Source organism: Callospermophilus lateralis, chromosome 4, assembly GCF_048772815.1.
Source record: "Callospermophilus lateralis isolate mCalLat2 chromosome 4, mCalLat2.hap1, whole genome shotgun sequence".
NCBI classification, from domain to species: Eukaryota; Metazoa; Chordata; class Mammalia; order Rodentia; family Sciuridae; genus Callospermophilus; species Callospermophilus lateralis.
The window spans coordinates 157903876-158046036 of record NC_135308.1 but is presented as its reverse complement, the minus strand read 5'-3'; the positions used below and the strand labels follow the sequence as shown (position 1 = coordinate 158046036).

The 142161-nt window shown below is 43.0% G+C and overlaps 5 protein-coding genes and 1 long non-coding RNA gene across 13 annotated transcripts; 4 read left to right on the top strand and 2 right to left on the bottom strand.

Annotated features, from left to right (window-relative positions):
• Window positions 1–5791: 5791 nt before the first annotated feature.
• Window positions 5792–19170, top strand: Josd1 (Josephin domain containing 1). Of its 2 annotated transcripts, none has more exons than XM_077109247.1 (5): window positions 5792–5922; window positions 6176–6989; window positions 16085–16213; window positions 16336–16530; window positions 17131–19170. In XM_077109247.1, the coding sequence occupies exons 2-5, from the start codon at window positions 6805–6807 to the stop codon at window positions 17228–17230; spliced, it is 609 nt and encodes a 202-aa protein (XP_076965362.1). In that variant the 5' UTR covers window positions 5792–5922; window positions 6176–6804; the 3' UTR covers window positions 17231–19170. The 2 variants fall into 2 exon arrangements, with proteins under 2 accessions (XP_076965362.1, XP_076965363.1); XM_077109248.1 differs by having other exon boundaries at window positions 5792–5940.
• Window positions 19171–20091: 921 nt separating this feature from the next.
• On the bottom strand, window positions 20092–22082 carry Tomm22 (translocase of outer mitochondrial membrane 22). Its single transcript, XM_076855165.2, has 4 exons — window positions 21949–22082; window positions 21605–21723; window positions 21056–21173; window positions 20092–20836 (listed from the first exon to the last, which is right to left on the bottom strand). Exons 1-4 carry the CDS (start codon window positions 22066–22068, stop codon window positions 20762–20764), a joined length of 432 nt encoding a protein of 143 aa, XP_076711280.1. The 5' UTR covers window positions 22069–22082; the 3' UTR covers window positions 20092–20761.
• Window positions 21955–29887, top strand: LOC143398128 (uncharacterized). 4 transcript variants are annotated; one of them, XR_013091255.2, is made up of 4 exons: window positions 21955–22440; window positions 23707–23776; window positions 29045–29114; window positions 29801–29887. It is a non-coding gene; the product is annotated as an uncharacterized LOC143398128 (long non-coding RNA). The 4 variants fall into 4 exon arrangements; XR_013091254.2 differs by having other exon boundaries at window positions 26301–29114; XR_013091256.2 differs by lacking the exon at window positions 29045–29114 and having other exon boundaries at window positions 29801–29886.
• Window positions 27467–36152, bottom strand: Cby1 (chibby 1, beta catenin antagonist). 2 transcript variants are annotated; one of them, XM_076855166.1, is made up of 5 exons: window positions 36042–36152; window positions 31238–31352; window positions 29401–29506; window positions 29200–29318; window positions 27467–28197 (listed from the first exon to the last, which is right to left on the bottom strand). In XM_076855166.1, the coding sequence occupies exons 2-5, from the start codon at window positions 31313–31315 to the stop codon at window positions 28117–28119; spliced, it is 384 nt and encodes a 127-aa protein (XP_076711281.1). In that variant the 5' UTR covers window positions 31316–31352; window positions 36042–36152; the 3' UTR covers window positions 27467–28116. The 2 variants fall into 2 exon arrangements, with proteins under 2 accessions (XP_076711281.1, XP_076711283.1); XM_076855168.1 differs by lacking the exon at window positions 31238–31352.
• A 3965-nt stretch (window positions 36153–40117) lies between these two features.
• Fam227a (family with sequence similarity 227 member A) lies at window positions 40118–87258 on the top strand. Its single transcript, XM_076855435.2, has 18 exons — window positions 40118–40253; window positions 42874–42956; window positions 50197–50248; window positions 50747–50764; window positions 50856–50932; window positions 54399–54545; window positions 56917–57018; window positions 57508–57612; window positions 60109–60232; window positions 62464–62582; window positions 71256–71343; window positions 74247–74338; window positions 77056–77213; window positions 78767–78919; window positions 79883–80066; window positions 81105–81148; window positions 84828–84947; window positions 87129–87258. The coding sequence occupies exons 1-18, from the start codon at window positions 40118–40120 to the stop codon at window positions 87256–87258; spliced, it is 1932 nt and encodes a 643-aa protein (XP_076711550.2).
• Window positions 87259–101504: 14246 nt separating this feature from the next.
• Dmc1 (DNA meiotic recombinase 1) lies at window positions 101505–137828 on the top strand. Of its 3 annotated transcripts, none has more exons than XM_076855161.1 (14): window positions 101505–101553; window positions 103187–103249; window positions 103934–103978; window positions 105526–105672; window positions 107521–107603; window positions 113263–113315; window positions 114724–114765; window positions 116319–116391; window positions 118397–118488; window positions 119437–119510; window positions 119638–119752; window positions 120394–120454; window positions 131652–131768; window positions 136698–137828. In XM_076855161.1, exons 2-14 carry the CDS (start codon window positions 103199–103201, stop codon window positions 136765–136767), a joined length of 1023 nt encoding a protein of 340 aa, XP_076711276.1. In that variant the 5' UTR covers window positions 101505–101553; window positions 103187–103198; the 3' UTR covers window positions 136768–137828. The 3 variants fall into 3 exon arrangements, with proteins under 3 accessions (XP_076711276.1, XP_076711278.1, XP_076711277.1); XM_076855162.1 differs by lacking the exon at window positions 101505–101553 and adding an exon at window positions 101572–101728; XM_076855163.1 differs by lacking the exon at window positions 105526–105672.
• The last annotated feature ends 4333 nt before the right edge of the window (window positions 137829–142161 follow it).

Genomic DNA, 142161 nt, shown 5'->3' with positions numbered 1-142161 from the left:
AGAAGAAGCTATAAATTTTCATAAAAGGTTTCATGTCAATGCTAATACTTTACAAAAACGTTTTAAAATAACTAAAGAACAAGCCAGACATATAATAAAACAATGTCAAAATTGTGTGACATTTTTACCACAAGTTAATCTTGGAGTCAATCCTAGAGGACTGATACCTAACCATATTTGGCAGATGGACGTCACACACTTGCCAGAATTTGGAAAATTAAAATATTTGCATGTTACAGTTGATACTTCTTCTGGATTTTTGATGGGCTCCCTTCATGCCGGAGAAAAAACTAAAGATGTTATAGCTCATTGCTTACAAAATTTTGCCACTGTGGGCGTTCCAAAACAGTTAAAAACAGATAACGGTCCCGGTTATGCTTCTACCTCTTTTAAACAATTCTGCTCATCATTTGGCATTACTCACATAACAGGAATTCCATACAATCCACAGGGACAAGGCATAGTTGAAAGAGCTCATCAAACTATTAAAATGTACTTATTAAAACAAAAGGAGGGAATTGGAAAGGGGTATATATCCCCCAAAGATAAACTTAAAATAACCCTCTTTACTCTAAACTTTTTAAATTTGGATTCATCAGGACTTAGTGCTGCGGAAAGGCATATGTATCCAAAAAATGTGCATAAGCCTAAAGTTCTTTGGAAAGATATTCTAACAGGACAATGGAAAGGTCCTGACCCAGTAATTGTCTGGAGTCGGGGCTCTGTTTGCGTGTTTCCACAGGGAGAACAGCAGCCGATTTGGATTCCAGAAAGACTAACTAAAACGATTTCTACAGATCAAAAAGAAGATAATTTGACTCAAATCCATAACAGCTGATATCCAGAACTCCAGCTTGGCCATTCTTACATCTGCGACTGATTAACCAGGATGCTTTTTTCAATATCTATTTTATTATTGCATTTTTCCATATCATAGGTTCTATTTTATTTTTGAGCTCATACAGACCTAGGTTGATGTTTTTCTGATCAGTTTTATTTTTTAACTGTGGAGTTTTTAACATTGCAATGGAGATTTCACCTAGGTGAAACTACAAGGCCTTTACTATTGTCTTATGTGTTGTATGTTATATGTGCACACTTCTGTTTTGTGTTATGTGTCTATATGTGCGTATGTCCATAGATCATATATGAGGAGTGCTCAAAAAAAAAAAAAAAAAAAAAAAAAAAAAAAAAAAAAGGATCCAAGTACTTTTTATTATTCACGTAATTTTAATGGTTTAATTTAAATTGGGTAAACAGCTGTTAAAAATTATTTTAATATGTGTACAAATAAGCAGGTTAACAAATCTGTTTGTTTATTTTCATCTTTCCTTTTCATTATATTTAATAATTCTGTTCAAGATAATGTAAATTGTTCTAAAAAAAAAAAAAAAAAAAAATGTTTTCTTAGTACCTGTTAAAATGTTACATTTTTTTTTTTTTCTTTTTCTCTTTAACATCATTGTCAGAATTCTTATTTTTCATCCCAGTGCCGGTGAAGACAAAGATGAAACCAAACTACAACTTCTTCGATAATTATCACAACAAACTGTATAAACTGATATATCAATGATCTTGGGAGGAAATGGACATATTGATAGATTCCTCCACTTTGAACTGCTTACAAAACTTGCCTGGACTATGTATCACTTGTATGCACTGTGATCTATCTGTTGATACAACAAATTATGGTAATGCTGGCGTATCTTTGCTGATGTGTCACCAGTGATGCAATTTTCCCTAGGAGTCGTCAATTGATGTGGTGTTGTGGCATTTCTGTATCCTCCTCCCTTCTACTAGTGATGGTCTAATTTTGGGGGCCAACAGAGGTGAGGCAAAGAACCTCACCCCCCCACTGGCACCAAGGCCAAATCTGGGGGCCAACAGAGGTGAGGCAAAGAACCTCACCCCCCCACTGGTGCATAGGCCTATCCACAAGTATGGCTATTTGCTGGACCGGTAGTCAGTGACGGGTATGATCCAATTGCAATGGTATCAACCTAAGACAGGAGGCTGACGCCTAAAGGTCAGTTTTCCAATGACGGGTAAGAACCATATGTTGAATTGGACAAACCTAACAGGCACGGTCCCTAGCCACATTACTTGTTTCTTAATTAAACAGAAGGGGGGAGATGCTGGGAGCCACAGCCAATTAATATGATGCATGGCATTTTTGATTGAAAGGTGATGCCAGCTAGCCATTGAGATGATATGATTATGTTAAAAATTACATTCATATGGATACCGGACTCCTGCTGCGGGACTCCTGGAGAGTTCCCATTGGTTGGGAAAGTGCAGTAGGAGGGAATTCCGGGGAGGCGCTGGCGCTAGAGTTCCGGGAAGGAACCGGCAGAACGCCGCGTGGGTGGATCGGGAAGCTTCCCGGGCGGACGTGTTATTGGCGGTTCTTTCAAATAAAGTTTGTTCCTGTTTGAGTGGCTCGTGATCTTGTGCCCAGCCAGACAGCGGCAAGAAAGGACAATCATTTGAGAAGTTACTCCAGTTTTAGGGTTTGAATTGCAAGATTTAATGAGCAACAGATAGGGTTAAATACATAACTGAGCATAGTGTGCTGGTGCAAGCCTGTAATCCCAGAGGCTGGGGTTGAGACAGGAGGATCACAAGTTCAAAGCCAGCCGTAGTAAAGGCAAGGTGCTAAGCAACTTGGTGAGCCTCTGTCTCTAAAACAAAATAGGACTGGGGATGTGACTCAGTGGTCAAGTGCCTCTCAGTTCAATCCCTGGTACCAAAAAAAAAAAAAAAAAAAAAAAAAAGGCCTTGTTAGTCGCAGGGATCTATCTACCTGAAAGAGTCTCATCTTGTTTCTGTTTTAAAGTAGGAAAGTAGGTAATCATCAAGTCTTGTTTGTACAAACACAGCTGGGCAGCTGGGAATCTGGAACAAGAAGTCATTAAACTTCAATGGTCGTGATAATAGTTCCTTTGATATGCTTTTTTCTTCTTCCTGGCCAAATTGTTCACCAGCATCCTACAACCCTTTCTGGTCCCAAAATACTAAAATCTTAGTTAGCAAAGCTGTCAGGCATGGTGGTGAATGCCTGTATTCCCAGTGATTCAGGAGGCTGAGGCAGAAGTATCCCAAGTTTGAGGCTAGCCTGGGTAATTTAAGTTTGACCCTATGTCAAATTAAAAAATAAAAAGCATTGGTAGTATAGCTCAGTGGCCAATCCCAGCACCACAAGACATACAAAAACTGAATATTAAGACACTATATTCTACAATAATTTGTGCCTATGTTAAATGGCACAATTATTCAGTCTTCATTGCAATTCCTGTTATGAAGTTTCTAAATCATTGGCATCTTCCAAGTGATTGATGGTTTTTGTTTTTTTGTCATACTGAGGACTTGACACAGGTGCACTTAACCACTGAGTCACAACCCCAGCCCTCTTTATTTTTGAGTCAGGGTCTCAATAAATTGCCAAGACTGGCCTCAAACTTGCAATCCTCCTGCCTCAGCTTCCTGAGTCTCTGGGATTATAGATGTGCACCACAGCAACTGGCAGTGACCAATGTTTTCTTGTATACTAGTAAATCAACTGACAGAGACTGGCTACAGAAAGACAAAAATCAAGGGTTGAGAGTTCAGGCCTATCCCCCAATTACTGGGGATCAAAGAAGAACTGAAGTTTAAGTTGATCATCAATGGCAAATTATTTAATCAAGTCTATATGATTAAGTTTCCATGAAACCAGAAAAGGACCAAGTCTGGGGGTCTTCCAGAGACATGTCTCTGAAGCCTTGTACATGCCCTCTGCATGGCAGCTCAATGCCCTTCCCACACACCTTGGTGCAAGTCTCTTCCATCGAGCTGTTCATCTACATCCTCTGCAGTATCCTCTATAATAAACTGTCAAACTTAAGAGTTTGCCAGAGTTCTCTGAGCTGCTCTAGCAGATTAATCAGATCAAAGAGGGACTCATGGGAACCCTGATTAATAGAGTTGGTCTGCCAAAGTTCCAGAGGTCCAGACTTGCATCCAGCATCTGAAAATGAGAGGCAGTCTTGTAGAACCCCGCCCTTAACCTGTGGATCTGATGCTCTCCCTAGGTAGTCAGAGTCCAACTGAATTGCCAGGTACAGTGGCACATGCCTGTAATCCCAGTGACTCAGGAGGCTGGGGCAGGAGGATGGAGAATTCAAAGCCAACTTTAGAAACTTGGCAAGGCCCTAAGGACTCAGCAAGACACTGTCTCTAAATAAAAATAAAAATAAGGGCTGAGGATGTGGCTCAGAGGTTAAATGCCTGGGGGTTCGATCTCCAATACAAAAAAAAAAAAAAAAAAAAAAAATCCAACTGAATTAAAGGATATTCACCTGGTGTCTACTGCAAAACTGATTGGTTTCTTGGCAGGGGGTGCAGGGGGGTGTGGTCCACATTTTGGTGACCAGAGGTGCTGTGTTGAATTAACTCCATTGCTCAGACCGACATTTAGCATCTTAACAATTGGGTCTTCAGAAAGAGTTCAAGTTTGAAATGTGCTCACACCTGTTAGCAGACTAAAAAAATATGCTTTTCCCACTATAGGACTTTGCCTAGAAAAGATACTCTCAGAACAGATGCTTCATGAATTGAATGGGAAAGTCTAAAGTAACATTTTAGAGGGAATTCCCTACACATCTTATATCCTCTTTCTGAAGACAGGTTAGCCTCCGTTCAAATCCTGAATCCAAGACAGACTTAGGTGACTTCCAGTACTTAATTAACTTCTTTGTGCGGCAGTTTTCTCCTAAGTCAGAGGGATCTAATAGGATAGTTGGCAGTAAATGTTAATATACGTAAAGCACTTAGGACAGTGCCTTGCACAGCAAGCCTTTTAAGTACACCAATATCCCGTAGGCCGCTTTCAAACAAAAGTTTAAGATAACTTAATAGTCTGAATAGAGGTACCACACTCAAAATCCCCGCATGGTCAAAAACAAAACAAAACAAACAAACCAAAAAAAAAAAAAAACTGAATCCGAGGTGTGACTTATTTTTTATTGTTTTACCCATTTTCTTAACAAAAAATTCAAAAGGCGAGCAGCCAAAGTGGATAACGACGCCTTTCACAGCCCCAGGAGTAAAGGGAGGAAAAGCTAAGCCCACTCGGGTTTGCAAGTAGTTTGCTTCTGACACACACAATCGCTCAGCTGGACCCTGAGAAAGCACCAAAGAGCCCGTGGACACCGTTAGTATGGCGAGAACCGAAATACGACACCACGGAGCTGGAAGAGGATCCCACTTTTCACTTGAAATGTGACCCCCGGTGAGGCGCAAACCCTCGGTGCTCCTGGTAAGCTCGAGGCGGTCGGGCTCTCTAACCAAGAGATTTGCGCGCTACCGCGTCCGTAAGGTGTGTTAAAACCACCTGGTGAGAGGCGCGATAGGCAAACAAAAAACGGTCAGCGCAGGAACCACAGTTCAGGTTCGAGAAAGCACTTTGCCCAGAGACGGGAGGGGTGGGCAGGGCCGCACGCAGCGGCTGGCTGGGTCGCCGCCCCGGAACGGTGGCGCCGCGGCCGCCAGAGGGAGGAACGGGCGTCGAGGCGGGACTCCCCGCCTGGAGCGGGGCCGCCGAAGCCAGACGCCCGCCCTACACATCCAGTGCCCTGCATTCCCGCACCCGGCGACACGCGAGCCTCGCAAATCCCCAGACAGCTCCGCGCGGCCGGACTCTCGCAAAGGCGCGGCGGCCGCGGCTCCACAGCTGGCGCCGCTGACGTCAGGCATGACGCCGCGGCGGGGAGGGCGGGGACGGCGCGGGAGGGCGTTTCCGGAGTGCGCGCCGGTTGAGGGGCGCTGACGTCGGGCTCAGGTGCGCGCGCCCGTTCGCGCGCGGCCCAGGTGGCGGCTAGCAGCTCTAGGTGGCGACCCGCGGCGGAGAGGGGGCGACCCACGGCGCGAACCCAAGCTGTCCCGGTGCGGCCGGGAGCCGGGGTAGGGGGCGCGGCGGGAGGGCGCCCGGGCTTGCACGTGACGGGCGGGGAGGTCAGGGCCGAGGCGGCGAGCCGGGTGGCCCGGGGCCCCGAAGGGCGAGGCGAGTGTCCGGCCCCACCCCTCCGGGCCTGCCCGGCGCCGCGCAGGACTGTCCCGCGGGCAGGGGCCGGGCCCGCCGCGCCCCTTCCCCAGCCCGCCCGCCGGGCGGAGCTGACCAGAGCTGTCTCCTCCGCAGGGCCGCGGCGGGAGGACGAGAGCCCGCGCTTCCCGGGGAGCTGTGCCCGCCTCGCCACCGCGCCCGGGAGGATGGAGGGCTGCCCCCGAGGCCCCAGCGCGACCCGCGATCCCACGCTGGCCGGCCCTCGCTAGCTGCTCCGGTTGTGCGTTTTATCCACCACCCAGGCCTTGTCTCCTGAATCTGTGGCGTCGTGATTCTAAAGAAATGGAAGAAAAGGAACGATGTGACCGATTGTTTTTGGTCTTCCTGCTTTGAGGCCTGGTGGCATTTTCAGGGAGGAAAGAAAATACTGCAAGGAAATAGTGTCTTTTAGGAGCAGGGAGGGAGGGGAGGGTGGGAAAAGGGCAACAGGATCTTACATTTTATATGAGTTTTAAAAAATTCTGCACTTTGACAGTGACGGTGAAATAAACTAATCCAAAAGCTATTTTTCTATTGAGAAGAGAGAAGAGGTGGCTTTTCCCCACTTTTGATTTCAACCTTTTCTCCCAGTGTCAAAGCATAAATCATGGACACCAGAGAATAAAGTGGACCTCAGGAATCCTGAAAAGACTGAGAAGTTTACATCTTCCTCAGGAGGGAAGAGTGGGTGTTTTCAACCCTCTTTGGAACCTCCAACAAAAAACATGAGTTGTATGCCATGGAAAGGAGACAAGGCGAAATCTGAATCCTTGGAGCTGCCCCAGGCAGCACCCCCACAAATCTACCATGAGAAACAACGTAGGGAGCTTTGTGCCCTCCATGCCCTCAATAATGTCTTCCAGGACAGCAACGCCTTCACGAGGGAAACACTGCAAGAGATTTTCCAGAGGTAGGGCACCTCTTCTTGGCATCCTGATACTCACTGGTATTTCTGAATTTGAGTGGGTAGGGCGTCTCAGGTGCTTAAGCCTTCACACCTACAGGTATTAGCTAGATGCTGTCAGTGGGTATAAGAGATGCAGGAATGAGAAAGAGAATCACTATCATGTATATGCTACCTACTCTGGAATAGCCTTAGTTGTGTTATTTCGAGTGATCTGCTCAACAGTGCTGTGGAATCCATGTTATATCTGTTGTTATTTCCTTTTTACGGATAAAGACAGCTCAGTGAAGTTCAGTGATGTGACCACTGTAGCGTAGCAAGCACTGGAGCCAAGGTTGAAGTTAGGTTTCTATCCTGCTGTTAACTACTGGGTTAGAATGTCGCCTCCTCAAGTCCTGCCACCAAGGAGTTTACAATGTAGAAGGGGGACAAGATGTGTCTACATTCAGTCAGTCACCTGTCATCAAAGGTGGAATGTGGCAGGTACCACAAGAAAGTTGTGCATACTGTGCTCCAGCTTCTCTTTGAGGCCATGTGCCAGCATTGATGCTATTTTTTTAAAGAGAGAGTGGGAGAGAGAGAGAGAAAGAGAGAATTTTCTTTAATATTTATTTCTTGGCGGACACAACATCTTTGTTTGTATGTGGTGCTGAGGATCGAACCCAGGCTGCTGCACGCATGCCAGGGGAGCGCGCTACCGCTTGAGCCACATCCCCAGTCCAGCATTGATGCTCTTCATGCATTGTTTTGTGTGGCTACTTCTGAACAGTTTGTTTTACTGATAGAGAAACAGGAAGAAAGGTCAGGTAATTTGTCCAAGTAGCTTCTAAGTAGCAAAGCTAATATTTGAAGCTGATTCCAGATCCCTCCCCTTTCTACTTTATTCTAGGTAGCTGGCCTTTCTTCCCTCCCTCCCTCCCTCCCTCCCTCCCTTCCCTCCCTCCCCTCCCTCCCTCCCCCCCTCCCTCTCTCCCTCCCCAGCTATTGAACCCAGGAGCGCTTAACCACTGAGCCACATCCCCAGCCCTTTTATTTTTATTTAGAGACAGGGTTTCGCTAAGTTGCTTAGGGCCTTGCTAAGTTGTTGAGGCTGGCTTTGAACTTGCCATCCTCCTTTCTCAGCCTCCCAAGTCACTGGGATTACTGGTGTGCACCACTGCACCGGACCTAGATGGCCTTTCTTACCTACTAAAGCAAATGCCACGAGTGGGTAGAAGTTCAGCTTGTTGTTCTTTGCTTTGATTTTCTGAATTATTTTGCCAGAGGGTTTGAGAATTAGTTCTGCAGTGTCTAGGTAGAGATAGCAGCACATCTGCAGTCCATTGGCGGTGAGCCTATCTGATCACTCAGAGAGGGTTGGTTAGCCTTACTTAATTCTCAGTGCAGGGAAAGCTTAAGAATTCTATTCTATTCTCTCTCTCTCTCTCTCTCTCTCTGATCACTCAGAGAAGGTTGGTTAGCCTTACTTAATTTTCAGTGCAGGGAAAGCTTAAGAATTCTTTTCTCTGTCTCTCTCTCTCTCTCTCTTTTTTTTTTTTTTTTGTGCTGGGGATTGAACCCAGGGTCATTGAACCATTAAGCTTTGTCCAGAGTTGTTTTTATTTTGAGGCAGGGTCTTACTAAGTTGCTGAGGGTATTGCTGAGTTATTGAGGCTGGCGTCCAACTTGCAGTCCTTCTACCTCAGCTTCCTTAGTTGCTGGAATCACAGGTGTGTACCACCATGCCTGGCAGCTCAAGAATTCTTCCAGCAGTGTATATTCAGCATAGTTCCAGAAGACCCTTTTTTGATTCCCTTCACTTAAATAGGAAATTACTGCAGTATTGGAACCTGAATAATAGCTAAAATCAACCAGTTTGCAGTGATTTATGGATCATTTACTCTGAGAGAACCATAGGCATTCTCTTAAAAGAATGTTAATCCAAGTATACTACAGAACTATAATGAGAGTAATTGTTTTATAATTCCAATTATATACAAAGTAGTGCCTTCACCTTAACAGACCAGGTCTGCATCATGACCATTATCTGGCAGCAAGAAGATTTCACCTGGGAAGTAAGATAATGTGTCTCGTGTCACCAAGTCATGTGACATAAAGGAAGACCCAGTTCACTGAATTTATTTCTTTTGGCCAGCCATTGATATTTCTTATTTTCCTACTTGGATTATCAGCAAATTGTTTTCTAATCCAGAATTAGAAGGAAGATTCAAAGTGATTACCTGAATATGCTTGATGCTTTATGATATGTATTGGCAATCCCAAAACGACTGAATAGCAGTGGTCCTAGGAAACTAGAACTCAGTGTAGGAATTTGCCCAGTATTACCCACTAGTAAATATCAGATATAAAATTCTGCGAATGTGGGCTGGGGTTATGGCTCAGCAGTAGAGTGCTTGCCTAGCACATGTGAGGCACTGGGTTTGATCCTCAGTACCACATAAAAATCAATCAATCAATAAATAAAGTTATTGTGTCCATCTACAACTAAAAATTAAAAAAAATTCTATGAATGTAGTCATATTAGGTTAGAAAACATTTTACTTGTGTAAATTTGACTTCTGGTTGGACAAGAGGCGCAGTCATGATGAGATCACTAACATGTCAACAGTGCAGTGAAGCGCTGTTCTGAGGGCTTCCCTGGGGCTAGTTCAGTCCTCACACTGAGCTTGGGAGTTAGACTTTATTTTCCATTTTTCTAGATGAGGAAATTGGCACAGATAGTTTACAAAGATATTAATGGCAGGATTTGGACCCAAGCTTTGTGGCTCCAGGGCTTGCCTCCTAATTGCTTCAGCTGCTTGCTTTATCCTGGCAAGATTTGTCAGAGCTGTCCTAGCACCAGAGCTATTCCCCCTGCTAGTAAGTGGGACTGTGGATCTGGACTGTGATCAACAAGAGTTTGTGGCTATAGCAGTCTTTCAGCTGTGTTTTCCCTGAGTAGAAGAATGCTGGATGCTTGCTAAACACCTTTATGGAACCAGGGTCCTCTTTTTTTTTTTTTTTGAAGATTTTGCAAATTATATAGTGCTTCTCAGTTCCCTATTAGTACAGTATAAAAATCCACCTTAAAAAAAAAAAAATCAACTTAAGATCCACCTCAGTAAAAGCAAACCAGTACATAAAAGAGAAGTCCAGTAGTGGAATTCTGTATGGAGCATTTTAAATGGAACGATTCTATCAGGAAACATAGAAACAAAAGAAGTATGGAAAGAATCCAGAGAAAAAGCAAAGAGAGAAAAGGTGAAGGAGAGTAGATGGAATTTTTAAAACAAACACTGACCAACTGCTGCAGTGTGCCAGGCACCGCAAGCCTCCTTGCAGAACACAGCTGGACAGGACATTTTGGGACTGTACCGAGCATGCCTTGAGAACATATTGAAGTGAGAACCATAGAATTCACAGCAATTTGAAAGTGAAAAGGTGATCACCTTATATCTTGAAGCAAAGGAGAGGAATGCTGTCAGGTTTAACTAGGTAACTAAGTTCTCAGATCTAAAGTTCTTTGCTGATTTGAAGATATAACTGATGAGTGGTAGAAATGGGAGAAAAATGTCAGTAAGTGCTATTTGTTGAGAGGGCTTATCCTAACAGTTGAATTTTAGCCAGATAAAAGAGAAGAAATACAAAAATAGCAGGGTGGAGTTTGAATAGAGTTGTGGCTATGAAATGACTCATGCTTGGAATACAAATGAATAGGAATGTGGAACTGAGCTAATGGCTGGTCAGCAACAAGGGGCCAAGGAAGAGAAAAGTTGGGTGTAACTGAGGCTTGTGCCTAGAGAGAAGACCAGAGACAGTGGGCAAATCTCCATCAATTTGTATCTATGTAGATGAGGGGTTTGACCTTATGTGTATCCAGGCTTTGAAAAAGAAGGGTCAGAGAAGTCAAACAGAAAGTGCTCAGACCTCAGACATTTTCATTAGATTCATCCCAATTTTTCAGAGATCAGATGTTCTTGCAGCTAGCAATACATTCCTCTTTCAAATAGAATTGCTGTTCAAGTGTAACTGGTTGAAAGCTGGCTTGATGGAGAAAAACTAAAGAAAGTTGGAAGGAACAAAGAGAATAGGGATAGTGGTAAACAACCAGCATTCTCTACCACAAAGGACAAGCACTCCAACTTCTCCATTAGAAGATCCCTGAGCAGGTAGAAGGGGCCACATTTAAAAGTGAGGCAGTTGCTGGCGCTGTGGCCCCACTTGCAATCCCGGTGACTTAAGAGGTAAGGCAGGAGGATTGCAAATTTGAGACCAGCCTCAGCAACATAGTGAGGCCCTGAACAATTTAGTGAGACCCTCAGAAACTTAGTGAGACTCTGTCTCAAAAAATAAAACGGGGTGGGCATGTGACTCAGTGGTAAAATTTCCCTGGGTTACCTCCCCAGCTCCCTACACTCACCACCCCTCCCCTACCCCCCCCCCCCAAAAAAAAAGGTTCCATGGAAGAGAGGATGTGAACTTGAGCTTGAAGAAGTTATGGGATTTGGGGTTGGGGATGTGGCTCAAGCGGTAGCACGCTCGCCTGGCATGCATGCGGCCCAGGTTCGATCCTCAGCACCACATACAAACAAAGATGTTGTGTCTGCCGATAACTAAAAAATAAATATTAAAATTCTCTCTCTCTCTCTTAAAAAAAAAAAAAAAGTTATGGGATTTGGCTTAGAACCAGAAGTAGGAGAAAAGAATAGAGGCCACATAGTCATGGTACTGGAAGTGTACTAAGCCTCATGAGAAGGGAACAGCAGGCAGAAAAGGGCTGGAGGATTTGGAGGTGGCTGCTCAGGCAGTTGGCTCCACTGTCAGTTCGTATGTAATACTGTGGGTTTTTTTCTTTTTCTTTTTTTTGGTACCAGGGATTGAACTCAGGAACACTTAACCACTGACCCACATCCCCAGTTTTTTTTTAATTTTTTATTTTGAGACAGAGTCTTGCTAAATTGCTTAGGGACTTGTTAAGTTGCTAAGGCTAGCCTCAAACTTGGGATACTCCTCCCTCAGCCTGAGCCACCAGAGTTGCTGGGATTACAGGTGTGCGTCACCATGCCAGCCTAGTTCATTTGTAAGGGAAGGAAATGACAACTTGGTGAATGTGGCAGGAATATATAAGCTAAATCAGTGGAAGGAGTGTTTATAAGCAAGGAGATCAGTTTGGGGAACCTATTTCAAAAGTCCTGGTTTTAGTCTCTGTAGTGGCTCACACCTGGAGTCCCAGCTGCTTGGAGAATCACAAGTGTGAGGCCAGCCTGGGTAGTTTAGTGAAAATCCTGTCTTGCACAAAAGGAAGGAAGAACTAGCTCTGTGGAAGAGTGCTTGCCTAGCATTATGACTAGCAGGTCATTCTAATACTGAAGAGGAAAAAAATCCAGGTCTATAGTGAAGGGAGAGATAGAGGAAATGGACAGGAAAGAAATCTGAGAGAGAGAAGATGAAGGCTGAGGAAGAGAGATCCTTAGAACACGAAATCTGAAAGGTGTACCTTAGAACAAATGTCTGTGGGGGTCAACTCTGGGAACTGAAGCATATTATGTAATCCTCTTCTGGAGGTTCAAGGTGAAGATTGGCATAGGGGGACTCCCAGGAACCCTGTTTACTCCCTTGGTTCATTCATTTACTGTACAGAAGTATCCCATATCTTCAGGATCCTCCAATTATGAGTCTGGAACTAGGATCACCAGACGCATGCTCAAGAACTCACTACCCTGCTGGGAGCCTGCTGGAAGCAGACAGCAGCATCAGCCCTGGGGGAACCTTCATCTCTGGGTGGAGGGAAGGGAGCCTGCTGGAGCTCAATACCTGGGACCTGACAGGTGCTCTGTCCTGTTGAGCTGTGTTGCAGCCCCAGGCTTTGGGGACTCAGCTGACCTTTCCTTTCACAACCCTGTACCACCTCCCACTCTGACTCTTGGGTCACTGCTGTAAGACAGCAAGCACACCTGCAAATTATTCTTTTTTTTTTTTTGGTACTGGGTATTGAACCCAGGGACACCAAACCACTGAGCCACATCCTCACCCCTCTTTTTTTATTTTATTAGAGACAGGGTCTTGCTGAGTTGCTTAGGTCCTCACCAAGTTGCTAAAGTTGGCTTTGAACTCACAGTCTTCCTGCGTCAGCCTCCCAAGCTGCTAGGATTACAAGGCATGTGCCACCACACCCAGCTACAACTGCAACTTCTAATGAACACGTTTTTAAATAATTGTATCACTTGTAAGTGTTTATTGTCAAATCAGTTAAAACTATCAGACTTTGAATTTGTTTTTACAATTCGGGGGATTGAATCTGTGGGTGCTCTACTGAGCTACATTCCTTTTTTTTTTTTTTTTTTTTTAAATACAGCGTCTTGCTAAGTTGTTTAGGACATTGTTCAGTTGCTGAGGCCAGCCTTGAACTTGTGATCCTTCTGCCTCAGCCTAATCCCCTTGATTCTCTGGGATTATAGGCAGGTGCCACTACACCTGACCCCAGATCTTTTTATTTTTTACTGTGAGACACTGTCTTGGCAAGTTGCCCAGAGTAGCCTCAAAATTGCCATCCTCCTACCTCAGTCTTCTAGATTGTTGGGGCAAGCATATGCCACCATGCCTGCCTTAGACTTCATGCTTTTATTTATAAAATATAAATAATTCATCCCCTCATAGTTTCCTGTGAGGATTGAGACACATATTAAAGCACCTATCTTAGTGCTTAGAGTGGGTGTTGAGTACGTGGGAATTGTTCTACAGGTCAAGTGTTCAGTTACAGAATGGGGTTTGGTGTTCTTGGATTTCCCCATCTTTGCTAGCTCTGGAGGTAAGCAATAAGCCCTTTTATTTTGAAGTCTACTAGTATTTAGAGCAGAAGATAAAGAAAGAATAACAGAAATAAGCAGAACATTTCAACAAACTCCTTGAGTGTGTTGCCTGTGCCCTGTAGGCCTGGGCGTGTGGTGTTGACTGGATGGTCAAGGCTCCCACTGCACTCTAGAACAGAGGAACAGGCAATGTGTTCCGTACTGATGGAGGGCTAGAAGTGAACCAGAGCAGCCAGAAGATGAATGAACTGGGAGAAACTTACAGTGGGGTGATCAGAAAGGCCTTTCTGTGACAGTTACATTTAAGACTAAGTGATAAGGAGCAAAACCAATGAAGAGCTCAGGGAAGAGCATTGCAATCAGCAGGGACATCGAGTGAGTGCCATGTGAGGAAGAGCCTTGAGTCTTTAAGAAACAGAAAAAGGTCTTGTAACAGGAGGTGAGAACGGAGGTCAGCAGAATCCTGAGGGCCTTGCCAGCCAAGGTAGTTCGGGTTGTATTTATGTGCTGTGGGCATGGTTGGAGGGGTTTAAGTTAGTGGCAGCAGTGTGTTTTATGTTTGGACAAAGTATCAGTAAGGGGTTAGTGGTGTAGCTCTGTGAGACTGCTTGTCCAGCATGTGTCAGGCCCTGGGTTTGATCCCTGGCACCACAAAAAAATGGGGGTGGGATGGGCGTGGGATTCAGTGTGGTTGCTGTGTATGCAGGAGACTTGACGTTTTTGACTGGAGTCTGGATTCTATTCTGGAGATGGCACTTGGCAACCTCCTGGGTACCTCTCCTCTGCCCCTGTCCTGAGGAACTCACCACATTACCCTCCTTCCCCTTCTCAGGAAAGTTGAGGGAATGCAGACCCTCCTTCAAAATGTCCTTTTCTGAGCCCAGCATGGTGTGCACATGTGTAATACCAGCAATTTGGTAGGCTGAGGCAGGGAGATCACCAGTTTCAAGCCTCGGCAACTTAGCAAGCAAGACCCTGTTTCAAAATAAAAACTGGGGGTGTGGCTTAATGGTAGAGCACCCATGGGTTCCACAGGAAAAAAAAAAAAATTTCCCCAACTACTGTGCATGGTCCAGAATGTTTTTAGGCCATGCATCCCAGCTTAGCATGCGCCTCACTGCTTTTTATTGCTTCACATCTGGCTCCAGCTCATGCATTTATGCATAGGGACCCCTGTGTGCCTGTGTGTGCTGGTGGTGGGGAGAACTGAGGATTGAACCCAGGGGCACTCTGCCACTGGCTGGGTGACATCCTCAGCCCTTTTTAAAAATTTGAAACAGGGTTTTGCTAAGTTGCTGAGGCTGGCCTCAAACTTGTGATCCTCAGCTTCCTGAGTTGTTGGGGTTACAGGTGTGCATCCCCCTGTCTTGGTCCCTGTATACCTTTAGGTATTTAATGATTGCCAAGTGTGAAAGCCTTAAGTAGAAAGTATTTAAGTTATAAAAAGCAGGAGTGATAATTACTGACCATGCAAATGAAAACATCACCTATTTTTTAAAATTTTTTATTTTTTTTAATATCTTAAAAAAAGAAAAAGATTGTATCAGGCTGGGGTTGTGGCTCAGTGGTAGAGCACTTGCCTAGCCTGTGTGAAACCCTGTGTTTGATACCCAGCACTGCACAAGAACATAAAAAAGTTGTGTTAGGGCAGGAAGATAAGCAAGAGGAAGACCGTAGAAAGACTGCAGTAGGCTGGGGATTTCATGAATGAGACTCATTCATGGAATATTCTTTGTATCCATTGACTTCCCTAGACACACTTCCCCCACATAGAGCCCAGGGGCCTCTACAACTGAACTATACCCCCAGCCCTTTTTATTTTGAGACAAGGCCTCACTGGCTGGCCTCAGACTTGTGATCCTCTTGCCTCAGCCTCCCAGGTCACTGCGATCACAGGTGTGCACCACTGTAACAGTCTGTAGACACAGTTTCTAAATGGCAGGTAGATAGGTCTCACCTGACTTGTTTTGCAGAAAAAGCAAGGTGAGGGCTGGGGTTGCGACTTAGTAGCAGAGCACTTGCCCAGCATGTGTGAGACACTGGGTTCGATTCTCAGCACCACATATCAATAAATAAAATTAACGTCCATTGACAACTAAAAAAATATTTAAAAAGAAAAAAAAAGAAAGGTGATCCCTAGAGCAGCAGGATCCCAGGGAACAGAATACTTAAGTAGAAACTGGGGAAATTATACTTGATTCGGTGGGGGAGGGTAACCAGCTTCCAGTGTACTGGTAGAAATTGCTCCTTTGGTATGGCCAGGGGGCATTAGGCAGACCAACAAGTCTCAACATCATCTTTTCACATTCATAGGTTGTCTCCAAACACCATGGTGACACCCCACAAGAAGAGCATGCTGGGAAATGGGAATTATGATGTGAACGTCATTATGGCAGCTCTTCAGACCAAAGGCTATGAAGCTGTTTGGTGGGACAAGCGCAGGTAATATGATGGGGAACAGCAGATTGTGGTGCAGGCCTTGGTCGGTGATTTCTGGTATGAGGGGACTGCCTGGGACCTTAAGGCTGGCTGCCTCAGAGTCTGACACGGTTTCTCTTCTGCAGGGATGTTGGTGTTATTGCTCTCACGAATGTCATGGGGTTCATCATGAATCTTCCCTCCAGCCTGTGCTGGGGTCCACTCAAGTTGCCTCTCAAAAGGCAGCACTGGATCTGTGTTCGAGAGGTGGGCGGGGCCTACTACAACCTCGACTCTAAGCTCAAGAATCCTGAGTGGATTGGAGGCGAGAGCGAGCTCAGGTGAGTCCCAGTGTGGCTCAGCTGCTGGGCTTCTGGTTTGCTGTGTTGAGGGAAGTCAAGCTCATCTTTGGTTATTTGACAGAGGAAATGAAATTCTTAAGTGCTCAGAGCCTCTCCCTGCCTTACTTGGAATCATGGGGTCTCAGACTGGAAAGGCCTTAACAAGGAATTTCGTCCCTTTGGTAAGCAGGGTCCATAGCCTTCTGGTCTGGTGGGGCTGGTGAGGTAATGTTCTTTCCGCCTGCACCACTGGCACAGTGTTGTTACCAGTTCAGAGAAAGGAAGATACATATTCAGCCAGAGGGTTAAATTGCCCTAAGATGAAAGTAGTTGGTTTTTTTAAACAGAAGCACTTCAGAGTACTTTGCGCTTCTGTTCCTCACAGAACCAGTTCCTCTCAGCAGTAACGTGAGGATGAGCAAAGATTCAGATTGGGATTTGAACTGGACAGTCTTAGGGGTAACTCTAGAAGAACCTATTAGAACGTGTTAGGATTGCTAAGGACATAAAGGATCAGGTGTCTGGTGACTTGTGGCCCCGAGACTGGAATTTGCAGTTCACCAGCATTTCGTTTTCTCTCACCTCTTCCTTTTTCCATAGGAAATTTCTAAAACATCATTTGCGAGGAAAGAACTGTGAACTCCTGCTGGTGGTAGCAGAGGAGGTGGAGGCCCATCAGAGTTGGAGAGCTGATGTGTAGCGCCGCTAGGTCCAACCTGCCCCTGCCTCGGTCCTCGAGCCCTCGTGATGCGCTGTGGCCTCTGCAGTGGGTCCGCCCGGCCACCTCCCCAAACATCTCATCGGGTTTCCCCTTCAGACTTGCCAGTGCAATAGGACGGATGTGTGGACTGTTACAAGAACCCCCGGCATTGTCTGTGCCTGGGGAAGGCAGGCGGGAGCTCTGAGGGCTTAGGGCAAGCCACTGAAGGCCTTCGTTTTATTTTGGAGAAGAGAAGGAAAGGTGGGTCCAAGCTTATTTTCCCCTTTCTATGAGGACCTGACACAGGTTTTCTTGGAGTCCTCACTGCTGCTCCAGGCTCACCAGAGATGCTGCCTCCACTTTCGTCTCCTGTGGCGCCCGTGTCTGAAGACATAGTAGTACACGCAAAGCCCAGTGACTGACTGAAGAACCCAGAGCATAAGCGTCTCTCAGGAAACCATCTCCAGAACCCCAGCAGCAGTGCTGCGTGCTGTCTGCAGTCCTAATGCCACCCCTCCCCCCACTTTTGAGGGTGGTTTATGGACAGCCTTGGAGTTTTATAATGAAAACTTCTTGAATATCCCAAGCCAGGTGGTTGAGTCCCCCAAGTCTAGCAAGACAGTGGTAAGATAGACATCTAAGAGGATGTGGCTAAGCCAAACTGGGAAAAGCATGGGGTGGTTTTCTTCACTCCAGTTTTGTTCCCACCATTTCACTACATTGATTTAGGAAGCTCTGGGGCAAAACATAAGGAAAAGGGGCAGTTTCCCCAGTTGGCCCACTCTGGCAAAATCAGAAGAAAACATCTACCCTTGACAGGTTGGGTCAGCCAAAGTCACGTGAAGAGTTTAAGAGCAGCTGGAATTGGTAGCTGGCCTGGGCTTGAAGCCTGTCACTGTAGTGACAAGCAACAGCCCTCAAATTAGGTGGTCATGTGCATTTTGTTATAGGACCTAGGTTTGTCATCTTGTAGTTTCCTTTAAAAATCAGAGGATTGGCCTGCCTCCTACCTCTTGAAATAGTTGTAGGCTACTTTTCTCTTGTAACTTTGGAAACAAGAGGGGAAATAAATAATACCACACATGTCACCAAAGTGGCTGTGGTTGCCTCAAGACAGGAGGGCAGGCAGGGGTAACCTGGCCAGTTCTTACTGATCACTGGTCTTGGCAGGTCTGAGAGCTGCCCCATTGGCCAGACTTCTCTCTACCAGGAGAGCCAGCCTGGGGCTTGCATGTGGATCCTAAGCAAGTGTAATGGGGAGGCTGAGGCGCTCTCCCCACTGTGACTGGAGTGCATGTTTACACCAGCACTTTTTCTGCACATGTATCTTCAATCCAACAAGGCTATTTTTTAAGCCAAGTAAGAGGCCCCAAGCGGCTACTGCACATTATGCCCTCAACAACTGGCCGTGGTCTCTTCTGCACCATTTTCTACACCAGACCTGCTTGGCACCACAGGGAGCTCTCTACCCCTGCACAATGACATTCCAGCTAACACCAGCCAGAAGTTACAGCCAATCTTGCTGATTAATCGTCACAAGCAGGACCTTGGGTCCATTGGCACTGTTGGTGATTGTAAGCCATTTCCTGGGAAGAGGAAAAAACTTCCTACACATCTGCTTGGGCCTGTGCAAATGGCACTTCAAAGGAGTCCCATGCACACGGAGTCCATGAGCCAATGGGATATGCAAAGACGCTTCGACTTTTCAGGGCTGGTTTCTCTGTTCATATCCAATTCTGGTGCTTAGGAACAGGGACCCATAGGCAAAAAGCCCCACTTCTTTTAAAGAAGGGAGCAGGCCTGACCCTGATGCCCCACAAGGGGCAACCCTAGGCTTTTTCTTGCTTTTATTCCCCTTTTTTTTTTCTGTTGGCCTTGTGCTGGGTTTGTTTACAAAAGATGTATTTTGTTTAACCAAATATTAAAAATGGTAAACTCCATATGCGAATCTCCTTGTCTTCCTAATATAATTATATGAAGGAAGGAAAAAACCCCCAAAACTTTAGTATGATGCAGCTTTAAAAGGAATTCCTTACCATCATCTCTCCACTTAGAGATATAATAGTTTGATCAAACTTCACCAAAAAATATAAAATATTCACTTAAGTGGGATTTATTTCAAAAGTTACCATTGAAGCATTTTTCAGTTTAATGTTAGGATTGCCAATTTGAAGAACCAATATATAAAACGCAGCTGTACCTCACTGACCAGCTTTTGCACTAGTGAAGCAAAATATGCATCCAAGCCAAGGACATGGAATGTGTAGCAGGGTTCAGTAGTCAGGAGGCTGGATTTGAATCCAGATTCAGCACTTATTATGAGGCCTGTGGATATTAATCTTTCCATGGCCGTTTCCTCTGCAAAACAGGAATACTACTACCTCCAAAACTGCATAGTACTGAGAAAAAGATTCACATCAAAGACTGTTTTATGCTCAAAAATTTGTTAAATGGAAAAACTGCAAAATTCAAATATGGGGCTACAACTGACTTCATCAGTTTCTCCAATCACTATAAAGTAGGCACAAAAATGTTCATTTTCCCAACACTATAAATCACTACTTCCTATAAGTTTATAACTGTGAAATGTCTATAGACTACAAAAACACTGGCCTGGCCCTTTGCTTAGGTTGGTGGAACTGAATTGATCACTTCAATTCAGTGCAAAGTTGTCATTAAGAGGTTCTTGGCCAATAGTGCATTTTCTTTTTCAAAATTTAACTAACTTTAGGCCTTGAAATTATCAGTGGAGATGGAGATGCCAGCTTAGACGAGAGGAAATGTGAGGCATTGTTTATCTTTGACCTTCAAAAATGGTACAAGTAATTTTTAAGTACTTATTACAGACACATGGATGACACTTTGAGTTGGAATCATTTTTAATATTTAAATACAAAAAGTGAGCACTGACTTTTTTTTACACACAGGTCTAATAGCCAAAATGTGCAGAGGAAACGAGCCTCTGCTCTGTCCTCCATACTCACTGTCCCCATTTTGTGGCTGAAGCTATAAACAGCCTCCCTTCAGTATACATGGGGCTTCCTGGTGCTTTACAAAACAGCCACAGTGCACTTTGTCAGTTTTAATATTAGTATGTGCATGTTCCTTCCCAACATCTCCTTTTAAAAAAAAAAAAAAAAAAGAAAGAAAGAAACAAAAGTCATTAATGGTCAGGGATCCTTCCCTCCCATTGTGGGGCATCATTTCTACCCCATAATGAGATAGATAGTGAGGAGATCTTCCAGTTAGGAGCAATGTACTAGAAGGGGTAAGGTGGCCAGAGCTGGAATAACCGTCTGCATAGCTGCATTCTGGTATCAGAGCGAGGACAGAAGAAACATTGAGGACAGCGTGGAGGGTACGAAAGTTGGGAGTCTCTGTGAGACAATGATGGGAGAATTCTTCCCACCAGGTTTGGATCAGTGTGCCACAGTTAAAAAAAAAAAATCCCCCCCCAAATAATCAGCAGTTCAAACATAATTGAATTTCAAATTTCTCCCATTGAGACAGCTCAAATATAGCAGTAACAATCTAGATCTTTCCAGGAAGTGAAGGCAGAGCCCCTGGCATTCCTCCTGACAGCCCTGTGTTAGGCCCTAGAAGTATCTGGAAAAGAAAAGGAGAGATGTAAGGCATTGTACAGGCCTAGATGTCATTTTCATGATACCTGATGAGGCAGACAAAAACAATGCTGAGCACAGGCATCTAAAAGGGCCTGGGCCTAATCCCAATCCCCACCCACACAGTAACTGCCAATCTGCTGGTGGTGAAAAAATAAATAACTAGTGTCTCTCCCCTGGCAAAAAGTCAAGAGTTTGGGTTCACCTGCCGCTGTTGCAGTTGCTGCTGTTGCTCCATTTGTAACTTCTCAGTCTCAAAGACAACAGGAAGAACCAGTATCATAAAGGAAGTGGTCCCAATCCACAAGGCTGCCCTGGAAAACCTGCAGAGAGAGGGTGGGCAAGCAGAGAGAGATGCAAATAGGCAATAGATTAAGAACAAAGCAGTAACCAAACCTCTTTCACTACATACTCCAGTGCTTTTAATGTGTATTCTGCCCACTCCTTGCATCATACTCCTCCTACCAGGGGCAGGAGGAGATTTTTCTGGGAGTTAGTTATAGCTGCTGAACAATCTTCTGAGTTCTTATAAAGCTACTTAAACATCAATCATCTCAGATAAACTAACAACCTTGTCAAGTAAGAATCCCGCCTTGTTACAGAAGAGAAAATTAGAACTCAGAAAGGTTAGGGTACAAGTAGTCCAAGGTCACTGGAACCCAGATCTGCTGCTTCCGAAGTCGGCATTCTCTTTTCTCATAGGTTCAGACATCCCATGCACACCCCCCAATGTCTTTGCCCTCTCGTTCCTTACCTGTACATTTTTTGAGCCACGAAGAGGGAGAGATCAAAAGTGGCTCCGGCCGCGGACCGGACCCTCTCCGGGAACATCTCCGTCAGACCCCAGAGTCTCTCAGACAGGGTCTCATCTAGCTGTGGTGAAGGAGGTGCGGGTTTTGGCCGAAGCAAGGACATGCACCTGCGGCCCGCTGCGACGTGGGAAGACGCGGAGGCCGGCAGAGCTGGAGCATTCCCGGCCCAGCAGGGCCCCTAACCCCGCCTCCCGAGAAGCCGCCTTCAGGGGGATCCGGCAGCACGCGGATCCCACACCCCGGGGAGGGCCCGTTCCTTGCCCCGCACCCCGCAGGGCCCTAGTACCTCGTCGTCATCGTCCTCTTCCAACTCTTCCTCAGTTTTCTCCGCGTCGCCTTTCGGGAGCAATTCATCGGGGGACAGCGGCTCCCCAGCGCCGGCAGCAGCAGCGGCGGCGGCAGCCATGGTGTAGGGGACACCGGAAGCGGAAGGGAGCAGTCGAGCTGGGCCCCGGGATGGACAGAGCCGCCCTTCCGGGAACGAGCAGCATGGGGTCTGGAGAGAGCGGCACGGCCTGGCCGGCCGTTTTTCTGACTCGGCTCCGGGTATTGCCGCGGCGGCGTTCCCAAAGCGTCTCTTGCCTTCTCCTGGGGGTTCTGACTTCAGAGGGCCGAAAAAAACGCTCGGAAACTTTAGAAAAGCAGCTCCGGGTACTTCCGCAGTAATTTTGCGCAGAGATTGGGAGTGGACCCAGAAACCTGCGAGTGGACCCAGTTTAGCAAGCCTCCCTAGGATCACACTTCGAGAAACACCAGCCCGGTTTCATTTTCCTTGGGGGTATGCTTTTTTTGATAGGAATAAGCGACTTGGAGGTTTGTTGGTCTTTGGGGAAACCATCTATTAAACCGTTTCAAGGTACCAAACAAAGGTAAGAGGGAAGGTAGGCTAGGTCCTGCGCGCGCATGCGTACTCTAAAATCTTCGCCACCCGTTGAGGTAGGCGCTGTTATCTCAATTTTAAAAACGGAAGAACTCAGGGTTGGGGCAGTGTTAGCGTACTTATTAGAGTGCATCCGTAGCATAGATGAGGCCCTGAACTCAACCTCGAACACTGCAAAGAAAATTTTAAAAAAAGAAGGCGGGAGAAGGTGCAGATTGCAGTAGTGGGGTGCTGCAAAGATTTCTAAAGGATGGGTTTCTAGAATTGGGCTTGCTGGCCAGAGCGTATATATATTGAAGTTTTACTCAGTATTAGTAACTACCCTCCAAAGAACTATATCGTATACTTTCAAAACAGTAACAGGAGAGGCTGGTGGGGCTCAAGCCTGTAATCCCAGAGGCTCCAGCTCAGAGGCTGAGGCAGGAGGTAAGAAAGTTCAAAGCCAGCCTTAGCACTTTAGCTAGGCTCTAAGCAGTTTAGCGAGACTTGTCTCAAAACAAAACAAAAAATTAAAAAGGGCTGGGGATGTGGATCGGTGGTTAAGCACCCCTGGATTCAATCCCTGGTACAAAACCAAAAAGTAAACGGAAGTGTCCTATTTCCCACACCTTCCCTAGCATTAAATATTATCCATGTTTTCTTTTTCTGTGTGTGTGGGAGTGGGGCGGGGGTGGATACTAGGGATGGAACCCAGAGCCGCTTTACCACTGAACTACAAGGTCTAACTAAGTTGCTTAGAGCCTGACTTAGTTGCTGAAACTGGCCTTGAATTTATTGTCCTGCCTCAGCTTCCTAAGCACAGGGATTACAGGCATGCCATATTTTAATTTTTTGCCTCTACCATGAAGAATGCTTCCTTTTATAATGTGCTCCCACAAATTATTAATACAAGGATTATTTATATATATTTAGCCAACTGACCTAAATCACAGACTCTGAAGTTTGGATAGCCCAGATCCTTATCTGACCCATGAAAATGTAGTAATGAGTCTTTGTTGTATGCTTACATACTTTGGTGGGGCTTGGAGGCTGGCAATATGTCCTGATACAGTCCTCAGGCTTTTCATCCTTGGAAGGGTATTTCTTTTTTTTTTTTTTTTTTAAAGAGAGAGTGGGGGGGAGAGAGAGAGAGAGAGAGAGAATTTTTTAATATTTATTTTTTAGTTTTCGGCAGACACAACATCTTTGTTTGTATGTGGTGCTGAGGATCGAACCCGGGCCGAACGCACACCAGGTGAGCGCGCTACCGCTTGAGCCACATCCCCAGCCCCAGGAAGGGTATTTCTGAGTATGGTTTTTCTTTTCTTTTTTGGTACCAGGATTGAACCCAGAGGGGCTTAACCATCGAGCCACATTCCCAGCCCTTTATATTTTGTTTAGCAACAGGGTCTCTCTAAGTTGCTTAGGGCCCTGCTAAAATGCTGAGGCTGTCTTTGAACTTGTGATCCTCCTGCCTCGAGAAACACCTAAGCCACTAGGATTACAGATATGTGCTGACTATAAGGTATTCGTTTCACACTGGTGAGAAGTCAGAATATTGATTCCTGTTGAGAGGATAATATTTGGGAAAGGCAGGAGTGTAGCTTCTGGCAGTTGGGAAGTTTCCGTTTCTTGAACTGGGTGATTGGTACATTGGTATGTTCATTTTGGGTAATTCATTAAGCTGTACACTTAAGAATTATGCTCTGGTATGTGTGTTAATTTTTTTTTTTTTAAGTAGACTAGCTATATAATTTTGAGGGCAGCTTAATAGCTTGGTGCCAGTGGTTTTTAAACTCTTTTATGGGTTCTTTTAAGAAATACTAGCGCTAGGAGTAGCTCAGCATGCATGAGGCTGTGGGTTTGATCCCCAGTATTTCAAGGAAAAAAAAGAGAAAATGCTAGATCAACACTGTTGAAGGTAAAGCAGGCAGTCTTGTGTGAAAGGCACAGAACATGGATGATTTCAATTACAAAGTCATTCACAAAGCTAATGTGAAGAAGTTTCAGGAAAACCAGTCAATTTTGTTGATATTTACAAAAGCAGTACATGATTTTTAAAAATATTTGTTTTTTAGTTGTAAGTGGACACAATAAACTATTTTATTTTTATGTGGTGCTGAGGATCCAACCAGTGCCTCACGTGTGCTAGGCTAGCGCTCTACTGCTGAGCCACAACCCCAGCCCACAATACATGATTTTTTTTAGGTGGTACTAGAGATTGGACCTAGCTGTGCTCTACCACTGAATTACATTCCCCATCTCTTTTTATTTTGAGACAAGAGTCTTTCCAAATAAGTAGTTTTAAGTTCAAAAGAGCTCTTTCAGTTATACAATTGCCAAGGCATAAGAAGACATTGGGAATCATGCAGCTCAGTGCTTAGCCCTCTGGGCGGAAATGAGATGATGCATGAAGTGAGAGAAAGCAGCATAATACAGAGGACAGAGCACCGTGGAAGGAATAGTGAAAGGCTGGCATGGGGAGGACACGGGGAATGTGACATTGCTGAAGATTCCCAGGAGAAATGCTCAGCAGCAGATGCCACATTAGGTGAGATTGTTGCCAGTTAGAGGTCACGTCAATGGACAAAGGAACAGTAAGGGTGCTTGCAAGCAATGGGTGATGCCCCATGCTGGAGCCAAGGGAATGCGGCTGTGGTGGGGTGTCCTAGATCCCTGGGTTCCCTGACTCTTCTGTCCCCCAACCCTCAAGCCCATGGTTTATACCTTTCCTGTTTCTGTCCTGCTGAAATTTGAAACTGGTGATATGATAGTTCTTAATAAGGGTAAGGGGTGGGTTTACAGTCCTTTTGAAAAATTTTTATTATTTTTTTGGGGGGCACTGGGGATTGAACTCAGGGGCACTGGACCACTGAGCCACATCCCCAGCCCTTTTTTTTTGTATTTTTTTTTCTTTTTTTTTTTTTAAGAGAGAGAATTTTTAATATTTATTTTAGTTTTCGGTGGACACAACATCTTTGTATGTGGTGCTGAGGATCGAACCCAGGCCGCACACATGCCAGGCGAGCGCGCTACTGCTTGAGCCATATCCCCAGCCCCCTATTTTGTATTTTATTTAGAGACAGGGTCTCACCGAGTTGCTTAGTGCCTCAGTTTTTGTTGAGGCTGGCTTTGAACTTGTGATCCTCCAGCCTCAGTCTCCCCAGCCACTGGAATTATAGGTGTGTGCCATGGTGCTAGGCCCTTTTGAAATTTTTATAAAAGTTGTACGCCCCTCTCATAAATACGCATGTTAGGCTGGGATGTACCTCAATGGTAGTGTGCTTGTCTAGCATGCATGAGGCCCTGGGTTCAATCCCCAGTATCAAAAAGAAGAAAAAGCACATTAGCTTGTATCTCCATAATCATGCATATGGACTGTCTTGCTAGGATTCACACTGTAAGATTTCCTCTAATTATTGCCTCTAATACTGCACTCACTGCTCATGACCACAGAACTTTCTATTTTAGCTCTTCAATGACAGTCCTTCCCTAATTCAGTTCACACAAAAATTCACAAAATTGTTACAGTAATTAAAGTGGCAGTGTCAAGGAGCTAGCACTGTTTTACTTGGGTTCCCCATAACTGCTAGATTTGGTTAAGAAAGGCTCTAAAGGGGAAGAATTTTAGCCAGAACCTGAAGGACCTGACTAAAAAGGTAAGATCTTGGACAAATATACTGTCTCAAAGGGGGAAAAAAAAATTCCTGAAGGAAACAGTTCTGGGTGATGAGATGTGGGTGGTTTGTTTTTTTTTTTGTTTTGTTTTTTTTTAACAGGATCATCCTTGACATCACACTCTTAACTCCCATCAGCAAACACTCGGCTTCACTGCAAGTCCTATCTAGAATCTGACTGTGTCACCTCCTCTATGGCCACCTTGCTGGTTCCAACCTGGCCCCCTTCAGCATGCTCTTAGCACACAACAGCTAGAGAGATACCAGTTGGATCACAGCATTCCTCACTCAACCTAAGGCCTTCTCTGCCCCACATACCACAGGGAGTTCTGGGGTCCCTGGATTAGCCCCTAAGGTGCTGCAGGTGATGCTGCTAGAAGGACCCACAGCACCATGATGACCAAGTAGGCCCCAGGATTCCATAACTTTCAGTTCTGCTCCATCCCTTCTAGCTGTGTCACTTTGCTAGGCTGGTTTCTTTATCTAGAAAATAAGGAGATGTGCTGGGCAGCGATATTAGCAAAACCATATTGTTTTATTGTGTGCAGGTCCAAATATGTAAAAACAAGTCCTGTAATGCACCAATAAATAATTCCCCTCCACCTGATAAATTTGAATAATGAATGGTCACAAGAATGAGAAAAAGATGTCTGTGATAGAGGGTGCTCATTGAAAGGCTGCCCAAGATCTAGGCCTGGACCCACACAATCTCAATTCCTCCTATAATCTATACTTGAAAATACACCCTGTGTGTGTGTGGATCCATCTCTAATAAACTTTCTCTCCTGTATCAGGAAGTGAGGTCAGGCTAGAGCTAGAAACCATCCTCTTCTGTCCACCCACCACACTCTGCTGGCCAGAGCGTGCCAGCAGTCCTTGCTTCACAGGCTGAGGGGAGATGAGACAGTGTGCTGAACCCAGGGCCAGGAGTGTGACGGTCCGGATCTGCCGACCTCAGCCCCAGGTGTAAGCCCCTGCTCCGCACCCCCTCCTGTTGCCGACTGCTTCACTTCAGGAGCTGATTCCCCTCCACAAGTCCAGCTTAGGCCGACACACCAATTCTGGTGTTAACCACCAGTCCCTGCCTTGTCCCAGCCAGTCCCATTTCTCCAAGGCAAAATGGCCAAGAGGGCAGTTTGAGCAGAGAGGGACCATTTCTCCAGGTTAGCCTCCACCCGGGCCTAGGAAAGCTGGAATGCTGCCGTTTCCCCACATAAAAGATGAAAATTTCGTCTTTCAGTGGAACAAAATTAGACTCCAGGCTCATGTACTTATTGAGGAACAGAGGCTGCTTTTTTCAGTCATTTTGGCTACAGAGACATTATTTAACACCATTTAATAAAAAGAAGTAGACAGGAAGGTAGCACAAAAAATAGTGTTGCGTTGAGGACTAGCACTTGATGCTGGGAAGCTGAAGCCAGAGGAGACCACGGGTTGGGGGATGAGCATTCTTTGAAGGCAGGTGGCCTGCAGGCCAGAGAACCAAGTGAGCTGCTCATCCCAGGCCCCTAGATATCAGGCTGTTTGGAACTGGTGAGTATAAGGGGATGAGATGTTGAAATCTAGCTGCTGCTTCCCAAAGTGTCTGTCCAACAGATGACTGGGATCCACGTAGCTGAACGCTCACGTGTGGAGGGCACCCAAAGGCTTGTCCTGCCCTCAGAGCTCCCCGGGTCTGCTTGTGGTGTGGCATCCCTAGGCAGTATGCCTGGTGGGCCTTCCCAGCATCTGCCCTGGCCTGGCCTCTTGGCTTCCTCCATGCACCACCTTCCTTCTGCCAGCCCAGGAGTGCCAGTACCTGCTCATGCTCTCATCCAGGACCAAACCCACTGGTTTGGCTTAAAAAAACTACTCAGCCACACCCTCTCCCCTGGTCAGTGGGATTCTCCCCGGTCTCCTGACACATGTCTTTGTGTCTTCATTTCCTCCTTCGGCTGATGCTCTTCAGTTCATCCAATTCTTTCTCCATTAAGTGGGATTCAGCAGTGGTCTCAGAGAGCTGGAAGTCAAGCAGCAGCAGTTACAAACAAGTTTCTGGACCACCTTTGGGGTCTGAAAGGCCATCTGCACTGAGGAAGGGCTTCCTGGCATTCCTCTAACACTGCTGGCCTCTGTGATGGGAAGCCCTTGGCAACTGGGCAGATATAATCCCAATGACCCAGGACCCACAAGAAGAATATTCACAATCCACTTTTTTTGGGTGGTGGTGGGTACAGGGGATTGAACTCGGGGCACTCAACCACTGAGCCACATCCCCAGCCCTAGTTTGTAATTTTTTTGTTGTTGTTGTTGGATCTTTATTCATATGTGGTGCTGAGAATTGAACCTAGTGCCTCACATATGCTAGGCAGGTGCTCTACCACTGAGCCAAACCCAGCCCCCTACTTTGTATTTGAAACAGGGTTGCATTGAGTTGCTTAGCACCTCATTTTTGCTGAGGCTGGCTTTGAATGTGCCATCCTCTTGCCTCAGCCTCCCCAGCTGCTAGGATTATGGGCATGTGCCACCAAATCCAGTAGTCAGTGGGTTTTAATAGTCACAGGAAACCAATGCTAAGGCAGTGTGTGATCCTCAGCAGGTCTGTTTTGGGTGCTGATTAATGCCACTTGGTATAGGACACCCTCCAAGCCATGGGCAGACTGGTCTCTCTTCCTGGCATGCCCTCATCCCAACCTGCATTCCTACCATCACCCTTCAGCATTAAGCTCAAATATCCCTTCCTCCATGGAGCTTTCCTGACTTGACAGAATACTTCCTCTCATGTGCTGACAACATCAGACCACACAGACTATGTCACCCATTCCACAAAGCAGTGTAATTGTGTGTACTGTCTATCCCTGTTACAGACCTTGAAGGTAGGACTGTGTCTCATTTGTGTGTTTGGATGCAAGCAATGTACCTGGGCTCACAGGCACGGTGAGATATAGACTGGATGCAACGATGAGGGTGGGACCTCCCTGAAAGGAAAACCTAGGCATCCCTTCCCCGTCACCTTCCTCACCATGTCCAGGAGGATGTCCACTTTCAGCCGCAAGAGATTGTTCTCTTCCTCCAACTGCTGGTTCCGCCTGCGGAGGCGCTGAGCCTCCCTCCGGTCCACACCCGCACTGATCCCTGTCTCTGACAGGACAGAACCTGCAGTTAAAAGGGAGGTTTCCTTCTACAATCTTGTTTGAAAAAAATGTCAGGAAACACAGCCTACCTGTTATCCAATGGCCATTTTCAAACTTCAGGCTTTGCCCCGTCAGGTTCATAGTGGGGGTTCCATAGTCGAGGCCCAGCTCCACCTCCCGGGTTGAACGATCCAACTGTGGGTGAGGCCACACATGGGCTTCAGGAAGCCGCAAAACAGCACCCAAGTCCCAGTTCTTCCACTAATTCCAGACCAACAATCTGTTTCTATCCTCTAATCATTACCTGCCACCTTTAATAATTTTTTAAGGGCCCAAAAATCAAATGATGTATAACAAAAAATTTAACTATATAAAAGAGAAATGTCCTGTTTTAAACATGAAACATTTCCCCCAAAAGCTACATATGCTGAAATTTGTAAATTAAATTATTTTACACTTAAGGAATATACTCTTTTTTTTCTCCTGCAGGGCTGCAGGTTGACCTCAGGGTCTTGCACATATCAGGGAAGCGCTCTACCACTGAGCTATGTCCGCAGCTACAGAAATGAATTCCACTGTAAATTTTTAATAAAATATTCTTTTCAAAATGTATTATAAATTATCATTTGCTTAATATGGAGCTACATACATCACAGAAAAAGCATAAAATTATAAAACTCAATTAATATGTAAGTAGGCTGCTGCTTTTACCATGTGGCCAGAATGTGGGATGTCCCAGGTGCACTGCATCTTTGACAAAGAGGATTGGGAAGCTCATGGCTTGTAGGCATCAGGAACAGATCCCAGAATGCCTAGCCCTGGTCACAGGGGGCTGTCCCCTAGTCTGATTTTAATTGGGGCAAGGAGGCAATGGATTCAAAGACCCAAAAGCTGGGCGAAGCCTCAGCCTTAACAGCCTTGCTGCCCTACCCTACTGACCTGGGAAGGACAAGCTACCCTGCACAATCAGTTCTGTAGGAAAAGGTCAGAGAAACTAGAATACATCATTCCTGGTGTGTTACATCAGTCATGGCAGACAGAATTTTGGTGGGGATGAACCCAGTACCTGGTCGTGGATACCAGAAGACTTCAGGAGAGATGACAATGACTGTATGCGTGGGATCTATGTGTATTTATGTGCTGAGGACAGAATAGAGACAGTTGGGAATGGAAGTAGATTTCCACATGTTCTGACTTCCTGTTATATAATTCTTTTTAAACTCAGCTTATACATTCAAATGGGTAGTATGTTACTTCAGAAAGGTATCATTTATTTCAATGACACTGTTATTGATATGTTCACAGATATTTTAGGAAATCTCATTTTGACCATCACTAAGGAAATCATCATCCTTGAGATTAAATATGATGATTTCCTTGAGATTAAATTTGATTCTTAAACATGACTGATTCTAGCTGAGCCTTGGGAATAAAGTAGAAGCCAAATTGAATAGTATTGTTTGAAGCATGTCATAATGCGATTGTCTTCTCTAGAGTTGGTTCTATTTTTTTTTTTTTTTTTTTTTTTTACCAAGGGCACTTAACCACTGAGTCACATCCCCAGCCCCCTTTTTTTTTTTTTTTTCCATATTTTATTTAGAGACAGGGTCTCACTGAGTTGCTTAGGCCCTTGCTAAGTTGCTGAGGCTGGCTTTGAACTTGCAATCCTCCTGCCTCAGTCTCCCAAGCTGCTGGGTCTACAGGCATGCACCACCATACCTGGCTCTTTTTAGGTTCTTGAATAAACTATGACAATAATTCCCAAACAGGAGTACAAAAATGGTTTTGGCAATAGCAATAATATGAATCAAAAGGATGCCTTCCAATGATGATGCCTCCTCTGGAGGTCCATACTCTCCACTTGGAGACCACACTGCGCACTCCAGTTACACTGCACACCAGGCTGACCCCAGTCCCCACACTCACGGAACGTAGGTTGGAGAGGGAAGCAGATTTCCGAGGAGGTGTCTTCTTTGGACTGAATATATTCCCAAAGAGAGGCATCTCTGGCCTGATAAAGGAAAGCCTACTCTCCCTTCTCCTAGGGTCAGAAAAAGTCAGATAGTTGGATCAGTGATCTTGTGCCACTGCTCTCATATCATAAAAACATATTTTCTCCCACAGCTACTAACAGCCTGGTAACAGTTCCCATGTGTTGAATGTTCTCTATGTGCCAAGCAGTATGCTAAGATCTCTGCAAGAAATATTTAACTTACAACCTCCATTTGACAAGCTGCTTATCTGCCCCAATTGACAGCTGATGTTTAGAAAGCTAAGGTTTGAGTGGGAGTGAGTAGTGTAAGTGGCTCTACAGTTACATTAACCACAGGCAGGTCCATCACAAGTTGACATCACCAACTATTATGGCTTGGATGGGAGGTGTTCCCCAAAAGCTCATGGGTGAGACGACGCAAGAAGGTTCAGAGAAATGATTAGGTTGTGAGAACCTTGACTCAGTCAGTGGATTAATCACCTGATGGGATTAACTCGATGGTAACTGAAAACGGGTGGGGTATGGCTGGAGGAGGTGGGGCATTGGCATCATGGCTTTGGGGTATATATCTGTATCTGACAAGTGGAGACCACGCTCTGTGCTTTCTGATATTTGTGTGAGCCGTGTTCCTCTGCCACACTCTTCTGCCATGATGTTCTGCTTCACCTTGAGCCCCAAGGAATGAAGCTACTATCTATGGATGGAGACCACTAAAACTGTTGGCCCCCAAATAAATTGTTATTCCTCTACAATTGTTCTGGTCGGGTCCTTTACTCATCACAGTGAAAAAGCTGACTAAAACACCAACTTCACAGTTAAGAGCAAAGAATGCCATCTCTGCTGTTCTGGTCACTGTTAAGAACTACTCTGGGAGTAAAAATATGCTCCATTTTGAAGAAACAAGGTTATACTTATATTTCACCCCCAGGATGATAAGAGAGCCACTTGGTCCACATGGCAAAAGGTCCATGTGCCCTATATAAGGTGAGGATGAAGGAAAGAGGAAAACAACAGGCAGAGCTGACGTTGCCACCCACCATAAATCAGCTTTCAGAAGCCTTTGACCTACTTAGAACAATTCACACAGGCCCAGTGAAGTAGATTTACTGTCACCCAAGTTTGGGGAAGGAAGAGAGCAGAGGTAAATTTTTTATTTAAGTATAACATATAGATAGGTCTAAAATCATAGTGTAAAGTTTCATGAGTTTTTACTACACACACATGACCATCTTGCAGATCAGGGTACACAGCTTTCAGCACCCAGGACACATCCATCAACTTCATATCCACAAACTGCTATAGAAAGTTTCCTTTTGCACCTGGCTTTTTTTTGGGGGGGGGGGTGTCTTTTTTCTTTTTTGTACCAAGGACTGAACCCAAGGGTGCTTAACCACCAGGACACATTCCCAGCCCTTTTTATATTTTATTTTGAGACATGGTCTCATTAGGTTGTTTACACCCTTACTAAGTTGCTGAAACTGGCTTCTAACCTGCAATCCTCGTGCCTCAGCCTCCTGAGCTGCTGAGACAGGGGTGTCCCACCATGCCCAGCAGCACCTGGCTTCTTACACTCAACATCATGTTTATGAGATTTATCCACGTTGTTGTATGTGTTAGTTTGTTCACTTGCATGGGTGTATATATTCTACTGCAAGAGCATATCAAAAGTTATTTGTCCATTTTATAGATGGTGGACATTTCCCATTATTTGGCTATCAAAAATAGTGCTGCTAAGAACACACTTGGGGAGCTGGGGTTGTGGCTCAGTGGTAGGGCGCTTGCTTAGCATGTGTAAGGCACTGGGGTAGATCCTCATAAAAATAAATAAAGGTATTGTGTCCATCTACAACTAAGAAAAATATTTTTTTAAAAAAGAACTCACTTGGACATGTACCTCCATACACCTATGAACACTTTTCTGTTTCTTTACTTCGGGGTAATATTGTTGAATATAAATATTGGGGATTGAACCCAGAGCCCTGTGCACTGAGCTACATCCACAGTCTTTTTTTTTTTTTTTTTTTTTGGTGGTACTGGGTATTGAATCCAGGGCCTCATGAATCCTAGGCCAGCACTCTACCACTGAGCTATAACCCCAGCCCCACCCCCAATCCTTTTTAAATTCTATTTTGAGACAAGGTCTCACTAAGTTTCCTAGGCTGGTCTTGAACTTGTGATCTTCTGCCTCAACCTCCTGAGTAGATGGAATTACAGATGTATGCCATCACACCCTGCTATATCTTTAGGGTTTTGTTTGTGGGGGTTTTGTTGTTTTTCAGTGCTGGGGATCAAACTCAGGGTCTCATGCATGCTAGGCAAGTGCATGCATGACTGAGCAGCAACCCTAGTCATATATCTTTAGTTTTAATAGGTACCGCCAAATAGTTTTCCAAAGTTACTGTACCAATCTATACTCCTAACTGCAGTGTTATGAGGGACCCTTATGAACATTTTCTGTCTTTCATTTTAACCATTTTGCGAAATATGGAGGGATGCTGCATTGTTTAAATTGCTTTTCCACAATAATTAAGTTGAGTATCTTTTTTTGGACATATGGATACACTCTTGTGATATGCCTGTTAGAATCTTCTGCAATCTTTCTATTGGGTTGTCTGTCATCTTCATGTTGAGTTACAAAGGTGCTTTATATATGCTACATACTGGTCCTTTGTTATATATCCGTATAGTACTGAAAATATCTTTTCTCAATTTGTGACTTGCCTTTTTGCTTTCTTATTGATTTCTTTTTATTAAAAATGTTCTTAATTTTAATTATTATTCAATGATAATAAATTTTTTATTCAGTTTAAGAAATTTTTGTTATCCTAAGGTCAAGATAAACTATGTCTTCAGCTGGGATTGTGGCTCAGTGGCTGAACACTTGCCTCACACATGTGACGCACTGGGTTTGATCCTCAGCACCACACAAAAAATAAGTAAACAAAATAAAGATATTGTGTCCATCCATAAATAAAAATTTTTTTAAAAAACTTTGTCTTGCTTTTTCTTTTTTGTTATTTTTTATGATAATTTTTAAACTTCTAAGATTTTATTCTTTTACTTTTTATATTTGGAATTATAGTTCATTAAATGGGAATTAATGGTCTATGCCCAGCTGGAGACATTTAAAGAAGGAAAAGCAAGCCAGGTTGTTCTTGCCAAACCCCTCAGTTAAGCTAAGGGCACTACATCTGAGTGCAAGAGAACCAGCTACAGGCCTAACTGTGCTCCTCAGTTGATTGGTAAACCACAACATGTTGCTTAATTTCTCAGGTTTTAACTAAGGCACCTCACTCATTCTCAAAACCTTTAACCTATTATCTGTCAACCATACAGTCATGCACAACATAACAATGTTTCAGTCAACAATGCACCACATATACAACATTGGTCCCATAATACAATGGAAATGAAAAATCCCTACGACTTAATGACATCATGGCCAGTTGTATAACAGTACAGCACATACATTTACGTATGGCATATAATAATAAACAACTATGCTACTGGTTTGTGTATTTGCTATAATTTTATCATTAGAGTACAGTGCTTCTATTTATAAAATATAGTGTAAAACAGCATGCCATGTTATGCCAATAGTAGCCTCAGACATTTCATTTCCCTGTCTCTTGACTGCATCATTTTCTCTTCTGCTTGATTTAATGCCCTATTTTGTTCATTATGGCCCTAGGCGTAATAGGCTGTAAAGTAAATATGCCATCTATATGCTAGGTATATAATACAATACCTAGCATATAGCCTAGGTGTATGCTAAGCTATACCACACAGGTTCATGAACCAACACTTTCTCATGTCTGAACAACAATGAACCCCGCCCCACCCACCCAATGACACGTTTCTCAGAATGTGTCTCTGTCATTAAGCAACCTGATGACTGTATTACAGATGAGGGAAAGGAAGGGTCTTCCTTTTAAGTCAGCTCTGATAATCTATAAACAACTCTGGAAAGTTTCTGGGATTCTGGGCCAGTGGAGTAGCCCTGGGATATAAGCTGTCCCTTGGCCCAGGGCAGCCTTCCTTCCTTCTAGTGAAACTCCTTGGGGGGAGAGGGCACAGCACAAAGGAAGTGAAGAAAGGGCGCTTAGCTTCTCACATCCCCTTGCTGCTAACCCTCAGCGGGACCCCCGCATTCATCCCCCTTGGGCCTGGCTTCTTTATTTGTAATCAGGAATAATAACAGAATCTGGATCACACACGGTTAAGAGTGTATTATTTGTAAGACATTGTAGCATTTGGTCCTACAATGACCTTGGAATAGGATCAAGTGTGTTCCCATCTATAGATAATACTACTAACTGTTAATCAAAATGCAAAACTTAGTTTCCAACAGCTCATAAAATCTATTATCTTATTTTAATTCTAATAAGAAGGCAATGGAGAAATTTTCGGCTTTCATCGGCTTCTCAAAGGGAAACGTGTCCCCCAAAGACTTAAAGCCAGGTACTGGTCTCGCAGACACCCGGGCCGCCAGGGCTGTTGGACTCCAGTAACGGCCGAGAACAAACCTTCAGACGCACGATTTATCTGACCACCTCCAGGCCGAGTTACGGGGAGGAACCCCCGCCCCGGTCGGTTCCCCGTTTGGGAAACCCTGGGGCCCGACGGAGACGCCCCAGCGCACCGCCTCCCGGCCCGACGCCCTCTCAGGGGCGGCCGGCGTATCCCGCCCGCCTCGGGCGAACCAGACCTCGCTGCCCGCGAGGCTCAGAGACGTACCTGATGCTTCCCCAAAGTCGGGGTTCCAACCAGAAGTCTCGCGCGGCGACCCCTCTCCAGCCCCTGTCACAAGCGGCCGCGGCTGGGGCTGGTCGCCCCACTCTCAGCCGCGCGCAGGCGCATCTCTGTGCCGGACTCTACCACAGCGGGAAGAGGGGGCAACGGCGCGGGGGAAACCCGACGCGTGCCTACGCGAGGCACCGGAAACTTTTGGTGGTCTCCCTTTGGTTTATCAAGTGGATGATAGAAAGGAAATGTCTTATGGAGCTGTAAGGCGCCTGTGTCATACGACAAGGAAGAACAGCACTCACCCTCCCCACAAACACATTGGTCTGGTCGTCCGCGGGCGTCGCCTTGGTAACGGCGTCTCACCGACTCCCGGGAGGCTCCCGGCGGTTCCATTGTTGTGGAAAAGGTGAAAGTAAGGACCGCGCCCGGTGTTGCCTGGAGAACGCCGAGACTCACAGTAGCAAAATGGGCGTCTCCCCTACTCCCTTCCACCCACTGCTCCCCACGGCCACAAAGCAAAGGGCGCCCCTTCTTGGTGGATGTAGGGCCGCGGTGCTGGTGCCAGGCACAACTTTGCCGGGTTCCTTGAGGGACCCGCGGGGAAACCCGCCCCAAGTCCCTTGGATTCCGCGGAAGCTTTTAGGTAAGACAATGGACAGGTGCATGATGACCCCACTGCGGCAGCCTCTCCCTGCTCCCTGACTCCCCTGGGCGGCCTCGGGTAAAGGGCACTGAGGCCCAGGGACCGCTGCGGAGTCGCCCAGTGAGCAAGGGGCAGAGAATTCGACAACTCCTCATCTCCGGGAGTCCTAACAGCATTTATTTATTGGCGCCATTTGGTAAATGAAAAAACTCGGGTCATTCAAGGAATATTTACTGGCTGCTTAGTGGATGTACCAGGTCATCCATGCAACTAGAGACAGGATCCAGAGGTGCAGTTCTTCTCCAATTATGCCGCTGCATTACAGAGCGGAGAGTTCTATGCCCTGGCACCAAAATCTACACTATTCAGACCAGAACTGTTCATTAAAAACATAGCAGGCCACATATGTAATTTTAAAATTTTAGTAATTACATTTTATAAAGTCAAAACAAGACCCCCCCCAAAAAAAACAAGTAAAATTAATGTGAATATTTCAACCCCTTATGTCCATGATATTCTCACTGCAAATATAATCAATATTTTAAACTTTACACTGCTTTATTTTTGTTTTCTTTTTGGTCCAGGGATGGAACCCTGGAACACTCAACCACTGAGCCACACTCCCTGCCCTTTTTTGTATTTTATTTAGAGACAGGGTCTCACTGAGTTGCTTAGGGCCTCGCTTTTGCTGAGGCTGGCTTTGAACTCGCAATCCTCTTGTCTCAGCCTTTCAAGCCACCGGAGTTACAGGTGTTTGCCACTGTAACCAGCTAGTTTTTTTAATTTAAATTAATTAAAATTAAAATTTAACTAGGCATGATGGTGCATGCCTGTAATTTTAATGGTTTGGAAGGCTGAGGCAGGAGGATGGCAAGTTGCAGGCCAGCCTTGGAAATTTTGTGAGACTCTGTCTCAAAAATAAATAAATAAATAAATAAATAAAAGGGCTGGGGATGTAACTCAGTGGTACCAAAAAAAATTAATTAATTAAATTAAAAAAATTTTTTTTGAATTTTTTTTTTTTTTTTTAGCTCTTGGCGGACACAACATCTTTGTTTGTATGTGGTGCTGAGGATCGAACCCGGGCCGCACGCATGCCAGGTAGCGCGCTACCACTTGAGCCACATCCCCAGCCAATTAAATTAAAATTTAACTTTTTAGTCACACCAACCAAATTAAGGGCTCAATTGTCACATGTGACTAGAGGCTACTGTATGAGTAGCCTTTCCAAACTTGCTGCCCTATGTTTGGATGACAATTTCCTCTCCCTTTTATCTAATTAACTCCAGTTCTTCTTTTGACAACTTGACTTCCTTGATTAGGTCAAAACACTATTTAAGTCCTCTAGCACTGTGCAGTGCCCTTCTAAGCAATAGTGACAGTAGTAATTCTTTTTAATTCATAATTATTTTTCATAAATTATAATTAATTATGTAATCATTTGATTTTTACAAGTCTTCCCCAGTAGATATAACCCCCATAGGATAGGGTTCAAGTCTGGTTTAGTTTCACCATTCTCTCCCCAGTAGGAGCACTCTGCTGGCTTTTGGAAGAATTGAGTAATTGAATGACTAAAAGTTAAAGTGAACAGGTTCAAGGTCAGCATTGTTTATACATGCTAGAACATGTTAACTTTAAGTGGGATATTCATGTCTCAGTGGCCAGGATGCACTGCTGCCTGGGGATAGAGTCCCTGACAGTGCTGGCCCTAGGGTAGCTACTTAATGAATCTAGATTTGTTCCTCCTTCTCCTCCCCAAGTAGCAGGAAGCAAAAAAAGCTGGGAAGAGAGTATGTATCTTAGACATTTCTCTAAGCAGCATGCTCTTCAATCCTTCCATTAGGCATGAGTGATAAGGTTAAGCTAAAGCAAGAGGCTTGTGTATGTGTGTATTGTGTATGTGTGTATTGTGTATGTGTGTGTGTGTATTGTCTGGAGATAGAACCTAGAACCTTAAAAAGGCTAGGCAAGCACTGTACCACTGGGCCACATCCCCAGCCCCAAAGCAGAAGGCTTTTTGACAGTGTCACCTAAGTCTGGCTTCTCTGAGAAGATGTTGCCGTTTTCCAGTCCTGCTGGGGAATGGGTGGGAGGCAACTGAGAAACCCTACAATGTGGGTATCTCCTCTCACCCCTCTCCTCTTGGCCTGTATGGCTAAAGGCTGGGACCAGGAGGGAGCAACTATATTGTCCAGGGCCTGAGCTGGCCTTTCCAGCAGTCCTAGTGACTTGGGGCAGCCAAGACGGGTAGCCTTTTTGCACCAGAAAGAAGTGTGGGCATGAGTCTAAAAGAAATCAAACACTGCATGAACTGAATCCCTAAGGCGTAATTGGCCTGATGGAGAAAGATGTAGAAGCAAACCATTCCCGTCCAACGTTCTAAGTGCTGTCATAAAGGATGAAAGTAGAAACCTGAGGGTGTCAAAGGAGATATGGTACTAGTGGCCTGGAATAACAAAGATGTGTCACCTGGGATGAGTCCAGTATGGAGCAGCATATGCAGAAGCAGAGAGGCACAGAGGGTGCAGCATGCATGGCCAGGGACCAGAAAGGTGGCCAGTGGGCTGGGCGTATAGGATGCATCACAGCTGGGGAGAAGCAGACGGCCTGAACCAGGAGAGAGGGAAGGAGAGTGTGGAAGGGCATCCAGGTTTATTTTCCCGACATACTTGACTTTTTCTCCCTAGTTCCATCTGTATGTTCTGCTTGAGGACAGGGTCTAAGTCTTGGACTTCATTATAACCAGGTCTGTAACACTAGGCTCTGGATATGGAGGGCCCACAAATGGTGGTGATGGCCCCTTGGCCAAGAAACAAGGACTCAGGAGAGCAGGCAGCCTGAAGAGTAGTGAGGAGACTAGTTTTCTGAGAGGGAGCAGAAAGCCCCAGGTAGATCGAGAGTCTGGTGCTGAGGAAATGGACCCAGTATCCTAGAATCACAGCATCTGAGATCTGGAAAGGGTGTTAGAGCCACTTAATCCAAATCGCCTCCTTTTTCAGTTGAGTCTCAGAGAGGCAAAGAGATTCAATTTCATTTCTAGTTTGGAAACCAACTTGCCTGGTGATCTGGAGTGCTAAACTTTTTAGTGTTCTAGGCTTTTAATTTTAAGTGGAGAGAAGCACGGGCCTCAGCAGGTTGAAAGAACAATTGGGTGTGCCTGGAGGTCCTCAGTGAAGAGGGGCTTCACGGACAGGCCTCCTCCGCCCCCACCCTGTACACTCGTGTGGCGAGCCTGGCCAGCCGCCCTGCTGAGCAGGTGAGGGGTCCGTCTTCTCCTCCTCCTGTGTTTTCTAAGATGGTTCTGTGCTATTTGCCATTTGTGATTTCCAGGAGGATGACTGAACCAACAGCAAGATTGGAGTGGGAAATGACAAGCTTTTAAACGTGAAAACTCTTTGATAGCCAATTTACAAGAAATTGAACAATGGATTGTTCCAAGAAGATGGAGGTCATCAATGTCATCGCCTTACCCATGATACCAGTGGATGAGAAGCTGGTGGTTTCACTCAGTGCACCAAGGGCCAGGGCAGGGAGGAAGGACATTCAGGAGCACCGCCCCTGTATCCTCTGGTGGATCACCAGCAATCAGACCAGATGCACCTGAGTGCCACCACTGAGGAACAGTGCTACAGACTTGGCATTCATCACTCGCTAGTCCACTCTAGTCACATCCGTTAGGTCATTAATTCTTTTTCTTTTCTTTTTTTGGGGGGCGGGGTACTGGGGATTGAACCCAGGGGTGCTTTACCACTGAGCCTCATCCCCAGCCCCTTTAGTTTTTATTTAGAGAAAGGGTCTCGCTAAATTGCTTAGGGCCTCACTAAGATGCTGAGGGTGGCTTTAAATTTGCAATCCTCCTGCCTCAGCCTCCCAAGCTGCTAGGATTACAGGGGTGGGGCACCGCACCCAGCAATTCATTAATTCTTAAGCCCTACCTAGCCTCTAAAAGAAGGTGAGACTGTGAAGGGTTGTTTGACCTGTGAGGTTGTTGTTGTAGTTGTTGTTGTTTTGTTTTGGTTCTTTTGTGGTAGTGGGGATTGAACCCAGGGGTGCTCTAGATATCTCCCCAGCCTTTTTAAGTTTTCATTTTGAGACATAGTTTTGCTAAATTGCTGAGGCTGGCCTTGAACTTGCAATCTTCCTACCTCAGCCTCTCAAATAGCTGGGATTACAGGTGTGCACCAGTGCACCTGTCTTGACTTGAAATATTTAAAAAAACTAATCAGAAAAAGCCCAGAAGGAAGTCCTGGATGTATTTGTTGAAAGAATAAGGAAGAAGAGGGAAAAGTATAATTTTTCCCAGGGTTTCCTTTCCCTCTGAGAAATAGTAGGCCAACCCTCCGTCCTCAGACAAGTGACCTTTGGCCCAGCTTTCTGCCTCAGATTGCCTTCACCTCTCCTCACCACCAGCCCTTCTGCTTTGGCTCCACATCTGCCCCTCTGGCATCCTCCAGGGTCTACCAGCACCCATCTTCCCTGGTCCTGTCTTCCTTGATCCTCACTCACTCCTGAACTGAGGCATCGCAGAACCCCCTCTTCTGGAGGACCACAGAGCCCATCCAGCAACTAGACCCTTCAGATTACAAATAACCCCCGGACTTTCCCACTCATACCTTAGAGTGCTGCGTGTGTCATCCCGCACCCCTCCCCTTCCAGCCCTCTCCAAAGCTCTTCAAGATGCAGCAGCAAGGTGGGAGCCCATGGGAATCTTTCCCGGGGTCTTGCTTTGCTGGGCCTCTTTTGAAATCTCCTTCTTTCTTCTTATTCCCACACTCATCTCAACCTGAGCAATCCATTTCACTTATGGTTTGTTCTCTCCCTTCTTGGCATCTGCATTTTTCAATTGTTCTCTGATTGGTAAGAGCACTTGAGGGTAAAGGAGGTAAGAGAGCTTTATGTGAGAGGAGAGGGGAGAGTGGCACTTTTCCAAAGGCTGTCTCCTACACCAGCAGAGGCTCAGACAGGAAGAAATGCAAGAGTTGAGAATGTAAGGAGGGGGCTGTAGAACTGAGCATATTTTAACTGTGATAAACAAGGACAAGATACTCTTACTCAGTCATCCCTCACCTGAAAATCCCTCTTAAATATTCCAAGATATAGAAACCGCTCTCTGCATGGCCCTGTGGCCTCGCAGCATTAATTACTGATGTGGGACAGAAGAGGCTGGACCCCCGAGGAATTTTCAGGAAGCAGGTTTATTGACTGCAGAGTCCAGAGAGGCTATCGCCTAAAACATGCTCTGGACCAAGGATTTGGAAAGTCTTTGAACTTTATACCCAGTGGGAGGAGGGGCTGGAAGATTTACATTTTGTAGGAGTCTACATGACTGTATTATATTTTTTTTCTTGAGTTCACAGAAAGTGCTTTTTGTCCCACTTTTTAGATTAGTCAGAGGTTTTACAACAAAAGCAGAAGTGATATCATCGAGTCTGTGGCCCAACTTAGTTTTTGCAAGCAGAATAACAAGAAATAGGAAATCCTGTCCCACACTGAATTTTTTTGGTAGAAATTTTTGCTAATGTTCTATTATAAAGCTTTCCAACAAGAAGAGGAATTTATATGTTACAAATATCATGGGGGTTACTGCTTAATAATGGTAAGGTTCTTCTGGGTGTGTAGGGTCTCTGGTCTGCTTCATTGTAACTGCAATAAGTTGTAAATAGCTTAAATATTCAATAGCTTAAATGTATTAAGGTGCATCCTTTAAGAGGATTAGTATGTTATTGAACACAATTAGTATGAAGATTACCTTACAGAAAATGCCCCTAATAATAGCCGGGAGAAGTCAGAGCAGTAAAACAGGCATCCACTGAGATTGTAATTATGTATGTAAAAAATAATGGAAGGAAATCTCCCCTGAGTCTAACAGAATTGTTAGCCTGGTGGCATTACAAATGTTTCTTTGCTCTTTTTTGTATTTCCCAAGTGGTCTGCAATATGGTCAGCTTTCATTTATACTCAGAAAGCAATTCCCTTAAGATGAAAAGGTGTGATGGGGCTTGGGGGGTAGCTCATACTTACCTAGCATGTGCAAAATCTAGGTTCCATCCCCCAGGAAAAGTGTGCATATTTGCAGAGAAAATAACTGGAGTGACAACGCCGCCCTCTTTGCCAGGCAAGCCCCACCTTCTTGTGGGTGATCACTGCCTGGAGACTTTCCTTAGCTGCCTCACCTCCCAGCCTGCCTAATTGGCTCCATGCTCCAGGTGCATCAGAAGATTGGGAATATGGACCTAGAGCACAGCCCGATGACCGACAGTCTGGTGAGTTTTAGGTCCTAGAGCTGAGGCAAGGATTCGGGGGGCGGGGGGCAGGGGGTCATCAAGATGTTGCAGTGTCCTGCATGCTCCTCCACATTTTTGAAAATATGGGAATATTTGAAAGTTTGTTTGCACAAATTTTTAAATTTAATAGAACCAGACATGGGGTGGCACTCCTGTAATCCCAGCAGCTCAGGAGGCTGATGCAGGAGGATCAAGAGTTCAAAGCCAGCCTCAGCAATTTAGTGAGGTTGTACATAACCTAATGAGACCATGTCTCAAAATAAAAAAATAAAAAGGTCTGAGGAAGTGGCTCAGTGGTTAAGTGCCCCTGGGTTCAATCCCTGATATAATAATAATAATAGACTTTCTAAACAAAGTTTGACATTCACAGAAAATTTGAATGGAAAGTAGTTTCTCCAGATACCCCCAATCCCCAGCACACAACCTCCCTGAGGATTCCACACCTCAGTTGTTACAATCCATGAACCTGCATTGACACACTATTACCACTCAGCATCCCTGGTTGACACTGGGTTCATTCTGGGGTTGCACATTCTGTGGGTTTGGACACATATGACCTGCATCTCCCATTGTACCTATAGAATAGTTTCACTGGCCTAACTCCTCTGGGCTCTGTGTGTTCATGTCTCCCTACCATTAACCTCTGGCTACCACTGATCTTTTTACTGTCTTTGTAGTTGTACTTTTCCTTTTTTTAATTTTAATTTTTTGGGGTTTTTAAAAATTTTTAATTTGTTCTAATTAGTTATGACAGAAGAATGCATTTTTGACACATTGACACAACGGAGCACAACTTCTCATTCTTCTGGCTGTATACGGTGCAGAGTCACTCCAGAAGTGTAATCATACATGTATATAGGGTAATAATGCCTGTCTCATTCTACCATCCTTCCTGTCTCCATAGCCTTTCCTTTCTCCTCACTCCCCTCTACACAATCCATTGGTTCCTTCATTCTTCCCTATACCCTCCCCTCCATGGATCAGCATCCACTTATCAGAGAAAACATTTGGGCTTTGTTTTTTGGGGGATTGGCTTATTTCACTTAGCATGATATTCTCTAGTTCCATCCATTTACCTGCAAATGCCATGATTTGATTCTTCTTTAAGGCTGAGTAATATTCCATTGTGTATATGTACCACATTTTCTTTATCCATTGATCTGTTGACAGACATCTAGGTTGGTTCCATAGTTTAGCTTTGGGAATTAAGCTGCCAAAAACGTTGATGTGACTGTGTCACTGTAGTATGCTGTCTTTAAATCCTTTAGCTATAAACCAGTGAGTGGGATGACTGGGTCAAATGGTGATCCCATTCCAAGTTTTCTGAGTAATCTCCATATTGCTTTCCATAGTGATTGCACCAGTTTTTAATCCTACTAGCAATGTATGAGTGTACCCTTTCCCCCCACATCCTCACCAACACTTATTATTGCTTATAATCTTGATAATTGCCATTCTAACTGGAGTGAGGTGAAATCTCAGTGTAGTTTTTATTTGCTTTTCTCTAATTGCTAGAGATAATGAACATTTCTTCATGTTGGTTGATTGATTGCATTTCTTCTTCTGTGAAATGTCTGTTTAGTTCCTCAGCCCATTTATTGATTTGTAGTTTTACTTTTTCTAGAATGTCAGAGAAATCATACAATATATAGCTTTTTCAGATGGGCTTTCCTCACTTAGTAACATGAATTTGAATTTCTCTTCTTGTCTTTTCATGGTTTGGTAGCTTATTTCTTTTTAGTGTTTAGTAATATTCAATTGGTTGGGTATACCATAGTTTATTTATCCACTCACTCACTTGCGGCATCTTAATTGCTTCAAAGCTTTGGCAACTATGAATAAAGCTATTAAAAACAACCCTGTGTAAGGATTTATGGAGGTGGATATCAGTTTTCAGCTTCTTTGGTAAATACCAAGGAGCAGAATAACTGGATCTTGTGGTAAGAGTATGTTTAGTTTTGTTAGAAACTACCAAACTCTCTTCCAAAGTGATTGTACTATTTTGTCCTCCCACCACTGATGAGTGAGAGTTCTTGTTGCTCTGTCTTCTCACCAACATTTGATGGTGTCAGTGTCCTGGATTTTGGCCATTCAAATTGGTATGTTTTAATTTGCATTTCTTTGATGACGTGATGTGGATCATCTTTTCATATGCTGTTAACCTTCTGTTTATCTTCTTTGATGAGGCATTTGTTAAGGTCTTAGGTCCAATTTTTAATGGAGTTATTTGTTTTCTTTTTTAATTTTTTTTATTTCTTAGTTTTCGGCAGACACAACATCTTTGTTTGTATGTGGTGCTGAGGATCGAACCCGGGCCGTGCGCATGCCAGACGGGCGCACTACCGCTTGAGCCACATCCCCAGCCCAGAGTTATTTGTTTTCTTAACCACTGAGTTTTAAGAGCTTTTTGTGTATTTTGATCAACAGTTCTTTATTAGACATGTCTTTTGCAAATATTTTCTTCCAGTCTGTGACTTGTCACTTCATTGTCTTAACAGTGTCTTTGGCAGAGCAGAAATTTTTGATTTTAATGAAGTCCAGCTATCCTCCTTTCATGGATTGTGCCTTTGGTACCATATCTAAAAAGTCATCACCAGGACCAAGGTCAGGTTTTCTCCTGTGTTATTCTTTAAGGGTTTTACAGATTTGCATTTTACATTTAAGATTGAGATTCCCTTGGAGTTAATTTTTGTGACATCTGGAGTTCTTAACTCAAGAGTTGTGTACACTGAACCTTCAGCAATTCATCAATGGAAGGTTAGGTTTTTCATCTGGTTCATGTGGAAGTTTCTGCTCCTGGGTTATGATTATCTGTATCTGCTTGTCACCCTCCCCAACTGAGGAGGGTGCCCTGTGACTTTGATTCTCTGACAGGTGTGGGGAGCCATTGACTGGGCAACTCCCGGCTTGGGTGTGAGGCGCTCTGGCTAAACTGTGTCTGAGCTTTCCCGACCCTCTCCTGGTGCAAGAGCCTGTCCGTGTGGGGGTGTGACTGACCACTGACCCTGACCTTGGAGTGCTGCCCCCCTCAACCTTCATTGGATGGAATTCTCCCCTGAATTTCTTGTTCCCCAATAAAAGGCCACTCCGTGGGGTTCTCTCTCTCTCTCTCTCTCTCTCTCCCTCTCTCCTGCTAGCCCTGAGTAATCCCTGCTACCCTACCAGGTGGTGTGAGTCAGAGGGAGAGCCGTCTGGGACCTGGTCATACAAAAAGGTAACTGAGCCCGTGTGTTCATTTGACTTCACTAGCTAACTTTTATGCCAAGAACCTCTTTAATGAAACCAGTGCGCTGGGCGCATGGTGGAATTTGGCGCCCAGCGTTTTGTACCCAAACCGGGAGTTGCCCAGTCACGTGTGAGAATGGCTCCCCACAGACAGGTCTAAGAAAAGTCGACTTTTCAGCTTTTTACTTATGAGGATATAGTGGTAGTTTCTGAGCTCCTTAAGTGTTGGACCATAAACTGGAAGTCTGAGGGTTAATTTTGATTCATTTTTATCAAAAAAAGTAAAACAAGCCCTCCAATAATTCCCTGTCTCTGTGTGTCTGTCTGTCTGTCTCTCACACAGCTTGTGGGAGGCAGGCATTTGAAGGTTCACTGCGGAGCTGGGTGTGGCTGAGCCCCTGTGAGAGGAAGAACACAGGCTTGAGTCCCCTGCCCGTGCCTTTTGGCTCTCTGGATTTGGTACCAGTATGTGTTGGATTTTTATTTTCAACTGAACTTAAGAACTCTGGGGCTTATGAAGAATATTTGAAAATGAGAGTAACAAAGCAGTGTCACCTGTCGGAGTTGTACCGAGGACCTGCCCCTCCGCGGGAGTGGGGTGTGTCATTCAGAGTGGGCTCCACGGCTGCCCGGATTGTTCATGGGCCTCCCTGGGCACCTGGCGGCGACGAGGAGGGGGATGGGAACTATGAAGACTTACTCTGGGGGCGCCGGGTGCTGCGGGCAAGTCCTCGCTCTAACTGCAGGATTCCCGTCCACACGGAGGACACTCACCTGCAGTCTGGGCCCCGCTCTGGGCTTCCCTGTTTTCATTGTCCTGCACCTGGGGGCCGAGCGGCCTAAAGGGCAGTCCTGCGCTGGCCAAGCAGAGTGCGCCCTCTCTGGTGGCCTGTGTCCCGCTGCTCCCTATTCTTCGCACAGGTCTACTTGGCCTGCTTTCCAGTGTCTCTGGGCTCAGTGAGAGGGACTCCACTTGAAAGCCCAGGCCATCTGTTGGTAGTGCCCTTCTGTAGTTCAAGAGGAAAAGCTCTGTGTGTCCTGGTCCTCACTGGGGCCCCGGTGCTGTCCCTGGCCTTCCACCTCCTCCTCCCCTTCGTCCTCCCCCTGGCCTTCTTCCTCCTCCTCCTCCCCCTCCTCCTCCCCTCCTCCTCCCCCTGGCCTTCTTCCACCTCCTCCTCCCCCTGGCCTTCTTCCTCCTTCTCCTCCCCCTCCTCCCCCCCCCTTCTTCCTCCTCCTCCTCCCCCGCTGGCCTTCTTCCTCCTCCTCCTCCCCCACCTCCCCCACTGGCCTTCTTCCTCCTCCTCCTCCCCCTCCTCCCCCGCTGGCCTTCTTCCTCCTCCTCCTCCCCCTCCTCCCCCCCTGGCCTTCTTCCACCTCCTCCTCCCCCTCCTCCCCCGCTGGCCTTCTTCCTCCTCCTCCCCCTCCTCCTCCTCCCCCTGGCCTTCTTCCTCCTCCTCTTCATCACCCCCCTCCACTGCTGTGGCCAGTCTTAACCCTACTCCTTCACTTCCTGCCAGTTCTCCACCTTAACTTTCTCACCCCTCCCACCCGGGATCTTGCTTCCTACCAAGGTCTCTGCCCCCTTTTCCTGGCCTCACGATTCCTCCACCATTTTTAGTTTCCCCCTCACCCAATTTATCCAGTACTGATTTGGGGGGGGGGGTCAGTTAAACTCTTGAGTCAATCTTTTTGTCACACTTTTAACAATTTAAATAGCAATGTGATGCATACTATTTCTAAAATTTTCAAACCAACTACAAGTATACAAGAATTAAAGTCACAGGGCAAGTCACAGCCCCTATTTCCCTCACTCACCCTAAGGATTGCTAATCTCAGCGGCATGTATCCTTTCGGAACTTTTATTTTTCATCCTGGAGATTGAACCCAGGGGCACTTGTCCCCTGAGCTACATCTTCTAGTCCTTTTATTTTTTTTTTTTTATTTTGAGGCAGAGTCTCACTACGTGGCCCAGGCTGGCCTCCAACTTGTGATCCTTCCACCTCAGCTCCTGAGATGCTGGAATTACAGGCAGGCACCACCCCACCTGGCCCTTTCAGATCTTCTTTAGGTTATTATTTTCATAGGTATTACATAATTTTGGTTTATTGTTTTCTATTTTTGACAAAGCCATGACTATTACTTTGTAACCTGTGTTTGTTTTCTCTTATTCCTTTTCTCATTTATTTTTAGCATAAATACTTCTTAGAGATTTTATAAGTCAGTACTACTGACCTGCCCTATCTTTCAGTGGCTGTGTAATATTCTGTAGGTTGAAAATGGCATAATTTATTTAATTCATCCTTAATGCTAAATGTTTCAGTGGCACTTTGATGATACACATTTGAATATTTTTGTGCACGTACCTTAGTGATCATTTGCAAGTATTTCTACAGAATAGAGCCTTATAAATAAATTTATAAAGTCAAATTGTTTTTCATACAGGTGAAGCCATTGACAGGAGAGAGACCAATAGCATTAGTCTCTCTACCCCATTCTTGAGTAAAGCTTCAAATTAAATTGTGGGTAAAAGCAAAGCAAAGTGCACACACACACACACACACACACACTGTTTGGAATGATTCCCCATAAGGTGAAAAGCACACTCTCTGTGTTTCTATGTAGTCATCTGTGGGAGAAAGCTTATGCTTTTAAGGAGAACTGTCAAAGTTTAAATTTCTGCTTTACTGTTCCCTCAAATCGTGACATTGGGGAAATGATTTAACCACCGTGGGTCTCAATTTCCTGTAAAACATGGCATTAACGTATCTACCTTATAGGGTGCTACAGTACTTAGTCAGGACACAGAAGTTCACCTGGCTCTCAGCAGAAGTGTTTTATGTGTATAAATGCATAGGAAATAAATCTGGAGGAATCTACACCAAATGGTTACACAGGGTTAGCTCTGGAAAGAGGAGGGGATCCAAAGGATATGAACTCTTTTACTATTACATTAGATTCTTCTGTAATGTTAGGATATTTTAAAACAATAAGCATATGTCACTTCTATGATTGTTTTAATAATAATTTTTGAAACCAGGAAGAAGAATGAAGTTACCTTCCCAGAAGCAGGCTCTGGTGGGGGACTCGGGAGCATGGACATAGCTCCTGGGTGTTCTTGACTGCAGGCAGAACCTACAGGCGGGGTAGTGGGACTGCAGGAGCAACTTTGAGTGCCCATGTGACCTGGAGGAAGGAAGGGACCCGTTGCCTCTCCTCCTTGCCGCTCTGCCCAGGCAACTCACAACTGCTGCTGAATCAGAACCATTCCTGGCCACCCTGGCCACCTTTTTGGGTCATGGTTTGCCATGCCCTTTATGCACTAGGCAGTGGCTGACTCAGCTCCTGCTGCCAGATGGCTTCCCCAGCCTCTGTTCCACCTGGTAGACAGCAAGCACCTGGCACGGGATGATTGCAGTCCTAACGCAGTGCTGGGCTTTTGGTTGATGATCAGTGCAACTTGTGGGTCACTGACGTTCATTTTTCTTTCTTTCCTTTCCTAAGGGGCAGGAGTGGAGAGTCAGAGTGATCAAGAGAAGACTCTTGAGAGGTCAAGGGTATCATGATTAATAACAATAATAGTTTCCCCTTAGTGAGCAGCCCTATCTGCTAGCTTTTGTGAGAGTGTTTTAAAGTGCATAAGATACTTTATCTCTGATCCTTGTAAGGACCTGAAGGTGGGTATTGTTATCCCCTTTTACAGAGAGATTCAACTGGAGCTTATAACCTGTGAGGCTGTGATTGGAACCCTGTTCCAAATCCTGTCCTCAGAGGGGCAGTGTGAGAGGACTGTGGTGTGGAAGACAGATTAATGACACTTGGGGAGGATTCAGTGACACTGAGGGGCACAGATGGTGCCACCTGGGGGAAGACAGGAAGTGTTGGCTACAAACTTCTCCAGGCCTTCTGGGTACCAACAAGGAAGACGCCTTGGTCCCCAGGATTTGCATTAATCCCTAATGCCCCATTTTTTTTCTTCCTGTTTTTTTTTTTTAAGGCAATTGAGAAATTTGAATTGGAGAAGAAGGCTTTAAGAGAGAAAAGCCACAGTCAAGTCAGCGCAGAAGACAGAGGCAAAAATCCCTTCTCATAGCCTTGATGGGGTTGTCGTGGATTTGATTTTTGTAGTTGGATATTTTAAGCTTTGATTTGCTTTTCCGCATGCTGGGGACTGAACCCAAGGGCTTGCTAGAAGCACACACTGCACCACCCTGCCCCAGCCCCACCCCTGAGTTTTCAGTGTTTGAAACATAATTGGGTAGGAATTCAGAGTTGCAGGTGAGGAGTCTCACATCTGACTTCCTCATGTTGGGCAAGGACAGAGGGAAGAGGGTACCATTTATGGACCGGCTAACTATGTGACATAGGACACTAGGTGCTTTCACTCTGGGTCCTTTTAAAAACATTTTGTGGAAGAGGAAACAGGGCTAGGGAGAAGGGAGCAACTTGCCTATGGCCACATAGTTGTCCCCTCTTTGGTCTAATCTGATAGGGAGGGGGATCTTGGTCGTCAGACCCATGGGACCTAGTGAAATCAGCAGGATGAGCGTCACTGGGCAGCGCAGGTTGAGTGACGAGTCTCAGTTATGTTGACCACCCAGCAGTGCACACCACCTGTGGCGTCTCATTTCTCATCTCTTTTCCTCCATTCTGCAGTCAAGAAACAGCAAAGAACACCATATACATGCCAAGGCTCCGAATTCAAGAGTGCCAAGTCTTCCTTTGTGAAAAAGGTAAGGGACTGATTGCTGTGTCTGTTTTGGATTGGTTTCTATTAGGCAAGAAATAGGTTTTACTCCGGGAGAGGGGAATTTGGTGACTGGGTGGAGATGGAATGGAAAACACAGAGTTCTCTTTTTCAAAGAAGATCATAAAATACTTTGACAACTTTGGAATTTCTCATGACACCCTCAAAAGGGCAGAGATGACCCCAACCCCCAAGGAGGGGCATTGCAGAGCCGTGTGTGCTATTTTTAGAACTGAGAATGTATTTCTCCTTAGAAACAAGGCCTTTGGGTCTTGCTCTGAGGTGCCACAGGGCCTTCCTGGACTGTCCACACAGCAGGTTTCTGAGGGGCTGCTCCGACTCTCAGGAGAGGCTAGTTATGGAGATCATTGCTGATGCCCCTGGAAATGGGATTCAGGATTAAAGTTAGGTGATGTGTCCAGGGTCCTGGACACCTCCATGGAAGGGCTCTGTTTCCCGCTTAGTCCTCTGACCAGCAGTCAGGCCCCCACTACTGGCTCTCGGCAGCAATCTGGCTCCGTCTCACAGCCACCCACTTAAGAATCTCCCTGCGGACTAGAGGTTCCATCCCCAGCACCACCAAAAAAAAAAAAAAAAAAAAGATTTTTCTCTGCTTGTTCTTTAAACTACCCAAGAGATAAGCATTCGAAGCTTTAAGTGCTTGGGCTGGAATAAAAGAGAATAAAATCATGGCATTTGCAGGTAAATGGATGGCGCTAGAGAAGATAATGCTAAGTGAAGTTAGCCAATCTCTAAAAAGCAAATGCCAAACGTTTTCTCTGATATAAGAGGCTGATTTATAGTGGGGTATGGAGAGGGAGCACAGGAGGAATAGACGAACTCTAAATAGGGCAGAGGGGTGGGAGGGGAAGGAGAGGTCGGGGGTTAGCAAGGATGGTGGAATGTGATGGACGTCATTATCCAAAGTACATGTATGAAGACACAAATTAGTATGAACATACTTTATATACAACCAGAGATATGAAAAATTGTGCTGTATATGTGTAATAAGAATTGTAATGCATTCTGCTGTCATTTATTTTTAAAAGATCAATTAAAAAAGAACCCCTAACTTGAAATTACTTTTTTCCACATGTAAATTGTATTTAAATACTTAGCTGTGTTATGTGATCACTGTGATCTGTCCATTGCTTTTATTTTTGCTATTTCATCTCATATCATAATTTCCTTCCTCCGATCACACTAATACCCTTGAAGATGCTCTGTATGTGGGAACCAGAATGTTACCTAAGTCTAACCATAGGTGTGTATCTTGCATTTGACTTAATTAAATTTAATTGCATTTATACAGAAAATTGGTATGATGCATAGTTCAAACATGAAGAAAAATGATCATTTTGGAATTCTCTCAAGTGTTGCTGTGGTAGAAGAAGAGTCAGGCAGATGCTCTTTTTATACCACTATTTAGGTTTAATCTAAGCAAGTGAAATTTACCTTTATTGTGAATGTTAAAGCTTAATGTAAAGTCTTTGTTGATCTATTTGTAGACATGTAATTTTTTCTTATAATCTTTGGCTATTCTATGTTTTTTGCTGTTTTGTATTAAAGTAATCACATTTCAAAAAATATATAAATAAATAAATGCTTGGGCTGGGGTTATGGCTCAGTGGTAGAACACTTGCCGTGCATGTGTGAGGCACTGGTTTTGATTCTCAGCTCTGCATATGAATAAAATAAAGATCCATCAACAATTTTTAAAAAAATAAGCTTTAAATGATGGACAGTGTGAAACGCTATGCTATTTTTTTAGTTGTCAATGGACCTTTATTATTATTATTATTATTATTATTATTTTAATTTATAGGTGGTGCTTAGAATTGAACCCAGTGCCTCACACATGCTAGGCAAGTGCTCTACCACTGAGCCACAGCCTCAGCCCACTATTTTTATATATTTTAGACCAGAAAATTCCAAAACAGCAAGAAGACTCATGGTTGAGGCTGCTTTGAAATTGTGTTACTCACCATTGGTGGTGGCTGAGCAGGTATAAGTGTCCTGCCCAAGGTGGCCCAGCTAGTAAATGGCAGAGCTGTCATCTGACTCAGGGTTGATGCAGCAGATCACCAAGCTGCTCTCCCACTGCCAGTACCACAGCTCAGTTAGAAAGTAGTTCCATTACTGGGCACAGCGGCACAGGCCTGTGATCCCAGCAGCTCAGCAGGCTGAAGGTAGGCAGGAGGATCACAAGTTTGAGGCCAGCTACAGAAAATTAGTGAGGCCCTAACCAACTTAGTGAGACTGAGACCCCGTCTCAAAATACAAAAATAAAAAAAAGGTCTGGGGATGTGGCTCAGTGGAAAAGTGTCCCTGGGTTCAATCCCCAGTACCAAAAAGGGGGAAAAATATGTAGTTCAATCTATCAGAAAGTTTCCAGTGGGTGCCTTTGGGTGAGGGAATCAACTCCCTCTTTCTACTTTTCTATGTTTTTACATTTTTGTAATCATCACGTTTTCATTTTGTTAAAAAATGGTAGTGGTAGTACAGCACCTGCCTAGCATGTGTGAGACACTGGGTTCAATTCTAAGCACCACATATAAATAAATACAATAAAGGTCCATCAACAACTAAAAAAAATATTTTAAAAAATCAATTGAATGGTATATATTAAATACTATAAATATGGTCACAGCCTTTGATTTAATATTACCATTGTAAGGAATTTATGCAAAATAAGTGACCCAAGGGGGAGTAGAACCACATGCTCCAAGATATTAATGACAGCAGTGTTTATTGGAAATAGTTGGTGAGTAAATTAAATTGTAGTGTTTTATTTGTTGTTGTTGTCATTTTGTGTGTGTGAATTGAACCTTTACTGGTTTACTTTACTGCTTTACTGATGAGCCACATCCCCATCTCTTTTAATTTTTTTTGAGACAGGGTCTCACTAAATTACTGAGGCTAGCCTTGAACTTGTGACATTCCTGATTCAACCTTCTGAATTGCTGGGATCACAGGCATGAACCACTGTGCCTGGTTAAATTATAGCATTTAAAAAAATTTTTTTTAGTTGTAGATGAACACAATACCTTATTTTATTTTTATGTGGTGCTGAGGATCGAACCCAGTGCCTTCCACATGTGAGGTGAGCACTCCACCAAGGAGCTACAGCCCCAGCCCTAAATTATAGCATTTTAACTGATAATTTTGGGAACAATGCAACTAGATTAAAAAAAAAAAAAACCTAAAGTAAAGTAGATAAAGCAGGATGTAAAAGTGTGTGTGTGATGATTAAAGGTACATTTGCTCAAAGCTTTAAAGGAGAATAGAAATCATATGAATAGGTAAGGGGTTTGGTAAAGGGTACTGGGTCTTGAACACCCTCTCATTTTCTGTGTCTATACTGTCTTCATAATAAAAAGAGGAAGATATTCTATTATTTTAAACTGTCAAAACAGTGGTCCCCATTTTCACATTCCGTTCTTTTGCTTCAGAAAACAGCAGAAAAGAATCTTCTGGCCGAGCTATACCAGCCTCCCAAATTTAACGACTCTGGGCCCAACAAGCTTCCCAATGGAGTGGACTTCTGCGACATGGTGGGCAACGTGATTCGGGCAGAGAAAAACACCTTGAGTGGCAAGGTAAGGAAAGAGAGCTGGCAGCCCACCCAGCCAAGGGCCAACTCTGGCCTATGGGAGGGGTGGCAGGGGGTGGGCAGGCACAGTTGTCCCCCTTTCACAGCCTAGGAGGGACTGAGGATTCTGCTCAGGGCCACATGCTCTAGGGGACTAAGCTGAGTGAGTAACCACAACCCAAGTTCACTCCAAAACCTAGACGCCTGTTCTCCAGGGGGTCTTGATGATCCTCTCATTGCCAAAACATCTGGAGTACGCGCCTTCATAGGTACATGTCTTTTTTATAATTCTGTACATGTTCCTCTGACAGCTACTCCATTGCATATCGGTGAGGTGAACTTTTTTCCTTAATCACACATTAGCTAGAATATTTAGTTCCTGCCCCTCCTGGTGTGTACAGTACCCTGAGAACTTGTTTTAGAGCCTGCTGGTACCTCAGGAGGGGAGGATGCCAAGCCCGGGGACCCACGAGCTCATGCAGATGGGAGAGAACTGGAAAAAGGCCAGCAGAGGAGGACACCAGGAAGTAGCCCCAGCAGCTATACAGCTGGGCCTCTTCCTCCATCACAATTGCTTAACCCCTGTGTCCCCAGAGCAGCTCTGGTCATTGTCCCCTCAGTTCTTAACTAGTTGCCCTGCCTTTCCTGGGACCCAGCATCTTGGACCATCTCTTCTACCTTTACTTCTCCACCCACCCTCCCCTCTCTCTCTCTCTCTTTCCCTCCTCTCCTCCTCCCCCACTCCTTCCTGCCCTTCTTCCTGGCCTCTTCCTACTGCTTGGCTGTGGCCATGTCTGAATCAGTCCCATCTAAGTGAGAGGAGAAATGAAGGTACACAGCCCGGTGGCAGACACCAAGGAAGCATCCAATAAATGTTGCGTGTTATATTCTGACAGTGGCAGCTTCAGATCAAGGGCCGGGTTCAGACCGGTTACATAACAATGAAAGCTAGATTTTCTGCTGCCCTGAGCTCATGGATAATTTTTTTTTAATTTTAGAATTCTGTGCCCTCCCTCCCTCCCTTCCTTCCTTCCTCCCTTCCTTCCTTCCTTCCTTCTCTCCTCCCTCCCTCCCTCCCTCTTTCTCTCTCTCTTCTTTCTTTCCTTCCTTCCTTCCTTCTTTCTTTCTTTCTTTCTTTCTTTCTTTCTTTCTTTCTTTCTTTCTTTCTTTCTTTCTTCCTTCCTTCCCTCCCTCCTTCCCTCCCTTCCTTCCTTCCTTTCAGAGAGCTGGGGATAAAACCCAGGACCTCATGCATGCCAGGCAGGCACTCTACCACTGAGCCACATCCCCAGTACCTGTATGTTTATTATTAACTCAGAAGAATCTGATGATCCAAGTGGTGAAAGCTGCTAACACAGACACAAAAGCCTAACTTGGTGAAGCACTAGTGTCAGGAATACATAGACAACATTGGCTCGCAACTTAGTGTGAATTGTTGATATTCAGGACCAAAAGATGATTTATATAAAAAAATGTTTCGGTTGGGGGGGCACTGGGGTTGTGGCTCAGTGGTAGAGCACTCGCCTAGCATGTGGGAGGCCCTGGGTTTGATCCTCAGCACCACATAAAAATAAATAAATAAAATAAAGGTAACCAATTATAACTAAAAAATAAATATTTTTTTTTAAAAAAGAAAAAATGTTTTGGAAGCCTGAGAGCTATATAAACAATAGTTCTGAAAACAGAAAGGAGTATAGAGGAATTTTCTGGTGCAGTCTTTTTCGTTTGTATGATATCTACATGGGTCGCTGAAGGTTGCTGTCAGTTGGCCATGGGGTGAGAGCTGGAGCAGCTGGCATGGAATCCTGACTAGAGTTAGTGTTCCAGTCCTGGCTCGGCCACTTGCTGGCCATGTTACTCTAGGCCAGTGCTCTCAGCTCGTCAGTCCTTAGTCTCCTGACTTTTCTAGCCTCTCATTTCCTAGTCCGTGATGTAGATGTGTATCATAAGATTATTGAGGGTTAAATGGGAATACATAAAACACCTGGCTTAAGGCCAGGCAAATTGTGGGCACATACTACAAGATTAGGTGGCTTTCTTTCTTTCTTTCTTTCTTTTTAATATTCTTTAGATGCTAATGAACCTTTATTTTATTCATTTATTTATAAGTGGTGCTGAGAATTGAATTCAGTGCCTCACACATGCTAGGCAAGTGCTCTACCACTGAGCCACGACCCCAGCCCTGAGCAGCTTTTTTGATGACTCCAAAAATATGGACTCCAAAGATGACTGGCAGGAGATGGTGCTCTTTGTAACAATAGCAAACCACGGCACGGGCGGAAAGGCAGGTTTTGAGTGAAGACAATTATGAATCTGGTTGTGGCTCAAGGTGAATTTAAAAAATAAATATAATATAGATTGTGTTTTTCTTCCCCAAGTCTTTCTGTTCAGAGAGTGAATTAGAGAAGTTTCTCTCTTCTCCTTCTCCCAGAACCTTGTGGCTGGATAGCTTTTGGTGGATGTTTCATGAAAGGTACCAGGTAAATGAGGAACTGATTGTTTCTTTGGTTTGCTTACTTTTCTTTAGAACAAATTCCAACCTCTTTAACCTGAGCTACCAGCTCCTTGGATCCCGTGGATCACCCCTGCAGGCTCTGCTGTCACTCTGTCTCCTCCCTACTCAGGTCTCACCTGTGGACCCCGCATATCATCCATCACCCAATGTCCTCTGGCTCCCCGGAGCTTTAGGAACTAGTCCACGTTAGGTGACTGGCCCAGGGCAGTGCTGAGAATAGAACTCAGGACCCATGACCCAGAGTTGGTGTGCCTCCTTCAGCAGCACACTGCCTCTGGGCACACGCTTTGTGACTCTGATGCCAAAGATGAGTTGGTTCTTTCATAAAGCATGTGGGGTTCATTAGCTGGAGAAGAGGATCCCTGAAAGTGAGAGTCATGCTTGGAGAGTGCTAGTCCCTTGGCTGTCTCAACAAGGGACTCAATAATTCCTTCCCCATTTCTGTTCCCGGCAGCCAAACAAGGAGGTCCAGAACAGGCTTCTTGACAGGATAGCCCGGCACTATGCCTTCCTCTTGTTTCATCAACCCAGATCGCATTTCGTGGAGGCACTCTTGAAAGTGAGTATCATCCACTGCCTAGGAAAACATGATATTGGGTTTCTGTTCACCTCTAGTGTCGAAGAGCATGCCCTAAGCATCCTTTACATAAAGCAGTGAGTAGAAAGTTGTGTTATCATCGCCTTCTTCACAACTAAAATACTCAGGGTCACTCTAGGTGAACTGGGCTGCACAAAATAATCACACAGAGACAGAGATATCTTTTTCTTTGGGTCCTCTGACCTTAAGGCGGGGGTGGGGGGTGGAGGGGTGGAGAGAGAGAGTGGGAGGGGCAGATGCTGAACCCTTTCATTGAGGAGAAGCCATTCAAATGAGGCAAGGGGTCAGGTTTCAGGGGGTTGAGTCTAGCTTTGTGATGTCTGCTGACAGCAGGTGACTGACATCTAGGAAGGCCATACCCAAAGGCAGAGCAAGAGAAGGGGACATACAAAGGGCATTTCCATGGAACATTCTATCCCAAACAGGGCAAAGGAGTAGTATCACAAAGGAACAGGTGAATGTAGCTCCTGAAGACACTCATTCTACTTCCTGGCCTGGGACAACGCCCAAGTCACCACTAAATGCAATGATTGGTCAGAGCCTCTTGCTTCAGGATGGAAGGCGTGGGTCACTCAGAGTGGCTCCCCACATGGTATCTCTGTAACCCAGTTATAATGTAGCAGCTATGAAAATATAATAGAATTCTACATACCCACAAGGAGAGCTATAATCATATATTTTAAGTGAAAAAGCAATTCATACAACTCTATGTTCAAATATATACACAGTCATGCACCACAAGTGACAGTTTGGTCAACAGTGGATTGCATGTTATTGGCTGTGACATGAGATTATATTTCTCAGGGACATCACAGCAGTCTTAGTTTATGTAAGTGCACTCTGTGGTGTTCATTCAATGACAAAGTCAACCAACAATGCACTTCTCAGAACACAGCCCCATTGCTGGGTGGCACTTGACTGTATGTGTACGTGCCAAAGAAGAGAAGAAAATTTGAAAAAATATTTACCAAACTCTTAACAATATTTATCTCTGAGGACTGCAGTTATGAGAGTCTTTCCTTTTCTATTTTATATATTTCTGTGAGATTTAAGTAAGCCTGGAATGTTAAAATTAAAAGTGTGAACATACATATGTACTTTTTAGATGTGTGTGAACATAAGTACTGAAGGGATTGCTAGGAGAAAACATGACTGAATACTTTACATGACTGGGGTGAGGGAGGGCTTTCTAAATGTGACTTGGAGGAAACAAGGGAAAAGACCAATAGTTTAACTATATAATTAAAAAAAAAATTAATACAGATAAAATTAAGAGGCAAAAGACACACTGCAAAAATCTTGATGGCACACATGTTACACGATGTAAAGGCCCATTACCGCCTTGGCCAGTGGTAACAGGGGGATGTATCTCTTGCCATCTTGTTGGCTGCACTTTGGCCAAGCTGCAGAAGGGGCTAACAGCTCACATAAAGGAGCTCGGGGATGGAGGAGGCTATTGGCCAAACATAACTTGATGGGTGAGGAGCAACCCTGTTATAGGATAAGGAGATGTGGAGGCAGCGGAAGACAGACATTACTTCCCTTAAGAACAGGAAGTGGGGGGCTGGGGATGTGGCTCAAGCGGTAGCGCGCTCACCTGGCATGCGTGCGGCCCGGGTTTGATCCTCAGCACCACATACAAACAAAGATGTTGTGTCTGCCGAAAACTAAAAAATAAATATTTTTTAAAAAACTCTCTCTCTCTTTAAAAAAAAAAAAAAAGGTTGTTGATGTGTCCTTGGCTGCTCCATCCTGCCCTTCCCCCTTCAGCCCACCTTTTTTTTAAAAAAAAAGAACAGGAAGTGGGGCTAGGGATGTAGCTCAGTGGTCAAGCGCTTGCCTAGCATGTGCAAGGCCCTGGGTTTAATCCCCAGGGCTGCAAAAACAAGAACAAACAAACAACAACAACAGGGCTGTCCCCAGCGCATCTTGGTGGCACATGCCTGTAATCCCAGTAGGAGGCTGAGGCGGTAGGAAAGAGTTCAAAGCCAGCCTCAGCAATTTAGTGAGGCCCTAAGCAACTCAGCCAGATCTTGTCTCTAAATAAAATATAAAAAAGGACTGGGAATGTGGTTCAGTGGTTTAGTGCCCCCTTGGGTTCAATCTCCCGTGCCAAAAAAGGAAGGAAAAAAAATAGGACCGTGGCACAGTGGTACTCGCCTATAATCCTGTGATTCCAGGTTGGGGCAGGAGGATTGCAAATTCAAAGCCAGACCCTCAGTAATTTAGCAAGACCCTGTCTCAAAATGAAATGTAAAAAGGACAGGGGATGTAGCTCAGTGGTAAAGCACCATGGGTCCAATCCCTAGTACTGGGGCGGGGGTGGGGGAAGAGAAAAAAGAAAAAAAACAGCAGGAAGGCAGTTTCTCGATGGAAAAGAATTTTAGTGCAGGTCCTTTCTGAATTCAGGGCTCTGACATGTCGAGAAGGTTGCCTGAGCTCTGCTTGTCCCCCTAGAGGTTGCCATCACTTTTGAGCAAAGCCCTGTACACCAGCTTCTGCTGCTGCTTCCCACAGTCCTGGTTCAACACCCACGAATTCAAGTCGGACATCTGCGACACCATCAACCTGTGGATGACAGGTGAGAGCTGGCTGCTGCTCCGGGGGCTGCAGTTCCAGAAGGATGCTGTCCACCAGAGCCCAGGTGATTCTCATTGGCCATCACATGCCTTCATCAGGACCATCTTCCTTTTCTTTCCTAAATACCAACGAGGGTACAGTGTCCGGTGAGAGCCCAAGGAGCATGAGTTTTCCTGCTGCCTCAAGGCAGTCCCAAGACACCCCTTCTAAACCAGGTTTGGGCCCAGCTACATCTACAGGGAGCTTGGGAGCCTCTCTTAACAGATACCCAAGTTTCAGCTCAACCCTGATAGTTAGCCTCGTGCCATGGGTTGAAGGACTCAAAAACAGTAGCTGGTTAGATAATCCCAGCTTTCTACCCTCCATGTGACCAAAGGGCCCACCATGGCCTCTCCATCCAGCACCCACAGCCTCCCTTCAGTGCCCTTCCCCACTGCCCCAGCTCAGCCTAGACATTGCCTAAGGTCATTGAAAACTTCTATTTATTGCAAGGTTCCTTTGTGCCAGATTCTGTGCCAAGTAAGCACTTTTAACCTGTCCTCTTGTGCTGGGGTTCCCAAAGTCCCCCCACACACATTAGAAGAACTCACGGGTCTCAGAACACAGCTGTAGTCACGGCTGAGCTTTATGAATAAGGATGCAGTAAGGATACTCGGCTGGATCCCAGGGTGAAAGACAGGCTCCTTTGTGCTGTCCCCCTCCCTCAAAGAGCCCCACGCAGCCACTCTTCCTCCTGCCATGTAAATGTAGCAACTTGTATGTGATGTTGCTGCCCATTAAAGATTCAGTGGCCAAAGTTTCATCAGTACTTCTCACAGTTCTAGAAAAGAAGGTGTGTGGCATAAGCCACACCATGCAATCTGGGCACAGTGAGCCCTCTTGGTATCAGAGAAAGTTTTGTATCAATGTAAGAAACTGTTTACCCACCAACTTCCCAGCCACCAGCCAAGAGCCAGTCTAGCAGGCTTTTCTAAGGCCTCTCTAAGGCCAGCAGTCTCAGACCTGCTGTGTTAATGTTTTTCTTTTCTTTTCTCTCTCTCTTTCTTCCTCCCTCCTTCCCGCCCCCCTCTTTCTTTCTTTCGAACCCAGTGCTCAGGCGAGCACTCTACCCTGAGCCACACCCTCAGCCCCCACTAATTCTTTTCTTTCTTTTGTTTTTAATTAATTTTTAATTTATATATGACAGCAGAATGCATTACCATTTTTATTACACATATAGAGCACAATTTTTCATATCTCTGGTCGTGTACAAAGTATACACCAATTCGTGTCTTCATTCATGTACTTTGGGTAATGATGTTCATCACTTTCCACCATCATGGTTTTCTGAAACCCATTTAATCCTCTTAACATGGAAGATCAATGAAGTCCAACAGCAAACAAAGGAGGGGCAGGGATTAGTTCCAGGGCTGGCCCCTCCCAAGCTAGGCCTCTGACCACTGTGGCATTCTGCCTCCCATTCTCTGACCCTTGCCTGGATCTTCCTTTTTCCCAGTCTTTTGCCCAAGGCTTTATCTTCTTCCAACGCATCCTCAGTAATCAAGCTCCTGTCCATTGGCTTTGTCCAAGGAATCACGGCTTTGCTCAGGGGCCCAAGTTTCTTAAGGATCCTTAGAAGCGTCACGGTTCCTGAGAACCCATTTCTGACACTTAACTGAAAGTGTCATAACACATTTAACAACCTTTTTTTTTTTTCCTTATTTCTTTTCCTTGTAGTGCTGGGGACAGAACCCAGGGTCTTGCACATGCTAGGCAAGCCCTACCTCTGAGCTATATCCCCAGCTCCTGCTTAACATTTGCTAGCTACTATTATGCCCCAGGCCCAGCAGGAAACCCTGGAGGCCAAAGATAACTAAGACCCAACCCAGGCCACCAGAGAGCTCATGGTCCAGCAAATCAGGGGCGGTGGGGGAAATGAGAACTGTAGTGCCTTCACATTTACCCAGCACGGGAGAGTCACACACCTGTCATCTGACCTCAACCCAGCCATCCATTTGGTAGGGCAGACAGAGGAGGCAGGTGGCATCAGGCCCCATTTTCCAGATGAAGACCCAAAGTCCTCTAGAGAGGAATGACACCTCCAAGGCCACAGGCCAGCCTGAGGTGGAGTGGTACTAGAAGCCCCACCACCCCAGAACTGGCAGGGCCTCAGGGACTCTGTCTTCCTCTGTCCTGGGTGGTCTGCCTCCCTTCTCTTTGGCTAGTGTCCTTTCTGGCTCTCCACTCCCTTAGGGACATATCCACGCCCCCAGGGCTATAAGAGTTGGGACTACTCAGAACTGGATCCAGAGAGATTCCGGAGAGAAGAATTAATTTTACAGAGAAAACGACTGGCAAAGGGTAAGATACCAGTTATGGGTCCCTCTGCCCTCTGCCACACCTAATACCATTTATGGAGACAGAGGGAGTCAGAAAATTGATGTTCCCAGGCCAGAGTCTCTCTTAGGGACTCTCAAATCAACTGAAATGTCAGTGCCTATGAGCTGCGGTTAGAGTTTATGCAGCACATTTGCAGGCTGGGAGGAAAGGGTTTGATTTTCAAATAGCAGATTCCTGAGAACGGGTGTCCACGGTAGGCCGGCACTGTGCCGGGCGCACTCTCTGTTTTATTTCATCCTCTTGACAACCTGCTGCCACACTATCCACCTCACACCACAGTCAGGAAACTGAAATTCAAGGAGCACCTTGCCCCGGGTCACTTGATTTTATTTCACTCAACAGTCACATCACAGGCCCCCTGCTGACTACTAAGGGGCACAGTGGTGGAGGCAAGCCAGGGCCCTGTCACCATCCATAATGTAATCATGGTACAGTGGCTTGGGCACTGTGATGAGGGGTACAGGATGCAGAGGCAGCACCCAGAGGCACGCCCAGACAACCCATCACGGTCAATGAATGCTCTAAATTGAGATCTGAGGGTCTTAGGCAGGGGAAGGGGAGGACTCATGTGGTAGGAGGACCAGCAGCAATGTCTCAGGAGACAGAGTGAGTCAGATTTGCTGCACTGTCCAAGTCCCCAGTGCAGCTGGGGTAGCCCAACCTGGGCACAGGGAAGAGAAAACTGCAACCCTCGGAACGGAGCAGGGCACGGCTGTTGTCTGGAGAAGCTGGCACAGCCACCGCTTATTCAAGCCAGACACACTCATCCGTCAACTTTCTGAGCCTTCATGATTACTTACCCACTTAGCAGACAGCGGGCATGCGCACACATGGATATTTTTCTTTTTTTTTTTTAAACACATTAGTTGTAGTTGGACTCAATATCTTTATTTATTTATTCCTATGTAGTGCTGAGGATCGAACCCAGGGCCTTGACTGTGCTAAGCAAGTGCTCTACCGCTGAGCCACCACCCCAGCCCCAGGGATATTTTTCAATGTGGAAAAAAAAAAACAACTAATTTTAATTGTCTTCATTTTTAAAAATTCCAGTGTTGCCTATATTCAAATTTAATGACATTTTAATGAATATTAAGTTTAACAAGTTATGGGCTTAATAGTTGTTTGTCATTTTTTGTGGTACTGGGGGTGGAACCCCAGGGCCTAAGCACACACTCTTCTGCTGAGCTACAGCCCTGGATTTTCTTTTATAAGGAAATTCATTCATTTCACCCCACATTTACTCATTGTGATTTTGTAGGGTTCCAGGTTGTTTTTCTTTGGGAACCAGTCCTTTTTTTTTTCCCATGAGAGTTGCATGCTAGACTGCACACCGCAGTCTCCAATCCCCGGATGATATTGCCTTTAATTAGCTGGACAGCCCTTCATGATAGACAGCGTTCAAGCTCAGGATCTGAGAGGTGAGGTGACTAGCTGAGGTTACTCAGCAGGTGGAAGGCACAGAGAGGCTCCAGATTGCCTGAGGCTGTGCTCAGGGGAGAGTTTGGTGGGGGTGGCTTGTGGAGTCCCTGGTGGCAGGAAGGGACTGTCTCCGAACTCCTGGCTTCAATCTTGGCATCCCATGGCCAGAAGGGACTAAAGAACAGCTTCTTTCCTTCCTTAGGAAGATATTTCTCTTTCTTCACTCCTAAGAAGACGTTCCAGGGCAGGAGATCCCACCGCCCTCAGGTAAAGGGGAGGCCTAGACTGGGACCCCTGGAAGCTCCAAGCTGCAGACACCTTGGATCCTCTAGAGCAACAGTGGCCTCTTGTCAACAGCACGTCTCTGTGCCCCTGCCCTGGTTCTACCTCATCTTTTCAGTGAGGGGTCCTGTAGGCTGCGATGGCCCGTGGATGAGTGGAGCACTGAGGGGCCACCAGAGAAGCACAGCAGCAGGCCAAGCACAGTGACACGCCTGCGATCCAGCTGCTCAGTAGGCTGAGGCAGGAGGATCGCAGGTTTGAGGCCAGCCTGGGCAACTTAGCAAGACCCCGTCTCAAAAAAAAAAAAGGACTGGGGTGTAGCTCAGTTGTAGAGTGTCCCTGGGTTCAATCCCCAGGAGCACAAAAAATAAAATTAGATAAATAAAAAAAAAAAAAAAGAAAAAGAAAGAAAGGAAGGCAGTCAGCAGTGGGGGAGCAGCAGCCCAGCCTTCTATCCTGGCTGCCATGCCAGGGGGCTTCCTGCCTCTTCTTCCCCAGCAGTCCCTAGGGCAGACCTACGGCCTGGCCATCACCTTGACCCCTGCTCTTCCTCTGCCCTTCCTCAGTGTCCCTCCTATAGGTGCTATATTCTCGCCTTTTCAGTCCTGCCACCCTGCTAACTGTATCCCCTGTGGCAGCTGCCCTGTCCCCCCACCCTGAACCCTCCTTACAGCCCAAACAAGACACCTGTCACACTGAGGAAGCGTCCTCTCACTGCTGGGGTGGACCTTCCTGCAAGGTCTTGTCTGGGCTGGTCCAACCCATCTGTACCCACGGGCTCTGGGGGCTCCTGCCACAGGCCTCTGCCAGTTCCTGTGGGCACTCCACTCTCTGCCCAAATGCGGCCTCTGTACTGGATCATGCTGGTGTCCCAGGTGAGTTACCATCTCACCTGCCCTTGTTAGCATTTTTCCTAGAAAAGTCACATGGGTAGCATGCAATTAATCAAATGCCACAAATCACAGCTTTTTTTTTTTTTCCTGGAGAGCTGGAAAAAACAAATGTCCAAGGCAGAGTTTGATGAGATGAATGAAGCCTTTCCCTGCTTTTGTAAACAGAGTTATTGTACACAGCCAAGGCCATTTATTTACTATCTCTGTACTGAAATAGCAGAGTTGAATATAGTGATTATTGAGAACTCGCGACTGGCAGAGATGAATATTATTATCTGACTCTTAGAAGAAAAAAATTTGCTAATTCCAGGTCTTTCTTTCATCTTCTTATTCTCCTACTCCTTCCCCTCCTTATTTTGTTTTTGAAACCAGAGGCATTCTATCACTACCTCATCCCCAGCCATTTCTATTTTATTTTGAGACAGGGTCTCACTAAGTTGCCTAGTTTGGCCTCAAACTTGCAATCCTCCTGTCTCAGCCTCCCAAGTCGCTGGGATTACATGTGCCCCTGTGCCTGACCCAGGACTTCTTAAAAGACTTATCTGTCTCCACATCTCCTTTCCCCACCTTGCAAGTGTGCCTCCAGTTGGGGCCCTAACCACGCTGGCCATTGGGCCACTCTTGCCACCTGGAGGGTCAGTCCTACAGAGGGTTTCACAGGATAGGGCATGCCCACTGTCTTTTTTTTTTAATTACATTTTTAAATTAACACATAATTGTCGTACATATCAGTTTTGAAGTACAGTGTGATGTATTAACACGTGCATACAGGGTTCTCACATCCGTGTGATCAGTATTTCTGTTTCCTTATTATTTCTCTAGTGTGGAGCCTTGAGTCCCTCTCTTCTAGATCTTCAGGAAATAGGCTCTTGTGAAAGACCCCACTGTGCTGCACGATGCCTTCCTTCTAACTCTCCTGCTACCAGTTATCCAACCTCTGTCCCACTGCCTGGCCTCTAGGGATCCTCTCCTGCATTCAGATGGACCTTTCTTTTCTTTTCTTTCTTTCTTTCTCTTTTTTCTTTACTTTTTTTTTTTTTTTTTAGCTCCCACATGTAAGGGAGAACTGCTTTTCTTTCTTTTTCTGGCTTCTTTCCCTTGTGTATCCAGTTCCATCCATTTTGCTGCAAATGACAGGATTCCATTCCTCTTCCTGTTGTACACATCCTGTTTTCGTACCCACTTGTCCCCTAGATAGCCACCCAGGTTGATTCCATGTCTCAGCTATTGGGGATAGTGCTTCAAGAAACCCGGGAGGGTGGGCACCTCTTTGATGTCCAGATTTTGCTTTCGTTGGTTATGTACCCAGAAGTGGGGCGGCTGGATCATATGGTAGATCCAGTTTTAGTTTCTTGTCTTTTCTTTTTGTGGTACTGGAGCTTGAACCCAGAGCACTCTTTCTCTCTGAGCTACATTCCCAGCCTTATTTTTACTTTTTTGAAGACCCCCTCTCCCACCTGTTGTTTTCCACAGTGGTTGGACCAGTGCTGTCCCTTGTTCTCCTGGTAACGCGGCTCAGCAGTCCTGAACACGCATAAGGCCTGGGTTTGATCCCAGAAATGTAAAAAAAAGTTTCTTGATTTCTTGATTCTGTGTTGTCACACAGTTGCCAGACCTTCCTTTGTCGCTCGCTGCCCATCCTCAGTCATCTCTGGTGGCTCCCTATCCTGCTGATCCAATCTGTCCTGGGTCCCCCTCCCTGCTGTATTGATTTGTTCTCCCTTAGTGACCTCAGCTGGTTTGGTGGCTTCAAACGCTACTCATATGCTAGTTTCCCCCAGACCTTCCCCTCCCTGGCCTCTCTCAGAACTCTCTGTGGGCTCTCAGCTGCCCTCGGCCTCACCAGGGGTGCCTCACATCTCCCAGCTGGCTCTAGGAGCCGCCACCTGGGCTCCTTTTATCTGTAGCCACAGCCTAGTGTCCACACAGGAACCAGAAGGACTTTTGCAGACAGACATTAGGCGGGGCCATTCCATGCTTAAAACCTCCAACAGCTTCTCATTGCCCTTGGAAGATGATCTGGTCTCGTTCCACGGCGTGAAATGCCCTGCAGAACCCGCCACCGTGGCCTTCCCTCCCTTGATACCTGACCATCAGCCCCTGGATGTCCCTGTGCCCCCTGGACGCCCAGACATATGCCGAATGGGCCTTCGTGCTCCTTGTCTTCCTTTCTGGAAGGTGCTTTCCTCTGGCTTCTGAGGGATGTCTGGTTCCTCCTGTGCTTCAGACTCCAGCTCCACTGCCCAGGCTGCCCCGACTCCCCTGCCCCTCACCGCCCCTCAGCCCACTCCCTTCCTCTGTCCCATGCTTGTCCTCTACCACACGTCCAAGGGTTCAGGTATTATTTAGGACGCCCACACCTTAAAACGTAGAAACGCAGGCTCTCCGTGTCCTCCGTCTCCTCGGCTCCTGGTCTCTGAGGACAGGCCCAGCACAGAGGGCACCGAGCAAAGCTTTCTGGCCTTCATGAATGAGGTCACATACTCACCTACGAAGCTCTTGGCTGCGCTTAGCATGTGATGGGGCTCTATAAATGTCAGCTCCCAAAAGTACAGACGGAACAGGTGCTGTGGAGGGACACTTGTCACTCAGAGGCCAAGATCAAAACATTACTCAGTGTTTGGGTGCTGCCTGTCACGACTGCCAGAAACAAAGCATTGCTTTGTACTGAGACATGTAAAGCCTTCTGACGGTTATTTCAGCAGCTCAGTGAAGAGATTCAATTTTCTGCCCCCAGAAACACAAATGATAGAACACTCTGGAACCTTGAAAACAGCTGAAGCTTTAATGGCCAACCAGGATGGAGGGGGTGACTCCTGTGGGAGGCAGAGCTTGTCTGAAGGGGGTGTCTTGGAACTGCTGTGAGGCAGCAGGAAAACTCTCACTCACTGTCCTGTCTGCTCAATGGAGTAGCTGGCAGTGTTCAAAGTATGCTTTTCAGTGGCCACAGACAGTCTAAGAGTTCATAATTCAGAGGTGTGAGTTCCAATTTCTCTAGGACTGACCTGCGGTCTGCCCTTGGAGTGTTGGGGATTTGCTAGGAGTGAGAAGTTATCTGCCAATCTGGCTCCTTCCGTGAGGCTCAGCTGTAAATTAGGGCTCCTACCTGTTGGAGACTGAGTCATTCAATTGTTTAGTGAATCTTAGAGAAGGCAGTGAAAGGTAGGTGGTCTCTGTAAGGAGGAATCAGGGGTATAGGGGTTCTAAGGGGTTCTAACACCCCTCAGGAAGTTCTTGCTACTCCTGAACTATTCAAATTGGTAGGAAAATAGGTTTTATTCAAAGTCAACTTTGAAGGAAGATGGAAGAAACTTAATTTCAAAAGTTCCCTCTTCACAATTCTGGAAGGGGAGCAGGATCTTAGAGAAGAGGCAGGGACAGGAAGTGAGACAAAAGGCAGGAGATGCACGTATGCAGGTTTAGTTAGTCCTGCTGCTTGGGCCCCAGTGGGCAGCTCAGCTCCCAGCTGCTTTGGCACCTTGTCTGCAGCAGAGGAAGGTGAAGAGCCTCCATGTTCTCATCGGCAAATTGAGCCCCACAACTGGTATCACCTCTTACAGATTCTATCTGGGGATAAATGACATCCCATAAATTGTTGTATAGTCATGTCCTGTGAGAATGTCTCATGATTCCACCCCCACCCAGGACTGGGGACTGAATCCAGGGGTGCTTTACCACCGAGCCACATCCCCAGCCCTTTTTATTTTTTATTTTGAGACAGGGTCTCACTAAGTTACTGAGGCTGACCTTGAACTTGCAATCCTCCTGCCTCAGCCTTCTGAATTGCTGGGATCACAGGCCTGCACCACTATGCCCATCTTGTTTTAGAATTTTAACCAGAATTTTCCCAAGTTCCAGAGCGTGGTCATTAACAATAATGACCTAAATTCCTCCAGCTCCTTCTCATACCTGCTAGCACTGGGTCTGTGCAGTCCACTCCTTTCCCTGGCACCTGTAGGCATCCCAGATTGTATCTCATGGTGGCTCCAAACACGCTCCCCCTGCTCCTCTGTCCCCATCACCTGAGCCCTCAGCCAGGCGACCAAGTGAGGTGAATCAGCCCTGTCTTCTCTGTGCTGGGTGAGGGCAGTCTTCCTTTACCTTGATCCTAACCATCGTCACCTTGCCTTACCCACACATGTGTGGCAGCTGGTCACAGCCTGAGAGAATGGGTGGGAAAGTGCTTTACTTGCAAGTGGAAGGGCGTGGTCATTAGGAGAGTCCACCGCTGTGGATTTCTTTGCTCAGGCCTAGCCTCTGCCAAAGCCATAGCCTCCTGGTCCTTACAACAGCCCACAATGAGGGTAATTAGTAACTGCTACCTTTACACGAGAAAGGAAGAAATAGACCCGAGAGGTGGGTGACTTGTCCCAGGTCACTGCGTGTTTGTACATCATCCTGCCGATTCTCCCCCAATGGGAGGATCCACTAACTTGCGCTCAAGCTCACCTCCTTGCACTGTTCTCTCCTCTGCTAGAGATTATTACAGGCCTCTTAAGAATGAGGGTTGAGCCGGGTGCCGTGGCGTACTCCCAGCTGCTTGGGAGGCCAAGACAGGAGGGTTGTGAGTTCAAAGCCAGCCTCAGCAACTTAGCAAGGTCCTAAGCAACTCAATGACACCGTGAGACCCTGTCTCTAAGTAAAATATTAAAAAGAGCTGAGGATGTGTGGCTCAGTGTTTGGGTCCAATCCCCAGTACCAAAAAAAAAAAAAAAAAAAAAAGATGAGTGTCGATGTCTCACTGAGCCCTGGGAGTGCTTCTTACAAACCCCGGCCACAACCTCAACACCTTGAGCACTGGACACACAGCTGCGTGACTTTCTCCTGCCCACTCAGATACCATATTTATTTAACAGCAAAGCAGTTGTGGTCAGTCCTGGTGGACTGCTTGTGTGCCACTTGGTGGGCCATCTGTCAGTCACCACCAAGCTCCTACTCGTCCTCAAGGATAGAAAGCGAGTGTCTCCTCTCTTGGAAGCCCTCCAGCACCCTCACAGCCCAGAGTCCCCCGCTCAGTCCTCTCACAGCGCTGTGTCAGAGTAGCCATGGCTCCCCGATATCTGCTGTCCTCTTCATCTATAAAGGAGCACCTCTGTCTTTTAACTGGGCATCTCATGGCCAGAATAAAGATGGTGCTTCCTAGTCTCCCCACATACACGATTAGCCATGTAACCACCTCAGTGAGATGTAGGCAGAGGTACCATGTGGCACTTTCTGGAAAACTTTCTTTAAAATCTAACTTGTATAAACCCTTCATCTCTGTGTTCTTTACATCCTGCTGCCTGGAATGGGGACTGCCAAGATGGCTGCCATCTTGGACCCTGAGAACGAAAGTCCCATCTTAGGAAAAATGGAGCAGTGAGCTGGAAGAAGTCAGAGTCCCTGAGGCTCCGCACAGTAGAAGCCCCACTCGAGGCCAGGACTGCCTCTCCAGACCTTTATGGAGGAGATCAATTTCTACCTAGTTTGACCCATTATAATTCTGAGTCTCTGTCACTCACGTCCCTAATATGATCCTAATTTATTTCCCCTAAGGAATATGGGCTACCTTCTATGCTTACTGTGCTTTTCGACCTTCTCTAATCTCTGCTGCTAGACTGGGAGCCATTCTGGGCAGGGACAAGGTTTATTGACAAGGTTTCAGTGACCGCCTGGTGCTAGGCTCATGAGCAGTGGCTCAAAGAAAAGCTGAGGGAAGAAGGCAGGTTGCGAGACTGCTAGGCCAGGGGGCAGTGCCCTGGGAGCCCCTCTGCCAGCCAGCGAGTGCTCCGTCTGAGTGACCTGGCTGAATCCTATGGAAACACCCACCACAGAGAGGCAGTCTCCGAGTGCAGAGCTGGGTCTGGAAGTCCACTCGCCGCCCCGTCCCCACCCCGTGTGCTCTCCGCTAGGCCTCTTCTCTCTGCCAGGACTGCCTGGACTGTCAAACTGGGCCTGAATGGTCCTCTTCTGTGTGTTCCTTGCTGAGAAAGATGAGGAGTAGCTAAGAAGTCGCATTGTTCCCCTTGCTACCAGTTTCCCTAATGACGTTTTCTCCGTTCTCTCCTGAAGTCTTCTATCACACCTTCGACCAACGACAGAGTCTCCACAGCCAGGCTGAATTCAGGAGAGAACCTGAGAACCCAGAGTGCTACGAGAGGTACGCTGACTTCCACAAAGAGAAATGGTGGCTTTTGACTTGGTTCTTATCTCCCAAACCCTAGTTTCTTGGGTCATTTTGAACACAATTTGCTCTACCCTTGTGGCTCTAGCCTGGGCCTTGGCACCAAGCAGCCTTCATGAGAAGATATGGTTGTCTTTTTGGTTCAGTGAGCACTGATCAAGGAAAATGGTCAATCATATTTATTTTGTGTGGCCAGACAATTCCAGTTTCTGGTGCTTCTTCTTCAATCCTGAAGACCCAGGTTTTCCCGAGCTCTTATCTTCCTCCCGTGTGAAAATAAAACTTCCACGAGAATTTCATTTAAAATAGGCCTCCTGCCGTGGCCTGCCGTCCCTTACTTTTCTTCCCTCTGAAAATGTCTTTTTTACACCTTCATTCTTGAAGATGTTTTCCTGGATGTGGAATTAAGGGTTGAGAGGTCTTTTCCCTTAGCACTTGGAGTGTTGGTCCCGGCTGGGGGCGTGGCACAAGGACCTTGGCATGAGCAAGGCCCTGAGCTCATTCCGCCCCCCCCCCCAGGAAGTCGATCCGCACCTTGCAGTCCCTGAGGTTCCCGATGAGAAATCCAACCTGTCAGCTCTGGTCCCACTTTTAAGCGATGTCCTTTTCTCTCTGTCCTCAAGACCCCGCATGGTCTTTCAGCAGACTGATCAGGATGAAACCCTGTTCACATGACATCACAGCTTCTTTGGGGCTTACTGAGTTTCTTTTTCTTTTCTTTTTAAGTTGTAGACGGACAGCATACCTTTGTTTTATTGGTTTATTTTTATGTGACGCTGAGGATCCATCCCAGTTCCTCAGGTGGGCCCAGGCGCACTCTGCCCTGAACTACAGCCCCAGCCCCATTACTGAGTTTCTTAAATCTATGTGTTTTACCCAATTTGGGACTTTATAAGCTATTATTTTTCATTTTTTTTCTTTCTTCTTTCACTTTGGGACTGGTGACACAAACTCTGGACCTTTTCCTAGTGTCCCATAGGTCCCTGAGATTCCACTTTTTTTTCTAATTTTCCCTTTAGATTGTTGGGATTGTGTGGCATAATGATGAACTCTATTTGGCATTTGTCCAGTTCCTGGCACAGAGCCCCTTAAGCCTTTGTAATTTCCAGAGTGAAAGAAGTGACTTGTTCATAATGGGTCTTTTTTAACCACACTGAGCCCAGGCCAAATCTTAGGGTGCAGCCCCTAGGGAGCGTGAGGAAGGCCACTGGTCACCAGAAAGACAAATACGTCCTGGCCCCATCCCCAGCCTCCTGAGAGGAGAGGTCTGCCAGAAGTGGATCACAACAGCTCCAGGACCACCACGTTGGACAGCTCCGGGCTGTGCGAGTGTGTGTTGTGTGTGTGTGTGTGTGTGTGTGTACAGGGCAGCGGGCAGAAGAGGGCAGAGGAGCCCTGCGCCTCCAGCCCTGAGATGCCTCTGAGCTGGGAGATACGAAGGAGAAACAGATCCTTGTGGAACCAGGTTTGCATCTGGATGTCCTTCCAGTTTACCTGCTACTGTGCCTTTTTCAGAGTCCTCAGACAGCGGGGCCAGGCGTTCTGCACAGGGCTTTTAGCTGCATTCACTGAGGAACAGAGTGGAATGCACTTATTTCATCTTAACCTAAACCAGATTCCTGATTTTTTTCATTCTATTTTTCTTACTCCGTTTTATTCTGTTTTTTTTTTTTTTTTTTTTCTTTTTGGAAAGTTCTATATTCTGTTTACATTCTTCATTGCAGTGGATCTCAAATAGAGACAGTTCCCCCCAAGGAACATTTAACAGGATCTGGATATAGTCTTGGTTGCTGCCTCTCAGGGGGAAGGTGCTACTGGCATTTAGTGATTAGACGTCAGGAATACTGATGACCATCCTCCAGTGACAGGACCTTCCCCACGACAGACAGCCCTCTGGCCCATGAGGTCAGTAGTGCTGAGGGTGAGGAAGTTGCTTTATTGTGAGCCTGTGAAATCCTAGCATGCATATTTAACTTTATTCAAAGTTAAATAATGACTTAGCCCAGTCCCTTTCCTGAACCGAGCAAAGACCTCAGAGCCATGTAACCCCACCCCTTCTCCCCAGGCTGAATGCATTACCGTCCCCAACTCTCCCTCAGTGCTTTGGTCATTTTGCTCTCTTTTCCAGTTCCATTGCTATTGCTGAGAACTCTGCAGTTGTTCTGATCACGTATTTAGAGATGATCTATTGTTTCTCTTCTTATCTTTGAGATATTCTCTGTTAACCTTCTGTGCAAGAAAGCATAGTTTTGTGCCAAGGTTGGACCTTTTATCGCTCTCTTCCTCTTGCTATTTAACTTTTTTTTTTTTCCTTCTCATTTTCTTCCAGTACTAGAGATTGAACCCAGAGCCTTGTACTTGCCAGGCCAGCTCTCTGCCACTGAGCTACATCCCCTGTTCACTGCCTACCATTTTTTAACGACTTTAGGCCTGTCCTTCTTTATTCTGTGGCCACACAGTATCCTGTAGAGAATTCCATCATGACACCTGAGTTAGTGTTACATTGATTATCTACATGTCTTTTTTTCCCTCACTAAACTGGGAGATCCTTGAAGATAATCTATTTCTGGCACCCAGAAAGTGCCTGGTGCCTACATAATAGGATTCAATAAATACTTTCTGGATGGATGGATGGATGGATGAAAGAATGGACAGATATTAGATGAGTAAATGGGTAAACACATGGCCTGCAGGTGTGTATCTGGCTAAAAAGCAAGTTACACAAAACGCATTCACTATAGCTGCATCCAGCAGAGTCTCTTTAATGATCCACATCCCCCAAGCATATCCCCTTTACGGGGAAGCTGAGACCTCGTCCACGCTCTGCATCGGAGCCGACAAGCTTCAGTGATCATTCTTTTGCTGTATCACATTGACAGAGCATCGTCCGACCCTGGTCTTGAGGAAAGCCACACCACTGGTCAAGAGGATATCAGAAGCAAGAGAAAGTGCAAATCTGCTCACTAAAGAGGTAAGCACCTGACTGGCAGAGTGATTTAAAAAGGGGGTCAGAGATGGACTAGAAAACCTAGCTTTATGACAATGTCAGGCTAAGAACTGGGATAGTTCTGATTTTAACTCACATGCTACATTCAGGAAATCTCCTAAGGGCAATTCCAATATTGACAGAGCATTTTTTGTTTGGATTTCTTAGGGATTCAAACCACCTGCTAGAAACTCAGGAACCTGTGTATAGTGGAAGGAGAGCACTGAGCCCCAGTTTCCTACTTTACAAAAAGGGACACCCACTCAGGGAGATCATGGTGTTCTTATGAGGCTTACCTGAGGTCATGATGACAATTAATATTTAATGAATACTTATTGTGTGTTGGGCACTATGCTAAGTCTTAAAGGCATAGTGTAATTTATTTTGCTGTGACAGTCTCCTGAGATAGTCACTACTACAGTAACTAGCAGTGTGGAAAAAAATGCTGAAAGATGATACAAATGTGGCCAAGATCACAAAGCAAAAAAGTGATATGACTTAGACTTGTCTGTCAAGAAATTTCAACATTTTTAAAATAGACAAATTTGAATATTTTGTTGCTATTTTGCTTTTTCAACTTAACATATAATAGGTAAAATTCATTGAGCGTTGACTGTGTGCCAGATATTGTTCTAATCACATTACATATATATATATATATATATATATATATATATATAAGTTCATTTGATCCTCACACAGCCCTAATAAGTTTTATTTGTTGTCTCCATTGTATAGATGAGGAAAGTGGAGCTCAAAAAGAGTAAATACTTTGCCCAAATTCAAATAGCTAGGAAGTGGTAGAGCCAAGATTTTTTAAAAGATGCAGTTCATATGCCAAAAAGTCCAGAATTTGAATGAATGAATGAATGAATGAATTTCTGCAGTGCTGGGGATCAAACCCAGGGCCTCACATGTGCCAGGCAAATGCTCCACCACTAAGTCACACCCCAAGCAGTGTATAAGGAGTGGTTCATTCACAGAATTGGGCAGTCATCACCACTAATTCCAGAACATTTTATCACCCAAAAAAGAAACCTCACACTTCTTAGCAGTCATATCCTAGTCCTCTCCCCAGCTCCCAGAAACCCACCAATTCACTTTTGGTCTTGTGGATTTGCCCGTTCTGGACATTTCATATAAATGAAATTATGTAATATGTGGCCTCTCGGGACTGGCTTCTCACCCTCTGGTTTGTCTGTGCTATAGTACGAAAGTACTTCATTTCTTTTTATGGTAAACTATTTCACTACATGAGAACACCTCATTTTGTTTATTCATTTACCAATTGATGGACATCACTTCACTTTTGGCTCGTAGATAATGCTGTGTCTGTGAACACTCATGGAGTTGTTATGTGGACAGGTCTTCTGTTTTCTCTGGTGTACACCTAGAAGGGGGGTTGCTATGTCTGTGTCTAACTTTTTGAGCTCTGTCTGTTTTCCGTAGCATTCTGCCATTCTCCATTCCTACCCAGTGTGAGCATGCTGGTTTCTCCACATTCTCACCAATGTTTATTTCATTTATTTGATTGTGAGTGGAAAGGGGGTCTCTCATTTGACTTGCTTTGCTCAATGACTGACGGTATAGAGCTCCTTCTGTGCTTATCAGCCACTTGTGCATCACTTTTGGAGAAATGTCTATTCAAATCCTTTTCCCTTTTCTTAAAAATATTTTTTTAGTTGCAGTTGGACACAGTATCTTTATTTTATTTATTTTTATGTGGTGCCGAGGATCGAACCCAGGGCCTTGCACTTGCTAGGCAAGCGCTCTACCGCCAAGCCACAATCCCAGCCCCTTGTCCTCTGTTCCTAACTCCTGCTCCACTTGGGCTGCACAGCTGCACCTGGCTCACATCCGCTTGAGGGTTCTCTGCCTAGAATGTCCAGGATCCTCCCCCAGCTCCCTGTCCTCACCTAGGTTCAGCCTGCTAGGATCTGACCCGGAGGCGGCCCTCCCTGACACCCCCTGGAAAGTTGTCCCCTCAGCCTCCACTCTTCACCCCTTGACCTCCTTGCTGCTCTTGGTCATAGCCATGTTGTCCTTCCAGTTGTTGGCTTAGCCTTTGTTTTCCTAGGATTTGTCTTGTTCTCTGCTGAGTCTCCAGTGCCTAAAGTGATGTGCAGACCTAGCAGTCAGTCAATAAATATTTGCTAAATGAATTGTTCACATTTTGGTAAACATCTTTCCAGTATCATCCATCTTTTATTTTTACTTATTTATTTAATATAATTAAATTTATTATGTATAATATGATCCATCCAATTTTGCATCTCAATTTTAAAAATTTTACTGTTATACCTGAAATACTTTAGGTTATCAACTCTTCATAAACTTTTTTTCCCTTTTTATAGTGCTTAGGATGCAACCCAGAATCTCACATGCTAGGCACGCACTCTACCTTAACCTATGTCCCAGCCCCATAAGCATTTTAAAAGTGATCTGCTGCTCCTTTGGGTGGAGATATCACCGTCTTCTCCTTAAACATTTAGCCTGTTCTGAAATGTCTGCTGTGTTTGGTGACCATCTTTGCAGCAGACATCTTAGTGCCTGAAGCTTTTCTCTTTACCTGGGTTATTTCCTTAGGCTGCATCTTAAAGCTGGAGTTATGGGATGGGAGGATGGGAGTGCCTTCATGTTTCTTAATATGTGCTGTGAAGATGGCAGTATGCTTTATCTTTCCCTCTTTCTTTCCCCCTCAGTCTCACCCTGCCTGCAGAAAGCCCGAGCCGTTGGCAAACCTCTTCAACGTCTACGGGAAGAGCCCCCTGATTGTCTACTTCATCCACCGCTACCTCACCCTGCCACAGGCCGGCCAGGACGTGTTGGTAGTGAGGAGGGAAAATACCACGGTCATCCCATATCCTTAGGGCTGTAGGCAGGGCACAGGTTGCTCCAGGCAACCTCTTTCAGGAAGTAGGGGTCAGCAAGAGGTCCTCAGGCTGTCACTCAGAGCCTGGCACAAGGTGGGTGCTGTCCAGGGGTAGCCACGACAGGAGCCTCAGTCTCAGGGTCCCCCTCATCCTAATTCCAGGTCTGGAGCCACCTCCTGAGCTGCAGGGTAACCCCAAGCAAGCTGAACTTCACTGTGTGCCAGATCTTTCTTTTTCCCACTTACCGGAATGAATAGGCTGATAGTCCTTATTTTCGGAAGCTTAGTTTAGGAAGCTCAATGTCTTAATATACTCATTCCTAAACTAAGTATAGTTATACCAAACTAATAGTGTCATGATTAAATGGCACATGGACCGTTTAGAGTTGGTTCTAGAGACCAGGTCTGTTTGGACCAATAGACCTGTGTCATTCCAAACAGAACCCAAGTTCTGATCCCCATGGTAAACTGCCAAGACTCAGCACCCCAACCATGCCATACCTGTTTTCTTGAGATCTGAAATTTTTACCAAATCTTCAGGATAAATAGAAAAAGGGCCAGGAATTTGTTGGTGGCCTTGGGGAAAAGGGTATGTGTATTAGATGAAACCCTCACACCAACACCAAAATTGCTGATCAGTGCTGTTGGTCCTAACCCTCATCATAACACTCATCATTATTGTTAACATCATCTAGAGTAGGTATTATTATCCCTATTTTACAGCTTAGGAAATGGAGACATAGAGGATGACTTTTATTTTGTCTGAGGCTTGTGACAAGCATAGCTTAGATTCCATCCAATCAAGAAGAGGTGGAGCCCTGTAACCCCAGCAGCTTGGGAGGCTGAGGCAGGAGAATCAAGAGTTCAAATCCAGCCTCAAAAAAAAGCAAAGCCCTAAGCAACTCAGTGACCCTGTCTCTAAATAAAATACAAAACAGGGAGTTCAATCCCCAGTACCAAAAAAAAAAAAAAAAAAAGAAGGTGTGGAGGGCTGGGGGTGTGGCTCAGCAGGAGAGTACCTGAGCATGCAGGACACCTCCCATCCCCAGCACGGCCCCCACCCCCCCAAAAAAAGAAGAAGGAAGGATGGAGGAGGGCTGAGGACAAGCCCTGGGTTTAATCCTCAACATCACAGAAAAGAGTGGGCCTGGAGGGCATGTGGAGCAGAGAGGCTCTTCAGCATGTGACAGGAGGTGGAGCACGGAGCTGTGGCCAGGGAGAGGAAGGCCTGAGCCCTTCCTGTCCACCAGGTGAGCACATTAAGGAGCCCAGGTGGCCTAAGAAGTGCTGCATCCGCCATTTCTTCAACAGGGCAGAGAGGACTGGCTCCAAGGAGAGAGCTGAGGAGAGCCTCTTCCTTCCCAAGCAGACCATGGCCGCAAGTCCTCTGCTCAGACACCAGTTGTCCTGTCCAGAGCCCAGGTGTTCCCCGGCTCTGCCATCCCAGCTGCCTCACCCCACACATCAGGCTCAAACCTCTAAAAATGCAAGACGCAAACATAGTCCGACAGCACAGGGTCTTCCTTGACCATAAAAACCACTGAGTCCACCCCGACGTACGCTGATGTCATCAACTTGACCCTGAAAAACATGAAGACGCGAAAGGAAAAACTCAGCCAGCTGCTCGAGTTTCACGTGAAGGAATGGAATTCTTTCGATAGTTACCTAAATGAACTGCAGGACAACTTCTTGAGGTATTGGAGGGGCTTCTGGGCGGCTCACGGGTCCAGCCCTTGTCCCTGGCAGCACATCATGTTTTGCCAGGGGCAGGGCTGGCTTTCTCCCCAGCTCGAGCATCCTCAGCTCTCCTGGGGTAGAAGGGGAACTCCTCAGCTGCAGAGACTGACCTGGACTTTTAAAAGTTTTCTTGGGGCTTGGCGCAGACACACTTAATCATGACAGGCTCGTGACAGACATTCCCTCTGCCTGCTGAGTTCAGAAGTCTCAAGCCTTAGGCTTTACGTCCTGCAGGTGCCCACTCACTCAGACTGCGGTGACCAGGTCCGCAACAAGGCAGGCTTTTCCTGGTGTGGAGTGGACGACCGGCTGAGGAGGGGTTGGAGGGAGAAGTTGCGGCTGTCACCAGGGTAGAGTTTGGAGCTGTGAGGATCACACAGAGGCTCAGGAAGGATGACAATTGATGGGATGTCAGGTCCTCATAAGGCTCTCCCGCTCCAGTGCACCCTTGTTTCCGCTGGCTGAATCTCTGCTCATCAGCACTTTCATCGTTAAAGACCCCTGCTCTTGGTTGGATAAGGTGTAGCTCAGGATAAAGCCCAGTGCACTTTGTATTGACAAAGTGATGCTTAAAGTTTTGCCTGCAGATACACAGTGGTCACCTTAAAACACATCTGTGTCACTAGACTCAGGGCACAGTGACCCTTGGGGGGGCTTGGGGAAAGATCCCCATTGTTGGAATTACCACTGGTTTAGGCCAAGTTCAATGCGAGCTTCTTAATACCAGTCTATAATTTGAGCCTTATGGACCTTGAGTACTGGACCCCTTCTTCCCCCACGGAGCCCGGGGTCTGGTATCGGTGACTGGGTCATTGCTGTGCTCAACCCGGTTCCTGGCATGCTAAGGTGCTTGTAAATATTTGCCCAAAGACCACACCGCCTGTGTCCTCCTCGGCCATGTGTGTTGTTATTTCCTGCAGGGAGGTGACAAACATCCATAAAAAAGAAGCAGATAAGAAAAAGGCCTCCTCCCTCCTCCCACCTGCGCCCGGCTGCAGCCCTGAGGAGCCCCGGAGGAGACTCCGAGGGAGCGTTTTCAAGGAAGATGAGTTTCTTTTAAGGTTTGTTCAAACGAAAACTGTGGGGAAAATGCAGGAATTCTCAGTGAGGGAAAGAGCACATAAAAGTTCACTTTCTTTTATGTTTTATTCACTCAAGAGTGATTTTTTTTTTTTTCAATTTTCCAAGTGATGGTAAAAGCTACCAATGGTTTTGCGTTTCTGTGTCGAGCCCTGGCTGTTTACTTTATGAACTGCTTTCTTGTTCTTTTTTCCTGCACTGGGGGCGGAATCCACGTGTGTTCTAAGACACCAGCCTTTTTATATTGAGACAGGATCTTGTTCAATTGCTGAGTCTGGCCTCAGACATGATCCTCCTGCCTCAGCCTCCTCAGTTGCTGGGGTGGCAGTGTGCACTGCTGTGCCTGGCTTTGTACTTTATGAACTGTGTGGATCAGAGCTCTTTGGTCACAAATGCCAGGAAGACGGCTCCAAGTGGCCTACACAGCACATTCCACCCAGGGGGGCTCCGCGACATTTTCAGGTGCTCCGTCCTTGACTCTCTCGGCCTCCTCCCTCTGTGTGCTGACTTCTTTTTCAAGCTCCCTCTGACAGGCACCAGGCCCCTGGACCTCCTGACAGCGCCTGGCCCACAGTGAGGAGAGCCATCCTCTAGGCCTCACAGGCTGAGCCTCACTCAGGTCTGAAGGCCCTGCACATCCCCTCTGGACCAACACCCTTTGGAAAGCAGTACTATAATTAGCCCGACCTGCTGTCCCTGTGACCCAGAGTGCAGTGCACAGTCAATGACATGGGGTAGAATGAGTGACCAAGACAACTTGCCCATTTTATTTTATTTATAGCTCCTCAAATGCTATTTGATGCTATCACCCCCATTTTACTGAATAGGAAATTGAGGCCCAGAGAAGCCAAGAAAAACTTCAGGGAGGACCAGCCATGCCAGGTTCCAAGGATACGAAGACATAAATAAGTTCAAGTCCTTGACCTCAAGGGTTCCCATTCTAGAAGGGGGCACAAAGCTGTGAATAGTTAACATGAGGTACAAATGCGAAAGTCCCAGGCAGTCCCAGGAAGTCCTAGGAAGTCCTAGGAAGTCCCAGGAAGTCCCCGCTCTTCTGCACAGAGTGGGCCGGGCAGATCTTTGCTCATCAGGGGGCAGTTTGAAGAGCTCCCCCCTGGGTGTGGCTGATGGAAGGACAGGAGGGAATGAAGGGCAGCAGGAGGGTCATAGGCCACACCCTCTGGAGTCCTCCTGCACGGAGCCCCTGGGCAGCCTTCTCAGAGCTCTAACAGGAGAGCAGTCAGATCAACATTACGTGCAGGTGGACTCTAAGAATCAAGCAATCCTGTCCAGCTTCTGAGGCCCAACAGCAGCCCTGCCCTCCCCTCCCGCCACCCTCCCCACCGTGATTTCCACCCCCTTGGCCGCTTTTCTGGGATTCTCCTCTGTTGTCTAAATAACATGCTTACACATGTAGTTTGTGTTCCTTTTTCATTTTAGGCCTTATCTCTAGATATTTTTTGGATTGCTAAAAGCTATCAAAAGCCAAGCAAGGTGATTTTCCATATTCTCAAACGCATCCTATATGCCGCGGGTTTATTCCTTGATTCAGTTGGTCCCACAGTCGTCTCTCCCAGGTCCTGACCTCCTCCAGGCCGGCCTGTGGCTGCAGGTGAGCTGGGGACTTTTCTCTCCCTCACCTGCCACTTCCCCCCTCAATTTGACCTGTTGGGGTCACTGTTTTCAGGCCCCATGTCTGTCTAGTAGCTCCTGAAGAAAAAGTATGCAGGCGATTTTCCAAGTCTCTCAAGTCCAATGTGTGTTTTTTTCTTAATTAATAATTGTTAATGGGCTGGGGATGTGGCTCAGCAGTAGAGCGCTCGCCTGGCGCGCATGAGACCCTGGGTCCGATCCTCAGCACCACATAAAAATAAATAAAGGCATTGTGTCCAACTATGACTAAATAAAAAAATAAAATAAAATATTAAAAAAAAATAATTTTTAACTATTTTGCTGGGAATAAAATTCTAAAATACAAATCTACTTGCCACAGAATTTTGACCTTTCTTCCCACCTCCTACTTGTGCTGTTGGGAAGTCTGATGCCGTTCTGATTCCTATGGATTTTATGTCACCTCCCCACCCCCGAGGGAGCTCTGAGGATGTCGTCTCTATCCCTAGCAGGTGAGGTTTCACAGTGACCAGACCTGGCACGAACCTCTTTCTTGGTGTTCCAGTGGGTTCTGGAAGGTTGTGTCCTTCAAGTTTGTGAAATTTTCTTTTATCATTTCTTTGATAGTGTCCTTCCCTTCATTTTCCTAGTTCTGTTTTTCTGGAACTAAGCAGGACTCAGGAAATGGGTTCTGAAGCACTTCTCTTCTGTTTTTTGAAAATTGGTATTAATTCGTCTCTGGTAGAATCCACCAGTGAAGTCACATGATCCTGAACTTTTCTTTTTTGGAAGGTTTTTGTTGCCGGTTCAATCCTCTTTCTTATAACTCTATACAGAATTTTTATTTTTCTCTTGAGTCACTTTTGGAAGATTGTATGTTTCTGGGAATTTTTCATTTCATTTGAATTTACTTATTAACATTCATTTTCTCTTATAAACTGATTTATTTTTGTAAGATCAAGGTAATGTTCCTATTTTTATTTCTGAATTTTCTTATTCCTTCTCCTCCTCCTCCTTTTTGTAGTCAGTTGAACCAAAGGTTTGTTAATTCTGTTGGTCTTTGAAAATAACTAGCATTTTGTTTAATTGACCCTATTTTTTGAGGGGGGTACTTGGGATTGGACTCAGGGGCACTGGACCACGGAGCCACATCCCCAGCCCTGTTGTGTATTTTATTTAGAGACAGGGTCTCACTGAGTTGCTTGAGCTCACAATCCTCCTGCCTCAGCCTCCTGAGCCCCTGGGATCGAAGGCATGCACCACATAGTACAATACATACTATTTTTTTAATTCTCTATTCACCTTCTTGGCACTACTCTTTATCAGCTCCTTCCTTCTGGTAGCTTTGGGTTTGGTTTACTCTTCTTTTTTAGTCCTTGAATGAAGTTGTTGTTGAGATCTCTCTTCTTCACAAAATGTGGCTATGAATTTCCCTCCAACTCTTTCTTCCAACTTGACCATCCTTCAGCCATTTCTTCACCTGGTCCTCAAACCAGCTGAGCCACCAGCACTGTTTTTGCTTCAGGCCATAAATTTTGTTGTGTTGTGTTGTTTTCATCTCAAAATACTTTTAAATTTGTTTTGTGATTTCTCTTTTGAGTCTCAGCATGTTCTGAAGAAAGGAGGGCAATGAGACTAATAAGAAGAACGGTACTTTCGTCAACTACTAAAGGCAGGCCTTCAGGGCTCCTGGGGACAGTCCCCATCCTGTAGCCCAGCAAGTAACATTCTGAAGATCCACACCTGGAGCTGTAGGGTGGATGCAGAGCGGCAGCGAGCAGTACAGGTTTTCAGCTGCACCAGCGCATGTCACCGCCAACAGGTGCAGGACCCGCCCCTGGCTGTGCTGGGGCAGCTTTCCCATCCCCTCAGAGAGATGCCTCCTGCCCATTCAGTCAGTCTCTGTCACTGCCTCCGTCTGGGACCCTCCCTAGAGATACCAGGTAACATCACCACTTCGTTCCAGTGGCCAGTGGTCAGTCACGTGGTGATAGCTGCAAGAGAGGCTAGAAAAGTAGGGTTTTTGTTTTAGGGTTTTTTTTTTTTTTCAGCTTAAAAAAAAATCTGGACCCATTGCCATCTCAAAAACTGCCTTGTTTGCTAAAGAAAAGAGGGAGAGTGAGCTGGTGCACACCTGATTCCAGTTACTTTGGGAGGCCCAGGCAGGAGGATCACAAATTCTAGGCCAGTCTGTGCAACTTAGTAAGGCTGTGTCTCAAAGTAAAGTTTAAAAAGGGGCTGGGGATGTGGCTCAGTGGTTGAGCACCTCTGGTTCAATCTGTAGTACCACAAAACAGAAGAGAAAAGAAAGAGAAAGGGGAGTCTGGACAGTGGGTTGGTAACCATCTCTGTTACCAGTAGATGGTGTTATACTGTCCATTTTTGAGATGAAGAGTAAAAACTTAACAGGGTTAAAAATCTTGCCCACGGAAACCTTCTAATCCTAAACCTTCCATTTTTTTTTTTCCTCTGAACTGAGCAAAGACTACAATTTTTTCTTTATTAGAGCAGGTTAACTTGAGTCAAGGAATCTTACAGGATTGGCAGTGGATCATTAAAAACAGATCTTCTGGGACTGGGGACATAGCTCAGTGGGTAGGGTGCTTACCTTGCATGCACAAGGCCCTGGGTTCAACCTCCAGCAGCACACACACACACACACACAAAAAAAAAAAAAACAGACTTTCTATTATCCATTTTAGATTCTTGGAAACAGAAAAGTCAACTAATTCACCAATATTATCGCTCTTCCCTCCAATGTGCCCATCCTTCAGCCATTTCTTCACCTGGCCCTCAAACCAGCCGAGCCCCCCCCCTCCAGGAAGTTCCCTGACCACCCACTCGGTGGCCCATTATATCCCCTGTGCTCCCCTGAAATGTTCTGCTCTAGTCATAGATTTGCTCGCCCACCTCTTGTGGGATTGTCATTAAGTCAGGAACCTTGTCCTGGATGTCCCTGTCTCTCCAGGGCCTAGGCCAGGGCCTGGCACTCCTAGAAGCAGGACGAGGGGCACTGGGTATTGCTCAGAGCACTTCAGTTATTTTCTTCTGCCACCATCATTGACAGATCTGCAAACTTTTTCTCTCAACACCTATCAAGATTCCAGAGAACCCTTTGGAGAAGTCACAGTGAATTTCTTAACCAGTGTTTGTTGATGTCTTGTTTTCCCACAGGAGGGAAAGAGAAGAGAAGCTGAAGTTTAACCACTCTCCTCTCTTATTTCCAAGTCCTGAGGACCCGTATCCCCTGGAAGTAGGAAATCCCTACAGCGCCCAAGATATTTCTGCTCACAGGTGGGTTGGAGCGCGAGGAAAAAGATTCTGTGCCCAAAGACTGAGAAATGGAAATCCCTGCCCTCCACATTGTAGTTTTTCCTGGGCCAAAAGGAGAGCAAAAGGGGGCATTGGATGCACGGGGCACCGCGTTTATTCATATATTCACTTTCACTCATTATTTTATTTAAAATATTACATGTGACAGTGTCCCTCAGAGTGTGCCAGGCTGGGTGCAGCTCAGGGGTAGAGCGCTTGCCCAGCCCCTGTGAGTCCCTGGGTTCAACCTCCAGATGAAAACAGCCCCCACAGGGTGTGATGACCTCAGCTCCCTTATCATTTTCCAAGCCGGCAGCCTGGTGGACATACCTGGGGTGGAGGTGGACCTCTCCTGAGGCAGGTGGCATCCAAGCAGCACAAACCCAGGCGAGAGGGGTCCTGCAGGTTCCCTGCTGTAGACAGTGGGGACTAGGGAGCGTTAAGGTCATCCTGCTCCCCAGGGGCTGGTGGCGGGAAGGCAGGTGTATCAACAAGTGAAAGGCCAAGGACCCAGGAAGGGAGGTGGTGGTGGGCAGCCCGGAACAGAGCAGAGGCCCAGGAGCCAAGCAGAAGCCATTGAAGGGGTGATGCCTAGGACAGAGGAAAGGTGTGGGTGGGGCTGAAGGAGAGCCTGAGGGAAGGGGGCGGGCAGAGCAGGGCAGGGGGCAGCTGGGAGGAGGCCAGCTACTGTCTGAGGAACTGCCAGGGGGCATGGCCACGAGGGTTTCCAAGTGTGGGGAGCCTCTGAAAGGTGACAAGTGGGAATCTTGTGGTCAGATTTAGCTTTTTGTTGTTACTGGGGATTGAACCCAGGGTCATTTAACCACTGAGCCACAGTAATAATGTCACAAAATAATAATAATAATAATAATAATAATAATTATTATTATTATTATTATTATTATTATTTTGAGACAGAGTTTCACTGAATTGCTTAGGGCCACATGAACTTGCTGAAGCTGGCTTTGAACTCATGATCCTCCCATCTCAGTCTCCTGAGTCCCTGGGACAAATCTGGCTTTTGGAAAGTCCTGAAGGTAACTGGGCATGGTGGTGCACACCTATGATCCCAGCCCCTCAGGAGGCTGAGGCAGGAGGATTGCTAGCCTCAGCAATTTAACAAAGCCCTAAGCAACTTGGCAAGACCCTGTCTCTAAACAATTTTAAATGCTGGGGATATGGCCCAGTGGTTAAGTGTCTCTGGGTTCAGTCCCTGGAACTCTCCCCTCTCCCCGCCAAAAAAAGGATGCTGAAGGGGCGAGTTCATATGTATGTTTTGGGAACTTGTAAAATCTCCCACAAATATTTACCTTCACAGGATACCTGGTCTGTGTCTCTCAGTCAGGAATACTCAGGCTTTCTTGCTCTTGTGTCCCTCAGTCCCTAAATATATTAATTATTAGGAGAGCATATACTAGGGCTGGGACGGTAGTTTAGTGGTAGAGCACTTGCCTAGCATGTATGAGGTACTGGGTTCAATCCTTAGCACCACATAAAAAAAATAAACACACAAAGGTAGTGTCCATCTATAGCTAAAAAAAAATTTTTTTAAAGAGAGCATATACAATTATTTCTGTACTAATACACTGTGTATGCTATAAAACATACAGAAATTTAGAAAATTAAAAGGGTGATTTAAGTCCGCTGAGAACTAAAAAATAAATATTTAAAAAATAAATAAATAAAAAAAAATAAAAGGGTGATTTAAAAATAGTCAAGGAAAAGGTTCAGTTTCTTCCCCCAACAACTCAATGGCTCCACCTTGTGGGTGGAGCGGCTGCTCTGCCTGAGCCCCAGTTAAAACAAGCAGGGAAAGGGCTCCCTTTTGGATTCCCCCACAGAAAAAGGTGGAGCTGAGGAAGCTTTGACTCTAATTAATTGCTTATAGAAAAAAAAATAATGTTACATTTTAGAATGTTGCCTCTCTGTACTTACATGTGAAGTTAGGAATAAATCCTCTTAAAAGATCACACTGATTTTTAAAATTTATTTTTAAAAATATTTTTATTAGTTGGTGGACCGTTATTTTACTTATTTATATGCAGGGCTTAGTATCCAACCTAGTGCCTCACACATGCTAAGCAAGTGCTGTACCACTGAGCCACACCCCAGCCCTCATACTGGCTTTTTAATCCATTTGTCTGTCTTTATGTTCCTCTACAGAGAGGCAGAAATCCCCAAGAGGTCAAAAACAATGCAGAAAAATGAACTAGTCGTCCTCAGCCTCTCTCCTTACAGTTCAAGGGAATCGAGCCCAAGAACAGAGAAAATCTTTATGGGTGAAGGCTGCTGAATTCCGTCTAGACAAGAAACAGCGAAACAGAAACTGGTACTGTGATTTGGGACACGTCAGTCATTCCCAATCCACCAGACAAAGAATAACATTAAAGTTCACTCCTACTGTGGGATGAAGTCAGGATTTAAGTGGAAGTTAATTCACCTCCTTCATTTAGACATGTATTTACTAATGCTTTCATTTGTGTATTATTAATAATAGTTGAAGGAACAGGTGTTATAACAATAAGAGTAAGTGAGCACCACCGGCTGCCGGGTGCTCCCCCAGTCCTCTGTAAACATTCTCTCAGTCTCCCCTCCTGGCAGCACTCCGAGGTAGGTGCTGCCACCTCTCCCCCTCTCCCAGGAGGAACCGGGGCTTGGAGGGCTTGAGGCAGTGCGCTAAGTGTCTGTTCTGTGCCCTCCCCGCACTGGGCCCTGGGAATACTGAGGAAGAGAGCCGCAGTTCGACTGCAGAGTGCTGCCAATCAGGAGGAGGACGAAGGATGTGAAAGCCAATAAATACATAATGCTTTCAGAGAGAGAAAAATAAAGATAAAATAGGATGGGAGGCAGGGAAAGGGGGGAGAAGTACTAGGGAATGACAGTGGCCAAATTATATTGTGTGTGCATAACGAATATGTAACACCAAATCCCATCGTTGTGCACAACTATAATGCACCAATAAAAATGTGTAGGAAAAAAAAAAAACCTCTTGCCTAATAAATAGGGCTCAAAGGGAAAGGGATAAACACAGCCTAATTTCCCCTTAGGATTGGGAGCCATCTCGCCACAAAGGCATAAAAAGCTAATTTCGGCTTTACTATAAATTACTGCGATTTCTGCACTTGCTTGGAATGCCTGCCCCAGCCTTGGACTCACCCGTGCCTGGCTCTCTGACTAGATAGCAGCCCTCTCTGGAACTCTAATAACCCTATAAATTTTGATGTTGGGGCCAGCTAAAATATCAGTTAGCCTTTGTGCTATGCTTGTCAAAATTTTGTTATCTGTAAGTTCTCAAACCCCCTGTGTGTAACTTTCTGGGGTATAAAGCTGTGCTCCTGGAGAGCTGCAGGGCTGTCTTCTGTTCCCACGTTTTCAGGAGAGGCAGCCCGGCTGGTCGGAATTACAAGCTTGCTTTAATTTGATTTCAATTGGAGTCGGTGGTCATTTCTTTGCTTCGTGGTCTAACAGAGGATGGAAGGGATTACAGAGAGATCTAGGGGGAACTTGGGGTGAGGGAAATGCCCCATCACAGTGAAGGCTCTTGGACTTATATACCCTGTGTACTTTAAGTGCTTTCTCATATATAAATTATACTTCAATAAAGATGTTGTTTTTCTCTCTCCCTCTCGTACACACCGTAGTTCCCAAGTCTGTCCATTGAAATGGCCTACAAATAAAGAGTGAGCCAGCTGTAGTGACCCAGCCTGTAGTCTTGTAAAACCATCCGCACTCAAAGGATCCCAGGATCCTTGAGGGAATGATGGCCCCACATCCAGGACAGGAGGATCATGGGATGAACCTGGAAGTCTTACCACACTGGACTCTGACAAAAGTCCTGTCAGAAATATGCAGGAGCCATTTTAAAGAGGGTCCCATGCGCTAAATGATGGGACCATTTAGGCACTAGTATTACTACTACTAGCCATAGACTGAAGTACATCAAACATGTTTCACAAAGTTTACGTTGTTACCTTAAAGAAACTAATATAGGTCACCATTGAAGGATATTAGGAAATCAAATTGTTATTTTGAAAACTGGTAACTACAGGGAACGTGTGAGCATTTATCATGCCAGTACCACATAAACCACGTCACCAGGTAACCAGAGAGAGGGTGAAGGAAAGTTTTCTCTTTAGAAACATTCCAGTTAATAAATTGAGAAAGAATGATAGAATTAAAATATCACCATTTGTAACCTAGTGGGTTAATGGATCTAGGCTGGTCGTTAATGGTTGCTAATATCCCCAAAAGATAAGCAGCCACCGAGCGCCCCCTGCTGGTAGACCCAGGACCACCTTGATCTGACCTGGACTCCAGATCCAGCAGGAAGTATAGAGGACAGAAGTGCAAATCTGCAAACCCGGGTTGTAGAAAACTCCAGGGGAGGTGACTCCCTTCTTTTTAACAAACTTCCAGAGAAAGTAGAGGATATATAGACTGAAAGAGGTTTAAAGGCTGTGGATATTGCTCAGTGTAGAATGCTTGCCTAGCATGCATGTGGTCTTGGGTCAATCCCCAGTATAAAATAATAATAATAATATTTAAAAGGCAATCAGGTATGGTGGGATGCACCCCTATAATTTTAGCTGCCCTTATAATCTTAGTGACTTGGGAGCCTCAGGCAAGGATCCCAAGTTCAAGGCCAACCTGAGCAATTTAGGGCTCAAAGTATTGCTCCTGGGTTCAATCTCCAGTGCCACTAAACAAACAAACATCAGTCCATTGTAATTTGTGGCCATTATCTAGATCTTGGTTGGGAAAATCTTTTGAAAATATATGATACTTCTGAGACAATTGGATATTTGAGCGCTGCCTGGGCATCTGATATTAAAAATTATTAACTTTTAAGTGTGATACTGGTATTCTGATTATGTTTTTTAAAAGAGTCCTTCTCTTTTAGAGATACAAACTGAGATACTTACAGAGGAAATGAGATGATGTATGGGATTCACATCCAGATAATATGGGAGGAAGAGAACAGAGGCATCAGGTGAAATAAGATTGAGCCTTGAAATTGTTGCAATTGGCTGACGGGGTTATCTATTCTCTTACTTTTGTATATATTTGAAATGATCCATAATTTTTAAAATGAGAGGCATTTATGAGGGAGACTTCTACGCCTATTTGAGGCCTTATTTCATTATTTCATTGCCTTTCCACTACAGCCCTGTGAGTGAAGTACAGTTTTCCCTGTTCTCTGTGGCTAAAGTCACCCTGGCTTTGACTTTCACAGTATCCTCTTATTACTCTCCTGCTCCCTGTGGCCCACCCTGCAGCCCATTCTCCACACAGCAGCCCAAATGCTTTGACTCCCATGACAACTCAACTCTAGGTGTCTCTTGCTTTTCAGAGGAGGAAATGAGGCACCCAGCGATTAGATCATTTTCCCAGAGCTCACAGTTAGTAAATGGCTGGAGGGCTGGGGTGGGGAGCTCAGTAGGAGCGGCCCTGGGCTCCATTTCCAGTGCAGCAAGAAGAATCACACAAACAGGTAAGGTTGCTGTCACTCTGGCTTGGGGGCCTTTCGCATGTGCACATTGCTATAAAAAGAAAATAAAATCACATGTGAAGACACAGAGCCCATTGTTGAGTGGTTCAGCATGGCTCAGAGACAGACAGTGGAGCCAAACCCTGAGCCTGGGTCACTCTGTGCCTCACTTCCACCATGGGTAAAGGAGGAGTAAAAATAGTCCCCACCCATGGTGTCTTTGTGAGGAGTGGGTCACTCAGATGCGCAGAGCTGTGCTGACACCTGGCAGTGCTCTTTGTTGTCACCAGGTGTGTGGGGAGTGAACTATGCCAGTAACATACACCAAAACATCTGTGTCAGAATTACCTGAATAACAAAAAATTCACAGGCTACACTTCTTTCAGCAGTGGCAGGTCACCAAGTACTCATGGGTCACATGGGAGTCATAAGCAGAGCAATCACAAATTCTTTTATTCCAATCATAATGACATATGACATAATTCCAATCATAAAAAATTCAAGTCACACATCACACACACACACACACACACACACCACAGAGGGTTACAGCACTGTGAGGGCTCTGAACTGAGAGCCAAGGCAGAGAGCCTGGCCTTGCAGAGTCACTGTAGGTGGTCAGAGCTGCAAAGTGCAAAACTTGTTCTAGGCCAGAGTCTGACAGGCTGAGGTTTCAGAGTGTCAGCTTGACACCTTGGTTTGGAGTAGGTGATGCGATGCGTGGTTTTTGTGGACATGAGAAACCATGCTGTGCTGAGGCCAGGAGGGACAGAACCAGAGGTTTGTTGCTATGGTGACTTTCCTGAACAAGGCTAGTGATGAGTGACCAGCGATGGGGTTCGAGTGCCATCGTGTCCAGTATTGCGATGGTGCTCCTCCTCTTGTGGCCCTTGGGCGAGGGGGTTGCTTCATGCAGGGGTCTGGTGTGTTTGATAAGCTCATGGGCCTGATGTTTCCAATGTGGAGTTGATACACCCATGCATCCATGTGCTTCTGATTAAGTTAATAAGCTCACAGGTGGTTATTTTTATTAGCATGATTAATTTATCAGCTTCTGCCTTATGGTTGTGCCAGGTATATAGTGGTTATTTACTTACACGAATGAGGTACAGAGTGGTTTCTACCTTGGCACTAGTACTCAAAATGGAGTATCTCATGGCAAACTACTGTTTTATGAAAATGGAGTAACTCACCAGGCGTGGTGGTGGCTCAGAGGCTGAGGATTGAGAGTTCAAAGCCAGCCTCAGCAATTTAGCAAGGCAATAAGCAACTCAGTGAGACCCTGTTTGTAAATAAAGTATAAAAATGACTGGGGATGTGGCTCAGAGGTTAAGCACCCCTGGGTTCAATTCCTGGCACCAAAAAAAAAAAAAAGTAACTCAGGGTCAGGGAGAGCTTGAACACTGCTGTTCTGTCCGTCATGAACTGGGTTCTGCAAACGCATGTTCTCCTGGTCTCTTGGCCTCTCCTCTCTGATTCTGAGAGCTCCATTCTCACCAGTGTCTGACTCTGCAGAAACACTTGCAGCTCCTAGAATGAGCCTCTGCGTCCTTTGCCCTTCCCACCATGCCCAGCTGGTCTTCCCACCCAGGTTGAGTCGGGCTCCCAGCAGGGAGCACTCTACTTGATTTGCAGGGGCCTGTCAGTCCCTCTTATTCCGCCCCCAGGCATTGATCACCTGTTTCCGGCTTCTCTGCAGCCTGTTGCTTTTTGAGGACAAGGACCCGTATTTATCTTGAAATCCAGTGGAGAGCTGAGACTGAGCAGTGTTTAATAAATGTTTTTGAAATAAACAGTCACAGGTGTGCCTCTCTGGCAGGTTGGAAGTTTTTCAAATTTGGAAATAAACCTGAATAAATGAGAAAGCACAAAATATATTAGGTGTCATTCATATTATATAAATCTATAAATAACTATATAAAATATTTGTATATGTCATGTATGAATGTGTCTAATAAAACATGTTTGGTACTGGGGTATATATACATACACACACATATATCGAGATATAATACATTTTTTGATATTTTGTTTTAGTTGTAGTTTGAGACAATACCTTCACTTTTTTATTTTTATGTGGTGCTGAAGATCGAACCCAGAGTCCTTGCACATGCTAGGTGAGCGCTCTACCACTGAGCCCCAGCCCCAGCCCCCATATATATATATATATTTATATTTATATTTAGAGACAGGGTCTCACTGAGTTGCTCAGGGCCTTACTAAGTTGCTGAGACTGGTCTTGAACTCATAATCCTCCTGCCTCAGCCTCCCAAGCCACTGGGATTACAGGTGTGTCCTACTGCACCTGGCCCAAGACCTGTTTTTATACATAACAATTATTTGAGCTTCTCATGCATATTAAATTATACATATATTATACATATTTTTAATATTATTTTTTAGTTGACAATAGTTTTATTTTGTTTATTTTTATGTGGTGCTGAGGATTGAATCCAGGGCCTTGAACATGCTAGGCAAGTGCTCTACCACTGAGCCACTGTTTTATAAAAATGAAGTAACTCACCAGGTCCTGTGGTGACTCTCAATCCTCCTGCCTCAGCCTCCGAGCCACCACAACACCTGGTGAGTTACTCCATTTCTCTAAATCCTCCTGCCTCAGCCTCCGAGTCACCACAGCATCTGGTGAGTTACTCCATTTTTACCCCAGCCCTATTACACATATTGTAATGTATCAAAAGTTTATTCAAATGGTTATTTATAAAGCAAATTTAAGCTAAACCAGAAATTCATTGGTGCCTAGATATTTGAACTTCTATAAAGCTTGTTTCAAATAAACATCCTCCTTTAAAGGTTATATGCACATGAAAATATTTGCTATTTAATTTCTGTATATAAAGTTATCATGATTTGTCTTTAAAGTTTTGTTTTAATTGGTTCCCTTTCTTCTGTGTAACCCCTGGAACTTCAGTTACAGACGGCGGGGAAGTTGTCCTAACTCGTTCAGTTGCGTTCCTTGCAATTTCTGCAAGTTGTGGTTTTGCCTTAACAGTTCATTTATCTAGAACTTGGTTGGAGTCTGAATTTTTCTCAAAACAACACTAACGGTGAGTTGAAATTAATATTATGTGAGGAAAAAAAAAAAAGGCATCTATCCACCTCGCTACAGCATGTTGGAGCACGGTGAAGTGTTTATGAAACTCTAAAGGCAACGAATTAAAAGGCAAAGAATAAAAGACCATGAAAAACAAGTGCTACCTAAAACTGCAGGAAATGCCACACGTGGATCCTGTCACTTAGGTTTGAATGACTTGTTGGTGGGGCTGCTCTCCCAGGAACTGTGGCGTCACCTTTGTGTCCAGTGCTCAGCTCACTTCGGACTCCTTTGTCTTCAGCGTGCTTTGTTCCTATAGTTGTTGGCATAGTTATTTTTATAAAGTCTGTCTTCCCTGCTGGACTGCAGGCTCTCTGGGGGGAATTGGTACAACAAATATTTTCTACAAGCTTTGAAATTTTATCAAGATCCTTAGAGCTGTCTATGCCCTTTGAATCAGTTATCACACTTCTGGAAATTTATCCTAAGAAAAGTAATCCTGAGGGCACAGTGGCTCACGCCTGTGATCCCAGCGACTGGGAGGCTGAGGCAGGAGGAGTGTGAGTTCAAAGCCAGCCTCAGCAACTTGACAGGGCCCTAAACAACTCAGCGAGAACTTGTCTCTAAATAAAATATGAAAAAAGGGTTGGGGAGGTGGCTCAGTGATTAAGTGCCCCTGGGTTCTATTCCCTGTATCAAAAAAAAAAAAAAAAGGAAAGAAAGAAAAGTAATCCTAACTATGAAAAAAATATGCAAAAAGAGCTTACATTAATTTGTAATGTCTGATGTTAAGGAAATTGAGTTTATAAAACACAGCCATGCTAAGGACTATGATGTATTGTGCAGCTGTTTAAAATTATGCTTAGTGGCAGGATGCTTGTCTAGCACGCCTGAGGCCATGGGTTCCATCCCCAGAACTGCAACCAAACACAAAACAGAGCAAAGACATGGAGAATGTTTATTAGAAATAAAAGGGTAGGAATTGAATATAGTGAATTATATATAATGTAACAATTTTTTATTAATCAGTGCTTTGAACAAAGAAACTTTTTGGTTTACACTTTTTAAAATTTTTTTTTAGTTGTATATGAACACAATACCTTTATTTATGTATTTATTTATTTAAATTTTAAAGTTGTAGGTGGATATACCAGTGCCTCATGCATGCAAGGCACTGCTCTACCACTAAGCACAACCCAGCCCTTTGGTTTGCATTTTTGTTTTTAGTTTGTAAACCAACAAATTATTTTTTTCGTGCCTAATCCAGAGAGTACTTTTTGAAACAAACAGAATAAAACATTGAATGGGCCAGTGAGTCTGTTCAGCCTCGCGACCAGCACGCTGGCTTCATACAAGAGGTTCGTAGCATAGAAGTTGACTAGTGAGATCAAAATAAACACACAAGACTCAATTACCTTTTTCTTTGACCAGGTCTGAGACGGCTCTCCCTCTGGCTCCTGCCTCGAACCACCCGGTGGGGCAGCAAGGCTTACTCAGGACTAGCAGGAGAGAGAGAGAGAGTACGCCAGAGGATGGCCTTTTGTTGGGGAACAAGAAATTCGGGGGAAAATTCCATCCAATGAAGGTCGAGGGGGACAGCACTCCAAGGTCAGAGTCAGTGATTGGTCTCAGGGTCAATGGTCAGTCACATCCCCACACGGATGGGCTCTCGCACCTGGAGAGGGTGGGGATTAGTTCCGACACAGTTCAGCCAGAACGCCTCACACCCAATCAGGGAGGTGCCCATTCATGTGCGAGAATGGCTTCCCACAAGGCTGCACACACCTGTAATCTCAGTGACTGAGGAGGCTAAGGCAGGAGGATCAAAAGTTCCAGGCCAGCCTCACCAATTGAGCAAGACCCTATCTAAAATTCAAAATAAAAAAAGGGACTGGAGAGACAGCTCAATGATAAAGCACCAACCATAATATGGTTCACTTCCCAGTATCTAAATAAATAAATAAACAAATGGGTGATTTTTTTTTTCTTTCTAATTTCTATTTTTCTTCCTTAAATCCGTAGGAAGCCCCCTTAGGTTAATACAAATGCACACATTGTAGAATGGTTATTATCTCTCAGAAAATTTCCTCCCCTGCCAGAGACAATAAGCACAATATTTGAAATATCTATATAAACTGGAAGTAGAAGGAAAATGGGCATGATAGAATGGATGAATCTAAAATACCAAGAGGAAAAAAAAGGTTTTCGAATGTTCAGAGAATACCAGAGGTGTTTTGTAGCCATGCATTCTACAAAAAAGTATTGAGTTTCAGTAAGCACCGTCTCCTGAGTCAGTTCCTGTCTCTTCTTACTGCCTGACTAACCACTCAAGAGCCTCAGCCTCAGCTTCTCCACCCACCAAATTCCCAGAACTCTATCAATTCTTACAACTGGAGGAGAATAAGGCAAGACTCTGGCTTAAGAATTTAACCAACACTGTACAAACAGCAGTCACTCCAGACCTTCTACGTGTAGTCCTAAGAGCAGCCACTGAGAGGCATAGGGCTCAGCATAGGCTCCGGGGGTCTCAGTCTTGGAGGTGCATGATTTGAACATGGAGATGGAGCAACAGAGCGTGGCTTTTCATAATGTTAGGAAGTACTGGCTTCATTGCATGAGGGATGGCCCACAACAGAGGAAGTGAGGACAATATTTTTCTCTTATGGGCTTGGACTGTATCATTTGAGAAATAATGTTTGTCTTCAAGAAACCCAGGGCCCGGGTAGGGCAGTATTTAACAATTTATTCATATTTCACATTGGTAGAAGATCTCAAGGGGAACAAAGCTGGTGAGTCCCCAGCTTCCCTGCACCAGAGCAAGAATCATGAATGCTAGCTTCTGCCTACTCCCAAGACTATTCTAGGCCCTCAGATACCACCAGCCATCCGTGAGTATTATCCCAAAGGCTCCTCCTGGGGGCTTACTCAGCACCTGGAATAGTAACTGGCACAAAGTAGGAGCTCAATAAACATTTGCTGAATTGTTGCTGTAAGTAGAATATTACCTTGGGTACAATTACTCAAACCTGAGTAGCACATCCTGTGGGGTGGAGAGGAATGTATCCTGCTAAAAAAGACCAACCTCATTTTGAACATGGGCAAAAGTACCCAAAGCTAAGTAGAGATTTACAAGGCAGAGAAAGAAAACAGGTTTCAGAAGGGAAGATAGTGGGAGGCGAAGAACCAGGTTAGAAACTAGACTGTCTCCATGAGAAAACCCTCCCTGTTCAGAATTTAATTTCTTAAAAAGATTTCCCCTTGGACTGTGGGAAAATGTACATTTGGTAAACAATTTAAAATCCTAGCACACTCAGAAAGTCCTCCTGAACTAACATAGCCAAAGATTTCATGTTTTGACTGTGGGAGGCCAACCTTACACTCCCTGGCTGGGTGCTGAGACTCTCAGTCACAGAAATGTGGCACCCTTCTTGGGTGCGAGGGTCGGTGTCTCGTGCATGGGTGTGTCTTGCTACAGCCCCATGGGTGAAGCTATGCTCACCTGTTCCTTTGTAATATAACCCCTTGCCCTGTTTAGGATAGAATCTTCCATGGAAGTGCCTTGTGTGTGTCCCCTTCTCTTACTGTGCCCTTGGGTGTGGCCTACCCAGGTGTCAGTCAACCTGCTGACAGTGGACATCATGAAGATACTCAGCCCCCTGAAACCCCTTGCCTCATTTGAATAGCTTCCCTCAATAAAAGGGGTCAGCGCATGCTCCAGCTCTCTCTTTCTGCGGACCCTTAAAGTCAGAGGAACCGTCACAGTGACCCCAAAGAAAAAGGTATTTGTGTCTCTTGTGTGGTTATTTCGTGCAGCCCAGTTAGCCCAGTTTAACTGGAGTAACCCCTGAGCCTTTTAGTCTCGAGAACAGAAACCTGGCGCCTGACTGCTCTGGTCAGTTTGGTTGGTAGGTCCAGTTGTGGGGACCAGTAATTTGAAAATGTAAACCAGTTCTTTATGGGCAAGGTGGAAGTTCCGAATTAAAGACAGAATAAAGTGATTCGTGCCAGCTAGAAACAATCTGTATATTTATATTTAAAGTGATTATATTGGTTTAAATAATTTATTAAATGTGAGACCTCCAGATCATTCTGATTCCAAATTAAAATGTAATAATTGGGTTTAGATTAGTTATTTTTAGTTGAAAGGGGTAAATTAATTTTACAAAGTTATGGAATATTTATGAGGACTTGAGAGTTGCTATCTTAGACTTCAATGGAGTGGTTTAATTGCTATGAAAGTTTTATCGATCAGACCAAGCAATGGAAGAAATTCAAATATACTAAAGTAAATACTACTATTTAATTTTTTTTTTAATTTTAAAATCTCTCCCACCAGCAATCTCATTTTATATATTAACTTAGACTTATTAAAGCATCAGCTGGCACTAGCTGTGCTGAGGTTTTTTTGTTTTTTGTTTTTAAGAGAGAGAATTTTTTAGTATTTATTTTTTAGTTTTTAGCAGACACAACATCTTTGTTTGTATGTGGTGCTGAGGATCGAACCCGGGCCGCACGTATGCCAGGCGAGCGCGCTTGAGCCACATCCCCAGCCCCTATTTAAATTTCTTAATATAATTTGGATATGATGGTGTACGCTTGCCATCCCAGGCATATGGGAGGCTGAGGCAGGAAGATCACAAGCTTAATTCGGAAAAAAAAAAAAAAAAGAATTTAAGTTGATATAAATAGAACCATTCATTTGAAGGAGTTTAGTCTGTTAAATTTGAGTTGATTAAATGTTAATCAAAGTTCCCCTTAGAAATAATTATTAAAATGTATTAGATTTATCAATTAAATATTATTGAAGCTTAAGAAAAACAAAATTTTAAAGTGTTTTTACTTTCAGAAAATTGAATGTTAACTTTTAAAAACTGCGTTGAACTTACCTATATTTTAATTTATCTACTGCAATGCTTTCAGTAAAATTTGATGTAATGAGACAGCTGTTCATTTGTGCATGTGTGGAATGAAAAATCCCCAAATGTAAGAAGTGGAGTTCAAATAGGGGCAGGTAGTATTTCTGCCCCTCTGGAGAGAGATGGGGCTGGAAATTTTTACCTCTTTAATATAAAAGGAAATATTCATGGAAAATTGGTGATCAATGGACAGAAGAGAGGTCCACTCTGAGGGTAAGCCATGACAGTAGCACTTCCTGTGATTGCCTCTGTACTTGTCTGTGGTCCTTTCTAGGGCTGGCATCTTGTTATTTAAACCTAGCACCCAATGCCTAGCACAATGCCTGACAAATACATATCAATATATATCTTCTGAATGAATTAAACATGTTTAAGAAAAGACCTACCAAGTGACACTTTGTGTATAACAATCTCTGCTTCCTCCCCCTGTCCCTCTCTCTTTCTTTCTTTCGTACCAGGGATTGGTACGAAAGAAATAATCTGTATAGATTATTTTTATACAGAAATTATAAATTATTTCTATACGGAGGCGCTGAGCCACATCCCCACATATTTTCAAAAATATATTTTGAAAATAATTTAGAGACAGAATCTTTCTGAGTTGCTGAGACTGGCTTTGAATTCATGATCTTCCTGCCTCAGCTTCCCAAGCTTCTGGGATTACAGACAGGTGCGACCATGTCCTTCTCCTCCTTTAGTTCTCTATCAAAGCATTTTTGAAATTTCACCTCTTGAAACTCCAAGAATATAAATCCACAGGCAACAGTTTGAGGAAGACTAACTGTACCCACTGGAATCATGTGCCTTTATTGGTTATAAGGTGATTGTCCACAGAGGGGCAGTAAAGTGTAATGGTTTAAAATTCAGGCACTGATGATTATTCCCACTGCCTCCTTTCTTTTCTTTCTTTCTTTTTTTTTTTTTTTTGGGGGGGGTGTTGGTTACTGGGGATTGAACTCAGGGGCATTCCACCACATCCCCAGCCCTATTTTATATTTTATTTAGAGACGGTTTTACTGAGATGCTTAGCGCCTCGTTTTTGCTGAAGCTAGTTTGAATTTGTGATCCTCATGCCTCAGTTTTCCATGCTGCTGGGATTACAGGCATGTGCCACCATACCTGGCCTGTTTTCTTATTTTTAGAATACAAAAATGACACAGAATTGGAGAAATTGGGGTTCCCTGAAGGATTTTTAAAAATTAGGTGAACTTATCTAGTTACTACTTAACATGAAAGCTCTCACTTGCCATGCTCCATATCTTGGGTAGGAAAGTTGCATTTTGCCATGAAGGATTTAAATATATATGTATATGTATATATGTATATATATGGTATATATATGTATATATTTGATAAATATATGGTTATTTATCAATGTCTTTATGGTTTCAGAGTTTTGGGTTAAAGAGATTTTTTTGTGCTATGAAATAATAAACTTCCCCATGTTTTCTTCTAGTACATTTATTAATATATTGTTCAGATTCGATTTTTTGATCCATCTGGAATTTATTTTGATATAAGGTGTGAAATATGGTTCCAATTTTATTTTCCTTCCAGATGGCTACCTAGTCATTCCAACACCATTCACTGAATTCATCATTTCCCCACTAATTTGAAAGGCCACCTACATCATTTTCAGAATTTTTGTATGATATGAAAGACTCATGTATTTCTGGCCCTGATTTGACTGCAAAGGACTTCCCATGCACTTTTTAACTCCTCCAGGGCTTGTCATTGTTTTAAAATATTTTTAAAGTTGTATATAGCCATCAATATGATACCCCAACAAGATTCTATCCTCACTTCATGAATTTGTCATTACCAAGCTCATTTCAGTTTCTTTCTTTAAGTGTACTACACACAACCTTCAAATATTATGAACATTTCTCTCTCCCAGCTGTCACTACACCAAACTACATATGTTAGATTTCCCTAAATCATCTTGCTGTGCTCTTTACAGCTCTTCCGTAGTCTGTTGATGTCTTCATCTCACAAGTTGCTCAAAATGACTATAATTATTTTAGGTGAGGACTCCAGAGTGAAAGTCTATCATAACCAGTTCCTTCCAAAATGGGCATTAATTTCCATATAACAGGGACAGGTTGTATTTCTGGAAAATAACAGATTTTGAAAAGCAACGGCAGTTATTTAAACAATCTTTAAACAATCCACCTGGGAGGGAGTTCAAAATGCTAGCTGCAATTGTGGGAATTGCTTGCTATTTATTTCATCAAAATGATTCAGAAGAAAAAGGGCCGCCCTCTACCAGGTCTTGAACCCAAAGAACTGTTTGCACAGATACTCGTCCAAGATTCTTCGCAACCTCTACCTCAGCAGATACTTTTTCAAATGTTTCATGACGCTCCTCCAGTCAGTCCTCATAAGGGGAGAAGAAAGAGGCCGCAGGAGCTGGCTGTGCTGGCACGAAGGCAGGCCTAAATTTTCTATTTAAAGGCAGAATCAAAATATGTTTGTCTTTTCTGGTCTATTTAAAACTTCAAGCCAGGACAAAGAAAAAGCACTCTCCATCTTGAATGGGCCTTTGGCGTGTCAATCACAGAGAGAAGTGGCACGTGCTGAGAGCTAGGGAATTGAGGAACACCGAGGTACGAAGCCAGGTATGGGACGCCTGGAGTGAAGAAAGCCGTGGCCCGTGGGGAACGGACCACCAGCTCCGACCTCCCAGCCCAGGGTCCCCATTATGGTGGACATCGATGGGTCACCTCTCGCTCACATCAGCCACCTGGCTCAGCAACCCCAGCCCCGATCCCAAGGTCCGCCATCCCCGAGCCTGCCTCTGCTCAAGGGGCGCCCAGCGCTCTCCTCCCACCAAGACCCCTCCTCAGCACTCTTCCTTCACGTCGCCCCAGCCTCATCCCAGCGCGACAACCCCAGCAGGCTACTCCAGCGCTAGCTCCGGCTCCCCGCCCCTTGGCCTGGCTCCGCCCCCGCTCCCCGCCCGCCCCTTTTCCCGCCCAGTGGTCCTTTCCACGCCCCCTACCCAGCCCTCCGACCCGCCCACGGTGGGCCACGCCCTCTGCGCCCCGCCCCGCGCTCCTCGCTCCGCCCTCCTCGCCCCACCCACGCCGAGCGCGCGCCGCCCCCCCTCCCCAGTTGGCGCTAAACCTTTTGGTAAGCTCCGAGCGGGTCGTCAGCCTGGCGTTCTGGGTCGGAGTTAAAATTCTGAGCTGAAGGCGGGAAACTTAAGCTGGGGGGCTCACCGTCAAGACCTCGTGGAGATTGTGGGTTTGGGGGGCGTCGAGTGACAGAAGGGGAGAGCGTGTGGAGAATCTGAGGGAAACGCAAGGTGTGCGGAAAGCGCGCCTCTTTGTGGGCCTTCCCTGGCGGTCGTTGCCGGGTCCTGGGCCGACGACGGGGTCCCGCCCCACGCCTGGGAGGGAACCTGGGGGTCTTGAGGGGCTTCCAGTTGCGTTTCGAGTCGAGTCGGACCGAGTTGCACGGGCCTCCTGGGGGGCCCGGGGCGGGAGGCGGCCCGGAAGCCCGCGGGGACCTCGGTCCTGGGCCCTTTGTCCATGAGATGGGAGGAACGGGGGTGTGTGGGGGGTAGGTGTCCCTCGGTGGAGACGGTCCGTGGCGCCCTGGGAGTCGCGACAGCCAGCTGAAGGTCCCGCTTGCATTTTCCCTCGTTCGCCCCGTGGCCGCGGGTCCGCTTTGCGCTGCTCCAGCCCCTGACTTTGCCGTTCATCGAGGAAATGGAAGAGACCTGGAAAAATGATACTGGGGCAGGTTTTATTGTAGAGAACCTGATAGTTAAAAAAAAAAAAAAAACCTGCAGTGTTAAACTGGAGGCTATTTACTGCCTACCAGTCCCCCCACCCCCGGCCAGCGCTGGGATTGAACCCTGGGGTGCTGCATCTCCAGCCCTTTGTAATTTTTGAGACAGGGTCTCACTAAGTTGCCCAGGCTGGCCTAGAACTTGCCATCCTCCTAACTCACAGGTGTGCCCACTACACCTGCAGCCCTAACCTTATATGGGGTATCCACTTACTTTTACAAAATCATGAGACTAGTCAATATTGCAAAGCAAAATATAGCAAATGATTTATGAAACAGTCACCAGACCTCCTATTCACTACCATTAAGCAGGAAGGCATTCATTATATATGAGAAAAACAAAACCTGTTTATCGAGAGTAGTCTTAAGTTTGAGGTGGTGAGGAATACAAAGAAGAAAGACACAATATTGAGGTTCTTAGGGTGTTGTTAAACATAAGCCTAAAAAGTTAAAAGTAATAATTTTGGCGGGTGTGGTGGCACTTGCCTGTAATTGCAGCGACTTAGGAGGCTGAGGCAGGAGGATGGTGAGTTCAAAGCCAGCCTCAGCAACTTAGCAAGGCCCTAAGCAACTTAAAGGGTTACAGATGTGGCTCAGAGTTTCCCAGAATCAGCCTTGGTTTAATCCCTGGTACCAAATAATAATAAAGTAATAAGCAATTCTAAATCACATTCCAAGTAAACAATAAAGATATCCTCAGTCATTAACTGCAATAGGAAATCGGAAGATAATAAAAAAGTGAACAGTGCTAAGGAAAGAAGAAACTAAGTTTCCACAATGCCCCCCCATACAAAATAATGCCATAAGCCCAGTAGAAAAGATAGGTCAGCCTAGTTTTTCCAAAGCATTTCTTTTATTGTCCTGGTCTTTGGTGACTTTGAAATGAAATCAAAGAGTCTTCTAAGCAGAGGATTTTTTAAAACTTTATGAACTATAATTACTTCTTTAAAAATATTTCTTATTTTCCCAGAATTGACTCAACATGAAAGAGGATCAAGTTGTACAGGAAGAACCAGGATTCCAAGATGAAGAGGTATAACAAATATGTTGAAAAATACACAGATATTCAGTCATTTCACACACACACACACACAAAAAAAAATGAAGTTCCTTGTCTCTTAGCTTCTATATTTGGAAACAGTAGAAATAAGACATAGTTATGCATTACAAATATGAAGAGTTTGATTGGCAAGGGATGTTAACATTAACTACTTAGCAACTGGCTTGAAGGGCTTTTGGGTTTTTTTTGTTTTTGCAGTTCTGGACTAGACCCCAGGCCCTCATGCTACACATCCAGCCTGCTGTACAAAAGTATTTCAGTAACTTAACTGGTATGGCCATGCTGGTGCCTAAGCACATTGGTACTGAATAGCTGTCTGGTCCTAGAAGGAGAACAAAATTTGGAGGGGAAGAATGTTGCAAAAACATTTAAAATGGGTCAAATGTTCCACTGCTTTGGGTAAAGGTTTTAAAATTTTAGGGAAGCTGTGGCAAAGGTTATTGGCTTTGCAGACCTTTTAAAGTTGGTGCATCTTCTAAATATGTAATGATGTGTTTGAAAAAATGTTATCAATACTACCACAATCTGCCTAAAAAAGTGGAATTTGAGACATTTTGGGATAGGTCTAATATTCAATTAACTCTTTAAAAAATATCTAACTTTTGGATACAAAGAATCAAAACTCCATTTTTTTCTTTTCTGTTCCATTTCCTTTAGGAATCTTTGTTTCAAGACATTGACCTATTACAGAAACATGGAATTGTAAGTAGTTTTTCAATGCCATGTTGAATTGTCTGATTCAGTTTCCCAGCATCAGCCTTATAAACATTTGGATGATTTGGGGGCAAGGGGCTGTCCTGTGCTTTGTAGGGTGTTGAGCAACAAGCTTGGTATTCCAGAACAACCTGGTCCCAGTGTGACACCCAAGGTGCCATGAGATCCTAGCAAAGAGGTGGGCAGATCCAGGATTGCTAAGTGCAATATACTGGGGGAATTACTGACAAAAACACAGCCCAAGCATTGGGAAGACCAAGTAGATATCTGTAATTTAGGTTAGAAGGAGGGTATATACTTGGTTAGAATGAAAGTGACTTCATGCAAACTGTAGTGTTTCTGGCTTAGCTTTAATATCAAAAAGTCAGACACATTCCAGGGTCCAGTTGTAAAGCTCTACGTATCACCCTAATGGTTTGTTCTATTTATGGTAAGCTGGGAAATTATGCAGAAAAAAACAACTGATATTATTCTGGAGCATTTATGGTGCATATGGCTGTGGTCATGTAATGTCCAGATGACTCCATAAAAATGGCCTCTACTTACTCATTTCATGCCAGTAGCACCCCTGCAGCTGTGACACCAGACACTATCATATGTACCCAGGAATCAGAATTGTCCCTCATTCAGAACCACTAATCCAATTGGAGGTATTAAGAACTTGCTCTAAAATCATTATAAATCTTCTTATCTATCTAGATTTATTCTCTCCATTAACACAAAATTTAATTCTGTTTGTCAGGTGGCTGGCTTAAAACTAGATGGATTTCAGCAGTAATTATTGATAGTAAAACTCTGCTGATGTTATCTTTTGAGAGCCTCCTATCTAAAGTCTTTTTTTAATATTTATTTTTTTAGTTGTAGTTGGACACAATACCTTTATTTTATTTATTTACATGTGGTGCTGAGGATCGAACCCAGGGTCTCGCATGTGCTAGGCAAGCTCTCTACTGCTGAGCCACAACCCCAGCCCTCTAAAGTCTTTCTATTTTAGAAAATAGAAGCAAGAAAAAAAAAAAAATCCTGTCTTTTGGCGATCTTTTTATTTGCATTCTCCTGGGGCAGAAGGAAAAAAAAAATCTTTAAAAAATTTAGAACTTTTTAATAATGAAGTTCTGTAGAAGGAAGGAGCTGAACTGAGGGGGTGAATGTGTGATAAATTTGTTAGTTTTTCCACCAACAGACTTTTCTTTTGAGTTCCCTGTTACATTGCCATGGTCTCACTAACATTCTTGGGAAATCAGGGCACAGCCAGAACATTTGGCAGTCTTGTGGGTATGTTCTACTCAGATATTTCCAGAACATTTGGAAATATTTTTTTTACCATCCTCCTTCTTACTTTTGTCTTGTCTTCTGAAATATACCTAAGGCTCTTGCAAAGCACTCAGTATCAAAGCAGTATTCCACCTGGTTGCTTGTATAAAATTGGCATCATGATGGAAGGAGATGGACAGAAAAGCACATGACATACATAGTACAGGAACCTTTTAGGCTGGCATTTTATCAATCTGTTGTGCCCATTCTTCCGTTTACAGAACGTGGCTGACATTAAGAAACTGAAGTCAGTAGGAATCTGTACCATTAAAGGGATACAGATGACAACAAGAAGAGCCCTATGCAATGTCAAAGGGCTTTCAGAAGCCAAAGTGGACAAGATTAAAGAGGCTGCCAACAAACTCATTGTAAGCAAAATCCACTCTTGCTGTTTTAGGTTTAGAAGGGCTTCATGAGTCTTTGTAGTCTTTCTCTTTATGTGAGAATTCTGAATTTCTGTAGATCACAATATGTGATTATCCCCAAGTTAATGTTTTAATCATTTTGGTTCCAAAGCAATATCAATCAATTTCTGAAAGATTGTGGTAGGGAATTAAGAGACCTGGAACACTAATTAAGGTAATTATTTTTACCAAAACTTTCTCTTTTGTCTCCCTTTGTGCTACTTCTGACTTCTGTTTCTCTGCCTTTCTTTCTCTCATTTATTTTTTTACATCCTCCTTCTTACTTTTATCTTGTCTTCTGAAACATACCTAAGGCTGTTGCAAAGCACTCAGTATCAAAGCAGTAGTCCTCTTCTGGTATAATAGGCCAGTTGATAAGAGCACATTGGTGAGCAAAAGGCTAGCAGTGATTAGTTCTACATGTGTGTGACTGATAGAAATGACCATGATGATGCCACTGATGATGCTCAAGTACCCGTACTCTCCAACTGGGCCCTTGGACTGTGAGTGGCCTATGAGCTGTCAGGCAAAAGCATATATGCCTTTGACCCAAGCTTTTGTGTAGAGCTCTTAGGGACCACTAGAGATACCAGCTCTGGAACTAGAAATGTGCCATCTTCTGCAGAAGATCAAGCCTCTCCATTTGTATGTGTGGGTCTCAATCCAGTCAAGTCCAGAAGTTCTCTTTACCAACAGTCATTTGGTTTCATTCTTCGGAGACAGTCAGGGCTGAAGAGAGATGCAACTGGCATTGTGGTCCTTAACTTGGAGAAGACCCAGCTGAACTCTGAACCCTCCCAGTTGCTGTAGCTTCAGGTCCACTCTGGCAGTATATCCACAGTTCAATTCCATAATTGCCAGCAAGTCTAAGGAAGCCCTAAAGCAGTATCCAGGAAACAGTTTGGGAAACCATTACTTAATAGCTCTTAGATATTAGTCTTCTTTGGAACTTAAATTTCATCATCAAAGAAAAGAACCCCTCTTTTTCTGCACCCAAAGTCTTATCCTTTCTTACTGAAAGCCAGGTCTGGGCTTGCTCCTCCATCTCCTAAGTTCTTCAAAGTTTGAGAACCACTATCACCATATGGAATAACAAAGGGAAACACATTCAACAACACAGAGATCCACTTTCACCACTGCACTGTGCAGCTCCACCACTGTAAAGTTGTAGCTCATTAATCAGCAAATATGCATTAAATCTGCCATGTGAAAAATGTTGTCATCTATTCATGGAAACAGGTATTTCTGTTCTCCTTGAAACTTCTAGAGCTGGAAAAAAATGATAATGTAGAATGAAGTCATCTGAATCATTCAGTAAAATACCATTCTGCTTTGTGCCATGAATATATTTTATTTAATGTTCATAGCTATCATATGAGACACTATTATTATCGCCATTTGACCCAAAAGTGAAAACTGATTAACAGCAATATTAAGTAATTTATCCCATATCATATAACTAGTAAGGACCAGAGATACAATTTGAACCTAGGAAGGGTGTTAGTGTTTTTAACCATGATCTGGTCTACCTTCAAAGATGTCAGAATTGTAGCTCATACCAAATGATGACCTTGATAATTGAGCATATAGTTTTGAGCAGCATTTGAAAAATTAAAAAACAAATTTGTTGTAGTTGTATAGAATGCCTTTATTTATTTATTTATTTATTTATTATGTGGTATTAAGGATTGAACCCAGTGCCTCACACATGCTAGGCAAGCACTCTGCCACTGAGCAACAGCACCCCCAGCATTTGAAATTGAAACCATTATCTTATACCCTTTTTGAATCTGTCTTTTTATCTTTCTGTAGGAACCAGGATTCTTGACTGCATTTGAATATAGTGAGAAGAGGAAGATGGTTTTCCATATCACCACTGGGAGCCAAGAATTTGAGTGTGTATCTCAACATTTTTTATAACCACTAAGTACAATCTTTGGAATACCATGTTTCTTTTCTTTCATCTGGTTGTTATTTCTACTATAATCAGTAGAAATAGCTTCTTTTTTTGGAGTAGCTTGTTGGTTTTTTTTCCCAAAAAATACAAACCAAAGAAATTGCAGACTGCCTATAGGAATAGGATTAAATTTATTTCAAGAAATTCAGACCCAAAATATAAGTGATTTCTGAATCAGTCTATATTAATCTATAAACTATTTTTAAAAATCAGTTTAACTTTTCATTTCCTTTCTTTCTCCACTAATGAAGAAAGTTTCATTTCACCTTTTGAGCTTACTTAAAAATCAGTTGTTAGCCAGGCGCAGTGGTGCATGCCCATAATCCTAGCAGCTCAGGAGGCTGTGACAGGAGAGTTACAAGTTCAAAGCCAGCCTTGTCAATTTAGCAAGGCTCTGAGAAATTTAGCGAGATCCTGTATCAAAATAAAAAATAAAAAGGAATGGGGATGGGGGCTGAGGATGTGGCTCAAGCGGTAGCGCACTCGCCTCGCATGCGTGCGGCCCGGGTTCGATCCTCAGCACCACATACAAACAAAGATGTTGTGTCTGCCGAAAACTAAAAAATAAATATTAAAATTCTCCCTCTCTCTCTCTCTCTCTCTCTCTCTCTCTCTCTCTCTCTCTCCTCTCTCACTCTCTCTTTAAAAAAAAAAAAGGAATGGGGATGGGCTGGGATTGTGGCTCAGTGGTAGAGCGCTGGCCTAGCAAGGGCGGGGCCTGGGTTCAATCCTTAACACCACATTAAAAAAAATAAAGGCATTGTGTTGTGTCCATCTACATCTAAAAAATAAATATTAAAAAAAAAAAAAAAAGGAATGGAGATGTTCTCAGTTGTTGAGTGCCCCTGGGTTTCTTTCCTTGTAACCAATTCCACACTCGGGAGACTGAGACAGGAGGATAACAAGCTCAAGGCCAGCCTCAGCAACTTAGTGAGACCATTAGCAAATCAATGAGACCCTGTCTCAAAATATAATAATAATAACAACAACAACAATAGTGACTGTGGATGTAGCTCAGTGTCAAAGCAACCCTGGCTTTAATCCCCAGTAACCAAAAAAGAAAAAAAAATGACTTCTTCGATTGAATATTTTAGAATAATACAGGATTGCTTTTGCATTTCAGCAGGGACAATTTTAATCTTATGCCTATAATTTTATTCCTTTTTGTTTACTATTTTATGATTTCTAAGACATATTATCTTCCCAAACCCATGCAAATTGACTAGAATGGGCTCTTTGCCTACCTTACTAGGCAGAATTACTCTTTAAGTTAGAGTAGTGTTCAGGAGCAATTACAACAAAAGCAGTATTAAAGTATTCCTAAAAACTCTGGCTTTATAAGAAAGGGCAAGAAAAAAGGATTTCATAGTCAAATATACCTCCATTTTGAATGTTCAGTGAGCAATTCAGGCTTCACAGATCCAAAACCAAACTTTTGCTCTTTGCCCTGTATCTGCTCCTCCTGCAGGTCCCTCATCTGAGATCTTTTTAGTGATCTTCAGACCTAAAATCTTGGTGTCATTCTTGGTATCTTCTCCCCCACCCCCAACACTACCTATAATCCATTAACAAATCCTGCCTTCTAACTAACCTGTTTCTTTCAGACCTTGCCCCTACTGTTTATGCTTGATACAAGAACCAGAATAATCTTTTTACTTATGTATGTATTTTTTGGTACCAGGGATTGAAACCAGGGGTGCTTAACCACTAGGCAACATCCCCAGCACTTTTTTTTTTTTTTAATCTTTTTTTGAGATAGGATCTCACTAAATTGCTTAGGGCCATGCTAAATTGTCAAGAATGGCTTTGAAGTGCAATCCTCCTGCCTCAGTTTCCCAGACCATTTGGATTACAGGCATGTACCACCTGCTCCATCCTTTTGAAATGTAGATCAGAATGTGACACTCTACTCAAAACACTCCAATGACTTCCCATTTTAGCTAGAGAAAAAGCCAGTCTTCCCCAATCCCTAATCAAATCTCATCTTTTATTCTCCTGGTTTACTGTGTACCAGAAACACTGGCCTGTTTGCATTGCCTAGAATGTATCAGATACATACCTGCATCAGGGCCTTTGCATTCAGTGTTCCCTCTGCCTGGAATACTCTGTCCTTGTATATCTCCGTGGCTTGTCATCTCTTTCAGGTTTTTACTAAAATGTCACATCTCAAGAAGGCCTTCTCTGATCACTTTATTTGAAAATGTAAGCTCCCCTCCTTTAAACTCTGTAATATTTATCCCATTTCTCCATCTTATTTTTATTCATACCATTTAATAATGTCTGACATGCTACTTATGTTTCTTAATTAATTAAATTTTTGAGGTGCCTCATATATGCTAAGCCAAGTGCTGTATCACTGAGCTATCTCCCCAGCCCTTTACTTTTATTTTCTGACCTCTCTCTAGAATGTAAGATCCATGAAGTAAAGGATTTCAGTATTTTTTGTACTTTGCTTTATTCCCCAAAGGTAAAGTGGTTCTCAATAAATGTTTGTTGAATGACTAAATAAACACATAATGAATGAAATAAGTTTATGAAGTTCAATCTACTATATATTCTTCTTGAAGATTCACCGTGCCTTCTGGCTTAATAAAGGATCTGTGAAATCTTTCAGTAAGACAAAACACCTTTTTAACCCAGCACTGCCCTACAGAACCTCCTCTCCAACCCCCATGGAAGAGTCTTTGGGAAATCCTGCCCCAAGGCAAATTGTTGAAAATCAAGTTGATCAATAAAACATTTGATTCCAGTGACAATCTGACATCCCCCAGTTACTCTGCCTGGTGGCTTATGAACCTTTGGGCTATATAAATTAATATTGAGTCTTCATTGATGTTTGCTTTTGGGCACAGAAAAGATCACTCAGGAACTAAGTTTTTTAAAATTAATATTTAATTCATTAAAATTTTTCTTAAACTTTTAAGTTCTTTTATAAATCTAGTGAATTTTAAGAGGGTTTTTATGATATGGTTAACTAAATTTCCTCAAGCATTTGAAGTTATACATTTAGTATATTGTATTTCATCAGTCCAAAAATAAATGGAGAGACAGGTGCTCCAGAATAAATGAATTTATTTGGGAATAGTAGAGAATTGCAATTTGGAGTACACAAGCTATGGCAGGCCACAGGTGTATCCAGGAGGGAGGGTGAAAGAAAAAGAAACCAAAATTTACAAAGACCAAAAGTCACAGGAGACTGTTACTGTAGTTGGTGTTAGCTTATTGGCTGAGACAGCCATTGATAGGCATGTATCCTTGTACAAGCACTCCATCTGGAACATTGCAGTCTTGAAGTTCTTCCAATAAGTTCTATTACTGGTCTACTGAGGAATGTTTTTTAATAGGTCTTGTTTGAATCATGTATGTGTGAGAACTCCTATTCTGTGGACTTGTCAGGTTCTGTTTTGTTAGTTTGACATAAGTGACTTCATTTTGGTACTGGTAGCTCTCATAATTTCCTTTAAGAACTTTGTCTAATTATTAACAAGCAAGATCTTCCCAATTACCTAAATATCTTTTGAAAACTGATGAACTTATAGTGGGACTTTGGCACTCATAAATGTTCAGATACTGTTTATGAACTTAGTTATCAACTTAAAAAAATCATAGCTCTATGTCATTTAATTATCCAGAGACTATTCTACTATTATAAAAAGATCAAATTTCCTTACATTTTAAAAGTTCTCAAAGAACAAATATAAAATCATCATGAAAATACTGTGAAAATAGTAAGTTGTGGGTTTTAAGTTTTATCTCTATTTTAAAATCTTCTCAGATATAAAAACATTATTTCTACATCTAATTCTGTATTTTCCTGAGTTTCACAAATGAAATAATTATATTACCCCAAATAATCTGGGGTACACTCCTAGACAAATTTTGGGGTTACATTTGCAGCCTGATTGTATTACATATCAACCAGAAATTATGTCTGGTATTTTTCAGAGCCTATAGCCTTTCAGGGTGATTTTTTTACAAGATGAGGAGAGGCAAGTAAAGCTCTCTTTTAGTAGTTGCCTGACCTGTTACATCTCCAAGGGCAAAGCCTCCAAATGGGGTGATTGCTCAGCTTACATGTCCTTTAGATTCAAGCTACACAGGTCAGTATCTAGATTTTTGTGTTCTTCACATTGAAGTCTGTATCCCTCACTAAGTTTGTTTGTAACTTCCAACATTGCTTCAATTTACATTTAAATTGCTCTCTTAAGACAATTAATGTGTAAAAAAAAAAAAATTGCTCTCTTAAACTAGTAAATTCTCTATTATTCCCAAATTCCCAAACTACATCCATAACTCCTAAGGCTTTGTCTGATCAGTGATCATATCTCCAAAGACTTGCTAATAGAAACTACAAAGGTTTTTTTAAGTGTTCCTACCAGGTATTAACACAGTTAACACAATGTTTGTTTTATTTGATGAATGAATGAAATCATAACTTAAATTTAGTTCTTTTCATATCAAGAACATTATATGCCTAAAACATTGGGTTACCAAATAAATATATGCTATCAAAACCTGGCAATTATTCTTCTGACTGCTAATATTACCTATAACATCTTTAAGCATTTTCTATTCTGACATGTTGTCCTTAAAATTTGGTTTATGTGAAATAAGCCAAATATGATGACAATCTCTGGATTCTCCTAATATCTGCTTTTTGTGTTTCTTTTTTTCTTTCTTTCTTTCTTTTTTTTTTTTTTGGTACCAGCGTTTGAACTCAGGGGTACTCAACAGCTGAGCCACATCCCCAGACCTATTTTTTTTATATTTTATTTAGAGACAGGGTCTCACTGAGTTGCTTAGTACCTCACCATTACTGAGGCTGGTTTTAAACTCACGGTCCTCCTGTCTCAGCCTCCTGAGCTGCTGGGATTGCAGGCATGGGCCACCATGCCCGGAGATTGCTTTTTGTTTTTCTCATTGTATTAAAAAATTGAATATTCAGTTGACTTTTAGAAACATCGTCCCTGCACAATTTGAAAAACCCAATTAATAACTAAGATCATTGGGCTGGGGATGTAGCTCAGTGGCAGAACACTTCCCTACAATGCACAAGACCCTGGCTGTGTTCAAACCCCAGCACTGTAAAACAATAACAAACAAAGACCCTACATTTTAATTGCAATTCAGTTTAAAAGAATAGTGGAGCACCTGTAATCGCAGCCACTCAGGAGGCTGAGGCAGAAGGATTACAAATTATTTAGGCCAGCATGGGCAACTTGGCAAGACCTTGTCACAAAATAAAAAAATAAAATAAATTGGGATTGGGGTTTAGTGGTTAAGTGCTCCTGTGTTCAATCCCATATGCCAAAAAAAAAAAAGACAAATGACTTTACTTATTTACTTTCGGTATCCAGAAGTAAGAATAGCAGGGCTTATAAGTTGCTTTGTTGATCCACCTGCCCATACACAATATTGAACCTATGAACTAAACAGGTAGAGTGCCATTTGTTCAGACTAGAATTCCTGTGCATGTTTATAAAAATAGATGGGTGAGATAGATGGATGGATGGCAGGTAACTAATATACAAATTCTTTCTCCTTTCTTGAAATCCCTATTTCTATGCCTATTACTAATGCTTTCTTTCTATTTCCAGTAAGTTGCTAGGAGGTGGAATTGAAAGCATGGCAATCACAGAAGCTTTTGGAGGTAGGTGGAACCTTAATATTTTGTTATATGAAATATATATTTATGCATATCTTTGTATACACACATATAATTAAACAAACTACAGGGTCTGGGTTGTGGCTCACTCAGTAGTGGAACACTTGCCTAGCATGTGTGAGGTACTGGGTTTGATTACTCAGTACCACATATAAATAAGTAAATAAAATAAAATAAAAATATATTTTAAAAATAATGATAATTAAACAACAAATAGACAAATAATTTCCTATTTTGTAACATTATGAAATCTCAATTATGATACAAGATCATTTTGGGCTGCAAATCCATCCATTAACAGATGGTTCTTGGGGCTGGGGATATGGCTCAAATGGTAGTGCGCTCGTCTAGCATGCATGAGGCACTGGGTTCGATTCTCAGCACCACATAAAAATAAAATAAAGTTATTGTGTCCACTTAAAACTAAAAAATAAATATTTTTAAAAAACAGATGGTTCTTATTGATATTTTTCATCCTTTTATCTCTGATTACTATAGAAGGGAGTAAATTTTTTTCTCTTATTCCTTCAAAAGATAATTGAATAATGAGGTTGATCTTACATCTAGGCAATGCATGTTCCATGAACAAAGAGATTTGTTTCTCTCTTCCCTGATTATATTCTCTTATTTTTAAAGACAGTTCATACATAGCACATTATATACCATGTTTGATAATTCAGTATTTGCTGTCCTTGAGGAACTAAATCTGTTTTGTTGTTTTTGTTGACTTGGGGAACCAAACCTGGTTTTCATTATTTCTATTGACCCAGGTCTAGTGGCTTATCTTATTCTGCATTTACTGATATTTGTGAGTTTATTGTTTAATTTTAATTTATGAGAGTTCAATGGACCTATATTGGCAGATAGGGAATATAGAGAGAATTTGCTTCTACTGGTTACTAGGGGTTGCCACCAGTTTGAGATCTCTTCAGTTCCTTCAGTTCAGTGGGAGAACCCCAGGTTTTCCTTTCCTTTCCTTTGGCTCCTAAACTTTCATTATGTAAGTATTCCCATGGAAATGGAATAAATTAAATTTAAATTAATTTTTATTTAAAAGACAGTTCTGTGGGGAAAAAATCTTATTTTTGTCGTATGAATTGATACAAGAGGTATTTTTTCATGTTTTTTTTTTTTAGTTGTAGATGGACACAATACCTTTATTTCATTTTTTTATTTATTTTTATGTGGTGCTGAGGATCAAACCCAGGGCCTCACATGCTAGGTGAGCATTCTACCACTGAGCCACAACCCCAGCCCACAAGAGGTACTTTTGGAGTGAGATTTGACAGTTGGGAAAAAGAACAATAATATCTTGAGTCTGTGTTTGATTTTTTAATGAAAATATCTAGAAACTAACTATGCATGTTTTTACTACCATTTCTATATTTCACAGAATTTCGTACTGGAAAAACTCAGCTTTCTCATACCCTTTGTGGTAAGGACACATGACAACAACATAATCGAAGTAATAATCATAGCGTTCAATTATTCAGCATTTACTGTGTTCCTGACACTTTACATAATCTTATAATCTGAACAAATTTGTAAGAATATTGAAGCTCAGAGAGATCAAGTCAACTGCCTACAGTTGCCCAGATACCAGAGCTGGTTTTTGAATATGAAATGCTTGAGATACTGCACCAGGAATACCTGAATGGAAATTTAAAAAAAGGCAAATTGGTATATGAATGTGTTGGAAAGGAGAGGCATCCACTGTCTCAATTTCCCCATTCCATCTTTTCTATGTCATTTTATAAAATGACACAAAATCTATTGACCTCTGGAATTCTTTGCTTTCTGTGAAGTAAGGTTGGCCCTAAGAGAGACTTAAAAACAATTTTCCTAAGACAAAATAAGCAAAATATCTCCTTTTTCACAAAGACACTACTTTGCATTTCTTTGACTTACATAGCAAAAACTGGAATCAAAATGTCTGACTCCAGTGTTGGCTTTACCATTAATACCTGTGTGACCTTGGGCAAATTGCTTTGCCTCTCTAATTTTTCTCATCAGTAAAATAGAAATAATGATAGTGCCAAATCTTTAAAAAAGAAATAAATAAATTTCATTTATTTTAAAATGAAATAATGCACATACCTGGTACAAAGTAACTCACTAGTGTTAATTATTGCAGTGTGAAAAACAAATACATCTTAAATTTTTGTCATACATTAATTGAAAGTAACTTAAATGAGTTATAGAGCATAAATTATATTTGTCATTATTTCTTATAAAAAAGAAAATTAGTAGCCAGATGCATTGGTGCATACTTATAATCCCAGCTACTAGGGAGGTTAAGTTAGGAGAATTGCAAGTTCAGGAGCAGTCTGAGCAATTTAGCCAGATCCTGTCCCAAAGTTAAATTTAAAAATGACTGGGGATATAGCTCAATGGTAGAGTACTTGCCTAGCATTTGTGAGGAAGCCCTTTGGTTCAAATTCTAATATTGCCCTCCCCCTCAAAAAAAAAAAAATATTTGAATTCTACTTCCATTTCTTTGGAACAACTATATTGTATGAGTATTTTCCATAGTGAAAAATGTTGAAATTCTTTATTGAATTAATTTATCCCACAGAATACTTATTATTTCACCACTGATTAATAAAATGAAAAATACTGCATACTTTTTAGAAACTAAAGGATCATTTTTTTGGTTTTTTTGGGAGGGGGTACTAGGGTTTGAACTCGGGAGCACTAGGCCACTGAGCCACATCCCCAACCCTGTTTTGTATTTTATTTAGAAACAGGGTCTCACTGAGTTGCTTAGTGCCTTGCTGTTGCTGAGGCTGGCTTTGATCTCTCCTGCCTCAACCTCCCCTGCCACTGGGATTCCAGGCGTGCGCCACTGCACCTGGAAAGGATCATTTTTTTTCTTTATCAAATTTACTAAAGAATTGCAACCAGCATAAATTCAATTTGTATTTATATATTCATTAGTACAAAGTTTATTTACTCCTATTAATATTGACTTTTTAAATTGCCCCCTAGTGACGGCTCAACTTCCAGGAGCAGGTGGCTACTCAGGAGGAAAAATTATCTTCATTGATACAGAAAATACTTTGTAACCCTTTTATTTAAACAAGATGCTAACACAATATGATATAGTAATGTGACTAACAGAGAGTTTGTTTGAAATACGTAATTTTCATAATCATTCCATAAACCAGCAATAATGAGAAAAGCCAAAGGGAAAAACAATTACTGGTCAACTTCTCAAATCAATTTTTAGTTAGATTTTCATTTTCCACGTGGGATTGGTGTAAAACTGACAAAAAAAAGTGGTAGAGCATTCATATAGCACGTGCAAAGTGCTGAGTTCTATCCTTAGCACCACATAAAAATAAATATTTAAAATAAAGGTATTGTATTCAACTACAATGAGACGGGGGAGGGAATTATATCTTATTCATTTTAATCCTCTTCTCCAAAGAAATTTGCTCATAGAAGATAGAAGGATTTTTTTTAAAGAATGTATTGAATTATGTTTTCTAGAAATTTCCTTCTTTTTTTTTTAAGAGAGAGTGGGAGAGAGAGAGAGAATTTTTTAATATTTATTTTTAGTTCTCGGCGGACACAACATCTTTGTTTGTATGTGGTGCTGAGGATGAACCCCGGCCGCACGCACACCAGGCGAGCGGGCTACCGCTTGAGCCACATCCCCAGCCCCAGAAGGATTATTAATTCATTCAAACTATGGCCTCAAAGGGAAAATATGGAGAGAAAGAACACAAAAGGAAGAAGGGCAGAAGCTGTTTGAATCACAGAAAGAACTTTAGCTTAATAGAAGTGTGAAGTAGTCCAGAATACAAGGCGAGGCTGGAAAGGTTAGCCACAAAAGGCTTGGAAACCACACTGAGGGCATAAATTGCATACTTTTGCAAAAATCTAGGCAAGTAATGAGAAATTGATCTAAGTGGAAGAATGACAAAAAGAAAAGGACAAGAAACAGAAGGAAAATGACAGGATTTAATGATTGCATTTTTGGATAAAAAAAGTTTTGAGAAACCACTCGCAGGGATTTTGTTTAGATATTGGGAGAATAATGAGGCCAACAATATAATTGGAAAGATTATGTTTCAGAGAAAAGTGATGTTTCATTTTTTAAAATATTTTTATTTGTGAATTGACCTTTATTTAATTAATTTATTTATACGTGGTGCTGAGAATCAAATCCAGTGCCTCACGCATACCAGGCAAGTATTCTACCACTGAGCCAGCCCTGATGTTTCATCTTAATGAGCTTAATGTGAGGTACAGGAGGATATACAAATGGCAGTTGGAAGTACTGAACTCAGCTTGAGGAAGGGTGGGACCAGAAATATAGATTAATTAACCAAAGCAGGAAGAGAACTTGGAAGAGGGAAGAGAACTAAGAACACAACTTTGAGGTGTGGCTAAAATGAAGAACTTACAGAGGTAGAGGAGTAAGAGGCAATCTGGTTGTTGAAGCCAAGCAAATTAATGATTTCAAGAAGAAGAGAATAATCAATAATAGTATACAGAGAGGGAGAGAGAGGTTTTGGAAATATAGACTGTAAACTGAAAAACATCACTGATATTGGTCATCCAGAGTTCAAGGGTTAGGTTGCAGTAGGGTGAGGTGACGGAAGCTTCTTGCAAATAAATACTAAGGGAGTGAGGCACATGTAATTGCCCAGTGGATGAAAGAAGAAATACAGTAGTTGGAAGAGGTATTAGGTTCTTTTTAAAAATATTTTTTAGTTGTAGATATCTTTGTTTATTTATTTATTTTATATGTGGAGTTTAGGATTGAACCAGTGCCTCACACATGCTAGGCAAGTGCTCTGCCACTGAGCTACAGTCCAAGCCCCACCTCCTCACCATTTCTATGATGGTTATCACACTATATAAGGTAAATTCAGGCACTTGTGAAAAATAAAATCTGGTACAGAATTTAAGTGGTTACTAGGATCCTTCAGAATACTTTTGCATGTATACAGTTTTGGCTCTGTTACTTTACTTATTTAAGGTGTTATATTTTGTAGTTGTTGTGTACTTTTTTTTTGGAATTGATTTATTAGATCCTTAATCATGGCAAACTCCAGCCGTCCAGATCGCCTTCGGGACATTGCTGATCGCTTCAATGTAGACCATGATGCAGTACTGGACAATGTGCTGTATGCGCGTGCATATACCAGTAAGAGCCCCTGCAATTGGATGTTTGAATTATTATAAGTAGGCAGGACTCAGAGGCCCTGATTGAGTCATGCCCTGATTCCTGGCCCATAGAAATTGTGAGACAATAAATGTGTTTTGTTTTAATCTGCTAAATATGTGGTAAACTGTAATGTAACAACAGATCATTAATACGATCATTATTTCTGGTCAAAAGTGTCTGGGATTGGGGCTGGGGTTGTAACTCAGAGGTAGAGTGCTTGCCTAGCACGTGTGAGGCACTGGATTTGATCCTCAGCACCACAAATAAAAATAAAGATACTGTGTCAACAATAAAAATTAACAAATAAAATAACTAAAACAAATATTTTTTAAAATCTGTGATTTAAAATTATCCACTAAAATAGAGTTTCTAGGGATAAATTTTATAGTTTAATACTTTTAAAGACATATCTATCATTCTTTTTTTAAATTTAAAAAAGTTGACAACACTGATTTACAATTGAGTGACACAAAATTTGGACTGTTTTTCCTTGTTTTATTAACTTTTCTTCAAATTAGTTTTCCCACAAATTTTATCATCTGCTAAGTCCTCAGGTACTAAAATGCCCTCAAATAATTTCTTATTCTTTTGACTTTGAAATACAGAGGTGTGTGTGTGTGTGTGTGTGTGTGTGTGTGTGTGTGTGTGTGTGTTGCTGGGTATTGAATCCAGAACCTCATGCAAATATGTGAGGTATGAGCTCTACCACTGAGCTCTGCCCCCAGCCCCCAGAGCAACATTCTTTTTGGATAAGGTAGCATTTGCCATGCATGCTAAGGCAGGATATGCAATCATGTTTAGTAAAGTCATAAATAATTAAGAGAATCCTTCAAGGACTCTTTGTTGCCTGGTTCCCAGGGACACAAATGATCTTAGCCTGTGCTGGTCCTACCTTTTCTAATGCTTTCTTACTGCATTTTCCATTAGGTGAACATCAGATGGAGCTACTTGATTATGTAGCAGCAAAGTTCCATGAAGAAGCTGGCATCTTCAAGCTACTGGTATAAGCTTTTAAATATTGCTCACTCACAGAGCTATTTACCATATTTTTCTATTAATTCCTATATTTTAATGGACTTATTCCTTCTAATTTTGAATGTATATTTATTTTACATTAATCCTGTGCAGATCATTGATTCAATAATGGCACTTTTTCGAGTGGATTTCAGTGGTCGTGGAGAGTTGGCTGAACGACAACAAAAATTAGCCCAGATGTTGTCACGACTCCAAAAAATCTCAGAAGGTAAATCTTTTTTTTTTTTTTCAATATTTATTTTTTAGTTGTAGTTGGACACAATACCTTTATTTTATTTGTTTATTTTTATGTGGTGCTGAGGATCGAACTCAGGGCCTTGCATGTGCTGGGCAAGCGCTCTATTGCTGAGCCACAACCCCAGCTCTAAGAAGGTAGATCTTTAAAATAAAATGGCACTATCCAAATTACTATATGTTTTGCAGAGAAGCTCAGAATAATGTCAGGAGGTAATATTTTTTACCATCATGGAAATACAACTCTTTAATAAATAAAAAAAGGAAAAAAAAATTTTTTAAAGAAATACAACTCATGGGCTGGGGATATAGCTCAGCTGGTAGAGTGCTTGCCTTGCATTCACTAGGCCCTGGGTTCAATTCCCCAGCACCACAAAAAAAAAAAAAAGAAAGAAAGAAACACAACTCTTAAAATTAAAATATTGATTCTGACTTCGATAATAATAACAATAACTTTAAATAAAATAATTTCTGTTATCAATGAAAAATGGGAATATGATCTTATTTATAAAATAAATTCATGTATAATATTCCTAAGCTCTGAAACCTAAATGATGAACTTTTTATCTTCTTATTATCCTTCTCTAAGTTTCTTAATTTAATTTCTTTATGCAGAATATAATGTGGCTATTTTTGTGACCAATCAAATGACTGCTGATCCAGGAGCAACTATGACGTAAGCCCCAATATTCTGCTTTTGTAGTTTAGAGAGGTTTAGAGTTTAGAATAAAATAATTTCAAAATAATTACCCTTGATGTGAGTACAAATATATCACAAGTCACTTTATTGCAGAATGCATAGTATTTCATAATTGCAAATATTATGTGTTATCTGGAATCTTGTTTTTCTCTAATTCTTTATAAACTAAAGCAAGAGTTTATTTAGCAGTACTGCAGGCTACACTTTGATCTATGACTAAAGGCGAAATGAAAGACAATAAGAAAAAAAAATCCTAGGGAAATAAAAGCTTTTATTCCAGATACACAAATGGTTTCTATTACCTTGATAAATTGTTAGCCTAAAAACTAAAAAGCAGGCTTCCTTCAGGATATTCATGAGATATCTTTTTAAAAGGCCCTAGAGAGAAGCCTCCTGCTTCAAGAAACAATTTCAGTCTACATGAGTGAATTTGTTGAAGTATTTATGCACATAACAGAACTACTAATGGCTCTGTGTGGAAGATGGCAGGGAATAGAAGGATAAGGAAAAATCAAATAGGATAGTAAAAGCAGAAAATATAAAGAAAAGTTTGTTGTCATTATCCAAAAATTTGAGCATTATGGATCTGAATAGGCAGTCAAAATAACCCTAACTTTGTGATATTAAATTATTTTAAAGAACATTTTCTTTAGAAATTTTTTAACTGGAGGAAAGGTGCAAGATATGTGTGTGTGTGTGTGTGTGTGTGTGTGTGTGCGAGCATGCACATATATATGTATACAATGTACCAGGTTCGTCAATTAACATTTTATCTCATTTTTTCTCCTTTGTGTATGTGTATGTGTTGGTATGTACGTATCTATAAAATCTCTTTGTCCATACACACAAACATACTCATACATACACATGCACATACATATGTATTATTATTTTGATGTGTGAACGATTGTAAGGAGTTACTTTATTTCCTCTGATCATTGAGAATTATTTGCAGACACCATTAATCTTTACCTCTTAGAACTGCAGTCTATCTCTTCTAAGAAGAAGAATATTCACTTACATAACCACAATATAATTATCATAATCAGGATATTTAAGATTGGCATAGTAGTGTTATCTAATATACAGTGTCTTGCTGGGTATGAGGATGCCTGTCTGTAACCCCAGCAACTTGGGAGGCTGAGGCAGGTGGATTGCAGATTCAAGGGCAGCCTCTGCAACTTAGCAAGACCCTGTCTCAAAATAAAAAGGTCTGGAGATAATAGCCCTGTGGTAAAGTTCCCCTTGGTTTAATCCCCAACAACAACAACAACAAAGATAATATATATTACAGTTGTCTCCAGATATTATAATAATGTTCTTTATAGTTGTTTGTATGTAAACCATTTTAAAGGAGTTTGTTTTGTTTTTTTTACCCTCAGTTTAGGATCAGTTGAAGATCATGTTTTGCATGTAGTTGTCATATCTCTTTAGTCTTCTTTAGTCAGAACAGCTTCTCAACCTTTGTTCAATTTTTATGGCACTGACATCTTTTAAGAGCAATTTTGCAACATCCTCAATTTGGAGTTGATTTTTTTTGTTGTTATTTAAAATGCTAAGGCTGGGGATGTAACTTAGTGGTAGCATGCATCAAGCTCTTGGTTTGATCCCCAGCACCACAATAAATAAATACATAAATAAATAAGTGAAATGTTAAACACTTTGTGCAGAAAAACTCTATAAGTGATACACCTACCTTCTCAGTATATCATGTCAGGAGGCACATGATGGCAGTTTGTGACATTTTTAGGATGTTTGAGCATGTGATTAAGATGGAATTCATGAGATTTCTTCAGTGTAAAAGACATAAAAATTTCTTTTCATAAAAAGTAATTTATTGGGTGAGAATCTGAAGCTTTGTAAATATCTTCTTCTGCAATAGCTTTCACCATTTATTTTAGTATCTCATGCCTAAATCAGTTATTGTTTTGATGGTTGCAATACAAAGTGGTATTACTTTGAAACCAAGGCAACCTATTATATAGTAGCAGATGTATATGTTAGAAGATATTTGATATGCTAACGTAAATTCTATAAATTGTGCTGAAATGAATGTCTCTTTTTAGGCTTTTTCTAAAAGGTATTGTTGCATCTTCTGTAGTTTAATACATTTCTCGTTTTCAATACCTTTTATGAGTACTTTCTACTTAATTACAAGAGATTTCAACGTGATAATTATTAACTATACAAATGTTATTAAGAAAGTTAAAAGAGATGAGGAAGGGAACTGAGGTTCTAGCTCAGTGCTACAGTGCATGCTTAGGGAGACCTTTGTTCAATCCTTAGCACCAAAAAAAAAAAAAAAGATTGAGGAGGATAAATTCAATCATTTTTTAATTCAACATATATTTATTGAAAATCTATGTAATTGAGATTCTGGGAAATAATTCACTAGTGAACCAAGAGACAAAATCCCTTAGTCAGGCCTAGAGGTACACACTTTAATTCTGGTTACTTGGGAAGTTGAGACACGAGGATCGCAAGTTCAAGGACTGTGCAACTTTGCAAAAACCCTGCCTCAAAAAGAAAATTTAAAAATCTGGAAAGTAGCTCAGTGGTACAGCTTGCTTGCCTCGCACATGTGCGCTCCTGGGTTCAATCCCCAATACTGCAAAACAAAATAAAACAAAATTGTAAACATTTGCCTCCATAAAGAATAATAAAAAGAAGAAGAAGGATAAGTGTTGTCCATCTAATCCAACATTTTAAACTCTTGGTACGTTGAACATTGTCAGTAGTATAATCCTTGAGTGCCAAAAGCAACCTTCATAAAGTACTTCACAAAAAGAATAATTTTAAACCGAAGAGAAATGGAAGATTTTTAAAGGCTTGCTTTAAAAAGAAAAAATGACTCATTTGCTCAGAGGGAGGAAGTGGGTTGCATTCAAATAAAACAGCACAAGTTAAAGAGCAGTGTTCTGTCTTCAGGTGTGGGGGGGGAACATTGAAGAGGGCAAAACTGTCACTCTGGAGTTGGAAGGCAAAGGAAATTGGTAGAAATTAGGTCAGATAGGGGTGCTTTTTCTTATATTTGTAGAAAGTTTCAAAAAGAGTAAAACCATTTTGAATTAACTCTTAAAGATGATGAAAGGAGAAATCAAGAAATGACAGAAAGTTAATAATTGAAGAATGAGTTGGAAAGAGGAGGAGATTTGTAGTGAAGAGAGCTAAGTAACAGTCAAAGAAGGTAACAAAGGCTAGTATTTTTGTTGGATAGTCTGCTGTGAAACATCTCCTCCACCTAGCTGAGTTGTAAGGAAACAAGGTTCACCATAATTAGTATGTTCTAAAGTATATTAAATTATAACACTACAGATTAAATACATGTCTTCCTATAAAGCACAAAATTACTACATCTAAATGAAAAAAGCCAGGACAGTTTTAAACTAAAGAATTTCAAATGCTACTAGAAAAACCTCCCATAAAGAAAATATCTTTGTTTCTCTGTGTTGAGGAACTCCAAGCTGCAGCTCGCCTGGAGCCTGTCAGAGAAATATCAGTATAATTGGTATGAGTCCCTAAGTACACTGACAATAATTGAGGCTTATATCCCATGCATTATACTTGATTGCACATCGTATTAAAAAGGAACAAAATTATAGAGGCGTGGAGCTGCCATACGATAGAGCGAGCAGCAGCTCCTAGACAAGGCTCACAGATACAGACTTTAGAACTGAAATGATCCAACTGATGAAGGCCTGGGAAATAACAAGTCAGTTGCAGCCTGGGAAGCTGCACTTCGGGGCAAATAATGTCATGAACAACGAATAAGACCATGAAGTTGCCACCTACTTCTGTTGTGTATGTTTTCCTAAAACAAAAAGTCACCTCAGAACATTTGCAGGCTTACAAATGCACAGTTTATTCCCCATGCATGTCACCTACTGATTCACATCCTTAGCATAAATCAAGAGGTGATATGTTTAGAGAGAAAAAAAATATTAAACCAGGGTCACTAGTAAAGTGACTCTTTATAAAGCATTTAAACTATTTGAACTTATTCTCCCCCCAAAATGATTTTTTGCTAGGTACTTTCATGACTTATCTTATATGTGACCACAGTGTATCTCAGCCTCCATGGGTCTCTCTGTCATTTTCTGTGAACCCAATTTCAATATGTGGCTACATTCTTTCCACCCAACAAAAAACTAGAATTCCATCTTCAAATTTTTGGGGAAAAAAAATGAAAGTTTTTTTTTTTTGGGGGGGGAGTTGTTTGTGTGTTTCATATATTTTAGGGAGCAAACAGAGGGAAGTGTTACTTAACAAACTTCTTAAACATAACACTCTTTTTAAAAATGCATCTCTTTATCCCCCAAATTCTTCTCTCTTGACAGTCCTCTTTTTTCTCCATGTTCCCTTAATTTCAAAGCCTCCTCCTTCTTGGGCTAGTTCATTCAGCCCTCCTCTCCTCTATGGACCCGTTCTCAAAAATTCCATCTATAAACTTGACCCTTACAAGTCAAAAGCACCAGTGCCTGTTGTCCTCAGGCTTGCCCTAGCCTCTGTCTCTCAGGGTCCATACTCCAACAAAAATATGAGTAAGTATTATGAGTATTCCTCACTTATAAAAGTGGGAAAGGAGGCTCAGAGTACTTAATACTTCTCAGTCACACGGTTTAAAAAAGAAAAATTAGGAAAGCCAGGATTTGCACCCAGGTGTCTGATGTTGATGTTCTTTCAGTCTCACCATGAAGCCTCCCATCTCACCCCATCCATAACTTTGTACCTCATGACCTCAGCATCTTAATTTGAAGTTGGTAAACCAGAATGTTCTGGGTCAACACAGAACTACCCTCAATGATATAATATTCTGTATTCTGTTCAACCAGTGTGGGAGAAATGAATAGTCTCTCTCAGTCCCTCTTTATCTCTAATATCCACCCGTCTCTTCTTCCTCCTCATTGTACTCGCTGTCTTCTGAGAAAACGAGGAAAGTAAGTAAGGGAAAAGAAAACATTAAAAAAGAGAAAATAGAGAATAGGGTAATGGAGGGATGTGGGTGGTTTTCTGATGCTGTTTTAACTTGGTCAGAAATAGAAGTAAATTAAAGCCCTCTAAAGAATGTGAAGTGCTATTACACCTTCTTGTACTTCACCTCAAGACTTAGCTGCTAGAATACTCAAGAAGGTCAAAGAAACATGAAGAAAAATTTCTTAGTCTACATTTCATTGAAAAAGTGAGTGTTTAAACTGAATCATTTAATTAAATTATGATAGTTTTCATTTATTGAGGATCTCTTATGTGCCAGGATTGCTGTGAGGTTAAAGCTAATGTGTAGAAATGACCAGGTATAGTTCCTGGCACATAGTAGGCTCCCAATGGATCATATTAAACATATCTTGAATTTTCACCACGTCACTAAAAGGTAAGATCTTTTTATTCCCATTTCACCATGAAAGAAACTGAGGTTTCTAAAAGTAAGTATCTAACCCAAGATAAATAGGTAATCAGTGTTGGGGTAAGGATTAGGAAAGTAGATAATAATATCAAGTGTAGTCACTGGTCTAGTGCTTTACCTCAATTATTTTAATAACTGTCCTATCAGGTACAGTTATTATTGCCTATATAAAATGAAGAAACAGAATAGCTAAATAATTTTTTTCTGAGGTCACATAGCTGACAAATCAGAATTTGAACTCAGGACAAATCCAAAGCTTATATGCCATACAGTACACCAGGGTTGTACCTGTCAAAGGGAAGGCAGGCATCCCGTCACCTGAGAGGCTTTGCAGGGACATATCCACTACTCTGGTTACCTGACTATGATTTAGGACCTTCAGCCTTGCTGCCAGAGATTTTATTAAGTCAGTCTGCTGAGAACTAATGCATTTCTCCAGGGCAGACTCACATTAATTAAGTTCATGAAACTCAATGAAAAAACCATAAAACCAGTTTGTTGATAATGAAAAACATAACTACATTTGAAGTTCATGTGACTAGTAAGCATGTAGGTAGACTTTTATCAGAATCCAAATTTTAATCTGTAATTATTTACTAAATAATAAATTAGAGCCCAAGCAAAGGGAAATAAATTAGATGATTTAAATAATGTCTGTCACATAGTGAGTGAGGACTCAGTAACTCTTGGTTATCATTATGATTAATATTCATGTACACCATAGGGGAGGTTCATGAATCTTCTAAACTTAAATGAAAATTTTATGTGTGTGCATATATGCATTTTGCTGGAGGAGAATCCAACTCTTTTTTATTAAATTATCAAAGTATTGATGACCTGTAATAAACATTAAAAGCCATAAATTCTACACAGAATCCTAAATACCCTACCATGATAGAGCAAACAAAATTGAATTAACTTGAAATTCTCTCAAGTCTAAGGTTTTTTATGCTGTATCACAGTCTATTTTGATTAACATCTCAGTTTATCATTTTTGATAACTTTTTATCCCTATAATATCTTTTCTATAGCTCTCCTTAGCCCTTTTGCAAATCCTATAATTTATTTCCCCATACAGTCCATCTCCCTTAGAGATAACCATCTTAATGTTCAGGCTTTCACCTGTAATAATCCGTGACAAGCAGCAGCACCTATTCTCTTCTGTGCATAGGGCATCACACTAGTAACAGCTGACAGTAGTTCACATAGAAAAAAACCACAGAACATCTACAAGCTCCAGCTTCATGCTCTTCTTAAAGTTATTTGTCATGGCCAGGGGATGGAGAATTACCTTAATGGTGGTGGGGGATCAATCTCCTTTTATATTTACCTTTCTGTCAGAGTACCTTTCAAAAGTTACATGATTTAAAGCTTCTTTGAAGAGATGTCACAAATGTGTCCAGAAAGACCTAGATCAGGGAGAGCCAAATTATCTTCTCAGAATTTATTCCACAATGTTAATGGAAGACATTCTACATTATAGGCACTTTTTTAGACACTGGAGTTATGAAGATGAACAAGGATTGAGAGTATAATAATGGAGTACGCTTTAAAAGAGAAATACACACTGTGCCAGAAGACCATACAGGGGACGGAAGATCAGGCAAGGGTCCCTAGAAGGAATGGCCCTTGAAGGATGAGTAGGAGCTGCATGAGCAAACCCAGTAGAACAAGGTTTTCATTTTAGAGAGAACAGTGTGTGCAAAGGCACTGAGGTATAAGAAGACTTGCTTAAATAAGAAAATTTTTAAAAAAGAAATTTGAGAGGTAAGAGGGAAAAATGAGTGCAAATGTAAATGAGTACATAGGCCGAATATTAGCTTTCCATTACTATAACAAATACCTAAGACAATCAACTTATAAATAGAAAAATTTTATTTTAGCTCACAGTTTTAGAGGTTCTAGTCCATGATCAGGCAGACCCATTGCTTTTAGGCCTCTGGTGGGTACGTCAGATGTCAATGGCAGGGAGTTTACGGCAAAGCAAAACCACACCTTATCGCTAGAAAGAAAATGAGAAAAAGGAAGAAACCAGAATCTTATGTTTGCTTTCAAAGGCATGCTCCCAGGAACCCAAATCCTCTGATATGCCCCACCTCTTAAAGGCTTCACAACCTCCCAACGATGCCACTTTGGGGAACAATCCCTTATTAACATATGGGTCTCTGGGAGACATTTAAGATTCAATTTATAGCAGTTTTGGGTGTGAGAAACATACTCACATGTCCAACTCAAAGAATGGACTGAGAGACAAAGGAAAGGAGAAAGTAAGGCTTTAATTTAATGATAGTCTTGGAAGATTGTTACAATCAGTATTTTATCCCCTAAAGCACAATACCCCTACCAGATCCTCATTGACTGAGAACTATGGGATGCACAACCTTCCCAAACCTTGCCTAGGTTATTTAAAGAAATATATCTTTAGTTATTCCAACCTATTTTGTTCTCTTGTGGTGGGAAGGCCTTTCTGGGATTGAGTGCATTTTGGCATGTATGACGTTTATCTTTGTTGGTCAGGAAGGCCCTTTCCCCTCCCCTCCTGTAGTCAAGGGGCTGTGAATCTGTCACAGTCAGATGCTGACTGCTGGTAACCATTTGTTCTATTTCTTCTTACACTGATTTTCTTATATCCTCAGTAATTTTATATTTAAGGCTAAAAACTGTATTCTGAAATTGGACCACCACTTTCTATTTCTCACAGTGGGTAGAAAGAAGAGGAAGTTGAGGGAGCTTCCCTCTGAGGGCCTTTGTTTTCTTTATGAAGTAGCAGGCAGTGTCATCCTAGGTGAAGGGATAAGAATGAAAAGGGGGCTTAAGGAGATAACTGTGGAAAGAGAAGTGAAGCTAACCATGGAGGAGAATCACTGAGTAGTATTGAGACAGCCTGTGAGAAGCAATAACATAGCTGTTGAGACTTCTGTAATATCCCAGCAACTTAGGAAGCTGAGGCAGGAGGAAAGCCATTTATTTTGAGCCCAGCCTCAGCAACTTAGCAAGACGCTGTCTCAAAATAAAAAAATAAAAAGGGCTGGGGATGTAGTTCAATGATAAAGTACTCCTGAGGTTCAATCCCCAGTACCCCAAAACAAACAAACAAACAAATAAATTAAATAAAGACCTCTTTCTGCCCATTTGCCCATTTAGCTAACCCTAACCCTGACTGTTTTCTCTTATCTCCTCAAATGGAACTTTCCAACTGGTCTCAATTTTATTTTTATCTATTTACTGTGAAAGCACTAATTTTTTCTGAAGTCAAATATTTTTAGAATTTCTGTAGATTTGATATCTTAAGCTCAGAAAACATTTGTGAGCACCAACCTTGTAGCTGGTTGCTAACACACTAAATGCAATGTGGTTTGCTCTTAAGAAACTTAGTGATAGACAGTAAGAGAGGGAGCAAGAAGGAATATAAGAAGTAAGTGAATGACAGTACTAAAAACAGAATATGAACAGCGCATTACAGAAGCATAAATCATTATATTGTTTGCAGGTTCAGTGTCCAGAGCCCAGCTGAGAATACCATCAGGGCCTAAATTTTTTTTTTTTTTTTTTTTTTTTGGTACCAGAGAGTGAACTCAGGGACATTCAACCACTAAGCCACATCCCCAGCCCATTTTGTATTTTATTGAGAGACAGTGTCTCACTGAGTTGCTGAGCGCATTGCCATTGCTGAGGCTGGCTTTTAACTTGCGATTCTCCTGACTCAGCCTCCTGAGCTGCTGCGATTGATTTTTTTTTTTACTTGTAGGTGGACATAATACCTTTATTTTATTTATTTATTTTTATGTGGTACTTAGAATGGAACCCAGTGCCTCACATGTAGGAGGCAAACGTTCCACCACTGAGCCCCAGCTCTTACAGGGTTCTTTTAAGACCATGAAGAACCACCCACAGGAAGGAGTGACCCAGAAAGTTGAGAGCCACTCCACTAAAAAAAGTGACATCGATCTGTAAGCATTATGGAGATAACTCACTTCCTCATTTCTTTCATCCTGCTGTGATACTTGATTGCTTTCATGAACCTGCAGCTGCTGGAAAAGCAGCCCAGCCTTCTGATTCCTCACTGTCTGGCTTTGCTTTCTTTTCTTTCTTTCTTTCTTTATTTTTTTAAAAATTTTTTTAGTTGAACATGGACACAGTACCTTTGTTTAGTTATTTATTTATTTTATGTGGTGCTGAGGATCAAACCCAGTGTCTCACATGTGCAAGGCAAGTGCTCTACCAATGAGCCACAACCTCAGCCCCTTCTTTTCTTTATTTTTTAAAAATATTTTTAGTTGTAGATGAACACAATACCCTTATTTGTTTGTTTGTTTGTTTATATGCAGTTCTGAGGATCAAACCCAGTGCCCCACAGTGCTATGCAAGCACTCTACCATTGAAACACAACCCCAGTCCCTGAATTTACTTTCTTGATAGTGTTTCACTTAAAATTAACTGTTCTTGTTCATATTTTATATTTGATAAATCTTAACCAATTTCATCCATCCCAGCCAGGAATTTTCTGGTTTTAACCTCTGAGCCATTTAATCAAACAGCAGTTTATGTCAGCAAACTCCTTTACCCAAGAACTTCTTCCACCAACCTACAACCTACATATTTAACCTCATGCCAATCAGCCACATTCTCACTACACCAAGCCTCAAGCTTAGAGTAACAAGAATCTTGAACATCATGGAGCAAGCACAATTTGAGTTAACTTAAAACTACACTTTCCCAGAGCTAAAGCTATATTAATCATAGTTTATTTTGGTCAAGTATAGCTAGCTAGTTTACACTCAGTTCTCTTTATTAATGATTTCTAGGTTTTCTTCTGCAGCAGTTGAGCTGATCATATTAGTTTCTGCCCCCTCCACATTTTAGTAATATGATGAATTACTAATTACTTGTGTTGAACCATCCTTGCATTCCTGGGATATATTCTGCATTGTCATGGTATATACTCCTTTTGATATACTGCTGGATCCAATTTGCTAGTACTTTGTTGAGGATTTTTGCAACTAGGCTTTTTAAAAAGATTTCCATTAGGGTCATTAAGAAACTCATTTCTTGCCATGTAATAGTCCCTTATGATTATATTTCTCAAGATGAGTTCAATGGTATTTATAACTTCCTTGTCATTATAATGTTTTTTGAATTCTTGAATCATAGAGCTTATTTCTTAAATATCCTTATTTAGAGAAATAAACTTTAGGCAACAATAATAAAGACAAAGATACTCCAAACATCATTCTCAAATGCATGATCAGCACAGCACTGAAGGGTTCCATCACACAGTTATTCAACAAAAGAGGTTCTCAATCTGCTTTCATGTACACAGCTTAACAGAGACAGCTTGGGTAGTTCTTGTCCATTACACTAGAATAGTGCCTGACACTTAATGGGCCATTGAGAAATATTTTTGATAAATAAAGGAATAAATAAATACAGTCTTTGTATTTTGTAAAGAATAAAATTTCTTAATCTCAAGTTTATCCTGACAGTGACTAATGTTTTATTTGTGCTTTTTCAATAGTATTTTCTTCTTAAAAAGTCAAACAAAACATGAGCTATTTGTCATAAGAATCTCAGGAATCTGAGCTACATGGTAATAGGATAGATAGTAGCTCCACCCCCGCCCCACAGCACTGTTTATGAACAGGCCTCTACTTGTTTAGAATACACTTCTACTCCATCTCCTACCATACTCCACAGACAGGTGGCCTTGTAATTGCAAATATTCATGTGTATAGTTCATGTCATGAAGACTGAATAGAGGTTTTATTAATTCAGCTTTCAGGCAGACCCAAAAAAACCCATTGGGGGACACATTCTGGCTCATGCTTCAACAACAAGAATAAGCTTGCGCAAAGGAAGAGGAGAACTGAGAATTGCCAAGATTTATGACAGGTAAATATTTTCTTATTCTTCATCAGATTTTTGTGCATATAGTTTTAAACAGAATTGTTGCTCCTGAGAGGCTATAATTATTCTGCTGGCAGATGCTACATATTTGAGTTTCCTTTCAAAAAATTATGCAATGATTGGGAAGTTATACTGTGTGCTAGGTCCTAGGGATCCAGGGATTCTGTTGACACATATATTTGGTCTCTGACCTCTCAGTGAAGTAGAGAATGAAATCACATCAATTCCAATTAAAGGGTGCACGGTGCCAGCGAAGTAGAGTATGGGAAAATATTCTCTCCTTTCTCTTTGTACATTAATGGCATTTGCTTTCAGGTTTCAGTAAATATCACTTTCTCAGAGATTCTTTCCCTAATCCTCGTGGTACAGGATATACTAAATGATATCCTTTATTTCCCACTGTACTTTAATTAAGAATTATAGGCTGGTTGATGTGCTCAGTGGTAGAGCACTTGCTTTTCATCACCTGTCCGTATAAAAGACCAAAATACATATAGCTATGTTCTAGGGAGCTTCCAGCATCTCTAAAAATTTACTGTAAACACAGGGCATGATGGTATACACTTGTAATCCCAGTGTCTTGGAAGCCTGAGACAGGAAGATCTCAAGTTTGAAGTCAGCCTCAGTAGCTTAGCAAGGCCCTCAGCGATTGAGTAAGAGCCTGTCTTGAAACAAGGGCTGAGGATATAGCTCAGTGGTAAAGCACCTCTGGGTTAAATCCCCAGCACTAATAAATAAATAAATAAATAAATAAATAAAAATAGATCACTGCAAATATGGGTGTAGCTCAGTGGTAGCATTTGTGTTTAGCAAGCACAAGGCCCTTGGTTTAAGCCTTAGCACAAAAAATATATATATTTAAATATGGCAGATGTTCTTTGTTGAATTCAATAGACAGTTCCATCTTGTTACTGAAATTTCTTGGTCTATTTCATGTACAGAATACTATGCCTAGAACTTTCCCAAACACTTTTCACCCTGAATTGTAACTCACTGTTCACTTTACATCTCCCTGACAACAGGGACTGAGTCTGATTCACTAATGTCCAAGAACCTAGCCTGGGACTTGGTACATTATAGACACTCAGTAGCTATTTGTTGAATTTACAAATGAATAAACTTAAGCTAAATGTTCAGTCATTTGTACGAACAGCTTTTGCCATTCTTACAGTCCTAGGAAGCTGTTTGGGCTCTACAAATTCAATAAAAAATAGTTATAGTAAATTATCATAGAGATTAGTTATGTCAAGTTCCCATAAACTTGATTCAAATCAGCAAAACCAGATCAGAGCTTAAAATATCAAAACTCAGCTATGTATCATGTATTCATTTCTTGTTAACCCCTATCGATTTCTTATGATGAATTCTCCTTGAATTCTTTGAATAGAGAAGATGATAACACTAATAATGATATCTAACATTTAGTGGCTACTATGTGCTAGGCCTTGCTCCAGGTGATTTTTATATTTTATTTCATCATTTATAACAACCACCCTAAGAGGTAGTAGTTATTATCCCCATTTTATACATGAGGTAACCAAGGCCACAAGAAGTTAAACAGTGCTCCTTTCAAGTCTATTTTAAACATAGAAGCCAGAGTGAACCTTTGTAAAACTGTTGGATCATATCTGTCCTGTGTTTAAAACCCCATCAGTAACTTCCTATTTCCACTCAAAACAAAAGCCCAAGTCTCTAGGGAGTCTGCATAGCAATCTGTGGATGGCCCTGTTCCTCTCCATCTCCCACTAGCTCACTGCGCTTCATCCTCAGTGGACAGGCACTCTGTAGTCCAATAAGCATGCCAGGAACTATTGTACCTTAGAGTCTTTGTACTTGTTCCTTCTGCCTGGATAATGCCACCCTCATAGTCCCCTCTCTGCTTATCTCCTTCATCTACTTCAAGGGTTTGATCAAATGTTGCCTTTTCAACAAGGCCTGCCTTAACCTACTGATCAAAACTGCAACTGAGGGGCTGGGATTGTGGCTCAAACCCGGGCATGCCAGGTGAGCGCGCTACCGCTTGAGCCACATCCCCAGCCCTGAAAAGTAAATATTAAAAAAAAAAAACCTAATTCCCACATTTTTTTAAAGAAAGAGAATTTTTAAATATTTATTTGTTAGTTTTCAGTGGACACAATTTTTTTTATGTGGTGCTGAGGATTGAACCCAGCGCCTAGCGCATGCCAGGCGAGCATGCTACTGCTTGAGCCACATCCCCAGCCCTAATTCCCACATTTCTAATCTCCCTTACTCAACTCTATTTGTCTTTCCCTATAGCACTCATTTTCTAACATAACACACCTGTGCCATTATTTGTTATCTGTCTCAACCCTCCCCAAATATAAGTTCCATAAAGGCAGAGATCTTTCTCTATTCTTTTCTTCACTTACAGATCTCAAGTGCCTACCACAGGGATATAATAGGTACTTGATAAATATTTTCTTACTGAAAAAAATTAATGTACTTATGCCGTATCACACAACAAATTAAAGATAGAACCAGGATTAGAATCTATGCTGTCTGAATATCTATGCATTTTAAGTCATTACACTATTTCTTACCTAACTGAGAAATAGTATAATAGAAGTAGCTATTTAGACTAGTTATAGTTAATCTACTATAGTTACTCTTATGGCTTCAACTACTACTTTTAAATAAATATAAAATAAAAATTCTTTCTTTTCTTTTTTTTCTTTTTTTGGGGGGTAATACTGGAGATTTTCAGGGGTAACACTGAGCTATACTCTCAGACTTTTTTATGTTATATTTTTAAATAGGGTCTCACTAAGTTCTGAGACTGGTAACCCTCCTGCCTCAGTCTCTCCAGCATTTCTTACTTAACGAGAAAAAGAATCTCCAAGAATTGGGCAGAAAAGGGTTCTCAGAAGAATTTCCAGATGTGCAGAAGTTAACCTAATCTGGGCTATGAGTTTGGCTCAGTGGGAAAAGCACTTACCTAGCATGCCCCAGATCATGAGTTCAATCCCCAGCACCACATTAAAAGAAAGAAAGAGAAAGGAAAAAGAATTAACCCAATCCTCCTTTCCCTTGAATAGTTTCTGCTGTAGCTCTCCTGCCCCTCAATTATACATTTTTTTCTTTCAAATTTTTTTAAACATTTATCTTTTAGTTGTAGTTGGGCACAATACCTTTATTTTATTTATTTATTTATTTATTTATTTATTTATTTTTAAAGAGAGAGACAGAGAGAATTTTTTTAATATTTATTTTTTAGTTATCGGCGGACACAACATCTTTGTTTGTATGTGGTGCTGAGGATCGAACCCGGGCCACACGCATGCCAGGCGAGCGTGCTACCGCTTGAGCCACATCCCCAGCCCTATTTATTTATTTTTATGTGGTGCTGAGGATCGAACCCAGGGCCTTACACGTGCTAGGAGAGTGCTCTACCACTGAGCCACAACCTCAGCCCTCTTTCAGACCTTTAAATGAGCAAATAAAAACCCCACTTTTCTTTCTTTTATTTTCTTTTTTTTGGGGGGGTGATACTGGAAATTTTCAGGGGTAACATTGAGCTATACTGTCAGACCTTTTTTATGTTATATTTTTAAATAGGGTCTCACTAAGTTCTGAGACTGGTTTAAACTTGTAACCCTTCTGCCTCAGTCTCTCCAGTCACTAGGATAACAGGCATGATCCACTACACCCTGCAAAAGCTCCACTTATTTTAATCCATTTAGCATACTTGAGATAATAAACTTTAAAAACAAATAAATCTATTGAATTCAAAGTAAGAACAAAGTTTTTAAAAAAAAACTACAATAAGATAAAAAGGTATACAGATGGTCAAGTTTCTGAAGTATTTGATTCTGATTCTATTTTAAGAACAAAACAAATCAATCTTAGTTCAACTATTTTGTGTGGCTTCTTTCTATTTTAGCTTCTTGTCTTTAGAAAGAACTTCCATTTAACTTTCTGCCATTTCTAAGTAGCTGATTGAGTGGTTTTCAATCAAGTCCAAAAAGTTATTTTGTGTTTGGCACAGTGGCGCATACCTGTGATCCCAGCTATTTGAGAGGGCTAAGACAGGAGGATCCCAAGTTCAAGGTCAGCTTGAGAAATTTAGTGAGATCCTCAGCAACTTAGCAAGGCCTCAAACTAAAATAAAAAATGGTCTGGGGATGTAGCTCATTGGTAGAGCCCCTGGGTTGAATACCCAGTACTACCAAAAAAAGAAAAGAACAAAAAGTTCAAAACTCATTGCAGCAACTTAGTGAGTCCCAGTATCAAAATAAAATTTAAAGGGCTGGGGATATAGCTCAGTGGTAGAGCACTTTCTTAGTATGCATGAGTCCCTGTGGGTTCATCCCCAGCACTGGAAAAAATTTTTTTATTTTGTAAGACCACTTAGGTCTTCTTACTCAACTTCAGTTTTAGTCCAGCAAGACCTACCTTATCTGTAGCTATCTTCAGAGGAGACACTTCTGCTATTTCCTAAGGGAAATAACCTTATCCATTGCTCAAAACTACACTGCCTATTCTCTACCCTTCAAATAAAACAAAACAAAAACATTTCAAAGTCTTTTACAGTTTTCCCCTACATTAGTCTAATCAGTAAATGGTACATACTCACTCCTATAGAATCAGGCCCCTCAGGCCCATCTAGGCAATGCCTGACTCTACACTGAAAGAACACTCAGTTACCCCTTTTGCTTATTTATAAGTTTGGGGTAATTTTTCTTGACATTCAGAACCTTACGTGTAGAAGTTGGTTAACAAATATTTGTGAAGGTGGATAATACTTTTAGGTAAATTCTGTAGTCCACATTTAGCTGTACTGACTGTGAAGTCTCAGGAGACTCAGACCGATAGGAGCAGGATGCCTGTGACATGAATATAGTATTTATAGAAGTAAAGCTTTTTATAAACTTCTGTTCCCTTGTATTCTGTTAGCCCTGAGATGCCTGAAAATGAAGCCACCTTCGCAATAACTGCTGGAGGAATTGGGGATGCCAAGGAGTAGGTGGTGAATTGATGCAAATTGCTTCTCAGTGCTTATTAGGAGCTGAAGAGATGGAAAAGCAGTCTTGCATTTCAGATCTTGAAATAAGAATTTAGTTTTTTCATATGTTATTAAAGGAAAGTCAGCAAAAGAATTACATTTTATATTTATCTTTAAAGTCTCTGATATATAGCTATACATTGCATGTCATTTCAAGAATATACACATATATTCCTGAATTGTTTATACTAGGTGCATGTATGTGTGTTTATCTACTTAACAGAAACTAGTTGGGGAAGGGATGCCACATTGCTTCACTTTCATTTTTCTAAGTGAACCACTAAGCAAAGTGAAGGTCTGGGAGCTCAAAAAGCCCCATTCTCCTGCAGACTTCCCCTCAGTACTCTACTACTGTGCTACATCCCTAGCCCATTTTTAATTTTAATTTGATACATTAGCCTTGCTAAGTTGCTGAGGCTCTCACTAAATTTCCCAAGCTGACCTTGAACTTGGGATCCTCCTGTCTTAGTCTCCCAAATAGCTGGGATCACAGGTATGCACTACTATGCCCAACACAAAATAACTTTTTGGACTTGATTGAAAACTACTCAGTCAGCTACTTAGAAATGGCAGAAAGTTAAATGGAAGTTCTCTCTAAAGAAGACAAGGAGCTAAAAAAGAAAGAAGCCACATAAAGTAGTTGAACTAGGATTGATTTATTTTGTTCTTAAAATAGAATCAGAAGCAACTACTGTGGGGAAGTACTGGGGCACAGTACTGCTGACTTACAGAGCTTGATGCTCTTCTGCAGTAGGAAGATGGTTAAGCAGACAATGTTTATAGATACCAAAAAAAAAGCTTTTTAAATTTACACTATCAAACTATGTAGTCACCTTAATAACAACAGAAAAAAACATTAAATTAAGCCAAATTTTAAATCATTTGACCTTTTGACAAGATGAAATTACTTTTAAAAGGTATTTCTGATGCATGCATATTCTCTTGGGAAGGTAAAAAAGTAATTAGAAAATTTATGATATTGGATAATAAAGGTAATATGATTTTTATATTTTAAGTTTTGGGTAGAGAATTAAAAATATTTTTTAAATGTTAAAGTTAAATTTAAAATTTCTGAATAGTAATTTTAGAAATGTATAAAAGACTATTGTTGCTTTTAATTGTTAAACAAATAAAATCTATTTTTCAAAATATTTATATGATGAAATATTTAAAATTAAAGATTAATGAATGATATATACAAGAATAATCTTTATAGACTTCAGATTTAATCTTTCATGTTGCATTAACTTATATGAAAATTCAAGTATTAAAAGCACTTTTTTATAAAATTTATTTGATTATCCATTAAGTCTCTTGCTCACTAGTTGTTTCTGAATGCTAAGTGCTGAGGACTATACAAAGAAAGATGGTTCCTGCCTCGAAGAATGTACACTAGTTAGAAGACTAATTTTTATAAAAATAAGAAAGCAAATTACTATATAATTATTTTGTCAGTCGCATGATCTTGAATTCACCCTTAAAAGAAAAGTAGAAATCCAAAAGTGGCAGAGAAAAGGTATCAGAGAGCACTTACAAAGGTACAGAGGCTGGGAACCGAAAACAAAGACCAGCCTGGAGAGCAGAGACTGCTCACAGTGCAGAATGGAGAAGCAGAGCCTTTTCTTCCTTCTACTGTTTTTAAACCACAGAAGCTACTTCTCTGAGTAAAGCCGAAATAAAAACATGTAGGAGCAAAGTTTTTGTATTCTGCAAAATTACTTTAGTGGATACTTCTGATATGCACATTGTAAGGCAAGCTTTTGTCCTGCAAGGAAGGGAAGGTTTTGTTACTTGATGCTTTGATTTTCTGTATATTTTGATTTATCTCAAAAAGTCTTTCTGGCAAAAAAAGAAACTGCTCCTCCTGGGACTAGCCAATTTATAGGAATAGGAGAGGGCCTTTGATATACAAACAAACCAGGCTGCATCAGCACCTCCTTGTAGGTGCTACTCCTCAATCATCCCAGGCCCTAGTACCAGCCCATTCCTGTAGTTTAGAGCCCATGGAGATTCTTCCAACTGGCCAAACCTAAACCAGCTACCCAACCCTGTCCTGCCCTGCCTTGCCTTTCCCTCAGAAATTTCAGTAAAGGTCATGGTCTAGGCTCTTCCTTCATTCCAATCTTCACCTTGGTGTTGTCTCCCATGCCCCCAAATGGCATGTGGTAACCCCCTTTCTAAAATCCGTAAGTATAAACTTTCTTTTCAATGAACCTTTCCTATGTTTTCTCCTGTGGCCACGCTGACTGACCATCCTGTGCATACACAATTTGAACAGTCTTTAATAACATTCTTAATAAAAAATGAACATCTTGAGGTCAGGCATGCCTGTTATCCCAGCATCCCAGCAGTGCAGGAGGCTGAGGCAAGAGTATCACGAGTTCAAAGCCAGCCTCAGCAATTTAGCAAGGCCCTAAGCAATTCAGGGAGACCCTATCTCTAAATAAAATACAAAAAAGGGGGGCTAGGGATGTGGCTCAGTGGTTGAGTGCCCCTGGGTTCAATCCCCAGTACCCCCCAAAAAGAAAAAGAAAAACCTGAACATCTCCTCGAGATTCTCTGGTATAGACAGCCCTGAAGAGGGAATAGACCAATTGGTCTAGAAGCCCAGAGCCCTTTGGGGAGGAAGAAAATAAAACTCCCAAGATTGGAAAATCAGAACGTTTTTCTGGGTGATACCAAGTACTCTGACAATGGAGAATTTACCAAGAGATGGACAATAAGGTTGGAAACTAGGGTCAACAGATGGGTCTGTAGTTCTGTGAGGAGGGCTGGTTTCAATATGGCATGATGCCAAGGCAGGAAACTTGTCAGGTCCAGCCTCTCTGACATGTCCTGCTTTGGAAAACAGTGGCTGAGCTTGCAAATGTGAACTAAAAAGCTGTAATTTCAGACCTAACTTTGGGTTACCGCTGTAAATTGCACAAGTGCCTGGGCCAGCAAGAGCATCACCAGGTGCCCATTGAACTTCTGTAGGCCAGAGTTCACTTTCTTACTTGTTTCCAAAGCATCAATGTTTCCCAATCCTCCATCTCCACCTGAGAGTAAAAGGAGATCTGGCTTCATATTTTAAGGGAAGTGAGGGTGTGGGACCTAGGTGTGGAGCATTCAGAAAGAGTTTATTGCCCGGCTCAGTGGTGCATGCCTGTAATCCCAGTGGCTGGGGAGGCTGAAGCAGGAGGATCGAGAGGTCAAAGCCAGTCTCAGCAATGGCAAGGCACTAAGCAACTCAGTGAGACCCTGTTTCTAAATAAAATACAAAATAGGGATGGAAGTGTGGCTCAGTGGTTAGGTGTCCCTGAGTTCAATCCCTGGTACCAAAAAAAAAAAAAGAGAGAGAGAGTTTATTGGTTAGGGTTCTTTTGGTTGCAAGCCACATAAACGAGCACGTTCAAGACAAGGATTCATTGGCTTAAGAGACTGAAAACCGGGCTGGGGATGTGGCTCAAGCGGTAGCACGCTCGCCTGGCATGCGTGCGGCCCGCGTTCGATTCTCAGCACCACATACAAACAAAGATGTTGCATCCGCCGAAAACTATAAATATTAAAATTCTCTCTCTTAAAAAAAAAAAAAGAGACTGAAAACCCAGAGGAAGAGCTCATTTCAGTCTCAGGTGGAGCTGAGATTTTAAACTACTCGTCCTTGCTGATTCTGTCTCCTACTTCGCTTGTTTCTTTGCTGCCATTGTTCTTGGAAAGGCTATCCCAGGACAGTAGCCATGGCAGCTCTAGGCTACCATTCCACTACGTTAGAAACCCACTAGAAAAAGTATATCTTTTTCATCATAGATTATTCATTCTGTGAAGATAAACAAAAACCACCCAAATGAGAACAGACAGAGGCCAGGCTCAGTGGCACTTGCCTGTAATCCCAGCTACTTTGGAGGCTGAGGCAGGAAGATTGAAAGTTTGAGGTCAGTCTTAGCCACTTAGCAAGACTGTGTCTCAAAAAAATAAAAAGGACTGGAGATGTCATTCAGTGGTAAAGTGCCCCTTAACTGAATTGCTGGGTTCAATCCCCAGCGTCTGATGCCCAGAAAAAAGAGAGCAGAGGCTATTTATTCAGAGCTTGCTATAGCAAATGAGTCTGTGGCCATCATTTGCTTTCAGTAGAGCCAAAGGCAGGTGAAAGAATGGGAACAAGTTAGAGCAAAAAAATGGGAAGGTTTCCGGCATGCTCTGAGTGGAGTGAGAGATTTCCAAACAATCCTTAAGATCTGGAGTAAAGTAGACTATAACAAGGAAGAGCAGGTTCAAAGTCCTGCAACCCACCAGAAAGGATTATGATTCATGAAGAGGAATAAAGAAGAGTAAAAAATCAGGGCTTTTACCTGAGAGGGTTATCATCTGAGCTTGCTAAAGCTGCCATAACAAAGTGCCGCACACTGCCAGTAGACAATAGAAATGTATTGTCTCACAGTTGTGGAAGCTGGAAGTTCAAGGTCAAAGTTGATTCTCTGAGGGCTGTGAAGAAGAATTGGTTTTATGCTTTTTCCCTAGCTTCTGGAGGTCATTCCTGGGCTTGTAGAAGAATCATCGGATCGGGATCTCTACCTTCATTTTTCACATGATGTTCTCCCTGTGTGCACATCTTTATGTCCAAATTCCCCTTCTTATAAGGATATCACTCATACTAGAATAAAGTGATATCCTAATCCAGTATGAACTCACCTTAACTCATGTGCAAAGACCTTACTTCCAAATAAGGTTGCATTTTGAAGTTTGGGAGTGAAGGACTTCAACATGAATGTTGGGAAGACACAGTTAAGCCTAAAATATTAAGAATCATGTATAACTGAGGGTTAAACACCAGGATAAACAAGACATAATCTGAAGTCAATACTGACTAGAATCATAAACATGCAAATCAAGGGCTGGTGGTGTAGCTCAGTGACAGAGCTCTTGCCTAACCAAGTGCATGAGGCCCTGGGTTCCATCACCAGATGAAAGGAAAAGAAGAAAAAAAAAATAGAAGTCAAGATCTGGAGGAACCTTTACTAGGAAAAACACAGAGGTAGGAATAGATGTTCTCTACCATCCCTCCTAATTTTCCTGCTCAATACTTCTTCAAAGAGCAAAGAAAGAACAGAAAGTCATGAGATCAGAATAAAAAAGGACCATAAAGGAGACTGAGAGATTAAACGCAAGGGCTAGCTTTCATGGAGAGGAGAGGACTGGACCCTTGACACTGAGCTGCAGCTGGTCCCCTTTCCTGCTGACCTGGGCTTGTTAGATCAGATTCATGTGGCACTTTGGGGTTGTGGTTTCCATTTCTGTATCATAATAACACTCTGGCTCTCTTTTAAAAAGTCACCTCTCCCTAGATCATGTAGTCTCCTGAGACACAGGATACTG

What these genes read in the sequence shown, in the direction of transcription:
- Josd1 (XM_077109247.1), top strand. Translation starts at nt 6,805, where the DNA reads ATGAGTTGTATGCCATGGAAAGGAGACAAGGCGAAATCTGAATCCTTG. An exon ending in GTTTGGTGGGACAAGCGCAG is followed by an intron (nt 16,214 to 16,335) that starts GTAATATGATGG and finishes TCTCTTCTGCAG; the next exon opens with GGATGTTGGTGTTATTGCTC. An exon ending in GGAGGCGAGAGCGAGCTCAG is followed by an intron (nt 16,531 to 17,130) that starts GTGAGTCCCAGT and finishes CTTTTTCCATAG; the next exon opens with GAAATTTCTAAAACATCATT.
- Tomm22 (XM_076855165.2), bottom strand. Translation starts at nt 22,068, where the DNA reads ATGGCTGCCGCCGCCGCTGCTGCTGCCGGCGCTGGGGAGCCGCTGTCC. An exon ending in GTGGCTCAAAAAATGTACAG is followed by an intron (nt 21,174 to 21,604) that starts GTAAGGAACGAG and finishes CTCTCTCTGCAG; the next exon opens with GTTTTCCAGGGCAGCCTTGT. An exon ending in AGCAACTGCAACAGCGGCAG is followed by an intron (nt 20,837 to 21,055) that starts GTGAACCCAAAC and finishes TTTCTTTTCCAG; the next exon opens with ATACTTCTAGGGCCTAACAC.
- Cby1 (XM_076855166.1), bottom strand. Translation starts at nt 31,315, where the DNA reads ATGCCTCTCTTTGGGAATATATTCAGTCCAAAGAAGACACCTCCTCGG. An exon ending in AAATGGCCATTGGATAACAG is followed by an intron (nt 29,319 to 29,400) that starts GTAGGCTGTGTT and finishes CTGTCCTGTCAG; the next exon opens with AGACAGGGATCAGTGCGGGT. An exon ending in TGGACATCCTCCTGGACATG is followed by an intron (nt 28,198 to 29,199) that starts GTGAGGAAGGTG and finishes CTTGACTTCCAG; the next exon opens with CTCTCTGAGACCACTGCTGA.
- Fam227a (XM_076855435.2), top strand. Translation starts at nt 40,118, where the DNA reads ATGGATTGTTCCAAGAAGATGGAGGTCATCAATGTCATCGCCTTACCC. An exon ending in TCGTGGAGGCACTCTTGAAA is followed by an intron (nt 57,613 to 60,108) that starts GTGAGTATCATC and finishes TTGTCCCCCTAG; the next exon opens with AGGTTGCCATCACTTTTGAG. An exon ending in GAAAATACCACGGTCATCCC is followed by an intron (nt 77,214 to 78,766) that starts ATATCCTTAGGG and finishes CATAAAAACCAC; the next exon opens with TGAGTCCACCCCGACGTACG.
- Dmc1 (XM_076855161.1), top strand. Translation starts at nt 103,199, where the DNA reads ATGAAAGAGGATCAAGTTGTACAGGAAGAACCAGGATTCCAAGATGAA. An exon ending in AATCACAGAAGCTTTTGGAG is followed by an intron (nt 113,316 to 114,723) that starts GTAGGTGGAACC and finishes TATATTTCACAG; the next exon opens with AATTTCGTACTGGAAAAACT. An exon ending in ATTGATACAGAAAATACTTT is followed by an intron (nt 116,392 to 118,396) that starts GTAACCCTTTTA and finishes GGCAAACTCCAG; the next exon opens with CCGTCCAGATCGCCTTCGGG.